This window comes from Hoplias malabaricus, chromosome 12 (genome assembly GCF_029633855.1).
Source record: "Hoplias malabaricus isolate fHopMal1 chromosome 12, fHopMal1.hap1, whole genome shotgun sequence".
NCBI lineage: Eukaryota > Metazoa > Chordata > Actinopteri > Characiformes > Erythrinidae > Hoplias > Hoplias malabaricus.
In genome coordinates this window covers 31,241,776-31,385,954 of record NC_089811.1, presented here as the reverse complement: position 1 = coordinate 31,385,954, position 144,179 = coordinate 31,241,776, and the positions used below count along the sequence as shown (strand labels likewise).

Sequence of the window (144,179 nt, the reverse complement as noted above, 5' to 3'; positions counted from 1 at the left end):
ACTAGCATTCCACAAATGCAGGACCTGCTGACCCGAAGGAGGAGAAATGTTTGTGGTTTTAGTGTGTGTGTGTGTGTGTGTGTGTGTGTGTGTGTGTGCTCAAAACCATTGATATATACATAAGTCTGTCTTTTTTTTGGAGGCATTTTGCTTTTACATATTGACCCAAAGATCTAAGTATATACTCATAAATCAAAGTTGGACTTCGATGTTCTGGTCCATGGATCAAAGAAAACACAGCTCCATTAAAATATATTTTTTATATAACTTTGCCCAGCTCAAGTACTTTGAGTTTGTTTATTTATAGTAGTGTGCAAAAGACATTTAAACTGACATTTTAAAAAGATATTTGACTTTTCATTCCCTTACAAATATACAAATAGATAATAGAAGTGAATGACATACTGGCTTTTTTTCTAGACATTAAATAAATGCAGACTGGTCTCTCAGTTTTGAGCAATATTTTCCTGATTAAGGAGTACTGAATGAAACAATAAGGCATATACTTGGGATATAAAATATTTCCCAGGAGCAATTACAAAAGTAGCCAAACATGAGTTAAATGAGGACAAATATTTGTCTTCCTTTAACTCATGTTTGGCTATTTTCTATATAGATTGCAAAGTTGCGTAAAAAATATACTAAAAATTACAATTGTGTACAATAGTTAATGTTGTTGTTGTCTTTGTTTTATATATTTTTTTGTATATTTTAAGTAGTTTAACCACAATAGTTTAAAATCTGTGACCTTTTACACTTTGGGTCAGGGGTTGTAATACTGTGCCAGTTCAAATAACAGTATCAGATGCACTTGGGTCTTATGATCTCCAGGGAGAGAATGTGCATATATGGTGTTAAAATTATGAGCAAAAGGGGTGTTTGCTCTAAGTCATATGAATGGACAGCATAAGAGAAATTTTGGAGTTTAGTTCATGTACTTATCACTTGGGTTCACTTCACTGTTATGTATAGATAATGAGACGTGTAGGTTATTTTTTCTTTAACAAATATCTCAGTTTTTTATCTCAGTTTATAAGACTAGTACTCCTTTGGAATGTTATTTCTCAGTTTACTTTCAGATTGAGACATTTCTGATAAGATGAATATGACATGAATGACCTTATCTCTTTTTAAAAACCTGCAGCACTAATGTTCTTATTCTCAGCTCATATCTCTACATTTTTTGCCTCTTAATGTTTGTTTTTTCTAGTTTAATTCCAATTTATGATAAAACAATTACTGTGTGAGAGAGAGAGAGTGTGTGTGTGTGTGTGTGTGTGTGTGAGAGAGAGAGAGAGAGAGAGAGAGAGAGAGAGAGGAGAGAGAGAGAGAGAGAGAGAGAGAGAGAGAGAGAGAGAGAGAGAGAGAGAGAGAGAGAGAGAGAGATTACAGGGTAAACATGGGACTAGATATTTTAGGAATATAGAAAACATTACATATTCAGCTTTAACTCTGCTGCAGGAGAAGCGAAGCACTCTCAGAATTACAGCACTAAAACATGACTGAAGTGGTAACCTCAGAAGTATCCTTCTGTACCATTAACTGCATGCAGTAACTTCTAAATTTTGTTGAAGTTATATTTTAAAATTACACTGATTTTATAAACCCTTTTTTTATTAAGGGCTTTTATATTGATTTCCTGCCCTTAATGCACTGCCCTTAAAAAAGCGTTATATATCTAGTCTTTAATAAAAGGATATTATAATGATAATATTTCTGTCAAATGTGTTATTTATTTATTTTTATTTATTTGCACATCCGGGAACATCGTGGGATGATTTCACCTGAAACGTGAACCAATCACAGTCCAGTATTTAATATTATGTAAATAAGAAAATTACAGAATGGCGGATGTTAAGCAGCGTACACTATTCCGCTGTTAAATACCTCTCCTACGGGCGACAGAATGTAACTGCTACTACGGAACGGAACGGAAAAGTTACTTAAAAGTATGGCGTGTTACAGGTGAGATTATGAGAGAGTTTGGAACCCAAAGACTTAATTTAATCTAACGGTCAACACAATTTAGACGAATCTTAATATAAACTCGAGTTTACGCTTAAATTGATACGCTAAATTGAAACGTGGACTAATTTAAGTTGGAACGGAAAGTTCAAATATGAAAATGGAGAATAAATCCGACCGCAGTTGCCTCGTCTCGAGTAGTACGAAAATTGTGAACGAGACTCTGTTCAATAAAATGCTAAACGCAGTTTTTCACAATGTCCTGGTCTTACTTTTTGCTTTGAGGTGAAGGTTTTCGGGAACTTAGACCATTAACAGGTGAATATCGGGCACATTCACAGTCTTATGTCGTAATGCAAACTGTAACAATTTATTGTTCAACAAATGTGTATGTATTAATTATTGTTGTGGTACGGTATGATATTAATCTAAAATAATGTGTCGCCCTCCCTTTTAATGTTACAATTTTTCTGTCTGTGTGCTACATTTTCTTTCTCTCTCTCTCTCTCTCTCTCTCTCTCTAAAAACCGCAAAGAGTTATGGGAGATGTTCAGTTGGTGACTGGTTCTTGCATCTCGAAAAGCAGTCTGACCATGGGGAGGGTTTCTCCGAATAACCAAGCACCGGCCTTCACCCTCCCTCCCCGTAATGCTCGTGTGTGTCTTGGAGGCACTGCTCGTCTTGAGGGCAAGGTAAAATCAACCCATTCCCCACTATTCTTTCAGCTTCTGTTTGTACTGTTGACCAACACACTCCAAACTGATTAAAGCTACATGTCTGAGTGTTTTATGGTTTACCATTTTATGGTGCTGTCTAGTCCAGACAAATAGGAAAACCGAGGCAATCTCAAGCCAGACCTCAATACACCATGAGGAATGAGAGAAACACTGGGATTTTACCTCAAATCACTCCATGCTGCCTATGTAGTGTACTATGCAATTAAGTCAAGAAAATACTGAATCTAGATCTACCAAGTGCATTATATATTTTTAAATACAGCATTATTTATACTTTTTTCCATATGTGGTTTAATGACATCACTGTAGGGTGTGAGGAGATCTTTGCCTTTCAGCCAGACATAGGCATGCTGTGCGATGTCAGCGTTTTCGAAAATATCTGTTTATCTTCAGGAACAGTGACAAGTTTTCAAAAATCTCCACCTTGGAGAGTGTTTTTGAAAACCTCTGTTTTCAGTGTTTTGCATAGATGGCAGGCCAAAAGCAGACAACAACCTCAGATTTAAAAGCATAAATGGGTCTATGTGCACCGGGCCTCAGATTACTCTGTTGTTTTCTGTGAAAATTCATAAGTAATCTGTGCCTAATAAAATGAAGCGCATCTTTGAATTAAATGCATTCAAGTGAAAACTTCCTTTCAAATGTTTGACTACGTATCACAACAGTGTAAAAACAAATCTAGGTAAAATAGTGAGATGTTTATTTTAAGTCTAATTATTTTGAAGCTTGCTATTAGAAGGGTTTAGAATACAAATATACAAATAACAAAACAAAATTATAGATGTTACCCTTTGGAAGAAAAAGTTACTAGTTCACTGAAAAGAATGGATATACAGTGGAACCTCTACCTACGAACTTGATCTGTTCCGTGACCCGGTTCGTAAGTAGAAAAGTTCGTTCCTCGAGTCAATTTTCCCCGTTTAAAATAATGGAAAAGCAATTAATGCGTTCCAGCCCCCACCCTGAAAGTCACATTTTGGACTGATATATGTTTACAACACTCTCAAATTAGTAAAAAAAAATACATGTAGCATTACTACAAATAAAAAAGAAATACAGTGGTAATAGTAATAAAAAAGAAATAAAGTTTTAAGTGGTTAACTATCGCTACCTTGAAGACGTGACGACTGGCTGGAGCAGTAACACAGGCACTGGCTGTATGACAGGAGGTGGGGGGTGGGTGGAATAACGGAGAGTAGGCGGGTGAATGTGGGGAGACGAAGCGTAGATACGGCTTAACTTAGCACGAATTTCAATGTCTGCTATTGACACTAATGCTGAATTGCTAAAGCTACAATTTACTAATCTTAAAAGCTCACTGAAGTCTGGACGCGCTGGGAGACTCGTCTATTGGGGTCAGTGGCCATTTCCAGCCACCGGCTTGTACACCCTCTTGCCATAGGTCAGGAACAACTTCCTCTTTCCAGGTGAACTGTCTGCTTAAACCCTTAACATATTTTCTCACTTTTCATAAGCTTATGGTAGTCAAGATCACACCATTTGGCAGTTTCAACAAAAAATTATGTTCTGTAGATTCCCATCAGAGACTTTTGTTCTTTATTACATTTTATATTGTTTGTTTGTCTGGTTATTTATTTATTTATTATTTTATTTTAAACAGATATGCAGGATAAAGCACGTTTGTGCTGATCTGTTGCAGCCACCCTCCAATACATGTGTGTAAAAAGTGAAAATAGGATGAATATTTGAAGAAAAATCTCACACACACACACACACACACAGAGTAAAGTCTGCAGAGATGGAGATGGAACATGCCTTGTCTTCAATTCTGAGACGTATTGTCAGAAAGCACCCAGCCTTACAGACACTGCACACACTGCAGCTCACACTGCAGGAGATGTTGGCAGAACGGTGTGATCTAAGCCATGAAACTTTCAGCACACTTAGCAACAGACATTCTGGAGAGATTGCACACTACTACAGGGTCCTGAAGAGCAAGTGTGAGGCAAAATACTCAGAAAAGCAAGTGATATTTTTAATTATTTAAAACACACACACATACCTAATACATGTTTATATACACATAGTTGCCATGTATGGCAAAGCTGTAACGTGCATAACCTGCAAGGCCCCAAATGTAATTGCATGAGACCTTGTCATAATATTGTAACAAATTAGCCACATGGGATTAGGAGTACTTCAGAAAACCTTATTCACTCAAAGGGGACATATACCTCTTTGTCCACAAGTCAACACAGTTCCCTGGAGGGTAAATAAAATGTCTGTGACATGCACTGATTAAAATACCACGTGGATCAAACAGCACTGCACTTTTCTTACACTGTCCAAACAGCTCCCTTTAGAGTGACTGTATGTAGCTTTTGTTGAGCTCTTTCATCAAAAAAATCTCACAAAAAGATAGCCGTACTACACTCTACAGGTTTTCATACGTGTAAATTGGTAAAGAACCTTAACCAGTGAGGTTTTTTAAACATTTAAAAGGTTATTCACAGTCACATATCTTAAGCATGTTTTTTTTTTTTCCTTTCATTCTTTATGGAATCTAAAGTGGCATCGCTCAAATAACCCTTTAGCTCTTTTTATTTTTAAGTGTTTGTGTCTAATTGCATGCAAATTTTCTTTAGAATGGAGTGCAGATTGGTTATGATTAGTTTTTATGTATTTGTTTATTATTTTTTTATATTTAGCCACCCTGAATGGGGCTAGAGTTTGGAAGCACAGCGAATAAGTTGGTATACTTGAAGGATAGTTCTTAGGGTAGTGATTATTGCGTTGTGTTCTGTGCATGTGTAAAAACCTGATATTCTGTATACATCAGTGTCTTAACTCAAGCCTTCTACCATGCAAAAAAAAAAGAGCTGCAGTAAACAGATGTACAGCTGTAGCAGAGCAATTCAATTCATAACTGTTGTCTGGAGAATGGAAAGTTGGAGAGGACATTAGGCAGACAGACTGTTGCAGGGATAGTCTTCAGTTTTGGCCCATTAGCAGTTCGGATAAATCCAGTATTATTTTCAGGTTTAGAATGTGAAGCGTGTGTGCGTCTGGTCCAGACTGACACACACTGGCTGTAAATCTAACCTAAAACAACAATGGAGAATCAAGGGGTCTCTTTAAATTAAAGTTCTGCTGCTCCTGGTTTTTGGAGCTGTACAGTAGTATGGAGGACTTATGCTCAGTGGTGCCATTTCCTGATGAATTCCTATGTTTTCAATCAGCTTGACACCTGCTGCAGAAAATCACAGCATTGTTCAATCTAATAGCGGTACTGCATAGATTCAGTGTGTATTTCCTCTGGCTGTTTAAAGCCTCATATTAATTTTAGTGTGATTTAATGTTGAAATGGATAATGAGTGATGAAAATGTACGTGTAGTTTGGGCTAATATAGGCCTAGTAAACTGGGATAGCCTTGTCGTGCCTGTGCTAATTCATCTGAAAAACGGGTCTAAGAATGAGCTCTGATAGGGATTAAAATACCTTTGTCTTGTGACTTTGTTTCCTGCTGTACTCCTGTTTTTATTTTCTTTCTCAGATGTTTCAGAGTTACTGACCCTGTTTGCTTTGATGATCAGAGAGCAGACTATTTTTAGAGAAGGTGTCTTTGACTGAAGTGTCATAATCTGTTTAGAAAAAAAAAAAACGAAGTATGCCATGTGGGAATGAATAGGAACATTCCGAATGAATGTTTTTGTTGATGCAAAGTGCAGTTCATGTTTATGCAAAATATAATGGAATTTGTCTGATGTGTTGATCCAGAAGGACAGGAATTAAGTTCCAGTTGATTCTCCAGTTCTAAACATTTAGGAGTCGAGACAATTTCAGAACTTTGGAGTTTGGAGTCACAGAACCGGCACACAAACATCTCCCGAAAGAACATCTGGTAGCACGTTAAATTACTAATAAATCACTTATAATGGTTATTAGTAGACGATTTTATATTGCAGTTATTTTTGTCAAGTCTCACGTTCTATTTGGGAGAAGTATCAACTTTCTAGAGTTTCTGGAGTTGCAGAGTCAAAACTGGTTCACCCAGAGGAGCACCCTGAGGGGTTCCTCAACATCTGCACATTGAAAGATTACACTCATATGCACACAGAGCTCTCTTTTGTCTGATTTATGGAGAAGAGCGAGAGCAAGGGCAGGGCATAGGGAGCTTGTAGGAGTTGCATGGTTCCCAGAAGAGCTGAGGGTGTTGAACATGTTACACTGTGATCTTGCACTTTCTGGCAACATCAATCATCCTTCTTATGCACACACACACATTTTGAAGTAGAAAAAGATGATGTGAGTGCTTGGGGTGGATGAGAGAAAGAAAGATAAAAGAGAATTCATTAACTATAGTGAGACTCTCCAGCGTTACTTATAAAATTAGCCTTTAAAACACTCCAAGGCGCAGTTGAGCCTCACCCTGTAGAGCAGTGAGCCCAACTCTGAGAAAACATCAACTTAGCTCATACTCTCTGCTTTTTCTGAAAATGTAGTAGGTTCTTGGAAGACTGCACATCTCTCGCAACAGTAGCATTTGTGTCTCAGGCTTTTGCCTTGGAGTTAGTGTGCTGGCATTTAACTTGGATACTTACCACCTGGTTTTATTTTATTCAGAATGCTTGTTGCACATTTGACAACAATAGCTGACTGTCCAATGCCCTTGTACCATACCCAGTTTATGTTCACAGTCTGATTCTCAGATTACAACATTTGGTTTAAACAGTATTCCAGTAGATGTTTGAATCGAACCTCAAAACTATTTGTACTAGCAAGGATACACATTCTGTCTGTACACTAAGCACTTTTGTAAGTCTGCCAAATGCTGTGAATGTAAATGAATGTATCTCAGGTGTTCCGTGCTTTAATGCTACATCTCCTTTCCTACCTTTTTTCAAAATGAGAAAATGCTTCTATGAGAACAAGGAATTCACTGAGGAGGTAGGCATGTTAGCTTTTCTCTTCATTTGTCCTCCTCTCTTTTCCTTTCCTCTCCCCTTTTCATTTTCTCCAGGTCAACTAGAGGCAGACCATGCTGGGTTACATAATATTCTTCTGGTATGGAGCATAAATGTGGAAGTGTGTGAGAGGCACAGTGTGAGCAGTAGTGCAAGGTATGCTGTTTGAAAAACCTGACAGGACGGGAGCTTATTGGAAGCATATGTGAGAGATTGCTACTCTTAAGGTTTTTTTTTTTTTTAATTCTCCTCTCCTTGTTTTTTAGTTGAGAATGGAAGATGAATATAAATGCCTTTCACCCAAATAATAATTCCTCCTGACTCTTAGGTGTTCATGTTTATTAGGAATCCTCTTTCTTGGGCAGGTTACTATCCTTGCTAGGTTTTGACAGCAAAAGTGATGCCAGGAAAATTTGATAACAAAAAAACATCAGGTTCAGTTTTCTGATTTAAGCAGCAGCCTGATATTTCAGCTTCACTGTGAATGCATTCTGAGCTGTTGTTGTGAGGTACTTTTGCATCTTAAATGGACTAAATTATATTTGGCCACACTACAATTGTGTAAAACTGTGTTTCACCAGTATTGGAGGTAAGGCTAGGGTTTGGGTCATGGTCTGGATTAGGACTATATCACGATTTGTATTAAATTCAACGTTAAATGTGATGTTCACAATTGTAATTTTTATCATTTTCAGAAAGTTACCTCACCATATGTTAGCACTTCAGGCTTTTTGTGCACTGGGAACTGGTCTAATGTGTTTAGGAAGCCACAGTGTTAGTATAGGAGAAAAATAACAAACTCTCTCGATCTGGTATGCTAGGCTTCCTCGCTCTGAAAGCAAAGAGCCCTCCCAAATGTTGAAAATCATGAAGAGGTAAGGATATTGCATTATTATTTTCTCTGTAGGTGGGTAATACTGACTTATGATGTTCCCAATTATTTAGGTAGGACCCCACTCAGGAGTGTACAAAATTAAACTTGAGCTGCAAGGGATTTTATGTTGTAATTCAGTGTAACAATGAATAATAAAAACATAAGACAACAACCGCCACATACAAAATTGTTTTTTTTTTGCCTGTAAACATCATTCCACTTTTTAAAGATGCAGAGCTTCTGAACGTGAACATACTAGAGAGAACTACTGTTCCCCAACATCGTAGACATTCACTTTTGAAAATTGAAGATGAGCTTGTATGAATTATAAGTGGCTACAAATCATCAACAAGGTACACTTTTATAATGTGCTGTCTGATTTTAGCAACATTCAGTTTCATTCTGAAAAGGGGAAAAAAAAGACTTCTGCTTTAAAAACTGTGTCTACACTAAAGCTCATTCTGTTTTATGTGAGAGACATTTGAAACTTTTGTCAAGTGGGTTGTCCAAACATTCCCTGGCAAAGCTTTGGAGCAGTAGTATAAAGGTCTAATTAAAGGACAAGAAAACAAAGTTTATCTTAATTACTGCCCTCTTTAAAAGCGTTGTAAAATATAATATTAGTTTGTGAAACTTAAGGCTTTAAACAACTGGTATTAATTTTTTATTAAATTGAGATTTATGTTTTGCAGAAGGTATGAATTCTGGCTTTAAATACTAGCTTCATAAAAATCTCAGCAGGCCTGTGTGGGTTGTTTCTATTTGGCATCCTTTGCAAGTGCATTCTCTCTTTTTGGTCAGCAATAACAATAGTTTCTTGTCTCCTGTCTCCCTCGCTGAGGCCATTGCCTTACTTCTGTCTGGTTGTGAGAGCAGAGAAAGGGAAAAAATTAAAGTCTTTATGTAAACAACCCTATGTTTTTCTTTCACTCCGCATCGGATCTGAGTGCTGCTGGATTCTTGAGGTAGAGTGCTTGACCACAGTCTCTGACTCGATGCTTGGGTCTGAGCTGGGTCCAGTGGAGAGAAGGAGAGAGAGAGAGAGACAAGAAAGACTGTAGCCAGCTCACTGAGGAAATACCACTGCTGCTTTTCTTTAATAAAGACTTTAGAGCTAGTATTGCTATTTTTGGTCAAATCCAAGGAGGACTGGTGCCTATCTCTGTGAGGTAATGGTTGATTTGTTCTGAAAAGAGAGTTGCTGTTTGTATGGTAAGAAAAAAGGATTGTTCACTTAGTTTCATACTTTTTTTATTTTCAGTGTTTTGTGGAATTTTGAAGGCCATCTGGTGCCAATCTGTTGTCTACAAACTGTCAAGCCATATTAATTTGTATTTTCTGTCTGAAATCTATAACAGCTGCAGTGGTTAGTACTTCTGTCTTTTGTTACAGTCACTCATTTGAAGTAAAGCTGGAGCTGTGAGTATGCTATTGGTTTCCATAGGTAATGCACCATGCTTTTATCATGGTCCTTTTGCAAAATACAATTTTTGCTCTGATATGCTGCAGTGCTTTTAAGAGGAGGCTTTGTAAAGAAGCACAGGGAGAAAGAAGAGATGGTGATTGCCAAGTGCCAAGATCCTTAATGCTTGAAGAAATGTAGGGACACATGCTAAAATTAAATGAGTCATCTTCAAAAACTTGGTAATGCAGTTACTAACATATTGAGGGGTTAGTGGGAAATGAACTGGCATTGGACAGTGAAATAATAGGAGGTCATCAAAGGCTGTGCTGATGGAGCAGATTTAGTGAACAGATCTCTCTGCACCTTCAGTATACACACAGGACTCAAAAGTGGGCCGGAAATGGAGAGGGGGGAAAGTTTCCTTCAGTAAGTGTGCTGCTGTTGATAATCAGTAACTTGGTTGTTAATGATGAAGGTTTCTCTTATCATCACTATCTGAGCTGAACTGCGCCTGTGTTCAGTGCTCAGGGCCACTGTGGTCTAAGGCTTGATTATGTTTGCAGTAGGGCTGTCTCTACAGCCACCCTGTTTTAATTATGCCCTACAGATTCAAACTGTTTCTTACACACACAGCTGCTTCCTTTGGTTAAGCACTAACAAGACTGAAACAGGAAAACCAACATTTGTTGTTACAGTAAATGATGCTGTTTTTAAAAAACAAAAAAATAAAACAAAAACAAAATGTACAGACACCTATGGTAGATTTACTAAGGGCTTTATACTTAAATTCATTAATTTATTTCTTCACTATCTGTAACCCTTATCCAGTTCAGGGTCGCTGTGGGTCCAGAATCATTGGGCGCTAGGCGGGAATACACCCTGGAGGGGGCACCAGTCCTTCACAGGGCGACACTCACTCACACACTCACACCTACGGACACTTTGGAGTCGCCAATCCACCTACCAACGTGTGTTTTTGGACCGTGAGAGAAAACCGGAGCCTGTTTTTAGTTATATAATTTGATTGAAAAATGATTTGATTTTATTTGGGGGGGGGAAATGTATGGAAATTATATAAATTGTCATAAGGCTATGTGATGGTCTAATTTATGTTCATATTCACTTAGTCTTTCATATTTGTTGGACTTAAATAATATGGATTTGTTATTACAGAGACTGGGGTGGATGACGCTATTTAACTTTGCTGAACCCTTTTTTAAATTTGTAATTACATGAGTGCAAAAATGTAACTGGAGCTATTACCAAATTGAAAAGCCTAATGGTGCTTTCCAGTGCATGAGTCCTGCTCTGCTTGCTTAAACACTTTTCCACTAGCACTGCTCCCCTGCAAAATAGAGCCAGTGACGTCACAAAACCCTCTCTAATGCGACTCGCGGGCTTTTAAAACCACAACAACGATGGCAACCCGGTTCTCACAGATCAGTTTTCCTTGTTGCACGTTCAGCTTTTGCTGGAAATTTTTGGTCGGTCATTGGCCCAAGGAGCATTTAAACCTCTTCAAAACACTTCTAGGTGAAGTTACAAGCTGCCGATGTGAGTCAGATTTATAAATAAATGTGAAACCTGCTGTAACTTAAGAGATTTAACAAGCGGTGTGTTTGTGCTGGATTTGAATGAGCTCTTCATTTTGTGGTGTTTGACATGTCTCTCAGGCCAGTCAGTGTTCTCTGGGATTTGGTACCAACTCGGCACAGCTGGAACCTGGTGTGAACAGGGACTGAAAAAGTACCTGGTTCCAGGGACCAGATTTGGCCCGCAGAAAAGCAAAAAAGTCGCTTGGGTTCCATGCAGTGGAAAAGTGACTCTCTTTACAGCTTATATCACTGAAGACCCAAGGCTGTGTGTACTGACATTTCTCTTTATGTATTTCTGAAGGTACGTGGTTGTCCAGAACCTCAAGTTTGTTGGTTTAGAAATGGAAAAGCAGTGATTGCTGGAGGCAGATTCTCCATGGAACAGAGCTCACGTGGGACATTTAGCCTGTTGGTGGAAGGAGTCCAGGAAGATGACGCTGGACAGTACACCTGTGAGGCTGTTAATGATGGAGGCAGTCGGCAGGTTACTGTGGAGATTATTCTCGAAGGTACTTTATATTTGGATTTTATGTTATAAATAAACAAATATGTCCTGTATGGTTCCTGCATATGACTATAATTTTCATACCACAAAGCAATACCTAAATGTTGTCCAAGCAAATTGGAGTGAGTGACTGTTTTTGGCAGGTTATCATGAGCTTTATTCGTTTAGCCTGACAGACAGGGCCTGATGACAGAACACACATTTATCCTTCACAGACCTGCTATTTTGAGGCATGACCCTGGTCAGAACATTTCAGGAGACATAAAAATGCAGCGGTAAAGCACACCCTCATCACCTCTGTGCAAATGGAGATTTTGTTAAGACTCATCTTAAAACCAGCTTTGCGATTCTTTGTCATTCAGTATGCAACCTCAGCTCTTGAGGCTTGATTACAAGAAACCATTGTTGAAAAACCGACAGCATATTTTGAAAACCAACAGTTCTGCCTCTTGTCCTCATTGAGTTCCTCTTCCTGTGGTGAGACTGCACTGGCCCCGTCCTCCTGTATGCACTCACATTCCTGGGCAAATATTCCAGCAGCTGTGTCTTAGTATTTCCGCTGCTGTGATGCTTTTCATACTGACTTTACATTAGGCATGAAATAGCTGCTTGGCACTCCAGTTTACATCTAGAATCAGTGTTAACACAGGCCTGGGTGCAGGACTGCATCTGTACTGACTTATACCGCCATAAACATTCACTGAAGCACCTCAAGCTTACTGAAACAGGAATAGAAACATATGGAACAACGCATGCACCCTGCAACTGTTGGCATAAACAGTGTTTGAGGTCATGTTTGAAGAGAGCAGGAGAGAGGCCTCCACACAGCTGAGATGTGTTTGTGTATGTTTGTTTTTCATGTTGTACTCGTGTGCTCTGGTTTGTAGTGCATTCATGTTTTTTGTCCATCGCAGACAATGCAGTGAAGAAATATAACTTGCCCTCTTCCAGTAAAACTGGGTAAGGTTTCTGTTTCCTGAGTTTACTGTGCGAATGTCTCGCTGGCATTCATAAAATCTTTTTGAGCTTTGAGATCAAGAGATCAGACGTTTTGTTAAATCATATTGAGTTTCAGCATCTTGCAATAATCTGATTTGCTTCAAAAGGAAAATTTATCCCAGTCCATTCTTCATGGGGACCTAAGGCAAGATGCTAAACTGACAGTTTTGGTCCCTTTTAATCATTTATCAGAATTTTGGATAAACTGCATCTCTTAAAAATTTAATGGTAAAAATAGTCAATAAAGTGAGATTTTAATATCAGCCTGTACACCTGTAGCATCTTTCTGAAGTATGTTTGCACATAACCATTCAAGTTGTCTGTGTAGCCCCTAAAAATAACCTGGTTCTAACCGTCCGTGTCACTTACCTGAATATGTGATCACATATAATTAATTTTTTGTCAAAACTGCAGACTTCTGTAATTGACCACTTCTAATCCCCGTCCCAATTCACTTTTGGTTTATGTCCTGTATTTTAAGAAGTCGTTTAGGGTTCCCTGCAGTGGAGAACAGACCCAGTATCTGGGGTGAAAGCCCCCCAAAGTTTGTGACCAAACCTTCCCGCCTTTATCTGAAAGTGGGTCAGACGGGCAAGTTCTCTGCTAAGATCACAGGACGCCCCCAGCCTTGTGTCCAGTGGTTAAAGGTGAGGCAACAGTTCCATCTATACAAGTTTAGGTAGTCAGCCAAAACGTTCTATGTCTCAGGTTTGCAAATTTTGTTTGGCATTGGAGCCACATTACCAACTAGTGGACAATTGAATATTCATATATTAGCATCATTCAAACTGCTTGCTTAGTTAAATCTCAAAGCTTTAAATAGAAAATAATTCATCTGCTTGTCATTTCTGCAACAGCCCTAAAGCAGTATTAACAACTGTTTTGAATTATGAATTTTGTAAAATACTATTCATGTATAATTGTGTGAAACCATATCAGGTCTCTTGGTGATACTTTCCAGTTGAACTTAATTTGAGTGTGATTTTTATGCATGCAGTAATTGCTTTGATTACTTGCATATTATCACTCATATTTTAGAGTAACGCAGTTTTGATTACTGTGTTTTGACTGTTTCAGGGTGATGATGAGCTCCAGAGTTCAGAGCACTATAATATGTTTGAAAAGTCTGGGATACACTTCCTGGAGATCCGCTGTGCATGTGCAGAGGACGCAGGAATATACACTTGCTTGCTGGTGAACAACGCGGGCAAAGCCTCAGCTACAGCAGAACTCACAGTTCAAGGTATTAAATATTCTCAGCCTGTACTTTTTATAAAACAAACATTTGAGACATTGAGATATCAAATGCAATGCAGGCATCACAACCACTGTTTGCTGTTTTCAGGTTATTTACTATGACATTTAATTGCTTTAGAAAAGAGATTTTGCATTCAATTCTTTTTAGTAAATAGTTATATCTTTTTTTTTTTTTTTTTTTTAGGTTCAGACCCAGAGGAGGGAATGTAAGTGCATTCTCAAAAGTAGCTGAAGCTTTTCTTCCATTGAAGCATAATTTTTGAAATATGGTTTTGATAGAAAGTTTTTAAACACATATTTTGACAGAATTCCTTTTGTTAAACCTGAACCCACATTCATCATCTTATCTCTCTTGAACAGAACCAAAGCTCCACCTCACCTCTCTCAAAAGACTTCTGCTTCTCCTGTCGTCAAACACACCAGCAATGGCCTTATAAATGACCAAAGACCAACTAGCACATCTACATTGGCTGTAACCACAGAAATTCACACAAACCTGACCACAACTACAGCAACGAAAGACAGCCTGGCAATAAGATCAGAGCCAGATAAAAGCACTGTAACGTCAGCACCACAGCCACTTGACAATGTAAAGGATAAAGGGTCAGCAACTGGTGAACAGAGGTCGGTCTGCTCCATGAATCTTAGGAGTGAACAGATCAAGAGCACTTTTGATTCCAGTAGCACATGGACAAAACAAGATGTGAAAGCAGAAACTGATAAATCTCCAGAGAAAAGCCCAGTGTCTGAAGTGGAGTCCAGCAGAGAGGCCCGCAGGCTAGCCAGAGAGAGTCGGCTTGAGGCCCTGGCATCTCCCCCAAACTTTGACTCCCAACCTCAAAGCCAGGAGGTCACTGAAGGTTCTAAAGTCATCTTCAAATGCCAAAGTAAGGTCAATGTTAAAGGAGTAAAGGAGTAATTTGTTTTAAAAAAATTACATAACTATCATATTAACCCAAAAGATGTTCTAGGATATGTTTGTTGCCCAAAGATTATATATATATTTTAATATCCTACATTTTAATGCATGCTTTTTGAAAAATTAAAGTATATTGCAAAGTATAAACCCAAAGCCAACTGTATTTTAAATTGCTGATGTGAAGATGAGGAAGTGTCTGTGTGTCTGTGTCCTCAGTATCTGGTTGGCCAGTGCCTGCGGTGAGCTGGGTTAAAGATGGTACTGTGCTCAGATTGAGAGCGGGGATCTTCTCTCAGCAGGAAGGAAGCCTGCATCTGCTCTGCATAGACAATGTACAGAAAGCAGATGCAGGCCATTACGGCTGCACCGCCACCAACAGCAGGGGAAAAGTTACGGCCAGCTGGACGCTGATGGTGAAGAGTAAGTGTACTACATATGTCTAGTGCTGCATTTCAGCCTGCAGTGTGGTAGCAGCAGAAGTCCTAAATTTATTATTCCCAGGGGGAGGTTTTTTCCACTGAGTTACCTTTGTGTAAAGGGACCATGATCACTGAGTAAATAAGAAATTTTAACACACAAATTGAGAGAAACAGATACTTATCTGTAATAAACGCTTTCAAATATAATAGAAGGACTGATATGGACGAACACTGTTAAACAGCAGAGACGTGTATACATATTGACTGATCAACAGCTAACTGATGTGTTTATTAAATATCTTTTATTTTATGAATTGTTACTTTTTTTTAATCCCATGTGCTTCTGTTCAGCAATTTAAAGTTCATCTGGCAGTCATCAGACAAGTAAAGGGGGCTGAATTATTAGCTGTGAATTTCTCCCCACTTGGTTCTGGAATGTTCCATAGTAACACTGCTGTGCTTTAGCGCTCATGGTGTGAAGGTACTTCAGCTCATTCAGGACGAATTCATCTAACACATTCTCTGGCAGAATTAAGAACATCTGTTTTCTAATTGTACATGTGCTATATCCAACCTGATGAGACAGAAATGCATACAGAATGCTATGTTTATTGTTTTGTACATTTTTAAATGTGGAATATATTTTAGGTAACCCGTTGCTTGCTCAAACTTCAACACATTTAAGCCACACCTGAAATTAAAGGCAACATAAATGATTGTAATCAAGAAACAATTTTCCATAAAATTCAGATGTATCCTCGCCTTTTACAAAACTCTAGTGTCAGTAAAAGGGTAAAAACAAAGGGATTTGTCACCCATAGTTTCTCTGGTATGAGAGAGAGAAAGCCTAAGAACTCCAAACACTGAAAAGCATGAAAAGAGATGAGGATATTGCTTTATTTCTGTTCCACGGGTGGGTAATACTGACTGATCTTTGCTGTTTCAGATGATTTGGGTAGGAAATCTCTCTAAATTCAGGAGATGGCTAACTGCGTGAAAATGGACACAGACCAAATGTGTTACAAAACTAAACAACTCGTTACAAAGGAGTCTCTGTGGTAATTTAAACGGCTTCTACCTTAAAGACAGAGTCTGTGTGTAAACAAACCGGAGAGAACAGCGTTTCCCTACAATCACGGACGTAGCCTTTAAGGAAACAATGTTCAATGGCAGACTTCAGCTTTATCTGTATAAATCTTCCCAGCAGATGGCGCACCATCGGATTTCGTAACTCTGAAATTTTAGGGTCCACTCCTAATCGTTCAACATCAGTGCCTCACCTTACTGTAGGCGAATGCCATCAAATCCTTACAGCAATATTCAGATGTCTACGTAGAGCTTTATTAAAATAGCAGTAAATTTGTGATAATTCACAAATACATGCTTATTTATGATTGAAATTCAGATCAAGCTGTATTATTGTGGATAGAGAGAGGATGTTCATAACTAACGTCATAAGTGTACATACTACTTTTTATTTATTTTTTTATTAATTAAATATAATGTAACTGCATGTCTCATTTTACTCATGTATTTCACATGTTCGAGGACATTCTGTTTGCTGGTGGTGATGCTGATAAATTTGTGTTGTTATGCCACCTACTGGCGAATTTAAATGGCTGCAATCAGAAACTAGGGTAACATCTTTGGTATAGTTAACCATCACCTTATATTTGTATGGCATTTTGTGTGCAGGTGTTTGTATGGATGGGAAGGCTCCGGTGTTCAGCAGCGCTCTGAAGGGCTGTTCTGTTACAGAGGGACAGAGCTTTACTCTGCAGTGTTCAGTGGAGGCAAATCCCCAGCCCATCATATCATGGTTGCTTAATGGTAAGGAACTTGTGTGTGTGTGTGTGTGTTAAAAACATGTACAGATACAGGTTTTGGATATTATTTATCTGACTGTATAGGGATCAGAAATCACTATTGTACACTTTCTCTGCCAACAGAGGGCAACATACACCTATATAAATTACACAATCCCCAAGCCTCAGTAATTGATTGGATCTGTTCAGTTTTGCTGATAAATGTATGTCTCTGTAAGAGAAGGCCCTCTCTATGAATTTCTGAAACTTCTAAATATGTTAAAGCAGATAGTTTTGACTGAATTCTGTAAAAGACTACCATTGCTTATGCTTGATCCTGACCATATGCAAAAAACGCGAGTGTTGATATTCCTACTTAGAATTTGCAGCTTTTAACAACGTTAGTGTTTCTGGAGTCTGTCCAGTGTAAGCAGGAAGGATTATGGTTTTCCAAAGCTCATGTTCAAATTTCAAGACCAACCCCACCAAAAAAAAAAAACCCACATTGTAATAAATACATAAACCTTAAACATGAGGCACACAAATTTAAAGAGCAATGCAAATAACATAAAAATAGCAAAGTAAAAAAAACACCTAGTGGGGTGATTTAAACCTAACGGGTGAAAAACAGCATTTGTTTTGCAGGCATTGGTGGTTTCCAAAAGTGCTACAAAACTAAAAATCATATTGGGGTTATTCAAATAGGGCATAACTGCTCTCTTTAATGTTATTGGCTGTATCCACAACTCTCCTGCGGGTTATTGTGTCATGATGAAAGTACGACAGAACAGCACTTCCCGGAACTTTGGCTTGCACCATGTCCCTGCCTTGTTAGGGGAAAAATTTTATTCTTGCCATAGACTGTGATGTAAAATAGCTGTAAAAACACCCTCCAGAACTGAATTTGTCATTCTGTCATATTACACAAAAGCTGAACGATCACTGGACCTACCTTATCTCTCCAAACCTTTCCATTTTATTAGCTTCACTGACTATACCTGTTTCTCTGCATACCTTATCTCTATTTCATCCTGCACTTCAATGGTAAGGATACCCATAGGACCACTGCAGAGCAGGTATGATTTGGGTGGTGGGTCATTCTCAGTGCTGCTGTGACACTGAGGTGGTGGTGTGTTAATGAGTGTTGTGCTGGTATGAGTGGATCAGACACAGCAGTGCTGCTTGATGTTTTTAAGCACTGTGTCCAATCTGTTAGACACACCTACCTCTCTGAGACAGTAGTTTATCTGTTGCTTTGCAGTTTGTGTTGGTTGTCCTCTAGTTCTTCATCAGATGACACAGGATGCTGTTGGCTGGATATATTTGTTGGATTATTCTTTGTCCAGTGATGTTGAAGGCTTTGAAATCACTAGCAGCCATGCTGTTTCTGAAGTCCTCCTGTATGGTGTGTGGAGCAAATAAAATGGACAATGTGGGTAAACACGGTGTGTTCCTAAACTAGTGGTCGTTCAGAGTATATATGATCTTGAATTGAAATGGAGATTCAGGTCTCCTCCACTTATTAAAATAACTGATGCAAAAGCCATTAATTCATACATCCTCTGGTGGAAATTAAGATCACTGCCCGGGGGAAGTATAGACACCCGGTATTCTCCCCGTATGTAGGGTAAACCTCCACTCTTTATCCTTAACTTCTGCAAGTTGTTGAAAGAGAGCTACATCCTACATGGACATTTAATATCATCAGTCAGATATAAATATATTTTAATTGGAATATTTTGCAATATTATTTGTAATAGTTTTCAGTCCTTCTCTGTCAGCTAATTCAGTTTTTACCTAGTATGAAATATACAGCATAAAAGATTTATTAAAATTCAAATTGTGGTTATTTATTTATTTTTGGGGCATAATTAGCCATGGGGACAAATACGATCTGCCATTTTAATTCTGATCCCTGAATGTAGGGTGCCGGACTGTCATTAAGTGGTTGTCATTTACTGTGATATAATGTTGAGCCAGACCCTGGAGTGCCTTACAAACAAGTAATAAAGCTTTAAAATCAATTCCACATCTCACTGTGAGCCAGTGTAAATGCCATAACTGGTAAGACACTATCTTGCTATAGTAAACCAGTAAGAAGTTTATCATGGCATTTTGAACAAGTTGCAGGCAATCCATGTAAAGTGAATTAAATAAACTAAACAAGACATAATAAAAGCACGTAATATAAATCCCCAGGTGTGTGTAATTTCAATGGGAATTTATTCCTCTAATGTGCAAAGCATTTTTTTTTTATCTAAAAGCTCTAATCTGATCGGTTTGAATAATAAAGTTTACATTAATGTAAGGTATATTCATACTTACTTATGGGTATGCATATTGTAAATGTACTTTGTCTTACACTGCTGCTCATGTGGTATGGCCTGCAAAACCCAAACATGGAAATTTGAATTGAATTTAAATATTCTATTTTAGCATGAAAGAAATGAACTTTTATATAGGCTCTGATCTGACACCATTCCAAGAACAATATAACATCCATCTATGTTCTGCTATGCCATTGCTGTATTTTTCATTACAATGCTGCTAGGCTGCTAAGTAAACAGCGATGTTTGGTTTGGTCAGGGGCTCAAATAATTAATCATCTCCATGGTAATATATTAGGCTGGATGTTTGGATAGTGGAACGCTGTGCCCGTATCGTAAGGCATATCCTGTATGTATAGTAACATGTTGACAGAAATAAATCTCATAAGTCTTCATCTTAATCTTTCATTGATACATAGTCCATTTGTGCAATGGATCATGCATTGTTTCCATAACAGTATTTCCATGCCTCATAAAATGCCACCACAAGGCTTTAGTATTCATAATCCGCTGATTTTATTCAGCAGCCCTGGATAACAGAAGGCTAGGACATTTCGTTGTGTTCACTAAAATGAGAGCTCTTGATCCCTGATGAGTTCCTGGGTTTCCTCTATAGCTGGAAAGATACAGTTAAACCCACTGAGCAAATATGAACCCTAAGAACCATATAAAGGAAAAACATGCATCACTCAGTCTGAAATATTACACTTGGCTGCACTTGGCAAGTGTTTGCACTCAAAAGCAGACATCTGAGAGCCTCTTGCACTAGACTGATCACAAATTAGGTTTTGTCCCTTCAGCCAAAAGAAAAGAGAAGGAATGGACCTCGGGTTTTAAGTGAGAGCATGTTTTGCCTACTGGAACCCACTACTGTGAAGTTTATTTAGGGCCCATATTATGAAAAACAATTTTCCTTTTGATCTAACACTCTATGTAAACCTTCTTAAAATCATAAGGTATAATATTTAAATAAAAATAGTATCCTTCCCAACTTGTTTGTTGCCTATAATGGGACAAATCTACAAAACAGCCCTTTATTTATTTTCTTTAATTTCACCATTGTAGATTATTGTTTGTATTTCTCCTTGTTTGTTCAGCACATGACAGGTATCAATTCCCATTTGAAAGCACTAGTGTGTGTAAACTGAAAGTTTAAAATGGGGAAAGTGAAGTAAAATAAAAAAAGAAGTCACTGTTATTACCTGCACACCTGCATGCTACATGAATGATTATGGTTTCCCATGTGTCTCTTGGTTTCTTTTGTTCTGTCTGTTTCAGATAAGGCCATTCCATATGGTCATTCTGTATTTGAGGGTGGTCAGGCCCAGCTGGTGGTGCAGGATGCCGTGTGTGCTGATGAAGGCTTATACTCGTGTGTGGCTGAGAATGAACTCGGTCGAGCAGTGTGCACTGCCGAAGTGCTTGTGAGAGGTATGAGTGCACACACTCTGTTAACTGCCTCAATGTATGCAGTAGTTCAGATTCCACTCCAGCACAGCATCAAGATCTTAAACCAAAAGACCTCAGCTCTGAAAGCAGACATTCTTATCACAGTAGAGGGTGAAGCACATCTTTGGAAGTATGTGGAGTGCCCCAAATACAGGCTTAGCACCGTTCCATGCAGAGAGCTGTTTTCTTGCCAGCTCATAGTCAAATGGAAAAAAAGAGTTCCCATTGCTAAAATTATCCTGATTTTTGTTCCGTATCAAAAACAGGCACAGATGGAATGGAATTACTTGAACCTGCAAAATATTTTCATACCTAACATCCTAAATACAGTTTGTTTGTTTTTTTTCTCTTTCTCTCTCCACTTTCTTTAGAGGTTTTAGGAGAGTCTTGGCAAATACAATGAGAAGCGTCCTGACTGACCTTATTAGACTAGATATAAAATGAATGTTAATGTCTTAGCAGTCTACAGACTAGCGTTCATACTCTGTTTGTAGCTTTGAATCTATGATGAGTGGTGTCCGGGCTGTGTTTTTTGTGAGATGAGTTATTTTAGGCACTGTAGGATGAAAGGAACATCTGCTTTATGTGTTCTTGTTTGCTGTCTGCGAGCTGGTCTAAGGCAAAGGTTTCAGCATTCACGTGGGTCAAAATGTGAAATACCAGCATTTTCCCACACAGCCATGTCTGGAACTGATAGGCTAGTTCCGGGAATGAAATAGGAAAAATGATTGGCTCTTTTCAAAGACAAAAAAAAAAATTTGTTAATGGGCTTTGATCCTGATCTAAAAACCAACAATCCCACTTTATGGCAAGAAAAATTCCAGAACTATGGAACAGTAGTACAGTAGATTTTTTTTTGTAAATTATAATCTTAGAATTTTTAGTCTAATGGCTTACACATATATAAATGATGTATCATTTCTAAACCAAATGCAAATAGTAAAGCTGATACTTTGCTAATCTGAAGTTTTTAAGTAGATAATTAAAATATATATTTTTGAATGAGTGATTTTGAAAAGAACATTTTCTCATCTGAAGGGTATCAGAATAAATGCATACGATTATGGATATGTTTGCATATTGGGTTCATGATAAACTCATTTAGCCAGGATAAACAAATTGTAATCTTATCCTGGGTCATGCATTCCATTTCAGGCCAGGAGGAATAGTGTGCGCTCTTCAATTTTATTATATTTATTTATTTTTTTTTTAAAGTATTTTATTTGGCTTCTCCAATTCTCCATAATCTCATCTGACAAAGTTATAAATGTACGCTTAATGGCCGAAAGTATAAGGACACCTTAAGATCACAATTGTATGCGGTTTTCAAGCATCTCATTCCATTTTTATAGAAAATATTCCACTTTTTATAGCACTGTACTGTAAGCAGGTACACTGTACTATCAGCACGGCCCTTTGCAAGCAAAAGTAGGCGATTGGGCCAAACTTCATAAGAGAATTGTCAAGTAATTTTAACTGACAAATTTTCAGTCTAAGATTGATCCAGAAATGCAGCCTGAATCTCTTTTACAAGGAGATGGCTATACTTCGATTCTAGATGGAATCTCTAACAAGTCCACTGGGCTCAAGCTCATCTCAGATAGTTCAAAACACAATAAAAAAACACGTGCTGTGATCAGAGGACTTCATGTTTCAGTCTTTTTAGACAGTTTGCAGTCCAGATATGCATCTTATGGCATTTCTATATCAATAAGTAACTGTGCTGCTTATTGCATGATACGACTAATTTGTTAATCAGTGTAACTGATTATATTTGCTACATGTAGCATTCTCCACAGCAGTAATGCATGTGTCAGACTAACTTTTGGGTCCCTACGCACTAGACTCAAGGTCCAAGTGCAGAGTTTGTACAAGGGGGTTTTACAGAAAGAATCTTTAGTCTAGAAACATTTTAAAAGAATTATGAAAATTTATAGACAAATTGAAAATAAGAAAAAATTTGCAATAGCCACTGCAAATTTACCTGTCCTCTGTGGGCTGTGCTCACATTTTGTCAATATGAAATGATAGTTAGCTATATCAGATAAGAAGATGATAAATTTATAGATACCATCGTGTGAAAATGGAATGTAAAAGATATTTTGCCACATCACCATGGTGTGTGATCATACCCAGTGTGAAAATAGCAAGGGCTGCAGAGGAGAGAAGTTCCAGCTTGCTTCATGTGCTGCCATGTTGTTTCTGGTGTAAAATGGGTTAGTCTGGTTTGTGGCTGCTTGCTGCTGTGATAGTCATGGAAAACCAATTTATTAACATCCTGCTACAGAGATCTTGTGATGTCTTCGTTTCAAAGTGTCATTTTTGGAATTCAGTATCGAGTGTTGCATCCAAGGACATTTTTACACTTCAGTGCATGTCAGTCCCATTCTGTGAGCATGTGTAGCCCAGCATTTCATTGTTCAGCAGTTATTTTAGATGTTTTCACTTCACAATAACAATACAATAGATGATCTGAGTTCAGTTGACACAAGGTAGCATCTTATGAAAACTCTCTAAACGTTATGGTAATTTCTCTGTTTGTGAGATCAGACACTGCTGTCAGAGAGCGCCTGGCTTACAATCTCCTTTCTATCTCATCCCAATATTGTCAGATGGGGTAGGGGTCACCCAACTTACTCAGCTATGCCTATATGGACCTTGCTTTATGCACTGTAGCCCAATCACGATGGAACAGGAAAATGTCTTCGCCTGAATTTTTCCTGCAAATTTGCAAGTATACATTTGTCCACAATGTTAAAGTCTGTTGAAGCATTAACATAGTGTGACCAGACATCCTCTTTTACCCGGAGATGTCCTCTTTTTTAGACTTTAAAAAATGTCTGGGCGGAATTTCACAAACGTCCAGGAGACGTTACATAGAACTTTGAGAAGCGTTTCGTTCACAAACTAGTCCCGCCCTTCCCTACTCCGTTTGGTTCGATTGAGTGAGAAGGGGGAGTGGTGAAGTAGCCTAAAGTCTTCTGATTGGACGGTCTGACTGTAGAGCTACCGTTATTGGTCGATAACCTTCTCTGTAAACATTTAATTGGTCAGTCTGCACGTCAGTAGTCCTTGTTTATGTCAGGCAGAGCTCGTGTACCCACCCTCATCTCGAGCAGCTATGCTGAAATGTAAATGTAAGTTCTCGGATGAATTACAAAAGAAATTCCCATGTTTTGTGTATCAAATAAAGGTGTAAAGGACCTAAAAGCACACACAGGTTCAGCTAAGCATACAACGACAGCGAGGGGCGAGAGCTTATCACCCACCCCAAAACGTGTCCTCTTTTTCACCATCTCAGATTTGGTCACCCTAATTAGCAATTCCTTTCAGTGGCACTAAGGGGCCTAGGCCTTGAAAAACAATCCCATAGCATTATCTCTCCCCCACCACATTTATACAGTTGGTATAATACAATCAGACAGGTAACATTCTCCTGGCATTTGCCAAACCCAGACTCTTACATAAGACTGCCAGATAGAGGAGAGTGATTAATCACTCTACAGAACTTGTCTCCACTGCCCCAGAGTCTAATGGCAGCCTTGCTTGATGTAAAGCTTGTATGTACCCGTTTGGCCATGGAAAGCCTTCACACATGCCTTGTTTTGTTCAGACCTTAAGACTTAAGACTTTTAATCAGTTTAATTTTAATTTGGACCAAACTTAAAAGTACCTCTAAACCATGGTCTGGACCAAAAAGAAATGGTCTTGGTCTGGATCAAACTGAACCAAGGTATAGATTATGTGCAGTGTGAATTTTTTATTTTTTTTGGTTCTGACTTTTGGACCAATTACAAAAGGTTCAGACAGTATAAATAAGTATAAAAGGCTGGACCTTTACGTTCACTGCAAATTCTTTACCATAACCCACAACCCCAGGTCCCTGGAGCTGCAACATTACCTTTTGTGCCACTGTGCAGCCCACATAGATACTTGCTAAGTTGCAGCATGAAACCAAAACTTGTGACCAAATGTATACAATGTAACAAAACCCACTTGGTTCATGTACTAAAATGTCCTAAGGCTTAAAACAAGCAAAAAACTAGGAAGTGTGATTTATTTTCAAGGCTCATGTGCGAAGTGTCACAAACACAGCGTTGTACGTTCAAATATAGAAGATCTGAGGAGAAAATATGTTACTTTTTAGCTTTTCTGCAAAAAAGCTGAACACAAACATTTGATGATGCTGCTTTTAACCACTTATGTTCCAAACTGCTAGAACAACCTTCCAGTGAGTGTGGGGAGCTGAAAAAGTAAATATTTTCAAACCAACTCTTTTTCAGTATGAATTGTTGTGGTGTTTTATAAGTTAATTCTCTTGTTGTTTACACATTTTTCTATCATCATCATCATGCAGTTTATTTAATTTTATTTAACATTTTCCTGTTGACCAATTTATTTTAAAATGTTTTTAATTACTTTTTTAATGTCATAAATTATTTTAAATACTTTGAAGCATAATGTTTAAATATTTTATTATTATTTTTCATAATTACACATCTTTATTTTGTCATAGTCATTTGGGTATTCATTAGTCTCTTAATTCATATTAATAATTTTACTTTTTCTCATTTGCTTGTAAAGCATTTTGAACAGCACTTTTTACATTGTTTTTAAAGGCACTATAAGTTCAATTTATAATGTTAACTAAATGAGTTTATTCCAGAGGAATTCTATGTTGTTTTTTCCTAAAAACATGGCTGGACTGCAAGGTATTTGTGAGCAAAAAGAACAACATTGTAGCCTGTCATTCCTACTTTGTGTTTCTAATGCACCAGATACTAGACTTAGTCTATTTCACTCTGTGTTTATGGTCTTCTAGGGGGTAATTTACAGTGATGCTGATGGAATGGTAAATTAAAAAATGTTGACAAATATTATAGTCCTGCAGACATCATATACTTTTACTGACTTTGTATAAGTAAGAAAATAGTTTGTAGATGCAACTGGACTAAGTTAAATCTTCAAAAAGTGGTACTTTATAATCTCAGCAGCTAATGTTCTGCTTTTTTGTGCATGGTTCTTGCAGCTAAGGCAGCTTTAAAGAAGGCTGCTCCTCAGCCAGTTGCTGACATGAAGAAACTTTCTGCTCCAGTTTTCTTGAAAGAGCTTCAAAATCTGAATGTCATGGATGGCAGCCAGGTTACTATGAGTGTGGAGGTTACAGGTAAAAGCACTTTATATAGCTGACATTTTTGGCTTGTCTTACAATTAAATTCAGTTTCTCTCTTTGAGTTTCATCTCATAAAGCCTAAAAAACAGCTATCACCGACACATTATATGCCATTTAATTTATCTCTCTTAACTCCTAGCTTGTTAAAGGAACACTAGGCAATATTTAGGTGTTTTGCACCTGGGCCCCCCTCTAGTTTAATTCATATTTACAACACTGTACTGAAATCAATGCAGAATGGCATGGTTTCCTACATTTCCCCAACCTCAAAAAGTGCATAGTGCAGTTTCTGCAGGACTGAGCCCAGAGTAGTAGACAGAGGCTCTGTTCTTCCTATTACACATCAGTGAAGCATCACAATGATTTTTGAAGCTGTAATTTTAAGGCAAAAAAATATTGCATAGTGTTCTTTTAAGATTAAGGTTTAAATCCTTAACCCATGATTAGTCATTGCGTGTTTAGACATGTTAATTTTATGATGAACATCCAAGCCTGTTAAGCCTGTAGCAAATGTTGCCATAGTGATGTAGCTCTGTAAAACCTTTGCACTTTTCCTGAGTATTTTGCTTTTTCTTATTTAGCAATTGAGGGGCATTTCCTCTTGCATCCCTTGAGACTTGTTGTTTGGAGCGTGCAGTTGAGTTCTGTCCTGTGTTTGTGACCTGAAGGGAAGGTTCAGCACCCGTTATTATGTAATACTTAATCTAGAGCTCTTTCTCAGCCTCATGACAAGTCCCAACACTCCTGACTAGTGTCTTACTTTTATTATTTTTTCTGTGCCTATTATTAGAAGAACTGAGCAAATCTATTATGGTTTCAGTAATTTATGAATTCATTCCTTTTATAAAAACTTTCTGCTAGGGTAGATTTATGAAAATATTTATGGAATATGTAAGTTCTGCTTTGAATATAAAAGCACACTGATATTATTGTAGAGGTTTTTAAATCATATTTTTAAGCATATATTTTTTTAAAATTATAAAAATAGGTCACACAGGCAGTTATTATTCTTATAGGGCATTTTAATGTTATGTTCAGCCGAGAGACACACATTTATTTTTACAAATCAGACATTAAACCGTAATTATGAAAATGCCTTCAGCAATCTAGACATGAGTATAGAGAATTGGGCTATATATGGCATTCATTCATTCATTCATTCTTTTAGGAAATCCCACCCCTGAGGTTCTGTGGCTACACAATGGGAAAGAAATTCAAGAGTCTGAAGACTTCTACTTTGAAAGGAAAGGCAACCAGTATAGCCTCTTCATCCAGGAAGTGTTTCCTGAAGACAATGGCACATACACTTGTGAGGCATGGAATGAGGCAGGCGAGGCCCGTACTGAAGCATCGCTCACTGTTCAAGGTTTTGTTTTGTAATCCCAACTTTCTTGCTCTGAAATGGACAGAAGTGATGTTGAGCAATACTGGTTTTAAGAATGCCCCACTCAGTCAGTTGTGTGTTTCTTTTCCTCTTCAGAACCCCAGGATGGTGTGCAGCCATGGTTTATTACCAAGCCCAAGACATCCACAGTTTGTGTGGGCCAACCTGCACTGCTGTCTTGCGCCATAGCAGGGGACCCCTTCCCAGAGTTCCTCTGGATGAAGGATGGACAGGAAGTGTCGTCCAGCCGAGACTTTGAGATCCTGCAGAAAGAAGACGTGATTTCACTTCTTATCAGGAGAGTGAAGACCCACCATGCTGGAAACTACGAGATCCATCTCAAGTAGGGATACACTATGATAAAGTTAATATAAGCGTATGCTTTATTTACCAACATTCCACATTTTATAATGTATTTGCATTGGTCTAAACCTCGTAGCATATACACATGAAAAATATCAGCACTAATTTCCTAAAGATTGAGTTCTTTAAAATAACTACTACATAAAATTTGTCCACATTTCATCAAGACTCTTTTTAAAATTAGCAACATTTGATCTCAACTCTATAATAGAAATCTTATGAAATAAAATGTGTATGTTTTTATTTTTCTTAGAAAAGAAATACTTCTCATTGCCCATTTATCAGATTAGGGCATTTTATTTAAATTACATGCAGTTTAACTCAGTTTAAATTTACCCAGAACATTTCTCTGTTTCTCTTTTACAGAAACAAAGTAGGAAATTGCAGCTCAGTGGCATCTTTAATAGTGAGTGAAGATCCTGAAGAAGAGTTAAATACAGTGTATGTATTAATTTCTTATACCTTTGTTGTTTCCTGTACATTTGTAGATCTCTTCTACCCTTAGGCCTTGCTGTAAAGGAACATTAGTGCTACAAAATCCCTATACAGGCCCAAAACTCTATGCTGCTTCCTCCAGCTGTGCTATTGTCGAAAGTGTAGAGGATTAGCAAGGGAGCCCCTCTTTGGGCTCATTGCCTTATAAGGTCTCTGAAGTCATTTGTGATGTAACATTGTGTTGTGCTGCACTAACTCTTCCCTCAATTAAGCTGCTCTCTAGTGTGGGTTGAGCTTTGTAAATGTCTGTGTGTTTTTCCCCTGCTCTGTGCAATACTCTAGAGAGAGTGGTCGGAGAGCTGGAGGGGTGGAGAGGACAGAGCGAGGCAGGGGAGAGCTGAGAGAGACATCCAATCCAACAGTTTTTCAGTCTGAGCAGGATCCACTTTGGGAACATCAGGATCAGGATTGGGATCTAAAAGAACCCATTGCTGCCCGTGGTCTTCTGAAAAGACGCGTGGAGACCAGGGAGCACCGGGAAGACCAGATCCGACAGAAGGAAGCCGAACAGATCGACTTCCGAACTGTCCTGGGCCGCAAGGTCACCACTAAGAGTGTATCAGAGGAGGACCTGAAAGAGATGACTTCAGAGCAGATGGACTTCAGAGGCAACCTCCAACGGCAGATCAAGCCCAAGACCCAGAGTGAGGAGGAGAGGAAAGTCAACGCTGCACAGCAGGTGGACTTCAGAGCAGTTTTGGGCAAGAAGGGCACAGGAGCTGTCAAAGCTGGCTCTATTGATAAGGCAGAATCCAATAAAAATGACCCAGCTGACTTCAGATCTGTGCTAGGAACCAAGAAGAAACAAGGGAGTCTGGAGAACACTGGAGAGATCCCATTGCCGAAGGGCTCCACAGGGAAAGAAAATGATGTGAACTGTGTGGATGGTGGAATGAAGGATCCAAAGAATGCAACTGCAGAGAAAGGGACAGTTTTCACAAAAAAACTGAGTGATGTGACTGTATTGGAAGGAGAGCGTTTGCATTTGCAGTGCCAGCTGTCCTCTGATTCTCCTGTCACTTGCACATGGACTCTAGATGGGAAAGTGATCAAGCCCTCCAAATTTATCGTCATTACCAGTGAGGGTTAGTATAAAACCTGTGTTATGATTATATGTTTGTACTTGAGAATGAGAATCCACATCCAGATATATTTATCCTGTGAGATTAATGGCAGTAGGGTTTATAACAGGGGCCATGAAGTATTAACTTTCAAAGAAAGTTAACTTCTGCTCCTTCTCACTCTGTGAATATAAGCCCAGATCACTTAACATTCACTTAGGATTTATTACCATAATATTTCTCTTTGTCTTCTCCCTGTCTAGATATAATGCTTTCCCTTTCTAAATATGCTGGCACATTTGCAGTAGTGTTATTGCAATGAAGTATAAATAGCACAAGAATTGCTAAAGGATTCCCTGGGGTTAATGGCTCCATCTCTGCCAGGTTTGAACACAATACCTCAGATCTGGATTTGGTGTCCCAGCTTCTAGAATCTAAAAGGGGGAATCAGAAATTAAGAGCGTTTCTCCAGCTGATCAGACCACAGGTCTGAGTCCAATACAATTTGATATTTACCAGGAAATTGAATTCATTATTGTTTAGAGCCTGAGTGCACAAATAAATAAGATATTTGGCCTTGAAACAGAATCTCAGATACCATGACTGTGATTGTAGTGCAGTTTCTTCATGTCCTTGAGAGAATAATCAGTGCTAATGAGGTGGGATCTATAACAATCTGGAGTGACAGCATGGAAATATGTCTCAAACTGCAGTTCTGCCTCCTGTAGGCCCTGTCACAAAAGCAACTATACTGTTACAGGCACAGCAATGTCTGAGCTATTATTCTTTACTTTATTTATCAAAATCTTAAGTTTAAGGGTAGGATACTGTTATTTAACCTTCTCTAACAACCAGTTGCCTTAAATTTTCAGTACTGATTAAAATGTACATATTTAATTAAAAAATGTACACAGTAGAAACAACACAGAAGCGAAAATGAAAATGTAATATCAACTTTTTCAATATTCTGTGTCCTTTTGTCTTTTACAGCTTCTCTTCAGAGCTGTTCTTCCATATCCCCTGGCTTAATATCACTACTTCACTGAAAATGTTTCCATTTGTGTGTATGTGTTGTCAGGTGGTCTGTGCTCACTTTCAATTGATAAGGCCTTGCCTGAAGATGAGGGCCAATATGTGTGCAGAGCTGAAAGCAGCACCGGAAGAGCTGAGTGTACCTGCATGGTACTGGTTGATGGTGAGTACATTTATTAAACCCACAGGCTTTGAAATGCAGATCCTTACTGAATGAAGTATACAGTATTTCTGGCTAAAGGAACTGTTTGTCTAAACCTCTTACACAAAATGAACATAGGTTTCCCTTTATTCCCCAAACTGATCAGCTGTGTTGATTTACCAAGGAAATGGACAAAAGCCTATGCTGCATTTCTCAGAACAGTAGTGGTGACATATTACAGACTAAATACTGGCCATACTTTTGTTGATTTTATACAGTGTCAGAAACCATACACAACTCTATTTTGGATTGCTTGACAAGTTGACTTAGGCTTGCAATCTGAGCTATGCTTATTAGCCTTTAGGGCTGAACAATATGGCCACAGAAATGTTGTAAGTAATGTGTACTGAAATATTGAACATGTATTGAGACACTATATTGAGATATATATATTAATATAAAGTTATTGTCCAGCACTATTAGCTTTTTAACTCCAGTGTAGAGCTGTGCAGTCATGGCCTAATTATTGGAGAAGCAGGCTTGGGACTATGTTGTCACCAGTTCAGTCTGCAGATAACAGCTGATGTGCCTTTGAGCAAGGCACCTAACCATATAGTGTTAACCAAAAATATTGAACAAGAATGGGGAAAAACAAAACAAAAGTACCAATAAGTAAACCTGGAATTTGCGGTGTGCTAAGAACTATGCTGTGAATGAAGTGATGTGTAGGCAAATCTGCTAAAGCTTTCTGCCATTTCAGAGATTCTCAAGCACATGCTTTGAGCAGTTTTCCTTATGTCTCTTTCATTCATTCATTGTGTAATATGTAGTTAAGCCTAAGATGGTGGTGATTGTGAAAAACCCTGTTCACGTGTGATGATTTAAAGTTGAAAATGGAACCAGTCGGCTGTGTATAGTGAGGGACAGATCTACATATGTAAACTCTAGCTAATTTTGGTCCAATTTTGGACTTACAAAAGTAATGTTTTATGTTTCCTGTGTATGAATTGTGAAATAGCCCCACAGTGTTCATTTTCTTTGTTGATCTGTTGCATAGAACTTTAAGGAATGCTAATATTTTAAATAATGTGTCTTATTACAAGTAAGTTTTATGGCAGGTAAAGTTTGACACCTTGTGGTTTCTCAGTAATGCACAATTCAGCACCTTTTTCCTTTTGTGAGTTTTAAGCTTCAAATAATTGTTAATCAAGCTACACTTGAAGTAAGGTTTGGATACTGATCACCTGTATTTGAGTAGAAGGAATATTGCAGATTTATTTATTTGTTAAACCTTTCACACCTGAAATATGCTTTAATGTGAAATATCTGAGGAGCAGTTGGGGGTCAGGTGCCTTACTCAAGCACCGTGCATCCATGGGTACTGAGATGGGACATGCACATCAGTATACTCCATACACTGCAACTGTGCAAGTGCTGTTTCAGCTCTGTGCTGCTGTTTTGGTTTTGGGGGCGTGACTGCTTCTGGCTGCTTCTCACTCCCCTGTGGCCTACCACAGCCCTGTGCTTCCTGCAATTATAGAGCTAAGCCAGCATGGACTCCCAGCTTCATGTCCCTATAGACTTGAACGCTCTTACTTAACCATGCTGATGCAGGAAGAAATGTTTATTTACATAACTGATGTTTGCCGTATCAGTTTGTTGCATTTAATTGCCAGCTTCAGTGATCTTGTAGATATTTAGTAGCCTATCAGAGTTCTTGCCAAATCTTAATAACAAAGTTGCTTTTCTCTCCCCTCTCTGTTTTTGGATTCATATATTTAATGCCCTCTAAAGTGTTCTTACATTTAATAGAAGTACCAACTTCAGCATTTGTTTGATTCAGAAAGTGAATGCAATATTTTTGAGTTTAACATACGCTTTTCATCATTTCTGAAGATCCCAGTGCCTCAGGCTCAACTCCGGCTGACAAGAAAAGCAAGAAGCCCTCTACCCCAACCACAGAGAGTGAGTTTCCAAAATATGCACTTTCTTCTTCATTCCCCAAAAAGGAGAAGCGTGGGAGACCTGAGTGTTTCCCATTGCTGAACACACACACACACACAGACTCATTTAGTGTGACCAGTCCCTTACAGACTCCCAAAGGTTAATCACTGATGCATGTTTGTCAGGCGAACTGATTCACCTGTGTTAGACCTGTGGCTGTTTATTTGTAGTTATAAAAATTACTTAAAGCTCATAAATACCATTTCAAATCATCATCAGGGATTGGAATGAATAGTATGATGATATATATTTAATGTTTGTTAAATTCCATTGTTATTTTTGCATTATTTAATTAAGAGCAAGTACTGTTTTATTGCAATTAGTCCACCATAGAGTGTAAAACAAATCTTTTTTTATACAATTTCATTAGTCATCCAGTATATTGTTCAAACTGTTGCTGCTGTAGTAATGTCCTCTGTCTTCAAATGGTTACAGGAGTTGGCAGAATTATTACCAGGATTTGCTACACAAAGCTATTAGCATGCTTTTGTCTTTTAGACTTGGTTTTGAACAAGACCTTATAGTAGCTATTTAAAAAAAAGGAAAAAAAACTGTCCTTTTTAAAAGAAGTGAAATCATAACTAAACCAGCAGTTGTCTCACTCACTTTCTTGCTCTTTCCCATTGAAACACACACACACACTTTTCTTAGAAAGAGAGAGAGAGTGAGTTCAAGACTGAAAAAGAGCTGAGACATTTATTGCATGGCTGCACTTTTCAAAAACTTCCATGTATGGTCGGTCTCTCTCTCTGTCTCTGTCTCTGTCTCTCTCTCAGATGGTATCTTCAGTATAATAGGTTAGTAACTTATAGTAGGTTATACTATAGCTTAGTATTATTCAACCCTTTACAGGCATAATTATCAAACTTTCACACATGCTTCGGTCGGCCTGGAGTGTTGTACTGTGTTTATGGATAGCTTTGGAGAAATTGTGATTAAGTAATGAATTAAAAGCTTGTGTGAATCACAGGCTGCTGGAAAACATTACCCTTCAGAGCAGTGCTATGAGAGGTTTACACAAGAGCATAACCACATTAAGCTTATTGGAGTGTTATTTTGAACCACACGTCATTAGAGTTATCAGCAGCAAAACAGTGTTGAACTTACTACAACACAACCCAACAGAGCTGAAGTGCAAACAGCTGGGGATATTATGAATAGAACCCCACAAGCTCAGACAATAATATAGATTTTGACAAGTGATCCACAAACCCCTTTTTAAGAAAACTTGTGGCATTTTGTAAAATAGAATAAAAAACCGTGTGATGTGTTAATTTTTAAGCTTTTTACTGTCAAAGCACAAAGAAAATATTTCCTTTGTTTTAACTGAACAAGTGTTTTAAACAAATTAAGAATATAAACTAATTTAGAATTTGACGCCTGCAAAACATTTCACAAATGATTGTAAAAAGGCAAAGTAAGTTGCATTTGAATTGTAAAACATTTCCTAATTAGCAGTTGAACTGGTAAAATGTGAGAGGTTGTCATGTAGGATGTAAACAGAGCTGCGACCAAAGGCTTACTTGTGGTTTACCAATTTGTGCAAATCTTTGTGTGTGAACTGTCCAACAGTTTCTTTTAAAACAACATTTTAATTGTTCAATGCATGATTTAATGTTTCTGCTGGTCATACGGTATAGGGAACAAGGCATGAAAAATCTGTTATGCTAGGGTTAGCGCTATATATCCCCAAATGTGCATAGAAACACTTTGCTTCAGTACAAAATGCAGCTGAAACTGTAATATAAAGCAGAAAGCCACACACATTTTATGTGGAAATCTAATAAGCCCTCTGGGTTCAAGCTCATCTCATATACTCTATACGTGCTACAATCACCTGGCTTCATAGACATGGAGTGCGTGTGCAGTCCAGATGTTTCTCCTTTAGTAGATGATGATGATGTTCTGCAACATTCATGCAGCTGGAGATATCAGAACAACAGAATCATAGTGACATGTCTTGAACAAACATGGTTTGAGATATCACTACTGCTAATGCCTGTATTTTTATTCTTTATTACAGCCTTTCTCATGTACAGATTGCTCATTAGGAGTCTATTCTTTTATTTCTTCTTTCTACATTATGGATTAATGTTAGCTGTCTTAAGGTTTCTTTTTTTAAAAAGGTGTCCATATTTGGTTTGGTTAGTCCAAAAATTGGTTTTACAACTAGTTATGCTTCAGGTTTAGCTGCCCATCTGAGAGCTGCTCAAGAAAGTGTAAAGAGTACTGCTCTTGAAAGGCCCATGGTTTTAAACTTGAAGGTGCTTGATTGGCAGGAGTGTATATACTCTTAAGTGTGGTCTAGAGAATGTTTGCTACCTCCTAGTTCTTTTAAAAACGTAATGGCTTTAGGAATAAAACATGAATCCATTTACAGTAATACATCTTTCCCTGGGGGTATTTGAATGGGAAAGAGCAAGAAAGTGAGTGAGGGGGACAACTGCTGGTTTAATTATGATTTCACTTTTTAATATAATTAATACAATGTTAAAGTAATACTTAGCAAAATGAATGCATTACTGTGAAACTGTATATGAACACAGTATAAAAACAATAAATGTTCATCTTTTCTTAATAATATTATAACAACTTTAAAGCCACAAGTATGGGAACAAAAGTATAAAAGCAGGAATGTTTATCGTCATCAAACACATTTACAGATGACACTGCTGGAAAGGTGTTTGATTTATTCAGTGATTCACACATCTGGACTCTGAATGTAAGGAGGTCAACATTCTGGATTTTCCAACTTCTCCTTTAGCTTTGTACTGGTGTCAGAAGCAGGCTTAATACTTTGGTCTTGTACTAAAAGAACATTTGCAGCAGGTGTGCTTGCATGTGTTAATGCTCACACGCATGTATGCAGGGATGTGTTCTAGTGAGAGCAGATCTGCATTGGTTTGAGGTGGAATAGAATACCTTCCTGAAATTGTTTTGACAGCTCTGCTATGCTTCAGTTGGATCCTAACACTGCTGTATGCTTGATTAAATGTAGGCAATTTCTATACATGCTTTAAAAACAAACACTGTTACATTAGATCATATTCTGCTTCTCTGTTCTCTTTTTCAGTTCTCTCTTTTTAAAAACAGCTCATGGATACTTTGGCCAGGCCAAAAATCTGGTAACAAATGTTCTTGAAACAAAGACATCATGATTTATAAGTGTATTGGTGAAATGTTTTTCTAGGCCTTATTGGAGAGTGGTATCAAACCGACCGTTAAAATATAATCATATTATAAGACAAGAACCCTAATATTTGTGTACTTTTTCTGTTTTTTTTTTCTTCTCACCCTTACCCCCCCCCCCCCCAATTATAAATGCGGCATTTTATTATTATATTGCATGCTTCCTTTCATTCTTTGAAATTGAGCTATTTTGTTGTTTCTCTTTGTTATTAACATTGCTTGCAAGGAAATCTCCAAATGTCTTGCTTTATACAAATTGCTGATTGTTATCTGAAGCCTATTTCTGTGATGGAGGAATGGGAGTTGTGCAGCAGAAATAGTTTTGTGTTGGAAAAGGGATGTTTTCATTTCCAATAACGGGAGGATAGCCCATTCAACCAAAAAAAGGGGAATATTTCACATTCCACGGAAAAGAAAAAAAAAACGGCTTAAGATCTAATTGCTTCAAACTGACTCTGGTGCTGCTGTAACTTGGTAACTGTGTTAGGTAACCTCTCTAGCACATTGTTTTATGACAGCCATCAGATGTAAAATAAATAGTGGCATGGTCTATTTCCTGGATTCTTTGGGGACTATTTTTAGCATGACCAAAAAAGGCTAGCACAAAAGGACATAAGCAGCTGATTTCTCTCAGGACATTCAGAGGAGAAGTCTTTCTCCCAGGGTTTGCTTATCAGACTATTGAGTCTGTGTCTGTTTCCCCATATATACCCATATAGAAAGTTTGCTGTCTGAGAAAAGCAAATGTTCCGCGCATGGGATGCCTTAGTATAGTTTTGTGAACCTAAAGTAAACCCCACTAAGCACTCATGAGCTGTGAGCATGGGGTATGCCCAAATTTATTCTTGGGTATGACACCTTTTGTAATTACTGATTTTTGGTGCATCTTAAAGATGTTAAATTTCACTCTCTCAGCTTGTATAATATCCACAGAAATATGTTGAGCCCAAGTATTGATCTGTGGAGCAGCAAAATTGCCTTCTCTGGAGTGATGGAATGCAGTTTCGGATCAGATAAATACCCTGAAATGCACACAGTAAGGAGGTAGGAGTGAAGTGGGGTGCACTACAAATTGATAACCATATTTTCAGAAGAAACAATGGGCAAGAGACGGTCTACAATAACTTAGCCATATTGGTGTAATCTTTATTTGTAAAATAAAGTACCCATCATCAAAAAAATAATAATAATAAATATTTTGCCCACATCAGACCATTACTAATCCATCTGAAATGAAGACACATGCTGTTGTCTTAAAGTTCCTTGTGGTAGGTGTGTGATTACTGAGGTTCAGTGTAAAGCTGTTCTTTTCGTTAGGCCTCATCATTTGTCCCTGTTCCTTTTTACAGATGAGGCAAGGATCAAGAAACCTCCACCAAAAACCCCTCTTAAGCAAGGTAACAACATCCTGTTCAGAAAATCCACATAGTATTTGTGGAGAAGTTGTGCCGTTTTTATCTTTGTAAAAGATTTTTGCAAAGATTAAAAAACGTTTTTACTGTGTAAATGCATAGTTTTTACTCTGAAAATGCAGTTGGTGCTTTTGAAATGAAATGTGGGCAAGCTTAAGAGTGATGTGAGTTCAGTGGGGTTAGTCATGCCTTAATAAGGCTTTGTCTCCTTCTTTGGCCCACAGCTTGTTAGCTGTCGTGGGAGTTCTAGAATTGTCTAAGCTTTGTTTACCTAATAACACACTTGGACCCTGAGAGCATGCACGTACATACAGGATATAGCATTCAGAAAGACTGGCACCAGCTGTTGCAGGCTCTGTGTATGTGCCAGTACCAATGGCATAAGAATGCTGTAAAGCCACCACAGAGCAGGTATTTGGATGACAGATTATTTTTACCTGTGTAGTCAAGTCAAATTTGTATAGTGCTTTTTACAACCTGACGGTGTCACAAAGCAGCTTTACAGAATTTAAATTTATCTCTTAAGTTAAGGCATGCCAAATGGCAAGGAAAACTCCCTCGAAGGTGTAGGAAGAGACCTTGGAAAATGACCTACGAGGGGCTTTTTCTGCTCTGATCAAACAAGTTATAAACAATAGTTTTTATTTAAAACGGCAGGTAGAAGCAGCCTTGGAGTCTGTATTGGTAATGGAGGTCTTTAGTGAAGGTTTGTGTTGAATCAGTCCCATCAAATCACCAGGAGCTGCTTGCGTGGGGACGACAGGGGCCACAGATGTGGTGTTAAGGTACAGAGTGTAGAAGATACTGGGAATGGAGGCAGATCTCAAGGCAGCAGGGGAGCAGGAGCCTCTGGCCGCTCATTCATCATCATCATCATCATCATCCCATTGGACAGGAGTTCGGTCATTAACTCAAAGGAGTAAAGATGTGGCATTAGTTCAGTTTGACAATATTCATATTCTCTTCAATCCATAAATACAGAGTGTGGTGAGTGACTCTGTCAGATCTAACAATAATGGCCCAACTAAAAGGAGAGAACCAGGAGGTAACAGACACGAGGGCTCCCTGAAACACTGGCATCCTCTCACTACACTGTCAACAAACCTGAGTGTGAGCAGTAGGACAACAGCACCCGCTCGCAGTTTAAATTTCATAAATAATATGGACTTTAATTGGAAGCCAGTGCAGCGCTAATAAAACTGGACTGATATGATGTAACATTTTCTGGTTTTAGTAAAGCCCCTGGCTGCAGCATTCTGAACTAGCCTTAATGGGAACTGCAGGCTTTGATAATTACAACAACGGTGGTTGAATCTTGTATTAAAATTTTTTTTCAGCTCTCCCCCATTGTTGCACGTAATATTCATGGACAAGTCTCTCTGGCTTTTCAGCACTCTACAAGGTTTACTCATCATGTTTGGTACCTATTAAGCCCACAATGCATCTACCAGACTTGCCTAGTGGAAAAGCAAAAAGATGAGCCCAGTAAATAACATGCAGTGATTAAGTGCCATTATTGTTGAGTGGATCAGACACGGTAGTAGACTAGACCAAAAAAAGCCTACCACAAACATGTTGCTTGAGATGATTTTGTTTGCCTCTGACTTTGGAGCCAAGTGGAGCGTTGAGGAAGGTGTCTAAGTAGCCTAAGAATGGGCATATTGTTAAACTTCAACCCTTCTGTGTCTGATCCACTCGCACTAGCAGAACACACACTAAAACACCATGTCAGTGTCTGCAGCACTGAAAATGATCCACAACCCAGATCGTACCTGCTCTCTGGTGATCCTGGCTACTTGAAGATATGTGTGAAAAGAGGCCAAAAAAGTAACTGTAGAATTACAAAGTGCATATATAGTGTCATTAGATCTGATCAAATGGACAGTGAATGTAGGAACAAGGTGGTAATGTTGTGGCTGACTGGCATATGTGCTTATGTTAATATCAGGTGCGCCCCCTCAGATCCTGCAGTTTCCTGATGATATGAAGATACTGGCAGGTGAGCGGGTCAATCTCCTTTGCAAGTTCACTGGAACTCCTCCCATCAACTGCACCTGGCTCAAGTTCCGCAAACCAGTAAGCAGAACTTACCCACCATACCATAATCACATAATCGCAGCAAAATGCTGATTATTCATTTATTCATTCATTCATTATCTGTAACCGCGTATCCAGTTCAGGGTTGCAGTGGATCCAGAGCCTACCTGGAATCATTGGGCGCAAGGCGGGAATACACCCTGGAGGGGGCGCCAGTCCTTCACAGGGCAACACACAGACAGACACACACACACACACACACACACACACATTCACTCACACACTCACACTTACGGGCACTTTTGAGTCGCCACCCACGCAGTCACGGGGAGAACACACAATGCTGATTATCTGTATTTTAACATTCATAATTTTGAATGAATAGGTCTCTACAATCTTTAGACAGTTTAGTTTATTATCTGCTTTAATATTGTCATTCGTAACGCATTCCATTAGATACTTTTAGACATACTATTCAGTTTTTTTTTTTCTTCCTGTACTTTTAAAATCTATTACATTTTCCCCTTTCACTTAGTCATGGTAATGGTAGGACATCTTTCTTTTTTTCCCATTAACATTTTAATTTGAAAGTGAATGTTGATGTTTTGCTTCAGATTCAAGAAGGGAAGAATGATATCACCATCGAAAGTACAGAATCCAGCAGTCAGCTGTCCATAGCCAACGGTCAGCAGGAGCATTGTGGCTGCTACACAGTTGAGATCAGGAACAACTACGGCATGAGACAAGCTGCCCTCAATCTCACTATTGTGGGTAAGACTCAGTATTCTTGCAACAAAGACACATGTAGCAACATTTGTACCTGGTGTTGCTCAAACCTCTGTTACTTTGCATTAGGATCCTAGCAGTCAGGGGAATCTTTTCTGTTGAAGGTACTCTTTCCAAAGCCAACTTGTCAGACTGCTGAAATAGTTTAACCTCACTTATCTGTCTGTGTTCACAAAAACAAAATTGAAAACCTGGCAAATGGAGTGTAGCTGTTTATCACAGTTAACATGTTTAGTTCATACTGTCTTTCACAGTTCATTAAGTGCTGACAAAAGGGAGAGCGTAAATTCTTGGAGAAAGAATATTATACAACAACTCCAATAAGATGTGTTCATGCCAAAAGATAAGCATCCCACTACAAAGAGAATTTGGATCAAATCTTTAAATCCAAATAAAGTTTAGTTTTAAGAGACGGCTTTTAAAGTTTTTCCCCATTCATTCAGATAGAACTGTGCGTGCCACATCATCCATTTTTCAACGTAACAAGCAGTTAATTTTTCCCTGGAGTTTCTCTGTACCAGTTCAACGGTCACATTCTTACTTTCACAGCTGTTATACATAAACATCCATTACTCTGAAAAACTAAAATAGCCAACTGGCAAAGACTTGCTTGGTGTAAACTGTTGCTTTTACTGCTGAACTGTTGACCAAATTCTGAGCAAAACAGATAGATATTTTTTTCTTTACTTTAATCGCTGTCTCAGAGACAATTGTAAATTGTCAGAAAGAGACCTCAAAAACACACTCTCTTCCTCTTGCCCAGTATTGTTTTACAAGTTTGGACCTTGTCCACATTCTGATCCACATCCACAGCATGTTTCACACAATAACACAACAAAAGCAGACAGTAATATATACGCTGTCAGTAGTTGAATAGATGATGTCTGGTTTCCTGCAGTGGAAGCTCCAGCAGGAATGTAATTTGAACTGGACGTTGTTGTAATGCTACATTAATTCAGCCTCAATTAATTATAATCATCCACAGGATAAGATGTAAAATATTCTATGCCAATCCAGCTTTACATAGGGCCCACACCTCTCTTCCTACCTGCTGCCACAACATTTCTGTTTACATCTTACACCTAAACCCTAAGGTTACTGTGGCCGTTTATGATCCGATTAGCAGCCAGCTTTCCTTAACACTTGAGCCCTTCACATGAGTACCCAAACCACCCACTGCATCTCTAGCTCTTTACAGGTGTCATCAGGTAGGCACTTTCCCTTGTCTGTGTTTCACTGAATTAAGCCCATGACACCTCCGGAAGGCTCAACAGTGAAGTATGGTATTCCAGACCCACCCCCTCCAAGCAGGCTTTACAGTCCTACCTTTCCCTTTACCATCAACCACTGTAAATCCGCACTGGCCTCCCTGGTGACCTAAGGCTGTACCAGGCCCTACTGGCACCGTTAATGCATTCTCAGTGCCACCATTTCCGTGTAATTCTTACGTGTTACATTACCAACAATCACAACAGCACCTCTACAGCGCATTTCCTCAAGAAGTCTGTGCTCTCCTAATCCTTATACACTGACTACACCTTTCAGCTGTTTCTGATAACTCTTCCAAAGCTGCCCTTAGTTTCTGGCCCGTGATGCCAACCTGCACAAGCAGGGATGTGGCAGAATTGGCTACAAATGCCCTACCACCTATTCCCACAGGTCTTACGTGTGCCACACCACAGTTGCCAAGTCGGTGTACTGCATCCTCAAATGGAAATGGTAACTCAATGAGAGAAACTGTTTTTGTTTACTTTCAGAATACAGCACCATGTCTGGTTTCGGTGTAGTTAAAAAGCAATGCACTCTGGGACCTTAATTGTTTTTTTTTTTTTTTTTTTTTTTTTCCTAAGTCCACCAGCAGTTTCCAATCTCGTGCTTCACACCATCTACCAATATTCATTCGCGCACACTTGAACACGTTCCCTCTTGCACATAAACCTAACCGCTTTACTACTACAACCACTCGTCAAAGCATTAATCTCAAGAACATTAGTGAGGTTTGGAACTGTTGTTGGATGATTAGGTCTGGATCACATGCCGCTCTAAATCATCATCAAAGGTATGTCATGCTAGAGGATGCAGGTCTAATTCTTAAAGATGATGTACCTCTTCAGCCAATGTTTTATGCCAAGCATTTTGACTTTAGGGTCATATGCAGCTGCACCACATAATTTAATTCTGTTAAGCTGAGCACGGTTAGACACCTGTCTTAGCACCAGTAGCCCCATAAAATAACAGAATTCACTAATTAGAAAGAGTATCTTTATACTTTTATTCTTATTCTGTATTTTCTTACAATTGGACTTTTAGATTAATGTGGTAGCACTGGCCACATGCGGTGCTGTCCAGGAAAGTCTCATCATCCTGACTCTTGATTTCGTTGCCAACTTTATATTTCAGACAAACCTGACCCTCCTGCACGCATCCCAGCTGTTACAGACATCCGCAAGTCCAGCCTGACCCTCTCCTGGTATGGTCCCACATATGATGGGGGAAGTGCTGTCCAGTCGTATAACCTGGAGATTTGGAACTCCATGGATAAGCAATGGAAAGAACTAGTGTCCTGCAATAGCACATCCTACAATGTTCAGAATTTGCTTCCTGACAAACAGTACAAGTTCCGTGTGAGGGCTGTGAACATCTATGGTGTCGGAGAGCCCAGTGCTGAGTCTGTACCTGTGGAGGTGGGGCTGGAAGATGAAGATGGTGAGCTCCACCTCGTGGACATCAGAGAAACTGCTTAGATTAAATGAATTAAAAACATTTGGCTTTCTTAGGTTTGCACATTTCTGAAGTACAAAGGCAGATCCTAAAAATTGTTATAAGGGCAAAATATTATATTGAAGTTCAGTAATACATTTCAGTAATACATTTCTGCATGCTCCAAATCTTTAATTATATATTATTAACTGCTTAATTATTGTTGAACAGAAAATAAAGAAGATGAGATTGAACCTTCAGATGATGGTATGTCATTTTTTTCCCATCTATAGCAATTTTTTTTATGTTTTTAATTAGTACTAGTGGCATGTAATAAAATTATTTTAATTTATCAAAGGTTTGGTACATGGTACAAAATATGTCCTTGAATTGGGTAATAAATGTGTTAAGGAGCCCTATCCATGTACATTTCTAATGACAGAATCAGAGAAGCAGCCAGAGTACAGAGACGTGACCATCAGAACAGACATGAAGGTTAAAGATCTCTATGATGTGGAAGACAGGCTGGGATCGTGAGTTTTAATAAATTGCAGTTTCTGCTCCAGTAAAAAATAAAAAAATCAGAATCTATACACTGAGTTTTTAGCTTTTAAATGGTAATGATCTATTATTTGTATGCACAGTCTTGTAAAGATTTAACTTGGGGTTTTTTTTGTCTCAGGGGTAAATTTGGAACAGTTTTTAAACTGGTTGAGAAAGCAACTAAGAAGGTCTGGGCTGGGAAGTTTATAAAAGCTTATTCTGCAAAAGAGAAAGAAAATGTCAGGCAAGAAATTGGAATCATGAACAATCTGCATCATCCAAAGCTTGTCCAGTGTGTGGATGCTTTTGAGGGAAAGTCTGACATTGTCATGGTGCTGGAAATGTGAGTATTGCTTATTTTCTTTGTCCTTCTATCATTCTAATTCAATTCAGTGATAATTAATATTAAGTATTTTAATAATTTAAAATTAAATTAATAAATTAATATTAACTCCTTTGTATCAGTAGACATTTTTTTTAATTAAATCCATAAACACGTTCTAGAAAGACTACTTTATATGGTATGAAGCTTTTAAATTTTCCTTGCTGCCACTTAGCTAACATTTGGAAAATCTAAAATGGTGGTGCTTCAAACAAAAAAACAAATAAACAAAAACAAAAAAAAAACTGACTAGAGATCATCTGTCAGTAAGTGGACAGTGTTTTAAAACTCCAGCAGCACTGCTGTATCTGATCCACTCGTATCAACACAACACACACATGACTGTCACCTTGATACTACTGCAGCACTGTAAATGATCCACCAGCAGCCAAATCATACCTGCTTGTTAGTAGTCCTGTAGGGGGCTCTGAGCTTTGAAAAGCAGAGCAAATATACAGAGCAACAAATGGATTACACGTACAGAAACAGAGAAGTACAAAGTGCTCCTGCATGGTCAGTGTAGCTGAGAGAATGGTGTGTAGAAGCAATGTGGTCATAATATTATTGCTGATTGGTGTTCATGATTAATAATAATTACTAAATTTAAGCCATAATTATTCTCCTTCACTCCTATATGTGTTCAGCTAGAATGCAGATGGCCCTGCAAAAAACACTTAACCCCCCTGACTCCTTTTTTTTAAAAAAAAAACAAAAAAAACATTGAAACTTGACTCCTCTATGTAAAGAGGCTGTCAGTGTTTATACTTTGTCCTTCCGTTTCTTATGGCCTTAGATCCATACAGATGTCACGTATTAATCCTAAACAACATAAACAATATCTGCTCACTGTTGAAAACTGAAAGTACAGTTTTTAGAGTGCTTTTGATAGTTCAGTGATACATATTCATATGCTATAAATAGACGTATATTTTGCAGGATCTCAGGAGGTGAGCTGTTTGAGCGGATCATTGATGAGGACTTTGAGCTGACAGAAAGAGAGGTTATTAAGTACATGCTGCAGATTGTGGATGGGGTCAGTTTCATTCACAATAAAGGCATTGTTCACCTGGACCTCAAACCAGAGAACATCATGTGTGTAAACAAAACAGGAAGCAAAATCAAACTCATCGACTTTGGACTTGCTCGCAGGCTAGGTATGTGCTATATTTCAAAGTCACTACATAAATACAGTATGTTTCACAAGCTAAATTACCACATTCACCCTGTATACAAAAACACCAATAATAATAATCATCATCATAATAATAATAATCATACACAAACAAGTCATCTGTTATCTACCACAATTTGCCAGTGGCCCTCTACACTGCTGCTGACTAGATAATATTAGGGGCAGGACACACTCCACATATGAGCACTGACTAAAAAATTTGAAAAGCATCCTCTCCACTGAGGTTCCTCTAACAGTCATTCAGCCTGAGAGATCTTTGTAATCTATGTAAATGTGTTTTAATCAGTTACACCCCCTGAAATTATCGTATCGGCCATTATATTATATTCATGTTGTTTACTTGATTATTGATTCTAGTAAATGCATAATATCAATAACACTACCCTTTGTGTACAACGTATAAATAATCTACTACAGTCTTCTTCCAGCCATGCCTAATAAAATTTCTCTAAAATAACAGAAAATGCTGGTTCTCTGAAGGTCCTCTTTGGTACTCCAGAGTTTGTAGCTCCAGAAGTCATCAACTATGAAGCAATCAGTTACCCTACAGACATGTGGAGCATTGGCGTCATCTGCTACATTCTGTAAGTAGGCCTTACAGCCACTCTATTTATCATTAGACAGTGTCTGTGTTATATTCTGATTTAAGATCTGAAATGTTGGGTGTTTTGCCATGTGTCAGAAATTTGTGGTTTTGGTGTGTGTGCATCTGAGCAGGTGGTAGTCAGACTAAGTTTACATATGCACAGCAGTAGGCGATTATTCTAAGGAGAGGCTGTGTTAGTGTGGAGAGGGAAATATGTGAGGATTCTGGTGCTCTTTGTGTTGGAGTTCCTGTGTGATCTCATGCATTTACAGAAGTGTCTCTCTCTAGTGGCTTAGTGGCCTCTCTGATTTTTCACTAATGCTAGTCTGAAGATTCCATTAACTAAAGACTATGAATTTATTCGGAGGAACCTTTTTTAAAAGCGCAACCTGTAATATATTTTTACTAAATCGTGAACAGACTAGGGTGTTTAATCAGAGATCAGGAAATGTGCTAAGTTGAAGCACTGACATCTCTAATTGCAGTTCTATAGCCAGTACGATCTTTGAGGAGTGTTAGTTACGAAGCGGAACTCTGTTGGTGTTTTGCGATCCTGTCCATTGTCCATTCCCTACTATTGTTTACAAACCCTGGGTTGCCAGGTATGATACACAATAGTAAACAAACACAGTGTGCTACATACATAGAAGTGAGCAAGTCAACAGAGACTTTATATTCTATCAGATGTAAAAAAAAAAAAAAAAAATCCTCTGCACCCTTCTAAAAATTCTCCATGACCACAGACTGAGTGAAACAAAAGTAAATATGGGCAATGTATTTTAAAGATGGAGATGGCTTAGAACCCAGAAGGACTACAAGACAGATGCATAGTTAGCTAATTTTTACCTGAACAGGTGAGAAAGTCATTTCCGAAAAACCGAAAAAATTATAGCATTGTTGAACTTATCTTGCGCTCATTTATGTAGGTTCAGTTTCCTCTGCCTGGCCACCCTCCAGCATCTAGGGGGGAGCTGGACAGAAAATCTAGTGTTTTGGCGTGCAGTACTCATTTTAAATGCTTGCTGTTAATTTTAGAACATGGAAATGCATGAAAAAAATATATCAGTTTAAGTAAATATTAAGGGTTATATTAAGGGGATTTCGTCTCAAATTTCTCAGTAATCAAACCATTTAAATTAAGTCATTTAAGATGCCAAAGCTCCAATAAACAAGTTATGGCATGAAATGTGTTAGAATAAGTTCCCTGATGCATTTATACCTTCCTTTAATATGGTTTCACAATGTTTTTTGAGGCATTCATTAGTATGGTTTTAGCACTATCAGCATTGAAACTATTTTTGTATACTGTTTTGTAACTTATTTGTAGTCATTAGAAACTCTGGTTTCCACCACTCCTGTAGAATACATCAGATTTGTTTTGGAGGTCTCTCTGCTTCTAATGCTCTGATATCTAACGGAACACCATTAGATATCAAACCAAATTTTCTTTAGTTCAATTTTATACACCAATTTTGGACGTCTGTGACAGATTTCAGACAGTGTGAGTCAGGCACATAATTGATCATATGAAGCTGCTGAAAGGACAGTTAGTAAATTGTGGAAGCAGTTGCATAGAATGATGCCCCATCTGTTATTCAGCACAATCTGACAGTGATCAGCATAGTGAGAGTTAAACAAATGTAATCACTTACAGATACTTCTCTCAATACAGAGACACTTCAGAATGATGCAATTACACTAAGACCACAGCCAGATGCTGAATGGCTGTTACAGATAAAACTTGCTGCTAAATGGCCTTGCATTTTCACACACTCCCTCTCTCCATGTGCTTACACTGCCATTAATGTTGTCTCTTTGATGTTTGTCTTCTGACTCTTATATTACGATCCTTTCTTCCCCAGCGTGAGTGGTTTGTCTCCATTCATGGGTGACAATGATAATGAGACGCTGGCCAATGTTACCTCAGCAACCTGGGACTTTGAGGACGAGGCGTTTGATGAAATTTCAGATGAGGCTAAAGACTTCATTAGTAATCTGCTAAAGAAAGACATGAGGTATGTGCTCTGTTATTACTGTGTAGGATCAGCACAATAAATGTGTTAATTTTTTAAAGCTACATTCACAAGCTTGAAGTTGCATAAACCTACATATTCTTTTATAAAGCCTTATGCTGTTCGTATTCATGTTCCATATTGAATTAATTGAAACTGGGTTAATTATCTTTTAGAAATGTGCTTCGATGCCCTGTTCAAGGTGTATCATGACCCACTGTGATCCTGAACTGGATACAGACAAAGAATGAAATCTGTTCAGGTTATCTGTAGCCATACGAACACTCCCCATCAATAAAGTCTTTCAAACTAGTTATTCAGTTATGAACAAATGTTATTTAAACCATAATTATCTTTATTTTCTGAACACATAGAGATACGTGCAAGGTTTTTAGTGCCATGGCCAGGTGTTTCAGATTCTTAATATGGCTGCTATGTTCAGGCACTCGTTTGGTAATTTGGATTAATCAAGGGACAAAAGTGTTTGACACCCAGTTACAGGGGAACGACTTTGATCAGTTGCAACAAATGTTTTTACTTGAAATGGTGAAGGTGTTGATTAGCGGTCCCAGTGAGTGGTCCCATTGTCACCTTGATTAAGCCTTATTGGACTAATGTCACATTTATTAATTGCTTAATCTGCAAGTGTGTGTGTGTGTGTGTGTGTGTGTGTATGGTATTAATTGAGTAGTTGGTTTATTAAAAAGATATACATAGTAGCGTTTCAATAAAACACAATATACAATGCTCTTTTTAAAATATTAATTAAAAACGATAAACATAAAATGGCACTTAGTGTGACCAGGCATCTATTTTTCCTAACCTTTCTTATTTCAGTTTTCTGTTGTAATGGTAAAATTTTTAAATGATAAAAAGTAAATAAATAAGAACAAAATGTAGTTTTGTATTGACCAACACTTGCATAATTTGTTATTATTCTTTGAGCACAAAACAGTTGAGAAGAGACCAGCGCATAGTGTAAATAAACTCAACAATTTATAACAAGGAAAATCAAATAGCTGTAAAAGCTTAGTAGTAATGGCTTACTTCTAGGATATAAAAAATATAAAAAAAATTTTATCCAATGTGTATTAAAATTATTTTTAAATGTTGTGAGAAGCTTGAGGAGTGCAGACAGATTCACTGTTAGCACTGCTCCCTCGTGGTATTGAGATGAGTTGATTTAGAAACTATGAAATGAAGGATGAGGAATACATACAGAGGAAGAAGTGGCAGGTTAGTAGCTATAGCACAACATCTCTTTTGGAGCAAATGATAAATGTTTACAAATGCTACATCCCCCGCTCCTTTATACCCCTCCCATTTGTACTATCACCTCAAAACAGCTGTGCATGTCCAGAGTGACAGATTAGATATTTATCCGTTTCTATAGAAATAACAATAAACCAAATAATACATAATGAAATTGATAATATATCTATATTAATTTTGTAGGTTAGTTTTTGCAGCCTCAACACTGTCATGCCAAATTTCACAATTATCATTATTGTGTACACTAGCTTTGTGCCACATTTATAAAATGATTGTTCTAATACATTGTTGTAATAAAAAACCATGATGGATCAAGTGAGAGCTGAGTGAGATTTTTCTGTATAAAACTCAATTACTGTTTGCTGCAGTGCTCGTCTGACATGTGAGCAGTGCTTCCAGCACCCCTGGCTCAAACAGGACACTAAGAACATGGAGGCTAAGAAGCTCTCGAAGGAAAGGATGAAGAAATATATCTTGAGAAGGAAGTGGCAGGTTAGTAGTGACAGCACCACACCAAATTGACCTCCTGTGGTTGAGTCTCAGCTGGAGCAAATGGCATGTGAGCTTTATTTATCTCCTCACAAAACTCTTTTCTAAAGTCTCTGGGGTTTAAGACTTTTTTAGAACCAAAACACCCAATATTTTCCCTCAAAATGCTTGTATACACATCAAAGTTGTCACTGTATGTTATCTCCACAGAAAACGGGGCACGCGGTTCGTGCCATAGGCCGACTTTCCTCCATGGCCATGATGGCTGGCGTCCATGCCAAAAAGGGCTCCCCTACAGAAGGTACCATGGCAACAGCTACTCTGCCCTGTTCACAGGCTCTCAGCAATCAGTGTGTGTTTTATTTATGCCAGAGAACTCCTGACCCCGTCTGCACAGTGAGAGCCACTGCCTCGTAGTTAATAAATTCCACTAATGCTAATGAATTAATCAAAGCCTAGAAAAGTATATTAATAATGTGAAAGCTGACGTTAGTGAATGTTTTTGTGCAATGTTAATCTCCTAAAAAACAATAATTGTCATTAACACTAATAATGCAGAGTCATATATTCTTCAGAGTGAAATTGTTTTTACTGATCGTACAATTTTTCCTCATATTCTCCCTTATCTGTGCTTAATTAAATTAAATCCTCATTTAGTTAAATTAATTGCCCGTCATGTATTGTTATTAATATTTTTTATGGTATTATTTCTCATCGTGCTGCACGGTTTGTGTTTACACAGAGGAGAGCCAGTTCCCAGAAGAGAGTGAAGAAAAGAGCCCGATGAAGCCCACCTTCAGTTCAGTGATCAAGGATGTGGAGGTGGTGGAGGGTAGTGCTGCACGCTTTGATTGCAAGATTGAAGGTACTAGACATGGAAGCACTTGGAAAATTCTGTATGAAGGGTTTTTTTTTTGTTTTTTTTTAGGGTTTAGGGTTTTAATTTTTTATTAAAACACACACATTTAGAACAAATATGAATGATATATCTGTAGGCCTCCAAAGATGTCCAGTGTGTACAGTTATTGCCCAATATCTAAGCAGCTAATCAGTCTGACAAGAACATTCTAAATTAAAAACAAGAAATGTAAATTTAGTTTGAGTGAATGTGTTGCCCTGTGAAGGACTGGCGCCCCCTCCTGGGTGTATTCACGCCTTGGGCCTATTCTTAATCCATTTAGTCTGTTTATATGTAAACTTGTTTAACACATGTAGATATCTACTCTTGGAATATCCTGTATTTACATGTACTTCTTTACTCAGGTTTTCCTGACCCTGAGGTAGTATGGTATAAGGATGATCAGCCCATTAAAGAAACACGTCATTTCCAGATCGATTACGACGAAGATGGGAATTGCAGCCTAGTTATCTCAGAGGTTAATGGGGATGATGATGCAAAATACACCTGCAAGGCAGTGAACAGCCTTGGTGAGGCTATCTGCATGGCGGAACTGATCGTAGAGGTGATGGGAGGAGGGGAAGAAGAGGAGGAATAAGTAGAACAAAACGAGCACTTCTTTGATTTTTATTTTTAATTTTTTTTAAAATATTTGGTTGGATTTTCTGTCACATTTGGACTGATGGAGTTAAGAGGGGCTTGGGTCACATTTTCTGTTGGCTTTTAATTGCACTTTTGCATTTTTTCTTTCTTATAACATCATGACACATTTGGTTGTTTAGTTATTTATAAAATTACATTGTTGTTACTCACATTCCAGGTTTTATGTGATGGAGCATATATAGTATTTAATTTTTTTTTTTAACCAAACAAGCCCAAACTCACAAGTAAGTTTGTGTGCTCAGAGACCAGCATTCATTTGTGTGAAAGTATCTCTTTTAGAATTACTATATGCAGTAATATTTAAACATATGTTGTCTTTTTAATGCTTTAGTCCAGTTGTATGAAGAGTTTGCCACTTATTACAGTCTAAAACATCACTTAGTTACAGAAAGTTCAGTTCTACATTTTACAAGGTATACATGTATGTAGATTATATTTGCCTATTTTTATAATACATACCAGTTTGACAAAGTGCAGTAATGAGAACACTACAACTGTAGTAACTCACTGTAATAGAATAAATTTTACCACAAATAAATTTGTGTTGTATTTTACTGAAAACAGAACCTCCTGAAAGGTTTTGGTACATGCGGTATTAGACCACTAGATGTCGCTGTTGTCTCGTGGTGTTTTATAGATCCCACCCACTAGTTGTGTAGAACAGGACGCCACCATGAGTAAATGCACCATTCACATTCAAGGACTTGGTTCTGGACCGTTATGTTAAAAATTCAAGTACAATTCAAATAAACGCATTATGTTTGTAGAAATTGTTCTGAGGCCCTTTATTAACTAAAACTAAACTAAGCAATCTCAAAATGAATGTTTTTTAGAAACATATTCTCTAAAATGACTTGAATGAGGTCCTCTACTGACTTGGTTAAAGAATGAGCATGTTTTAAGTGTTGTACATCTCTGGCTCAGACTACAATGTCTCCTCTGTGTGTTCTCTTGTGAGTGTGCACTCCAAGACTAAGAACACTGCTTCCTTTGGCTGCGTTGCAGACGAATTTAGCAACATCTGTGAACTGGAGTCCCTCAGGGATCCCCTGACATAGAGATTTTATTGTTCTAACTTTATTTTTGGCATATGTCTGGCATTTTACATTTCCTTGTAGTGCACTTTAAAATGCAGAGGGTCTCTTTTTGCTACTTAAGTTTCACCAGCTGTGGGCTGTGTTCCTATTGACGGACACTTTCCCTTCCTTTCTACGTGGAGTAACACACTGAATATTAAAATCAGCCTGTGATTGAGGTGGACTTAACCTATGAGTTCCTATTTCGTGTTAAACATGTTTGTCATGGCAAAAAAAAAAAATTATATATATATATATAATATAAAGTTAAAGTTACTCCCCTAAAATTTTGGTTGAAATCTGTCACTTTTGCTCACTTCAAAAACTGATTCTAATATTAATGACGTCACTGCGTGGGGGAAATAATGTAAAAAATAATAATGTTCACATTTCTTCCAATCACAAAATGAGGATGCTTCCACTGTCCTTTTACCATTTAGTCATTAATACACCCGTTTTACTGAATCGTTTTTCCCCCAGATGAAGTCGATGCTCCTTACTTTGAAAATCCACACAGATATTGTAAGAGTGGCCCAGTAAACAAGGAACGTTTAAAAAATGTCTAAAAGTTAAGTTAATTAACAAGTGGTGACCAATCGATAACGTCAGTGGACGTCCAAAATACGTTTTATACAAGTAATTTATTTTGGGACCAATTAATAACGTCAATGGACGTCCAAAATACGTCTAATAGTCGTCTTTTCAATGACTGTGTTTGGACGTCTTTTCAACTTTCATTTTCAACCTTAAGAGAACGTTGATTAGACGGCAGTCTATCTAAATGTTTAGGGGGGCTGAAAGAAGTTGAGTGGTTAGTGCGAATTGTAAGTTTTGAATATTGGGTCTGTTCAGTTGATTGTTTTTCCTCTGGTATGCCCTGTCTTACCTTACGTGATGTACACACACACTCACACAACCCACATTTCTACAGAAAATAAGACGTGAAGCACGTGTGCACGGAGAGTTTGGATGTCAGTGGTTCTAATGTCCTGGGAGTCAGCTGTATGCGCGGTTGTTGCCAGCTGAACTCTGATACAGAGTACGCCCTGCGAGGTCTGTGAAATTATCCATCTGGACGAGAATGAACACTCCCAAAACTGATGTCACTGGACTTTTGGAAAAGAGACCACCTGTGGATTTCAGCAGAAAAACAAAAACATGTTTTGTTAGTTATATAATGACAGATTCGTACGTAGGTTTGTTGATTTTTGAAAAGTTAAAGGGAAACTTCAAATACCAGCATGCAACAGAGCTGAGCGTAGCCGAATCTCCAAAAGTGAGGACTGGTGTCACGCCCAGAAGTGGGAGGCCAGTGTGAAAGGGAGTATTGTGTAAAGTCTCGATTGTAAACTGAGCACCGAGGAGGGAGAGAGAGCGGAGAGGTGGTCAGCCCTGGAAGGATTAGCCCTCTAGCTCTTGCTGTTACAGACGGGGAACCACTAAGTCTGAATCATGCATATCGTCACATTCACAGCTCACTGGGAGTGGTGAGGAAATTGTGCAAGATACGGATAAGACGTCGTAACCTTCAGATATTACGCTGCTCCTGCTGGTTGTAAGTTGTTGGGGTCTGTCCTGGCTGTGGGATAATGCTGGAGGAAGAGTCACACGCTCGCATAGATCGAGTTTTATATTTGTTTTCTTCGTGGATTTATCGTGAAGTGGCACAGCAAGGATAAGGGACGTGGAGCCAGAAATCACAGCATCCGCACAGATAACCGGACTAATATTAAGAAGTCACAAAACTGAAGCGCAGCAGCGGACTGAGACTAAAGCATGGGTAACGCGGGGAGTATAGACCAGCAGTCTGACCTGAGGGGGCACGGCATGCCTTTAAAATTGCCCATGCCGGACCCAGGGGAATTAGAGGAGAAATTTGCCGTCGTTTTGGTGAGTAAAGTTCGGTAACTTTGTTGAAACACTTTTCTTTGGCAGTCTGGGGCTCTCCCCGTCTTTCCACCTGGAACCCCACGAATTCCCAAATAATTCTCTGCCAAAAGGCTGTTTGGGCATTTCATTTTGTCGTAGTTCTCTAATAAAAGAGTTATTACTCTTTTAAACACGACAGTGACATTTCATGATTTGTTACCTTCGTTTCCAGCCCCACACATTTTTTTTTTATAAACAAGAAAAGTATTTTACACTTTGTGAGGAGGCTCTCCTCTCTCTGTCTCCCAGTCCGCTATTGTGTGGAGTTTCTGAGCTAAACTGCCTTTGCTAACTTCAGCTAAGGTTAGCGCCTCAGCCGCGGACGAGAAGAAACCGTTACCAGTTCTAACGTAACTGCGGATAAATTTACTGCTTTGTTTTTAAACTAGGACAATGCCTGTGTTGTTTGTTTAATACACTTCAACTGCCCCACTCTGGAGTTTTTATTAACTAGCTAAGTGTCTATCCTGACACGATTTTGATCATTTAGCGTGAAAGTGACGTTAATCAGAAATAGTTTGTTATTAATGCTTTTTCTTTTATTCCGTTTCAGTTGTAAGTTAAATTAAACGACGAATTTCACTGCTTCCACTCTTGTTCTGAATAAGGACATTGTAAAGATATAAATATCAATTCTGAGTAAACGTATGTGAAATGAGAAGCTGGCCCAGGCAGAATTGTTCCCAGTGGTCGTTAAGCACCCCACATTCCCAGCGTTTAATGACTAGTAACGATAGTAATATGAAGCCTGATACTAAACGTTTTACATCCAAAGGTGGTTTTGTTGAATTTTTATTAAAATGAAAATATCTTTTCAGGGTAGAGAGGTAACCACAGGGTGTTGTGAAACAAAAAGCTGCCTCTAGAACCAATATTTTACCATTACCCGTCGTACTTTTGAACAACAAACAAAATGGATGATAATTATTATAAAGAAACTGATTAGGTTAATAAAACACATTTTCACATCAAACCTCTCTGAAAGACTGTGTTAAAATGTTAACATTTAAATTATGCACAAATGTTGAAAACCGATATCACTTTATATCATTTATTTATCCATTTTACCCATAAGCCAAACCGGGTGGTAAACTTGTTCCCAAATTATTATATGGTTTTGAGTATACTATCACAGAATTGTGGAAGAGAAGTAACTCAAAGAAACTCAAGAAAAACTAACTAGCTTAACATGTTAACTCTTAAATGGGTGCCTACCTGGCTGATGTGGCTTGTAGTAGTTATTACAGTTAATATACACATGTTGTGCCATCATAGTAGAAATGTTTTGTGCTTGAATTTTTTCTTTGTATACAACACATTATTGCGACTCTTCTGTATTTATCACCTAAGCACCTTTTAGGGTTTGGCTGGTTGAATAAAATGAGCTGAGTAAGATTTGATGCTGTGTTACCCAAAGCACATTTTGTTTGCTTTCCACACACTGCCACAACCTGTATTTATCTAAAGAAGCACCTGCTCAGATGGGCAGATCTGGGCTAGTCTTATTTCCTTTAATGCATCCCATTCTCTATAAAATAGCATTCATCTACTTAAAATAATCATGTAAATGGTTTCTGTAACTGATGCTTCCTTCATTTTAAGGACATGGTCTTCTGTGGTTTCCTTAAGAACTGCCACATGGACAGAATCTGTAGTTAAGCTGACCTTCATGTACTCCACCTGTGATTGCTGTGCATTTATTTTGTGTGTGTGAGAATGGGTGGCACAACCCTGGCCGTCTGCTAGCCCTGGTTTTATGAGGACGTAAATGTGGGTCAGACATGACCGTCAGACCTAATGCTTCACTTGCTCTAGACTAACTCTCTTCAGAATGACCTGGGCAACTCTAGTTACACACACACACACACAAACCCCTTCAACGACAGAACACATAAAGTCCCTAATGGCAAAGCAGCCCAAGGCACAAAAGATAGAGGATAGAGTGGAAAAGTTAAAGCATGCCTAGAGGAAACAGTGTCGTTTTGGTTTAATATGTCACTGTTTCTCTAAAGGTGCCTGGGGCTGTGATTCATGTCACAGCTTGATCTTAGTTCTTTTACAAATTGTAAATCATTCGGGGAGGTATATTATCTATACAGATCTTTACATCCTTTGTTCTTCCCTTTCAGTTACCTGCTTAAGATTCCTTTGGTGTAATTATAAGATAAGAAAACAGAAGAAAACACTCCAGTGTAAACAAGCTATGAGGGGCCTTGATAGTATTAGTACTCATAAAAAAGTAGGTAAATTAATTAATGCAAAATTAACCATCTCATTCTGTTATTTAATCAGATGCTGTTTTGTTATTGAATTTATTTGTCACTGTGGAGCATGCCCTCATCACACACACACACACACACACACACACACACACACACACACATATGGATGAATCTTGCTCTAGCAGCCAGAATGAAGATGTCACAACTTTGCTATAACAGATTGGTGCCTAATCCCATATTGTTCGCGGTCACCTGCCTGTCATAATCTATGGCAAACTGTACACTGATTTATGACACCTAAAGCCATTTGCACTTTTAAATGATTATTGTGTCTATTATAAAGAAAACTTTTAAAGGCTGACAGTCCCAGCAAGTAAGAGTATACTGGATGCCATTCTTTGTGCCTGATATAATCTGCAGGGCTTTTGCTGTCTTAGGGATAGAAAGAATTTTGGACATAATCCAGTACAAATTGCATGAGGAAATCTACAGTTATAAGCGAGCTTAGTCTTTGGTCATGAGGCTGTAACACATTTCTCAGAGTAGGCTACAGTGCCATTTCAGAGGTTGGCAAGCTGTGACAGTGATGATGTCTTCACTCTTGGCAGGCAGTGATATAGACATTAGGAGTGTTTGAGCATTTTAATCATAGCTCTTAAGAGTTATTTAATGCTATTCAAGCCCTGAGGCATGTCAGCCCTCTGGAAGGCTGAGGGAATAATTGCCTTACTGATGTCCTGACCTTTGCTTTAAAATCAGAGGACTGCCATCAGGGATGTACTGCTAGAAGTAATGTGGTTTTAAATACTTAATCATTGTGAATTGTGTGTTGTAGGATCTCTGCTGTTATGGCTTCCTAATGACTTTCGTATTTTAATTTTGTAAACCACAGAGCTGTTCATATTGGATGGTTTGGTTTGTTTAGAAAGAATTCAAAGTTAGGAAGTTTTACCTATAGAAATGTATAGCTACATTTATGAAGAAGGTCCTCTGTATGTTGTCTGTTCGGATAAATAAATAGTGCTATGGTTTTGTAACCGTACGTAAATGAATGATGTGACAAATTTAAATGACACTTCTCCATAATGCTTGGTCCAGTTACTGCATTTGACAAATATTTATGTATCTGAATTGGTATCAATATTAAGTATCGCAGATATCATCGCTGTCTAATTAAAAAACCTCTCTCTCAAAAAAAAGTACATTTACAGGAGAAGGTAAAACCTAAACTTTCAGTAGAAGTCAATGTTAAAAGATTTTATTCCAAGTAATTTTGGAGCGTTTCTATTGGTCCTTTATCAGGACATTTTCACAAAATATAAAGGACAGCTGATGTGTTCAAGAGATGTAGTAAACTAAAAATACACAGAAATGGAGATGCATGTTTTTAATTGGACAGTGACAATGTCAGAATTGGCCCAGAATTCCCAAAAGAGTAGTATTGTTGTACTTATTGTCATAAGGACAAGGTCCAAACAATTTTAAAGTTCTGAAAGAGCAACTTTTTGACTTTGAATTCATGGTAAAAATAGACTTGACATCACACTCATGAGAATACCGTGACTTGTCTAACAACTGATCTTCGAACTAAAATAGCTTCATTCATGACGTTCGTTCTTTCCCAAGTCAGGTCAAGCAATTTCACATGTGACATTGACCATTAAGTTAAAGTGGGTTTCTTTGTTCTTCTGCTTTGTTAGGAATGTTCCAGCTACAGTACAACCTAGTATAAACTGACCTTACTCACAGTAAATGAAACAGTTCATTTAGGAAATGTGTAGTAAATTGATGCTGATAACACATTTTCATTTGATTTGGAGGATCTGTGGAGCATCCGGGACCATAAAACAATTTCATTCTTCAGTACATGGGAGTTGCACTTTAGAGAAATACTGTAAAAATGAGAGAATTTATTTTATTTTCAATCCCTGGTATTTCGTCTGATCTTTCAGATGAGAGCATGTCTTTAGGAGTCTTTTGAGGTTGCCATAGTTGCAAGACCATTTTTGTTAACTCTTTCTCTAAGTAGAATAATAACTGGACGTTGCAGCATGGCTTTGAAAGAAAAAGTTCATTCATTCATTTACTGTAACTGCTTTATCTTGCTCAGGGTTCTTGTGAGTCCAGAGCCTAGCCGGAATCGTTAGTCACAAGGCAGGAACACACCCTGGACAAGGCTCTAGTCTATCACAGGGCATTACACACTCACACATTTGGACCTTCTTGAATAGCCAGTCTACCAATTAGAGTGTTTTTGGACTGTGGGAGGAAACTGGAGCACCCGAAGGAAACCCACACAGACAGGGAGAGCACACCATACTCCTCACAGATAGTGACCTGAGTGGGATGCTTGAGCTGTGTGACAGTGACACCACCTGCAGCGTCACCATGACCTTTATCATTTTAAAAGGGAAAGGTTTATTTTGCATAATGCTTAGTTTCTGTGTTAAAAAGCACAAAGTGGCGATGAAAAGATCAAAAGCCTCTGTTTAACCAAACTATATCTAATAGCTCCTGTGTTACACAGATGCACACAAGTAGAGACATCACACACTCAATACGATATTTTCATAGTTTATGTGTGAATTTAGCTTTTTGTTAAAGATCTCATGCAGAGGCAAATAATTTAATGGTTGGGCTGAATTTTTTTTATGTTAACCCCTTGAGATCTAGACATATTTTCCTATTATTTATGTTACTTTACATAATTATTGATTCATAAACAGTTAAAACACTTATACATTGTTAATAACATAGTTATTTTGTAATTGTTAATTACTGCTAAGATCACTGCCTTATAAATTTACAGTCTATTAAACATGAGTGAGTTCACTTGTTTCTTAGTTAGTTACGTAGTTAGCCACCTACTTAGCATGTTGGTTTGTGTGTTAGTTAAATACGAACCAGTCTATGGGTTGTTTTGCATTTAAATATCTCACATAGATTTGCCACGTATGACGTATAAAAGGGGCCCCTCTTCAAACAGCCATGAATTTTAAATTGAAGCTTCTTGTTTGCTGTGAAATAAGCTTTATTCTGGAAACAATCTTTAGTACAAGGATGACCCTTAATGTGAATCCCATGTGTACCTTGACAAATTGAACGGCAGCATTTATTGGGTTGTTATTGGGATTGCTCTGGCTGCCATATGGGTGTTACAGGCTTAGCTTTTGTTATATCTGCCCCTTCTCAATAGGCAGTCCAGATTACATCTAAGAGGCTTTACCAAAGGACAGCAAGCAGACAATGATCTTGTTTATTCCCCTTTGTTTTGACTTGATGCTAGTGTATGAACTGCTTGTCTCGGAATCAGATGTGAATTTAGAATCTGTTGCATTTAAAATTAAAACCTACATATAATCGGGTAAGAACGTATTAGTCCACCGAACAGTGCATGGTAAGAATATATATATATATTTACTTAAGTCAATTTCTTAGTTTACTAGCTGTTTGAAAAGTTCTGTTTTGGTAAGTCTTGGGTAAGGCATGGATTGCACATTCCCAACTTTACTCAAGATGACATCAGCAGCTTAGTCACAGACAAAATTCTTGGCATTTTTTTAATGAGTCTTCATTAAGCCAATTGAACAATGGTTATTCTCTGTGCAGCAGGAGCATGATAGTGACTGCAGATTCCATACATCCAGCCAGAGGAACAGAGCCATCCTTTATTCAGTCTCAGCACGGAGCCTGGCACTGAACCCAAACCCTACGGCATCCCTAACTCCCTTCTGCAGCATGTGCCTCTTGCCTGCAGCACTCGTTTCTGTTCGTCCATCCGCAGCTCGGGTTGCTGGGCTGTTCATATTCCCTAATTGAAAGGCAACTGGTGACTTGCTGCTGAAGTGCCAGGATGCTGTGTTAGCTAATTAGCCGTAGCCATGAGAAGCAGATACTGTAGCTGGAGAGCAGGGAGGCCTAGCCATTGCTAAAGCTTTAAGGGCTTTGTGAAGTCAGGGCCTGTGGTGTATGAAAGTGCTGGTTGTGAAAAGCCAAAGCAGCGCTCCAAGGGGTGGGTAGGCTGGCTCGTCTGGCTGGATGTCAGCATGCCGTGTGGGAAACAGACTCTTGGCTTTGACTTAAAGAGCAGTTTGAATTTGCATTTTGACCCTACTTCTAGAATTAGACTAAAATTAGAAAGTTCTGAGTAGTTTATGGACTTCTGTTGATATTCTGCAGTGCTCTGTGAGGATTGTTTACTTTTTTATGTTTCCCGTTGTCATCGTTATAAATGTACAGATATTTATAGTACAGTAGAAAAAAGTTTTTTTTTCATTTTCCTCATCATTCTGTGTCTGGTTTATACCTGTTATATCTCATGCCTTATGTTATACCTTCTTTCTTAAAAGAGTAGTTGAGAGGGTTGCATGGAACAAAGACATAAAAGAACAACTTGTGGATTAAAGAAAAGCCAAGAAGCATTCACTTTGTTTTTAAGAGTGTAATTTTTGGTCCTTCACCGATAGGTAACTAGTCAACATTTTTAACTTTGATCCAGCACACATGCCATTTGATAATGTAATTAATGCCCTTTTATAGGCTGGTTTTACAGCTATGTATTATAAAACGTCAAGAAACAAACTGAGAAACCCCTCATAAAAGCCATGTGCCTTGTTCACTTTCTACAGTGGCATTCAAGAAACAAGAGGCTGTTGATAAGAGGAGTCATGTGACTAACACGGTCAGTCAGTTAGCACTGATTAACCAACACTACTGAGCATTTGTTACTCTCATATTATGTCATGCACACACTGGTCTCAACTCTTATCAGCTCGATTGTGTCTGTACAGTTCTGTTGTTTTCTTGTATGCAACAGGTGAAGAGTGATGTAAGGTCTGGTATGGCTTAATTTGTACAGTCATTGCTCAGAATGGTCAAGCTTTGCCACACAATAGCCAAAGAGTCAGTTCTGGGCACTCAGCCCCATTGTCATGCAGTGCATTACGGGAGTTCTCTAGCTTCATTGTACTGGCCAAGATGACAGCTGTTAGAAACCTTAGCAAAGATGTGACTAGACACTTTTGAGAGTCTAAGAGTTTGTGGGGGTGTTTGCTTTGAGGCAAGCTGCTAACAGATCCAGCTGTTACTCATTGTTAAAGCAAAACAGAGGCCTTCATGTGTGCTCTTGAACAATAAGAATTCTCAAAGACTATTAGTAGTACAATAATCCTGTATATGTTTGCTTCAAACAATAAGAGTAAGGCACGGTTAGCTGTAGTTGTTTCCATTGCAGTAGTCTGCTACATGCTTGTGTAAGCTTTGAACTGACTTAACCGTTAGGGTCACAACCGTTAGAGTAGCAGCTAAATGTCGTAAATATAAATATAAATTTAGTTATATATCACAATTAATTCTTTACAGCATCCCTTATATGATGATCTGGATCTCAGAGTTCAGCTTGATCTTTTATCTGTGTTAATCCCTGTAGTGTGTGCTCTACTGTCTCCTTGCTGAAGTAAGCTTGGCCGTTGGCCCTCTCACCCTCTGAGGAGAGCCGGTGCCCAAGCTTTTTTCCTCCCTAATGGACTCCTGTATTGTATGGAGAGTGCCTTTGTGTCTGTAATGTTTGTACTTAGGCTTCAGTGATGCTGAAACCCTTTAACTTTTTGGATGAGACCCAAGCAAACTATTTCCCCTGCTCAGACTGATGCACCGTGGCTTCATGTCCCCGGAGAGGCTTGTGTGCCTTTTGAAGGCGTCTGGGTGAAAGGAGGGGATAGTAGGCTAAGCACTTGCCAGGAGCAACATCTGCTGTAAGAATGGGAGCTTCAACACTGTATTAATGTGTTGCATGTTGAGCTGGATTTTGATGTAGGCCTAAGTGAGAGCTCACAGTGAAAGGGAACAATGCAGCAATCTGTCGGTGCAGGTTAATTCTTGCGCCGTTGACAATTTTAAAATGATATGTACTGCAGTAAAAGTTTGATTACTGTAATTCAGAATTCAGATTTTATTCAGCTGTCAAAATCACTTAAAATACTTTAATTTGATCTATATTCTATATTATTAGTTAAGAAAATGCTGTGCTTAAATATCTGAATCACACTAAATAGACTGTATTTGTAACTCGATTTAAATCAACAGCTTTGAAGTATAGTTTTCATAGAGAAGCAGAGTTATAGTTATTTTACAGTATATAATACTAGTTGGAAATCCTACCACACACAAACTTGACCACCACAAAATCTTGTTCATTAAAAGTTCTAACTCTCCTCAGAACAGGGAAAGGAAGGTGCCAGAATTCAGAAACATTGCTTTAAAAAAGGTTTGCTGCCTGGTTTGTCCTGCACTAATTCTGGAATTGTGGGTTGTTGTAAATAATGCCCACTACAGTCATAGTTTGCTTTCTGGGTTGTTGATATTATGAAATACTGAATATTTAGTTTTGCCTTTTCATTTTTCTTGGTAGTGCTTTCTCAGTTTTATAAATTATTCTGAAATATTGCTCAGATTAATATAAATATTTCACAATTGCCTGGGAATAAATTGTGTCATTGTGGCTGGAAACAGCAAACAAACATTTAGCTCACTAATATGTCAATTTAATTTTTCAAAACCACTGCTACAAAGATCTTCACATTGTTACATTGTGCTGAGGATTTTGTGCAATAAGAGCACATGCTACTTTTTGGTGGTCTTGAGTGATTTTAGGCTTTTTGTTCAGCTGTTTTTCTATAGTTTTATATGTAGTCTCTCTCCTACCTGATTCCTAGGAGTCTCGTGTTGCATATCGAGAGATCTTTGTTTTGCTCTGTAATGTGTAGTAAAACTATAGGTATCTCTCTCATAAATCTTTACAGTGGAATATTTACCTCAACTGAGACAGTGATTACTGGGCCTATGATGTAATGTTTTAAGTTCCTTAAAGTGTGGTCTACTGTGTGCTGTTTCAATTGACTTATAAAATAATTGCACATCAACCCTGTAGGAAATGATCATGACAAAATTACCGATGAATTCTGTGGTTGATTTTAACTTCATGTAGCATATTCGACAAGTCAGTTTACACAAAGATTTTCTAACAATAGAGCTGTGATATAAGAAAACATTGTCCATTGTCATCTGCACCTTCCAAAAAAATGGGGCAAACTGGGTAAAAACTTTTATTTATTTATTTTTCTTGAACCAACAAATTTGAGGCACTATGAGTTAATCTGTATTACAGACAGAAAATGTAATTCAATCAGTTATTGTATACTGTGTCCGAACAAGTCAAAAAAGGGTCAAACTGATTTTGAGCTTGTAAAACAATACTCACAGAATTTGTAACTGCGTTTGAGCAACTACATACACGTAAAATTTAAATCCACAAATCTTCTGCACAAATTTAAAACAACAACAATAATAATTTAAATTCACAAAAGATTTGCATTTTTAAGCGCTATGTTTAACAGCAACAAATCAGTGTTCAAACCTTACAGTCTGATTGGTCCAGTTAAAGCTTTCCTATTGGTTCATCAGTTGGCCATCAAAACATTCATAAATCCACAACTGCAAAAAGAAATTCACACAAGCAGCAGAGAAGGTGAATATATGGATTTTTTTCCACCACATTCAAAAACATTAGGAACTTTGTTTGCTCTTGGACATTTTAAGCCATTTGAGAAGGTACTGATTCACACATTCACAACATTTGATTTACAAATGCAAATCTTTTCTACACATTGGTGAATTTAAATGATTATTATTGTTGTTGTCGTTTTAAATTCGTGCATTCCAGTACATTTGTGGATTTAAATTTTACGTCTATTTAATTACTCAATACAAATTCCGTTACATTTGTGAGTATTGATTTACAAGCTCAAAACCTTTTTGACCCATATTTGACTCCATAGTTTCTTCTGAAAACATGATCTAGGAAAAGGAATTTGTCCCCGATTTGATGCGGTAACAGATTTTTTGAGACTTAAGACTAGAAGCTGGAGCGTAGTTCTGAGGATTTGGTTGCTTTGAAAAACATTCGTAAGTTCATGTGCCGAAGTTGGAAGATTAGTTCTAGATCACAAACACCACTTCAACTCATCCCAGATGTATCACATGATGCTCCATCAATCTAGAGAACAGAATTCCAATGCTCCACTTTATACATTTGGCATTGGGCTTGCACGCATAGGGTCTAGTCATTTACCCTTTTGCACCAGTGCTATAGATTTCAAGTAATATTGTAATATTGCAAGTAAAATATCACACAGGTTATTGTAAAGAAGCTGCAAATCTGAAGCAGCCGGTAGGCTCAGGAAAACAAATCCAACAAATGCTCTTTTAACAGCCCAACTGCAATTATCACAGTGCCCTTACTCTCCACAAATCAGTCCCAAATGCTTGTGGTTTTTTGTGTGTGTGTGTGTGTGTGTGTGTGTGTGTGTGTGTAGCCTGTATTCAGTGATTGGTGACTGGGGCATTGCCACTCATGGACAGGACTGGGTGTTTGTAATGAGGGCGATTTCTTGAATGAGTTTGCTCTGTAGATCCTTGAAGCTTGAAGATAAAAGTGTAATGAGTCCCAGACACAGTTTCAGCCCAGAGAGCTGGAAGGGATGGTCACTGTGAATGTGTGTACAAGTGCATGCAAGCTAAAGCAAGGTTTTGAAAATGGGTGAGAAGCAAGTGCATACTGGCTTCTGGCAGTCTTAAAAATAGCTTTTTCTTTCCTCTTTTTTTCCCCTGCTTAGCAAGGAACTGGTCTAAATCACCATTTACTTGTGTACATTGGAGTAAATGCTTCAATGACAGTGCTCAACTGACATAGTTTCGATGTCTTTAATGTGCTTCATACTATTATCAGTCTGTGCACAGATTTTCCTTTGTCTACTGTAGAATCTTTGCTCAGTCCAGCGCAAAGTAACCTTTAAAGCTGGCTTAAAAGAGCTATTAAGTCAAAACAGCAGGTATTTTCCTAATAATTAGGGCCCTTAAATTGCCAGTATCATTGGCTTTCAGTTTCCTGCCAAGGGAGAAGAAAAGACCACCATGAATAGTTTAGTTATTAAGCTCTGATTTTCAGGTAGGGATTTCATGTCACAATGTTTATTCTGACGAGTCACAGGGGTTTCAAGTCCTGGGTTTAAAAAGAAAGGTGCAGTAAGTGTATATTTTTGGTCATTAAAGGTACACACAATGTAAATGTACTTTTAAAGGTACAACAGTGGTTTTAGTCCCGTTGGGTTTCCTATAGGTACATTTACATTCTCTTCTCCAGAAGAAGAGGTAAGTATTAGTAAAGTTTGGTTATGGATCTGTGTAAAACAAAACAACATATATAACTCCTGGAGATTAAATTGGGCACAACACAATTTTAAAATGTACACTTACAAAAGAATAAAGTACAATTACATACACTAACTAAAGGTACTGAACATGTTCCCTTGAGGGTACCACCACAGTGACTGAAAGTGGATAGATGCCCTGGGTCTGTGAGGACTTTACTGTGTTCTCCCTGTTTCTGGATACGTTTCCTTCCACAGTTGTGAATTATGTGAAACTGTCCACAGGTTTGTGTGTGTCCTGTGACATCTCCGATTTAAAACTGTCAAGTGCCTGTGCAAACAAGAATCCTCATTTCAAGACCATCATGAAAATGCCAGACTGAAGTTTGCACATGATCCCCCGGACAAACAGATTTTTGGTGGAATGTTCTTTGTTCACTGTACTGTGTATTTAGGAAAAAGGCTGAGGCTTTTAGTGTCATAACAATTATTTTGAAATGTCTTGTGGAATAAAGTGCATACCCTAAAATATATAACACAAAAGTGAAGTGAGATGAAATGTATGGAGTTGGAGAGCCTTTAGCCTAGGGTTATGTAAAGCTTTGGCACCAGCTGTAGATAATTTAGTTCACTGTGAGAGAAGGAAAATGGTTATGCCTGCCATGTCTTCAGCAAACCCATGAAATCCTTCGGCAGACCAACTAGCTTCAGACCTAGTGCCTTTGCAGACAAAAACAGTCTGCTGCTAATGATGTAAGACATTTAAGTTTGAGTGGGTGAATGAGTAGGTGAGCTAGAAATCAATGGTGTGAATAAACACAGAAAAGGCAGTTAAAGCAACAGAACAGACTCATTATACCTGGAGTTTGAAAGTTTTCCTTAAAGGCTGATTTCTCCCTGCATACAAAGGTAGCATTAAAATAGTATTTGGTGAATGGCATTAGCAGATCCTTGTGTCATTAAGCTACACATGGAATAGATATTTGGTTAATGGTGATCTCATTGCTGTCTTGTCCAGGCAGTGTCCCAGTGAGAGACGAGTGGAGTGCACACTTCACCACATTCAAGTTTGGGGGAAGTGGAAAAAGAAGAAATAGTATTAAAACTACAGTGACTAAATGGATTTTTAAGCATTCAAACTTCATGAGGTTTTGGTAAATGTTTTAATCCCACTTTTGTAAATGAAGTCAAATGAATGAAAGATGAAATCATTTTAGCCCTGGGATTATAGGGCCAATAGGCAAAGCAGTAATTGGAAATTGCTGTGTTTTGCCACTTCTTTGCTAATAAGCCTGTGGGGATGGGTGTGTGAGGGTGGGGGGTCTCTGGGATTACACAGCTTATCCCAAAGCAGACAAGAGACACCTGTGCACCCACAGAATTGACCAGATTATGGAAACACGCTGTGCTAATTAAGGGACAACACTGACTGACCCAAGCACCTGCAGTGGGCAGAGAGGAAAAGAGAGAGAATTTAAGGTTTTGGCTCAGGCCGACTAGCTCTCACTTTGACCTCCCCTGACCAGTGCTGATTGACTGTGAGACACTGCTTCCTAAGGATTTTAATGACCACAGCTTAATATACAGCAGAGCTGCTGATGTATGCTAATTCACTATGTGACCAAAAATATTTAGATGTTAATAATAATTAGTGAATTTGGCTTCTTTAAAGTGCACCAATTGTGAACATGTTTGACTGTGCACACAATTTGTAAACCTTATAAAATAACCATATAAAAGAAATGAAATCCGCAGTGGAAAACTGATAAATGGCATCAGATCCTCACAACAATTTTCCACTTCCAACATTCTCAGATGAGTAGAATCTGTTACAGCAGTAAAGGAGGAGCAAAGTCCCAGTTGAAACCTTTGACTTCAGAAGAAATGTTACATAAGCCAGTTTTGGCCATGTTGTGTAACATCAAACATATTAATGTTATGGATCTGGGAATTTGGTGTGATATTTCAACTAATAACATAAAGATAACTAAGCATCCTGTGAGTTATGTTTAAAGCTTGATGAATGTTCTTTATTCTGACATGGTTATGTAAGCAGTTGCCAGGGTGCATTTTTCATTTCAGCGAGGAAAAGAACAGAATCAGTCTGCAGTTTGGGTATTTTTCCCTTTCCTCCTCCTTTGGATACTGTGCTGTAGAAGTCATCCCTCCTCTTTTCTTGGGGCTTTTCTCCCACTCTGTCTGGGCTGGAATTAGGAGGATTTTTATTCAGCTCTGGAAAAAAATACTGTGTCTGGCAGCTTCTCTTTCTCCCGCCAGACTTGGGACACACTGAGGAAATACAGTAATGTGAGAAAGCACGACCAAATGTCTCGTTGTGTTAAGAGAGAAAGGGAGGCGAAAGGCATGGGAGAGAGAAGAAGGGGAGAAGAAGGACTAGCAGCTCCATCATGAAAATGAGACCAATCCTCCTCCACTGTCTACTGCACTGACACTGAATGTCTCCTTCAGTCTTAGATATGACAGCACAGTATATCATTTGTTAATCACTGTGTTGGCCTTGGTAGCATTGTTGTTACAGTTATATGGCCATGGGCAAGAGTTTGGATTTCCAGGTCAACTGATGTGTTTTATTGATTCTTAAAATAAGTACACATCTTCTACAGAGTATAGGTTTCTGCAGGCTTACATTTACCGTAAATTCAGTTACTGTTGTTACTGCTACATTTTTCCCCCAAATTTTATGTTTAATTTTTCCAATCTTATTTTAAATCTCCTTTTGCTGATCTATTAAACACCTAAAACTCATGTGTTCATAAAAGTGACTTATTTATTTATATTCATTCATTCATTATCTGTAAGCGCTTATCCAGTTCAGGGTCGCGGTGGGTCCTGGAATCATTGTGCGCAAGGCGGGAATACACCCTGGAGGGGGCGCCAGTCCTTCACAGGGCAACTCAGACACACACACACATTCACTCACACCTACGGACACTTTTGAGTCGCCAATCCACCTACAAACGTGTGTTTTTGGACTGTGGGAGGAAACTGGAGCACCTGGAGGAAACCCACGCGAACACACCTCACAGACAGTCACCCGGGGGTGAATGGGAAGGGAGCGGGAATCGAACCCACAACCTCCAGGTCCCTGGAGCTGTGTGACTGTGACACTACCTGCTGCACCACCGTGCCGCCCTTAATTTGCATGGCATGGTTTACCACCCCAGTCACAGCCCTGGGGCTCTGAGAAGATCTAGGAATATACAGGACGCTGCCCTCACCAGCTAGAAGCTGGGGACATGCATGTTATCCAACGTTGTGGAAAGGGACTGTACGTCATGGCACTGAAGTGCTACGCTCCCATAGACCACACGGACAGAGCAATATGAGAGGCAACTCATAGGGTGTCCATGTTGGTCTGTTTATTTATATATATATATCAGAGGCGATTGCTCTAAAACTGCAAGGGAAGCTCAACTTCCCCTAAAATGTCAAAAAATAAGTGATCAAATATATTCTGTTGTGTGTACATGTCAGTGAATAAATATGCACTACAACGCGCTCCACCTTTGTTCAGAATCAGCTTCTTGTCACTGGTAAATACGCGACTTTCCTCTCAATCATTCGCGTAGAGCCACAGTGATTTAAACAGCGTCCACAGAGTTCAATAGTGAAGCAGCCAAATGCAGCGAAACGAGACGAGTCATTGGATAAATGCTGGGCTTTGTCCCGCCCATCGGACGCTCAGCGTCTCTGGGGGTCTATGGGGCAGTGGGCTGGCCTCGGTTGGCCCGGATGCTCAGCTTCTGCATGATGATTGGAGAATCTGTCTGAGGCTGAATCCCTTTTTGATTGACAGCAAAATGAGCGAATCAGCGATCCTTTGGTGTAAAGATCCGTGGGAGCATTACATTTTCATTCTGTTCTGAGTTGAACCAGACTTTCTTAAACCTCTTAGCGGCATTTTCTTTGTTAAAAACGACTAGTGACAAATCGAGCTTCTATTTCTGGTGGTTTTTTTTGTAGCTGCTTGTGTTTGGAGACTGACTTCTATCACACTCTTTCTGACTTCTATCACAGTTTCTGTCCAGCGGGTGCTGCTGAGCCCCTCCACCGTCACAAAGCACTCACAGACGGACACACTTCACATGGGCCAAGGCCGTTTAAGCAGCCTAGCTCTGCTGGACATTGAGAGGACACTAGTCAAGTCGCTGGAAATAACGCCTTGTTGGTACGACAGGGTCACAGATCATTTTCTTGAAAAGGAACGGAGGGTAGAATTTATGTATAAATAAACCGACGCATTTTATGATGTAGGCCGAAATTGAGCTTCCCCTCTTTGAAAGACCAGCATCCGCCACTGATATATATATATATATATATATATATATATATATATATTTCCAAGAAAAAAAATATTCAAGTCATTTAAAGCGATATGAAAGTGTCAAAAAATAAATACAGTGGAATTTGAGTTCCTCACTTGTGTTTATTGATAGTCAGAAAACATGTTATTTCTGACTAATTCAAGGAATAAGGTTTAAAAGACCGTTGGTCCACCCCCCACCGGTGTTCGGAAACTATAATAGGCGTCTTGCATGTGACGTAGATGGTGGACAACAACTCTAGAAGTTGCACTTAATTTAATGCAAAATAAAGAAAATGTATGTTTTTATTGGCTGCAATAATTCAAAGTAGAGTGGGACATCTGTGCACAAATGGCCCAAAGATCCCAAAATATCCAGAAAATGGACTAAATTTCTCAACTTTAAACGGGCACTTTGGAAAGGACCATCCGCTCACTCCGTTATCTGTAGCTCATTTCACTGGCGCTGTTCCAACAATATGGGCATGTAAGGACACCAACGAAAGGTGTTCAAGAGCCTCTGTAACATGGAGGTAAACAGGGTAAGGACACTTACTTCATCTGTTTTAGTTGGTGTTAGTTAACGTTAGCTTGACTTGCTAAACTCGGTGGCTCAGATTATACTCGGCTACGTAGCTGCATTACGGAGGTTTATAGTGTCGGATGAATTCGAGTTCGACTTCGATCACATTTACAAGAATAACGGTACCTCTAAATTTGAGTTTAGCTTATTGCTAGGCTATTGTCATGAATAATGTTGGTTATTTAGCTAGCTAGATACTGTCATAACAGTCAGTCATAACGGTGTTTTACCGCGGCGTTGTTCAGCTTTTGTCCACCAGTGACGTCACGGTTGCGTTCAAGAATTTCCGTAGCGAGCTCGGGTTTTTCCGACAATTTATAAAATTGTCAGTTTTAAAGCAAATTAAGCTGCTATTTTCATTTTAATTCATATTTATATATGTCAGTAACTAAAATATGTGAAATATTCATGGAGTTCCATTAAGTGGTGCTTAGCCTTTAAGTTTGTTCCAACTAGAATTAAATTATTTTCAGTTAAATAAATCCCTGAGTAAAGTTTTACACATCTCACATACAATTATACATTTTTAATTTTGGATCAAAATACATTCAAATGTATTGCAAAGTTATTGATATCAGACAAATTTATTTCTGATATTTGGTGGTTTATGTATGGAGGTAGCTTTCTGATGTGTTGCATGCTTCAGATGTGTGGTTCCTTGCTATGAACAAGTCAACAGCTCCCTTTCAGTATATTGTAACCCATATATAATCTGACTGTTTAGTTCTATTCACTTTTTACTCTTTAAACTTCAACATTAGTATTGTCCATGTGGATCCAGCCTGGTCAGACTTCTCAGGTATTATCCAGTGACAGACTAGAATGTAGAGCCCACTTTGTGTGTGTTATACCTTTGGGGCAACCTTGGCCTACTGGTTAATATCAGAAGATTGCTAGTTTGATCTCCATGACCAGCTGGAACATTCATGGCTGAAATGATCCTGAGAAAGGCACCTAACCCCCCAAATATCCCAAGGATGGCTGCCAATTCTTCCAGGTGTGTGTGTGTTTACTGCCCATAATTACTATTGTGAATGTGTGTTCACTGCCAAGGGTTGATAAAAAGCAGAGTTAATTTTAATTGTTCAGTGATCATAAAGCAGTTCACGTTTCACTTTTGCCTTGTTTCAGTCACCTGTATTGCACAGAAGAAATATGTATTTTTGCAAAGTTGTCTGATAAATTCTTTACCAAAACCCATATTAAAGATAACAACTGACTGAATACTACCAGCAACTTGGCAAACGTCAGCACTAGTATTTGGCATCTCTAGCAGGATTTATGTAATACGTTCATTGTATTGCTTCTCTGGGAAATCGTGCCTTTGACCAGATTAATGTCCCAATAGGAATATATGGAGTGATGCTGTAGGAGAACCGCAATTGACGCATTTGTGAATGGATGATCAACAATTTCTGAAGAGGGATGAGCAATAGTTGTTCTGTCTTCTTTTTTGTGACCATGTGACAAAGCAAAAACACAGTTAGGTACCTTTTTATTATTAAGTGTATATGAGCATGCTCAGAGCTGTATTCTCTGACTGAGAAAGAAATTAAATGTGCATACATCTGCTCTACCTATCACAGACAGTGCTGAGTCTGACTGCTAAACATATCCCATAAAACTGCACACAGGTGATCTATCCTTGGTTTTCATTCAGTGAAGAGAACAAGGTTAAACAGTTAGAAGAAAACATGGAACAAGCAAAAAATGACACCCCATAATTAGTAGGTATGCTTTGTACCATAACATCATTTTTATATCCATCCATCCATTCATTATCTGTAAGCGCTTATCCAATTCAGGGCACGGTGGGTCCAGAGCCTACCTGGAATCACTGGGCGCAAGGCGGGAATACACCCTGGAAGGGGCGCTAGTCCTTCACAGGGCAACACACACACACACACACACACACACATACACACTTTTGAGTCACCAATCCACCTACCAACATGTGTTTTTGGACTGTGGGAGGAAACCGGAGCACCCGGAGGAAACCCACGCGGACACGGGGAGAACACACCAAACTCCTCACAGACAGTCACACGAAGCGGGAATCGAACCCACAACCTCCAGGTCCCTGGAGCTGTGTGACTTCCTGCTGCACCACCGTGCTGCCCCTCATTTTTATATCAGATACAACATTTAAAATAGAATAGATTAGAATGAAAGCCTCTACTCATCAGTGAAATGTGTCCATGTACCATTTATCAGTTAAGTTTTCTGACTGTTTAAGACTAAATACAAAAAGACAAATTTGGGTGTAAACTTTGGCAGAGAAAAAAAAAAGAAACAGGTTTTAACTTAGTTTTCCAATATTCTAGTTTCCCAGTTTTCCCATTTCTGCTCTTTGCAGTCTTAGTTTCAGGAAAAAAGAGAAACCTTTGCCTCGTAATTATGTTGGAAGCACTGTATTAAGATGTCGGGGGGTTATGTAAAAAGGGATGCAGCATGTTCTTCAGTCCCAGTATGGGCTTCACAGAGGGCCCAGTATTTCAATTTACTAGTTCTGTGCAGTGTGAGACATTCATAACTTCAATCATTAAAGACTCGGAAGAGATGGCCTAAATTATTTGGTTTCATCAGGGGTGAACACACGTGGGCCCATTTGAAGCAGGAAAATGATGATAGGAAGGCTGAGAGCTGCTGGTTATAGGCTGAGTGAAAGAAGAATCAGATGTGCATTGTCTGTTTTCCCCTAGTCTGATGATGATGTCCTACACACATGCAAAAATGGAAAAATCAGAAAATAGAGTAAAGGTTCATTAAAAAAAAAAGAAAAACTAGACAAAACTCATGAAATCACCATTTATTTATTTAATAAAGTAAATTAAAAAATGGAATAAAGATTTACACCCTACTTTCAGCATGTTGACTTGTCATCAGCATATCCCTAGTTCACTTTAAAATTCTAACATCTAAGCGAGGTCCAGAGTGCTGCTTATACATACTTACTTTATAATTATACTGCAATAATATCAGGAAATTTTCAGCCATTAAGATGTGGCTAGGCTTGTGGTGACTTTAAGTGGATTTAGTGAAGCCTCATTTCAAATGATGCTTGTTCTTAAAGCAGAATGAATAAACAGTTATAATTTTGATTTAATTAAGAACATTGTTTCCAGTTATGTTCATATTAAATGTACATATGATTAATTCTATGTACATTTATATAATGTGTTTTTGTTTTTTCTATATCCAGTATAACATACAGTATACATACATAATAAAGTTATATAAACACGGGGGTTTAGTGATAAAGTAATTTATCACTCTATTATCATTCTTATTCTTACATTCACTGTAACAAAAAGAGGAGTGGGCACACTATAGATTTGTTGATTGTGGTGGCCCTTTGGCAGGCCCTGACCGGATCTGAGGGGTTGATTTTTTAAACAAATTGGTGCCATTCAACATAGGAGCATACAATATACAATACTATGAATCATATACCACTATTGGCACAGATTGGTTGGTTGATTTATTTTTTCAGTTTAGTTACTGTTTGCTAGCATAAATAATAATGATGTCCCGATCAAGTTTGTCTGCCCCCGATCCGATACTTTTAATATTGAGTATCTGCTGATAACGAGACCCGATCCGATACTTTTTCCTAGATAGTACTGTTACCCAGTGCACTTCAAGTAAAATCAGCCCAGTGTATCTGCTTGACACTGAATATCTCACATTAAGAATTTGCCTGCATTCAAGCTACTACTTGTAAACAAACCGTGTCTTCGCAAACATCTCATAAATAATTTAATATTATTTTTAATCATATGAAATTATCTAATAGGGTTTTTATGTATAAAGCATATGATTCTAAAAGTCTGTCAGCTTTGTTGTCTTCACAGATGTGTTGAGGGAGAAACGAAACTACTCAACTGCTAAAATAAGTTTCTCGGCGCAGCCACAAAACTAACCCCTGTAGGCGGAACTGTGACTCCATTGGCAGCAGAACTGGATGATGGAAAGCTAAATCTGGCTGCTGATTGGCTAAATAAGTGACGACCAATGAGAAGGGCGTTGTTTGTTTAGGAGCGGTGGAGTCTCCACCCCTCCCTCTGGCTGAGGGAGAGCAGCGTGTCTCAGACAAATCATGGCCTTAACAGTGTCACCTCAAAAATATGGGTTAAAACACTTTCCGTATGGGCCCAAATCTCAACATGGCATTTAGCGTCCAAATACGGGACGGTTGGAGACTGCAATCCGACTCACGGGAACATGCATATGTGCGGAACATCCAGAAAGAAGTGTGTCCGCTAGGGTGACTAGCAGAGTCAGATCACAACAACATTTACAAAGTGTGCTGCAGGAGGAGGAGGAAGCGGAGCTTGTCCCCTAGAGGAAACGGAGGAGCGGACTTAAGATCGAGCTCAATACAAATCAGTAAAGTAATGCTATGATTAGGACATTCCTAATAAATAGTATTGATCATGTTTACCACCTTAGTTCTGTGATTTTTCAGGATTCTCCAAATTTATTAGAGAATCTGACAGAACTATATTAGAAAAAGATCACTCCCCTTTCACATGTATTTCTTTAAGAAGACATGCATCTCTTCCACCTCCAGTTCCACTAAAACATATTTTCCAGTTGTTTCAATGTTTCCACATGATTTGTTTCTTACTCCATGGCACAGACTTTCAAGAAGTGAAGCACCCATAGAGTTCTAGTCAGCACTGACTTTATTGCTCATTTGTATAAAAAGAGCTTGTGGAAACTTGCTTAACTTCATCCTGAACACCAAAATGACTACAATTTTCTCCAGAACCTTTTTATTTATTTCCCCTTGTTGGACTCCTGTGTAGTTTCCTCTGGGCTGTATTTAGTTCTATGTTTAGCAGGGATGATATAATTTGTAGGCGGTGAGAGTAGGCTTGGATGGTGCTGACCGCTGGGAGCCAATTAAAGCACAGGTAAAAGAGACTAACAGAGTTCAGTTTGCTTTACAGAGGCTGCATAAGGGAACAACAAATTATTTTGAATATTATATTATTTTTTAGTTATTTGCTTCATGTAATTTGCATGTGGCTTCGTTAGTCTCGGTGTATATAAGGTATGTGCACGTAAAGCACAGAGGTTTGATGATTAAGATGGCTACAGTGACTAAGGAGTGGTTTGCGTTTATTTTTACTGAACCAGTGCTTAGTTTTTTCCTTCTCATTTTTCCTTCTCTTTCTTTTTCTACACCCCCACCAAACTTATTTCCCTTTCTCTATGTCCTGAGTTCAGAAGAGTTGAACTCCTTCTCTTCTTTCCTTATGATTTATGATATGACTCAAACCCAATCCACCGTTAAACTTATAAGCTGAAGTTACCCCGACCTTCTGCATTTCCCCCAAAGCTGCTGCTTCCACTATTTGAAAACACAGGACAGTTAGCCTCCTATACGTCTGCAGACTATATTAGGGTGCTCAATATCTGTGCTGCTCTCCAAACATAACACATAGCCTACATGGTCTGAAGATTCAGTTTCATTAAAGCTTCTTCATTTGCGCATGTCCTTTAAGCAGATGTTGAGTTTTGGTTACTGTTCTCTGTAAGTACAGATGTGTTTGGACAAGTTGTGGTTGCTTCACATCCTATTTGACTTGGCTGGTCATGCAATGGCTATCTGAATGTTTTCTCACTGGACTAATATTAGGGCAGACACTGTTTACTGCCTCAGGATACAATCTGCATCTCACATCACTGGTTGTTGTGGTGTTTGTGTGCATGTGTGTGTGAAATTCCCAGGTGATTCCATATCAGTTCCCATGTATTTCTGTCTAGTATCTTTTGTCCATGTTAACATCTCACTGTACACTATAGACATGTTGTTTAGACACTGGTTGCCATAGACCACGAGACTGAACAAATAGTTATTTTTTGTCTTTTTGCATGCTAGTATAAGTATACGAAAGTAAGAAATACACTCCTCAGACCCAGATTTCACAGATTTTTTATTGAATGTCCAAAATAGCATTTTGGTTTTTCAAAGTGTCTTCATAAAAATATTATCTAAATAATATTTCAGCCTGGTTTTATGTGACGGGACCTAAGAAAAACCCCCTACTGTGTCAGAATTATTATCACTGCAGCAGTGGTGAAAGAAATAAAATACCTGATATATTGTATTACTGCAGTATTTTGTTAAGTCCAAGAAAATAAAAAAAATCCTTCATTACGGAGTGGTACATGAAGGAAGATAATATTTACATAAATATTTACCAAAGGAAATTATTCTCAGATTTATTACTAGTTTAATAATTCATTACATATAAAAGACATGTATAGGTTCAACTCCTACAGCCCCTGTTTTAAACAAATTTGAATCTATAAGATACTCTGTATGTGGCATTTCATATTAAATCACTCTACATAACCTTGTAAAAAGGATGTTTTCCTCTTTAATGAGAAGACTAACCATCCATATAAAATAATTGATAAATGGTTATATATATAATAAACAATCGCTGGTGTTGAATGGTTGTGCATTAGGATGTTGTTCTCCAGTTCTGGTTTGTGGTGGGGTTCGGAGCCTACCTGGAACCTCTGACCACAAGGTGGGAACACACCCTGGATGGTGCACCAGTCTTTCACAGGGCCACACACAGTCAAACATTCATTTACACATCTGGACACTTTCGTGAAGCCAATCCACCTACCGATGTGTGTTTTTGGACTGCAATGGGAGAACACACCAAACTCCTCACAGACTGTCACCCGGAGCGGAGCTTGAACCCACAACCCCAGGATCCTGGAGCTGTGTGACAGTAACACTACCCGTTGCATGCTAAAATCACTGGAAGTTATAGATGGAATATATAGACTGGTAGATAGCTAGATAAATTGTTATGTGTACAATTTCAGTGTAAGGTTTTATATCAAATGTCAAATTAAATGTTTTTATAGTGTTTTATTTATTTATTTGTTTATTTCCTACATTGTTGAATGTGGGCACATTTTGACGCTATTCTACACTGTGTAGAGTTCTACAGTCAAAAGTGAAACAAAGATTTGAATAAGCTCTCAACTTTTGTTGTTATTTGGTTAAATATCTTTTTAATGACAGACCAATTAGGACGACTATTCACCCCTGTTGTGATAGGCATGGATTGTTGATGTAGCCTGTATCAGATAGCCACTCCTATTTAAAAGAATTTCATCCATTTTCTCCAGCTGAGTCCCTATGATGAGGCTGGAAAAACAACATCCCGAACACTCTTCTGCTGTTTTCATGTCGCGCACATTAAACACGACTCTAGAAGACTGTAGGGGGAAAACAAAACAGCTTTGCAGCTGAAAACACACTGAAAGAAATTAGCATTATATGCCTACCACTTCTTCAACGTAAAGTGATAGGATACAGTGTCCAATTGTTTTTGCCTGGTGGGAGGAACAAGTAAAAAATACCTATTTTCTGAAGAAGCTAAATTGGGATTCTATTTTGTGATGTTTTCATATGAGCTGTGTGTTACAGTGGGATGGTTTGATTATGTCTAACCTAATGCTCTGAAGGGTGGAGCACAAAGACACAGGGAAGGGAGAGCCAGAAAGAAAAAAGAGAGAGAGAATGAGAAAGTGGGAAAGGGAGCGAGAGAGGGAGGACGAAAAGCAGTGGAGGGGGGTTTGGAACCAAATGTTGATGTTGACTGCAGTGTTTTTGGGGAGTTCCATGGTGCAGATGTGTAAAAGTAGGGCAGGAGGAAAAAGGACAGGGGTTGTGTAAGAGCGGAAAGGGAAGGAGTGCTTGTTTTCTTCACGTTCAGAGTTTAAACTAACACGTGTGTATGCACTGCAAGAGTCCAAGCGCTCCCACAAAACTGCTACATATGGGACCGATAACTTATCTTCATGCAAATTACAAAGGGAAAAAAAATCCAACGGTTAAGCTTTGGTTGCCAACAGCACATATGCAAAACCTTTGACGTTAAAACAAAAGGAAAATGTGGGCTCTAATAAATTACAGGAAAGATGTGGTAAGGCTCATGTCCTTTGCCTGTTTTTGTGCTGTGACTGGTTCAATGAATAAGTCCTTTATCACTCTGTACTGATCAAAAGCTTTGGCATTATGATGGTGCTAAACAAGACCAGCAGTACTGAAACCTGTTTCGGGGAGGAGTCTGGCTTTGTAGTACAAAGAGTTGGCATAATCATGTCTATCACACTCTGATTTCACATGATTCTTCATTCTGAGATAAGTTCAATTTCAGTTTTATATTTGTTCAAGCCAAGTTTGTTTGCCACTGTGTTTACACACACTGCGTTTTTAATGCTGAACCATGCGTAATCATAAATATATACAGAGAGGGTTCTGTGCATAAATATATGGAATTAAAATGTGACCATGGAGTGTTGTGTGTGCTTTTATTACATGGAGGTCATGACACAATACTCTTCACCCTCCAATTTAATCACAGCGCCTTCATCACTTCCCTCCCAATCTCTGCACTGCTGTAGACTTTTTTTATTATTATTATTATTATTCTTTGCCTCATTAGAAACTCCTTCCTCCTTTGAACTACACTGTGAACTTCATGAAGTAGAGGGATGCCTGTGATGAATTAGGATAACTCCATCCTCATCACTCATGATCAGTCTTTGTCGTGCAGACAGGAACGCTGCACTTGTCATTCTTCTGTTCATAAACTTTAGCTCTGTCTTTTTGCCTGGTAGCACAGTCATATTTTTACTTTTTTGTGTGTGTGTCTCCACAGAATTCTATGAACTTGCCTCCAGACAAAGCCCGGTTGTTGCGGCAGTATGACAATGAGAAGAAGTGGGAGCTTATCTGTGACCAGGTGAGCAGCCAACCCTCATCAGTTTATTCATTCTGTCCTTACGGTGAACCAGATTGCCATCACATGTGAGGGATAGAAATATTGGTTGCAAAAGATGGCCCTGTATTGACAAAGTGTTGTATGCTTTTTTCACTCTTACGACCACTTTTTTTATTTTCTGAGGGTAAAATGGTAGATAGTGGATAAATAAAGGATGAGATCTTCTGAACAGAAGTACATACAACAAACATAATTGGTTAAAACCTATTTACATTCATGTGTGATTTTAAAAACATTATAGCACAATATTCACAAGCACAGACACTACAGCTATGGTATTAATAGAGGTTACTCACACTAGTCCTAAGACTCACACTACACTCATCTGTGGTTGTGAGTATCTGCTAATTTCATAAATATGAGACTATCTCTGTTCTTTGGTGTTAGCATAAACATTACTTCTTCCAACCAGCTGCTCCTTCATTGGAGGGGTCAGTATGACAAAATTCATGTGAATCACAGCCATTGTCCACATGTAAACAACAGGCATTGTCTGTTTATCACATTTGTTGCCATTGTCTTAACTTGCTATCTACTGACAAAAATGTGTGCAATGTGACTTATGCTACAACAATATTTGAGCAATATATACTTTAGCTCTAATACACCAAGTCTTGCTTTATATAAGGAAAGTCTTGCTTCTGAATCTGACCATTTCTGCTTCAGAAGTCTACTATTTGACCTTGGCTGGTTGCTTCTAGACATAACCATGTAACCATAAAATGTTTTTCTCAAAGCACAATTCTGTACATTTGCATGGATAAAGAATTGGTCCTGTATTCATATCAGGAATTAACATGTTAACCTTAACATTAGCTTGTTGATTTGCTTATACCCTCAGAAGAAAAACGTCACTGTGAAAAATATATTTATTAATCAATTATAGCTACAAGACAACATATATGTGAAGTATTGAAGGGCAACAGCAGTAGCCTTGGCTCAGATTCTTACTGAATACTGTCCCTTTTTCCTGTTATTGTGCACAAAATCATCTGCGACAGATATCTGTGGTGTCTTTTAGCAAGGCCAAACAGAAAGGGGAATGGCTTATCCGTAGATTAGAATTCATATTCTCAAAACAGAGTCTAATGTAAACAGAGCTATTTTAGAACAAGAATTCTTAAAAATGTGGACGTGCAGCTTTGTTTCCATGAGGCTGCTGGGAAGTACTCCCTATTTTGCTCAGTTTTGTCTAAACCCCTGCTAATCTCCCTTAAGAAAATGTAGAACGGTGTCTGTGCCTGACCTAAAATTTGCTGGCTCATTTGGTCAGGATATCTGTGCGTGTGCCATGGTGTGAGACAGCGCTATTAAAGAGTATAAATCTGTTCTCCTAGCAGGCCTAACTTTGTGAGTTCCTGAGCACAGAAAAATTATTGCTGACCATTAGGACCCTGAACAGGATGAAATAAATAAGGGAAAATAAGTACAGAGAATGAAAAAACTGATAAATAATTAGCGGGATGAGTTATTACACTAAGTATTCATTCATTCATTCATTATCTGTAACCGCTTATCAAATTCAGGGTCACGGGGGGTCCAGAGCCTACCTGGAATCATTGGGCGCAAGGTGGGAAATACACCCTGGAGAGGGCGCCAGTCCTTCACAGGGCAACACACACACACACTCACACCTACGGACACTTTTTGAGTCGCCAATCCACCTACCAACGTGTGTTTTTGGACTGTGGGAGGAAACCGGAGCACCCGGAGGAAACCCACGCGGACACAGGGAGAACACACCAACTCCTCAGAGACAGTCACCCGGAGCAGGAATCGAACCTACAACCTCCAGGTCCCTGGAGCTGTGTGACTGCGACACTACCTGCTGCGCCACCGTGCCGCCCTATTACACTAAGTAGCTACATAATATTTATGAAAAAACATTTAAACTCGTTTGCCTCTTTTATTGAACATTGCACATAGTCTAGTTCTGTCATTTAGACTTAAGGTTTTTCTATGAAAATCCACAATCAAACGTAACATTGCTGTGTCTGATCCAGTCATACCACACACACAACAACAACTTACACTAACTCACCACGGCCACATCAGTGTCACTGCAGTGGGGGGTCCAGTGAACCACAGGATTAATCTTGGCAAACCACATTCTTTATGTAGAGCAACAAGTGGAGTACAGTCTGTTACTACAATGTGCTCCTGTCTGGTCAGTGGAGCCAAGAGAATGGACAGTGAGAATAGAAACAAGGAGATGCTCATACTGTTATGGTTGATTAGTCTATGTCAAACTCGACAGGTTTTTCAGTTTTCAAAAGACTTTGGAAAGAACCAAGACTCAAATGGGAAGCTCTTTTTCCTATAATCAGTACTATAGCAAATGAATAGGAACATTGTGAATGAAGATATATGGAGTTATAAGGAGTGCAAAATAGTTGATATACTTGATACAGAAAAAAGGATAGAAAGCATTCTGTGGTTGAAAGGATGTGTATAGATTAGTCATTGAACCCCAATGTTGACCTCAAAGGTAACCCCACAGTGTCTGAATCTGTTGTCACTAGGAGTCTTTCAGGTCCTCCTACGATAGCAGCGAGTTAAGCTCTGTCAGTTCCCTGGTGAGACTGTCCACATGATAGTTCACTTCACACATTCTAGGCCCTCACTCACCATGAACTCTCTCAGCTTTTCACTCAGTCAGAGCATCATAATGCTTTTATCAGACTTTACTTTTAAGCACAGGTTTAGTGTGTCAACATCAGCTGCCTTTAATACAACCTAAATGTAACTGCAGATATTTCATCACAGATCCAGCTGTGTTTACTCTGCCTGCTTTAGTGAATATAAAAGGCTGCAGCTGTGAATTGGATTTGTTTTCTTTGAGTCGTATACTGAAAGAAATTATGACTTTTTAGAGTCAATCATAGCAGAAATTAACATTGTTTCAATTTACAGTTCTTTGTAAAGGATTTAAGCCCTCTAATGTATAATGTAAATATTAGTGATATTCCAAGAGAAAGAGAAAAGTTTTAGTGACGTTTTTGCCATGTGGAAGACATGTCACCTGTCATATAACCGTTGTTATTATTGGTGGAAAATGCAGGTTGAGATCTTGGAGTAAAAAGAAACATTTAAATGAAATTATGTGGATTAGCATAATATGGCCCAACATAATAAAAAGTAATGTGTATTAGGTCACATGACAACAAAAGTAAAAGACCAGCTATGTAACCAATGTAAAAACGTAAGCTAATACTTAGCTTAGGCATTATGACCTCAGTAAGTTAATTAGGTGTAATGGATTTGAACAAATCTATGCAATGGCTGGAACATCACAGAAAAATCTGGATCTAAACGTAATTGCTATCTGACTAATTTGAAAACATAAAACTCTTAATAAATCTTTCTGCGTTTGTGATTTTAAAAATTAATTCTGATGTAATATGGTGTTCGTTGAGTATGAAAACCCAACCTCTATAGTATGCAGTTTGTAAATGTAATGTGTTTTTCTCTCTCAGGAACGATTCCAGGTGAAGAACCCTCCTCACACATATATCCAGAAGTTAAAGGGTTATTTGGATCCTGCAGTCACCCGGAAGGTGAGTTTTAGCTCTGAAGTTCCATATCCTTTCTGTCAGTGCTGTCACATCCTGGAGAAAGACCCTGACCCCAGAGCAGCTTCAGGATTCTAACACTCTGCTGTTTTGGAGAATCTCGATCAGAGTGTTGGTGAACAGCCGGATTTGTATCTATGGGATGGGCTTGCCTGAAATAAACAAGTTAGCTGAGACACATAGATACCAGACGCACAGTACGGCTCCAGATAACTTGATCAACTGCCACAACACACCATGGGCAATAAAACATAACTAATGTGATGTCTCTGTGTGGAACAGAAAATAGAATCTTATCCAGCCCAGATCTTCAGTGATTGTGTTATCATTCAGTCCAGGAAGCTGTTCAATTTGGATGCAGAGAAAGTACAGTGTATGGCGTGTTTTCCGCTGAGTCAAAACATACATTTTTTCTCTATGGAGAATATCCTAAGTAGAACAAACCAATGCTGTGATGGTTGATGTATATTCTGAAAGGCAGGTAGGGAGTATAGATGGAAATAAGATATAAGGGAATGAGTTATGTGTGGAAGAAAACAAAAAAAAAAAGTGTAGGCCTTATTTGAAAAAATAAAATAAAACAAGGAGGTGACAGGAGGTATTCAGTAGTTACCAAAGACACGTTAGAGAGTTAAAAGCCAAATAAAGGCTGTTATTTCCAATGTAAAACCAAAGCTTAGTAGAAACTCAATGAAGGGTTAACTCCAGTCCTGCTAATGCCGTCATGGCTACAGGATTTGGCACCATGTGCTGCAGGCTATTTATCTAACATGATCCACTGAGCTATACTCTACCCCTGCTCTTATTAAAGCAGTCTGTCATGGTGTGGTATATGCTTCTCTATGAAAAGTCTTTCATTTTTTGCGAATTATATTGAGGTTTGTTTTCTCTCTCAGTGTGAAAGGGCCATTAAAATTTGGCTGTAGTAAATTTGAGGCTCTGAGAAAACACCCAGCAATCTCATACAAGAGCCCCCCTTGTGTATTACACACTGCAACTGGAGATTTTGTGGCCCTTCCCAAAGTCAAGAGAGAGAGAAAGTAATGGAATGACAGAGAACAGAAAGGAAAAGGGTAATAAAGAATGAGAGAAAGTGAATTAATCAACGAAAAAAGGAACAGGGCAACAGACTGTTAACTTGATGGACCATTCTGCAGTCAGAGCTTTAAACTGGAACTTTTCCTATTCTTAATTCCCAGTTGATGCCTACTGGTTTCATACTGAAATGCTGTGTATGAAATGTTCCAACAGAACAGGGAAAGAAATAAATGAAGAGTTTAGAGAGGTGAGAGACAGACAATGAATTGAAGGAGAGAGTTATGGTTTTACATCCTTGCTCAGCCCCTTTTCTTCCCAACTGAACAATCAGTGCTTTGTGTGGAGCAGAGCTTAGAGAGGTGCACAGGGTCTTCTCCCAATCAGCTACCAGCAGGAAGAAGCCCGTTCCAGACGATCCTGAAGAATGTCTGAGCCATTGATTTGTTTCCAATTTTCAGCAGGATGACCCTCCAGAAAATCCCTCTCCCTTCCTCTTCCTCTCTATCTCTCTCACAGCTGGAAATGTTCAGAGGAGGAGTCTGTTACAGGGGCATCATCAAGGAATAGTTATACATTCTTCAAAACAGTGGCATATTTGACTGCACTGTTTTTCTGCTCGCGTGTGCAGTCTGAAGTCATGTCAGAAATGTTTGTCCCAGAACAGTAATACTGAATGAATGGGTATAATCTCCATATAAAAACATAGAAATAACCCACCAATTCTCAAGGGAAATCACAGGAGTGATTTCAGAAATTTGAAGCAAGTTGTTTTTATTGAAATGAATGGTCACATACTTTGTTCTTCCTTTCAGTTACTACTTATTAAAGGGTAACTGAAGTTTGAATTGATCAAACAGATAAATGAGATCAGTGATTGTAAAAAGGACTTAATTATTTCTATATGTGTAGAATGCTAAAGTTGCATTTCTTGTCATTAGCAGGATTCCCACCCTAAACACACTCTTGCTCTAGGCTCCTCCCCTCTAAAAGCTCACTGCTTCCCTCCACATGTGCCAAACCCACCCACGCAGGGAGCAGTGGGAGATAACTGCTGTCATGAAGCACACTTTCTCAGCCTGCTCTCTGTTCTTGTTCTTCCTCTCAGACACCCTTCCTTAGAAATGCTTGTTATACCTCATCCATCTACACATCTGTCTCTTCTTTGCTTTTGCTTTCAAGATCCCCATTTGCACTTATCTCCTCTCATGTGGCTCTTATATGCATTCTTTATCCCTTACTGATGCAATGATTTCACACTTTAACATCAACATTTTCCCTCTTTGATATCAGTGATTGATTATTCATGCCTGGGCTGTTTCTCAGGTTTAGCTCATACACATTATTATTAGCATGTTCTACAAAAGCTGTTGTTTATATAGTGCTGGCTCAGCCGTGTGTTGGTTCATCAAGCACAACCCCCCGCCCCCCCAAACCCCAAACTGGAGAGTTGTGTTTGTTCACATGCATTTCACCTGACACAAGATTAGGTCACAGGGCTTGCACGTAGGGACTGTAACCTTGGAAACAGCACACAGGATAAGAATGGGCCCAATGTTTAGCTTCAGAGCAGAGAGGCTTGCGAAGAACTGGGCTTCCACTTAAACGAGACGTTTCGATTGCACAACTCAGAGGAGCCGCCTTTGAATAAAAACAATGTAGTCTGTCCAACTGATATTTAATTAAGAGCCATGTTAAGCTATTTTTTTACCATATAAAGAAACATTTGGGCTATCAGTAAATGTTAAAAAATGAATTCAATCTGCAGATGACTTCTGAATGTTATTACCACATATTAACAATTTAATTAGGCTTCATGCTTCACTTTAATACTTTGGCTTGCCTCCTGTTCTGTTTTTGAAACTGTGATGTTCTATGTGGTCTAGTAGCAAACTTGCCAACCAAGTGGAACTGTGAGTTCTGCAATTATGAGCTTTCTTTAAAGATGAACTTTCTTTACCACAGCACATATACTGTGATGTATATCCCTCCATATTCCTGCACTGTTTATTTTCCTTCATCTCGGATGGAATGAGATCGTTCTTCTGTGAGCTTGGTCGTACGTCACCAGTGACACAGTCCTGATGTAGGAGCCCCAAACCTCAGGGGGAACTGTGGCCAAGCTTGCATTCCTATGTTCCCTCATTTCCATTCCTCCTTTCTCACATTCTCTTCTTTTATCCTGTGTACAGAAATTCCGCCGGAGGGTGCAAGAATCAACTCAGGTCTTAAGAGAGCTGGAAATTTCATTAAGGACCAATCATATTGGGTAAGAAATTTTGTGTCTGTGTGTGTTTTGTATGCACATATATATATAACTTGTGCTACTTTAATTGGGATTTTATATATATATGTATGATCCAGCACCCTTGTGATACTATTTGTGCTATGGCTGTAAGTGAAAGAACAGCACTTTCCTCCTCCCTCAATCTTTGGCTGAGGTGCCCTTTAACAAGACATGGAACCCACAACTGCTCCACGGGCGCCAGGGATGGCTGCCTGCCACTCTGGGTGTGTGTTCACAGCCCCTAGTGCACCAGTGTTTGTGTTTGTTCACTGCCACAGATTGTACAATGACAAATAATTGCATATTTCACATCTAATTTCACAAGAGATCCTTCTTGAGCTGCGTCTGCCTACGTCTGAGCTCAGTTATATGCAGAATCTCCTGCAAAGGCCAAAATTAGTACTTAGTATTAGAGTGGAAATTTTGGGGTTCCAACCAAAGCTCTATTATGCTGATTAGATATATTAGCTGCTATTAGGTCCAATGGGTAGTGTCTATAATCAAAGTCTAGGCATGTAACCGCCTTACATACATAATAGTATATGTAAATGGTGTTGGCTGGTACTTTAGCACAGTTGCTCCAGGAAAAAAAAAGGGTAGCAGCTCAATACCATGGCCAGCACATGTGCAGTTATACTCAACTGCATAAGTGTGGCAACAGCCCACACTTGTAATTAGTCTGCAAGCGTTTGAGGAAACTAGCCATAGCAACCCAAGCTAGTAGTTGGCCTGTGAGATGGAATGCTAGTCTGGAGAATCCAGCTATAGAAGTCTGAGCTAATGAAGGGGCTGATCTGAGGAGTACTGGGTTGCTACACAAATTGTCAGTCTGTATGCAGAACTGCATGTCTGGGGTTCTCAGAGGGTGTGATAAGATTTTAAGGTTCTACCAATGTTCAAGAGTATTCTTCTTTTGAACTGTATTACTGGAACAAGAGGAAAGGGTGTGTGTGAGGTGAAGGCTTACGTAAGCACTCAGACTCCAAGACAGTTTTTTTTTTCCTGCCTGAAGGCACATAGATGTTACATCAAACTTGGAAATGTTGTTAGACACTTAGTCCAGGGTTATAACCAGAGATCTATTGTGTTAAATAGTATAAGAAATGCATTGTAAGATGACAGAAAACATAACAGGCTGACATCTCTTAATAAGAAAACTCAAATTCATGCTGGAAGCCAGGGGCTGTGAAGTGGAAAAACTGAAGGACGTTGATGATGTCACAACTGCAGGCAGGAAGGCAGGAAGTCCTGCTGTTCAAGCTATCTATACACACATAAACACACCCACACACACATACCTCATATCTATATTTATAATATACGTTTTAGCAGTCTTGTTCCACTCATTATATTATGTCAATAATCTACCCTATCTTGATGAGGTGATGCCGTATTAGTGTTTCCTGATCACATCGGGATACAGCACTACCAGTCACAACACTAGCCACGTACCATGTTTCTTCATAGGTGTTGGATTTTGACTTTCTCAATTTCAGCAGTTATAATGCTGTGTATTAGTAACAAGGTTCACTCTCTTCTAAAACGTAATAAATTATGGATTTTTTCTCATAATGTCCCAGAGCTCTTATTAGGTGCTTGCTTCATGTCACGGCTAGCATGGAATTAATATATTTATTCAGATAGGTATCTTCAGAGTTGCACTGACATTATTATAGATACACAGGATTTGAGCCAATCATGCAATCCGGGGTGAAGTAGAAAGTGATTTATGGGAGGAAATAAAGAAACACACGTCAAAGAAAGTTCTTTTCACTCAGAGTTAAAATCAGAGCAGTGACGTGCAGACAGTGGTCCAATTCTGCTGTGGGGAGAACAGGTGAACATGGCTTTTGATCTTTCCTGGTGCCCTGTTCCAGTTGAAGGCTTGTGCTGTGTATGTGTGTGTGCTCTCTGTGCATGCTGCTGCAGCAGGAGTAGTGTAAGATGCCGTTGCCATAGCTTGCTTTGAAGTTCCTCTGCCTGTTCATCATTATTCCTCCCAGAGAATGATGGGGAGCAAAATAAGACTCTGAATTTAGCAGGAAAAACAAAATCTCCAGATCTTTGCTGTGTGCCTCTGAGCTCCAGAAAAGCTGCTATGTTTTCTTTCTTTTGAGACCATGATCCATATTTCATGATCTCGGTATTCTGAGATCTGAGCACTGGGAGACACCAAAAGAAGCAGCAGTGAAACTTTGGAAATATTGTTGAAACTATTGTGTGCTTTGTTTCTTATTTCTCCCTGTCTTTGTGTAGATGGGTGCGAGAGTTTCTAAATGAGGAGAATAAAGGCTTGGACGTGCTGGTGGAGTATCTCTCATTTGCACAGTATGCTGTCACGTAAGTCATCCATGCTTGTACACTACACACAATGCACACAATGGCTCCTTTTTCCCTAAGCACTGATGTATCCACACACACTGCCTCATATGCTGGGACACTGACTCATCACTCAGGGTGAATCGGGAGCTAGTGTATATATTATGCTGTGTTCACCCTAGGCAGATCTAGTCACAAGGTCCCCATTTAGAGCCTCTAGCTGTTTACAGCCTGAAGAGAAAGTAATTTGCTGCCTAAATATGCATTACTGTTGTGCCTCCACTGTGGAAGAACTTGTCTGAAGAGGAATGCATGGGCCCCATCCACTGTGCACATTGTTTTTGCAGCCTTCTGTTTTGTTCATAAATTAGTACCAGAATGATGTGTAAACCAGTCCCTTCAGACATAAAATAAGCTACAGGATGTTTTCAAGGCCATATTGGAGCCAGCTGCTTGATATTTTTTATGACTTTGTAAATGATAATTACTGTACAATTCTTGTGTGGTAGAAAATTGTATATGATTCTAATCGAAATGTAACTAATCCACACATAATTTAAGTAAAAGTTCAGTAAAAAGTTTACACAATTTTCATTTCACCTCAGATTAAATTGGTCAACAAATTACATGTTTGGCAACCAGGTGTAAGGTCATTTCTTTAGTTCAGAGTTTGAGTTATGAGACAAACATTAATAAACAATACAAGAGTATAATGGCTGAAATTATTTGGTAAATATGTGTGCAGAACTAATCTTTTTTTTACACTGTATGTTAGAGTGTAGTGATTAGCCATTTTAGACAGTACTGTTGTGTACTGAATGCTGCATGCTCACATGTTGTGCATATACACACTACTTATGGTTACATTCTGATTTTGTGTTTTTTCTTTTCATATGGTTAAATATAGTAACGACAGACACTGAGTATCTAATCTTGCTTCCATGTTACTAAGCAGCATGTGTGCGCATGTTCGTGTCTTTAGATTTGATGGAGACAGTGTTGAGAATGGTACAGATCATGTGGCAGACAAGTCTAAATCCTGGAGTCGCTCTATTGAAGATCTCCATGGCAGTAGCAGTCTACCATCTCCTGTTACTGGAAACAGCATCAGTAGAACTGGGAGGCACTCTACATTAAGGTAAAACTTTTTAAAAAGGTAATAATCAGTAACAGGCATCATTTACCTATGTCCATGTAAGTTACTGTACCTGTTTATTTACTAAACAGCTAAACTTTATCTGATGCAGTGTTTCAGACATTAAATAGTGTGTATCATGTGCGCATGACGCCTGAAGAAGAGAGCGGTCTATCTCTATTAGATTCAGATTCAGATTCATTTATATGTCACATACAAAGTTATACAAGTACAACATTGCAGCGAAATTACATTCCGTCTGTCCACTCACCCAAACAGGGGTTAGGTGTGCGCAACGGCAGCAGGTGCCCGCGCCATCTTACAGTTAGAAAAAAAAAAAAACAGCTGGATTACAACAGGGAAGTGGTGGTAAAAAAAAGAAGGTCACACACTGTGCCTTAAGGAAGCACAGTGTGTGATCTTGAAAAAAACAACACCTATAGCACACAAGCAATACACCTAGGTAGTTTCAGTGATGTGGACAAAAGCAGTAGGGGGCGTGAGGGTCTGCTGACTCACAGAATTACTTTAAAAATGTTGGTTAAGCTGGAGTCATGAGAAAAATTACACATCACCATCATGCCCTTCGTACGGCAGTGAAGAGCAATGACAGCTACCTAAATTGATCTAATGTAATAATCTCCCTTCCCCCCCTCCCTTCCCCTCTCCCACACTTTTTCTCATAAATTGATGTGTGAACTCTATGCCAATATATGTTGAAAAAATCAATACAGCAGGGGTTGTTTTGTCAGAGATTAGGCATTAATTAATTGATTAAAAAGTCATGCTCCTTTAGCTGTTTTGACCAGGAGGTACTGAAAGAGACTTAGAACTGGTGTATTTTCACTCCACAGGGCACGCAGTGTTCTCTTCTCTTCTCATCCCTTCTCCTCGCTTCTCTTCTTCTCTCCTCTCTTCTTTTTTTATACCCTTCAGATGTTTTCCTTGTCTTCCATTTGTACCATGATTGTTAGGTGTAATATTTAATATGTAGATGTTATTGACCTGTAAAACATCTTTTCCGTGCTCTGTCCGTAGTATGCTAGGTAATAGCTAATGTTTCTCGGTTGGAGAAATGATAATACATAACTTATATATATATATATATATATATATATATATATATATATAGCTGTGGCATTCCTAAACCAACAACAATATTTTTTAAATGTAAAAGGTCTTTGAACATTTTCCAAAGTTTTAATTTTAATTGAAACCTTCAAAGAAACAATTCAAAAACACTATATAAAACTGTACATGCAGATTTAGGGGATGGGAATATAAATATTAATCTCCAGTTTAAAATGCTGGGCCATGTTAGGACTTGTTGGAGCGTCTTGGACATTGCTAGGGGTTAGGGTCTAAGATTGTGGGGAAATGCTGTTCTATGGTTTGTCAGAGACTCCACATCTTTTAATTTGGAACAGTATGTCTGGGGAAAAAAACAACTGTTGTTACTACATGGCTAAAGATTAACTCATCTGTAAGTTTTTATTCACTGTTTGTATTACCACAGAAACTCATGTGTAAAACTAATTGTTTAGTTTTGTAGCACTTTCGGTCTAGTTCCATGCCTAACGTGTTCCTAACGTGTTCCATCTACAGCAAAAATATGGCATTATTACCCACCTGTAAAGCAGGAATAGGGCAATATCCTCATCTAGGCTAATGATTTTCAGTACCTTAAATGCAACATTACTTTTTTTAAACCTTACAATAAAAAATATACTGTCCTGAACAGTAAGGCTTTTACACACACATCAAATAAATATATTCAGTAAAAATAAATTTGACATTAATTAAGCACTCAGAATGTGTGCTACAGTTTTCATTAGGTTAAATCTCTTGTTGTTTTTTATTGAGTGTTTGTATAAAACTTGTCCAACCTTGTAAACATTGCTAAAGAAAGAATTAATATGTAGGTTTCGCTTGGAAAGATCTAAGATGTTTTGAATGCTTGCACACCTCTCTGCTGCTGTTTTTTAAAAGTAGGCCATGCCTCTGGACATTGGAAATATGACCATAGTAATACTAGACACATTATCCATTAGGATATGAACATGTAGTGTTTATGTTTAAAAGTTTTTGCCTGTTCATAATCCAAGTTCAGATGACTGGTATTTCATGTGGAGTCCTCCTTCTGCCTGACGATCTGCTTATAGGCGTGTATTTGAATTTATTCCTCTGATTGTTAACAAATTAATAATCAATAGTCTTGAGGGTTAATATTATAAATTTAGCAGTGATTAAAGGGCAAGACATTACTCTCCATGTTTCTTGGACCTCTGCATGTGTTTTAACTCACTTTTAATATTCAGTTTACTATCACAGTATTAGTTCAGTTACATTAAAACTGGTGTTCGCCATTTTAAAACAATCATAAAGATGTATTTTAATTTTTTTTATGAGTATAACAAAAACATAAAAAACATAAAAAAACCCATAAAAACATAAAACTTAAATTAAAAATTGTACAAATGTAAACCATTTTTAACATCAATTTAAGCTACTTATGACAGAAATTTCACCAATGTCTACATTCAAAGTAAAATTTTGATAATTGATTATTGATTATTTGTTAGCATTCCCAGATTAAACCATGCTCAGTATTGTATTGTTGTTTTATATAATGATAAGAATCATGTCTTTCTACAACCATGCCACAGTAGGACTAAACGGAGGCTTCTGGAATGCCTCAAGTGCTCAGAGAGACCAGGGTATGTGTGTAGCTTTTAGTGATAGAATGTGTCCAGTTTGATTTTGCTTTTACATGAGCTACAGATCTCTTTTAAATATATCATATTCTGAGTGAGAAAAGCCTGGTTAATTAGGCACACCTTGGGTTAATTTCAGTGTGTTACCGAGGAGCCTGTTACAGCAGGTCCAAACAGGAATCATGTACTTACACAGTGAGCCAGTCATACTGTAATCATAAGAGCATATGTCACTCTTGAGCTTTTTGTGATTAATGAATTGCACACAGTTATACACACATACTGTTCTTTACGGAAGTATGGGTCATGAAAATGTGTGTGTGTGTGGTCACTCACAGTAGGGTGTGAACTCAGAACAATCTGGAAGTTAGTTCCTGGCCAGTCTATTAAACTATCACTTAAACCAAAAATGGCTGTGTATACACAGACCTCAAGAGCCTAACAACGGTTCCAGACACATGGAATATTGTAACTATTTGTTGTAAAGAAAGAAAAAGAACATGGTTTTCCTCTAGGCTCAGAATTGTTTAAATTCTGTCATCAATGCAGAAAGACTCAGAGGCAGTGTTATAGATTCCATGTCTACACATGCAAAAGACAGATGCTGTGAATTGAAAAAGAAAAAATATATCTTGGGTTTATGAGAAACAGTATGTTTTGTGAGTAAATACGTGTTTGCATAAAGGTTATAAACTCAACATTTCTCTAATATTTACTATTTTACTTTTTAAGTATATTTATCTGTGTGTTAATATGACTTTGAATATGATGTATATAGGAAGCAGCACTGATTCGTCTGAGACACATCCATGCCCTCAGGCTACAGTGATGTAGTGACTCAGGGTGTTTTACTCTAACCTCGAGTGCTCTTTTTGCTGTAGTTACTCACAGTCTAGTGACAACAGTGTGAATTTAGTCATACAAATCTTAATCATGGTGATTATTGTACACTAAAGACAGCATTTTTTCCCCTGATTAATATAATTTGGGGTGGCTTCTAATAGTAGTTCAAAATTTATATTAATAACAAAATATTATACACAGATGTGTTTAATATTGTTAATAGTCAGCAGTATTCTGCTATTGATTTCAAACCTGGCGTGAAAAAAAAAAACTGGCGTGTTGGTACCCTTCTTCCTGGAAAATCTGTATTGGAATGTACATGTGTCTTTGTTTTATTTACATTTTTTAACACACTATACTTCAATATAATTTTCTAGGTGACATTCATAATATGTATACTGTCGTGTTATATAGGGTAATATTGCTGTCTTTGGTATGTCAGATACCTAACTCATAACTAAAATTATTAGGACTGTCGATCTAATAAAGGATGTAAATGTGTTTGTGTGTGGTCTATTAGTTGCTGAAGTTCTGGGTGCAGCCAAGAATTGAGTGCTGTTATTTTTCTATAGCTTACATGTTTTTGTAAATATTTAAATTAAAACATTGTAAATTAAAATGACTATTATTTTGAAATAAAGTGAAGCAATGGGGAAAAAAATCTTGCAAGTGACAAAATTATTACAAAACTATTACAAACTTATGATACTTTAAAATATTTAATAGCCCAATTATATGTTGGTGTGTGAGGAGTTCTAATATGGAGGGAATGCATGTGTAAATATATAGTGAGCGTTGTAGTGTATAGTTGTTGTTTTTTTTTAACCTTTGTGTGTGTTCTTAGTATCCCCTCTTTCACACATTAAGCCTTCAGCTCAATCTGGTCTCACAAAGGGCCGCAGACCACCGCCATGCATGCCAATGATGTTGCTATTGTGCAGTGTGCGAGTGATATGTGTGTAGAGCTGTTAGCACTTCAACAGCAAACCCACACTTTTTACCACAGTGTTGTGTTGTAAACTACTGTGTTTAATGTCCTGAATGTAACTTAAATTATGGGCAGTGGGTTTGCAGTGTCAGAAAACCATTCTAACCTAAGATCCCATTACATTCTTCACTGTCAGCATCCTATAATACAGTCAGTCTGCCAATGCTTGATTAGCAATATTGTTTCTTTATTGTTATTGTAATCCTTAGGGGCTGAGAGGTGTGGTTTTTTTTTTTTCAACTTGCACCTGCCTGTCAGTGTGAATGATTTATCCTTTATTCTCTCCTCCCCTCAATCTCTTCAGATGTAACACACTGCCAAGCAGGAGAACGCTGAAGAATTCGCGATTAGTTTGTAAAAAAGACGACGTTCATGTGTGCATCATGTGCCTAAGAGCCATCATGAACTACCAGGTGAAAAACACACATAAAACCACACAAGGCCACACACAGTGTGTTCTCAGAATGTGCATTTTTTCTGTTAAATTGGTTATGACTCATAATATTTCAACTTTGTTATTAAATTAATTTCTTTGCTTACTGAATGCACCCCTATGTCTTTTCTCACTCTCACCTTTCACCTTATTTCTATTTTTGTTAGTATGGCTTCAACATGGTCATGTCCCATCCACATGCTGTGAATGAAATTGCACTAAGTCTGAACAACAAGAATCCTAGGTAAGACTTCTTAGTGGTGTGTGTGTGTGTGTGTGTGTGTGTGTGTGTGTGTGTGTGTGCGCATGTGTGTCTATACGTGTGAAAGAAAATAGAAATAGGAGAGAGGGGAAAGAAAGTCAAAAAAAGAGACAAATATGGAGAAGAAAATATATCAAACTAAGAGAGAATATATGATAAACACAGTGACAGAAAGATGGAGAAAGTGGTGAAGCTATAAAGAGACACATACAGAGAGAGGGAAACTGCGTGTTTCAGACAGAGAGAGAGAGAGAAAAAAGAGAAAGAAAAGTATGTGTTTATGTGTTTGTCTCTGTGTCTCACTCACCTAAGTACCTTAGTGCCCCTCTATTTGTGTAACATTTCATTGTACTTGGAGTGCCGTTACTGATACATAAATATTCATAAAATGTAGAAACTGGCCCTAGACATATAACATTTATATCATTGTTGTGCAGCATCCCAGGGTTTTCTGAATGTCCTGCTCTTTGGAGTACAATAAACAGTTCATGAAATATTGTACATAACAGTATATTAAAAAATTGGCTGAATACCTTCAATATTCAGTATTTTAGGTTTCCCTCTCTGGAAATATAGTTTAGTAGATAATACTCTTGTATGTAGCCCTGATATATTATGTTCATTTGTGTTTGCCACAGGACTAAGGCTCTTGTGTTGGAACTGCTGGCTGCTGTGTGTTTGGTGAGAGGGGGGCATGAAATCATCCTCTCTGCTTTTGACAATTTTAAAGAGGTATATATTTCCAGTAATCTCTCCAAGATGTTTATGATTTTAATCAAAAAACACTATATAAAATTCTGAGGAGATTTTCACACCATTTGCCAACTATGCAGTCAAAACCAGTCTAATGTGTTTATGAAGCCCTAGTGTCTGTAAATAGGTAAAAATAAGTAAATAAATAAATAAATAAATAAAATGATAAATAAATGTGAAAAGCACCAAGATTGTTATTGCTATATTCTTGCTCCATAGGTGCTGTTTTATATTTCTTAAAGTAGCGATGTCTCCGAATTCAGGAGATGGCTAAGTGCATTACTGAAAGTCCTACAAAACAAAACAACTCAAGTTACAAATGAGTTTCTGTAGTAGTTCAAACCATGAATATAAGCTTCAGTCACATACAAACTGTTCCACTTTAAAAGACATGGAGCTTCTAAATATAAACAAACCAAAGTGAACAGTGTTTCCTTACAATTATAGACATCCCATTTAAACAGCTCATATCTTAACTTTTTCAAACCTTAAATTTTCAAACATCCATTTCTACAGACTACAGCAGTGAAAAGCCTGTCACATCTTTTTGAAAAGAGCCTAGAGCTATGAGTCAAGCAACTTTGACTCCAGCTTGGTCTGTGTTTGTGTTTGTGTGTATTTTGGCTTTAAGTAGTAGTTTCCTTTTTTGTTTGTGTTCAGTTTGATCGTAACATAATGACACTATCTTTGGAACATTACAGTTTCCAAACCCGAAATCCCCAGCTATAGAATTAACTCCTGTTTCTCTCATGATACGTACAGCCTATTAAAATAATAAACCAGCATGGACATGTTGACAAGGTCAAAAGTGTGATTTTCACTGGAGAAGTATATATTTGCTAAAAGAAAATATTAAATTATATGAATTTTAAAATAATTGTATTTAATTTAAATTTGTTTAAAGTTATCCAAGATGTAAGATACAAAATATATCAATTTAATTATTTTTTTCCTCAAATTATCACATTCTATTTTGAAGCATTTTGAATCATTTCTCTTTTTCCCAGACCTTTTCAGGGTCACTAGATATTTCATTTCGTATTACCTGTAATGGGCGGCACGGTGGCGCAGGTAGTGTCGCAGTCACACAGCTCCAGGGACCTGGAGGTTGTGGGTTCGATTCCCGCTCCGGGTGACTGTCTGTGAGGAGTTGGTGTGTTCTCCCCGTGTCCGCGTGGGTTTCCTCCGCATGCTCCGGTTTCCTCCCACAATCCAAAAACACACGTTGGTAGGTGGATTGGCGACACAAAAGTGTGAGTGTCTGTGTTGCCCTGTGAAGGACTGGCGCCGCCTCCAGGGTGTAATCCCGCCTTGCGCACAATGATTCCAGGTAGGCTCTGGACCCACCGTGACCCTGAATTGGATAAGGGTTACAGATAATGAATGAATGAATTATCTGTAATTAAAGTCATTCTTAAGGTTTTAGTCATATAATTATTGCCATTGTTTTGCAGGTTTGTTCAGAAAATCAAAGATTTGAGAGGCTGATGGAATACTTCAAGAATGAGGACAATAACATTGACTTTATGGTATTTATCCAGCTCTTATCTAGTTAATAATTGTGTGAGTATTACTTTACGGTGTTTAAGCCTGGTGTGAATTTTGTGACTAAAAGTCAATTTTTTCATTACTATGAAGGTATAAGAGCCATCTCAGCCAGCTCACAACAATTCCTTAACAATCTTAACTTCATAAGTATGTTCTGCTGAAGTGACTAAGGATGGTTGGTGCAAATAAAGGATGAGAAGCTGAGGTGGATCGGGCCTGTGTGTTTTTAGTTCTTGTTAAAATTACAAGTCAGTGTTAACATGTTGCCAAGTAGATGCTGAACAACTATGAGGCTTTAGTTATGGAAGCAAACCACAAGCACAGTTGAACTTTGGTTCTAGGCCAAAATCTGTATATTAGATATTTCTGCAATACTGATGACCCCTACTTTGCTGAGTGTTGAGAGGATTTGTATGTTTTTACCCCATGCTTACAGACAGCTAATGTTAAATTTCTCTAAATAAAACCAAGCTTGTCTTTGTGCCCTTAAAAAAGGCATGGTCCTGTATTTCTGGTAAAACAAAAATATTTGTAGCAGTTCTAAATTTTATATAGATTCCAAATAAACAAGGAAATTTACTATCCTAAATCTTAAAACTAAATATCTGTTACCTTTCAGGTGGCATGTATGCAGTTCATCAACATTGTAGTTCATTCAGTAGAAGATATGAACTTCAGAGTGCACCTACAGTATGACTTCACTAAACTGTGTCTGGACGAGTACTTGGATGTGAGTATGCATTCACAAAGTAATATAAAAGGACTTATGAAGCTGTTTTTTGCAGGGAATAAGTTAATATTGTAAAATATTAATTTTAGTGTGTGATAAATAAAATTTCCCCCCTAGAGTTTTGAGGAAAAGCGTTTTGTTTACTTTCTCTCTCTTTGAGTAGAAACTAAAGCACACTGAGAGTGATAAGTTACAAGTGCAGATCCAGGCATACTTGGATAACGTGTTTGATGTGGGAGCTCTGTTGGAAGATGCTGAGACGAAGAATGCAGCACTGGAGCGAGTGGAGGAGCTGGAGGAGAATATATCTCATGTAAGAGAACTGTTTAGATATATGTCACACTTCACTGAAGCCAAACCCTTTGAAAACAAGTCTTAATTAAACATTAAATATACTCGCCTTCTTGAGTAATGTTTGTGAAGTTCACCAGAATTTTCCAATGTTGTGCTTGCCAACAGAATGTGTAGATAACAGTCAGGGTACTCTGATGTCACCCTGGGGCAGAACTGAATTATGCTTTTGCTCATTCCAAATAATGCATCCAAACTCATTAGCACAATTTAGACTTTCATTTAGTTTAAACAAGTGGCACATGATATGACACCTGCAGACAGCTGCACCCACATTTTAACCCTCTTTCAATCTGCAATACATTTAGAGAAAATGGACAACATTTATAAAATCAGCTGGGTTTTACAGTTCTATATTATCACCACTAACTGTTGAGTGTAATTTTCCACGATTCATCTCTGAAATTTTAGTTTAGTTTTCCAAGATTCGTCTCTGGATTACTTCATTAGTAATATATTCAAATATTTAAAAAAAAATCTAAATTTTCTTCAGATACATACAAAGTCGTATCTGTTTTTTTTATCATTATTTATTTATTTATCTTTTTTTTGTGTTTGTGTGAAACTCTGTAGATGACGGAGAAGTTGCAGGACACAGAAAACGAAGCTATGGCGAAGATTGTAGAACTGGAGAAACAGCTTATGCAGAGGAACAAGGATCTTGATTCTATACGGGTGAGAGATTTCCCCACTGGTTTAAACTTAATTTATCCTGCGATTGCCTCAATAGGCTAAAGAAAATAAGCTTTTTTTGAATGTCTTAGCCTTTGGATAAAAAGTGTGTACATGCTGAAATACATGATTTCTTTCAATTATATTTACCCAAAAAAACAAATCCTTTTTTTTATCATATAGGAAGTTTACAAGGATGCTAACTCACAGCTTAGCACCTTAAAAAGGATGGTGAAGGAGAAGGATGAGGCTATTCAAAGACAGTGCAATCTTGAGAAAAAGATCCATGAACTGGAGAAGCAAGGAACTATCAAAATACAGAAGAAAGGAGATGGAGATATTTCTATCCTGGCCCCAGCGCCACCTGCTAATGGCATATTTGCAGGAATGGAAGGCACTGGGGGAGTGCCAATGTGTGCCACAATTGATCTTTTAGGGCCTAGTAATGGGGAAGGTTCTGACATGATCATGCCACCACCCCCGCCTCCACCCCCACCACCACCCATGCCTTCATCTAGTGAGTTATTTAGACATGTCTGTACTTGTAAAATAACTATACATTTAATAACTGATAAATGATTAATCCCGGGTTAGCCTCTGATATAGTATAGTAATTTTTAATTTGGGTTTGGAAGTGTTTTACAGGCTTATATATGACTATGATAACAGTGAGCTAAACAGAAAAAGGAGTAAATGCAGTAAATAGGATTTATATTTGTAGTTTATGGATTAAATTGGAGAAGTACCCTTTAGCAGACTATAATAGCATGTGTCTTTCTTCTTGTTCTCTTTTTATTGCTATTATGTTGTTTTTTCTTTTCTCTATTTCTTACTCTTTTCTAGACTGCTCTATGTTCTGGATCATTGTACTGTTTTTCTTTGCTCATTTTCTCTATTTCTTTTTTTGTTCTTCGGATTCACGCTGTTCTTGTTCACTCTTCCAGTACCAAACGGTCCATCGGCTGTACCCGTGCTACCCCCTCCACCTCCACCTCCCCCTCCTCCCCCTCCTCTTCCTGGTCCTGCTGCAGAAATGTTTGCCCCTGTGCCCCCACCCCCTCCCCCAATGGCGCCTCCTCTGCCAGGCTGTGGGTCTCCTACAGTCATCTTTAACTCAGGACTTGCAGGTAAGACTCCTTATACTGGAGCGTTTCGCTTCAGATTAAACATGGTACACTTGCGCTACACTCTTAAAAATAAAGGTGCTACAAAAGGTTCTTTGAGCAATGCCATAGAAGAACCACTTTTGGTTCCATAAAGAACCATTTTTAATGATGTGTTTAAATTGGTAGAGTGATGGATTTCTAATCCTTTAAAAAGGTTCTTCACATTCATGCATTTCTTAAACAAAAATGGTTGGAGAAGTTGGTGAAAAAATCCAGTGTCTGACGAAATACTCTCTTTTGGGCGCTCTGTGATCTGCTCCTCTGGTTTCTGGGTCCTATACTGAATTTAAGAGTGCTGAAATCCCAAAGTGAAAGTATGAGACTGAAATAATATCCACTGAATAATAAAGGTGATTTTTTTAAACTGAATGTTTTGGGATTGAATCTGGGTTATTAAATAGGTTTTTATTGTATTTCTCCACAGTTACAAAATGCAAACTGCTTAAATTGCACACAAAAATGTAAGCCATTTATAATTCAGTAAGAATATTTATTATATTATTTATATACAAACTTTTTTCTTTAACGAACCTTTTGTCATTAAAATGCTTCCATACTCTGCAGTCAGACTGCAGTATTTAGCTACGTCTATTTGTGTGTAAAAAGCTGAAAGAGCCGGATCCTCCTTTGTCCGCTCAGTGGAGGGTGATAATAATCAGTCTGAGACTGTTTACTCACTGAGCCTTAGTACTGTTTAGCTTCCCAGCCAGTTCAGGCAGTCCTGGTTGACTCACTCACTGTTGGAGCCAGAGTCACACAGCTTTTGCCATCTGTCTGTCTTACCTTAATAAGAAGACTGGGAGACCTGGATTCCTTACACAGACTAAAACAATATAGAACGATTACGAATGATTCAGTGAGAAAAGGCTTTTTTCTAACATGATGCATGTAAGCTTTCTAATACTTTTAGCCTAAAACCAAAATAGATTTTCCAAGAAAGAAATGCCACTCATGATTAGTGCAGGACTAATTCCTCTTTCCTGGCTGATGAGATCGGTCTTATTAAGTGCTAATACAATTGAGGTTAAAATTGATACTCATGGTGCTTGTGACCATATCTTGTGACCATTTTGGCAAGTCTTTTTACAAATCTATAAACCTATATTTAATTGAAAATAGTACAAAGACAACATTTACATTTTTTTTCTTTTCATTATTTAAATATTTGCTCATTTTGAATTTGATGCCAACACATTCCATAAAATGTTTGGGACAGGGGCATGTTTACCACTCCGTTGCATCACCTCTTCATTTAACAACATCCTGTAAATGTTTGGGAGCTTAGGAGATCAACTGCCATAGTTTTGAAAGTGAAATGTTTTTTACTTCTTGCTTCTTATAGGGTTTCTCCTGCTCAACACCGCAAGGTCTCCCTTAATGTTTCTCAGTTATGCACCAGTTGTTTTTAGTGGGTGACAGATCTGGACTAGTTTAGTACCTGGACTCTTTTACTAAGGAGACGTGCCGTTGTAACCAATGCAGAATGTGGATTGAGCTTGTGGATATGGGATTTCCCAAAAAAGACCTGTTCCAAAACCTGTATATACCATTCAGCATTACCAATGCCTTTACAGATGTGTTTGTATATAACCATTAAATAAACCAAAAATATTTTAGTCTTTTAGCTTATAATTTGAAGTGATACATGATATTATTCTTGTGATTATAATTAACTACATACATACATATGTAGTTCCAACAACTTTCTGAACTCCTACACTCAACTACATGTATGAGGACACAATGTAGAGTTGAACATTTTTAAAAGTTTGGCCTCAACTGTAAACAGTCACAATCCTTAATGTTTGCTGTGGTAGAGTACGTGCTTATGCCATAGTACTCATAAGAAAGTAATGCAATATCAGTCTGGCTGTAACACCATAAATGTATTGTTTTTGGGCCGTTGAGTAGCACAACATGATGAAACAGGTACAAGGCAGGGAGTGTGACTGCTGTTGCTGTTCCGTTTTCATATGTTTCAGAATAGTCATGATTGACCTAGGCACATTCTCTGTCTTGTTTCATTACCTTTTTATTTCTTACTATTGTTTTTTCATCTGAAGCTGTCCAGGTTTGCATTAGTCTACAGTTTACTAAGTAAGCTTTCACACAAAGCATTTCCATAGTCCATATGAAACCAGTACTCTTTTATTCTCAGCTAAACAAGATGGGTCAAAGATGAAAGACTGTGTTCTCTTTACGTAATGGAAAAAGGCAGATCATGCCCAGGAAAACTGAGGCTAATTTACTGCTGTTGTTAATGATTTTTCTCTTTGATTGTTTCTTTTGTGCCAACATAGAGGGACCCATCAAACTGTTCTGTAGGTTTGCTGTGTTCTGAATGTTTTGTCAGTTTTTGTCTTTGAATGTGGAACTTGTAGAGATGGTATTTTTAGTTCCAAAGGCAAACAGATCTCCATTGAGTCTGTAAAGCCTGAATCTCTAACCCAGTTTACGTTGATTGTTCCTTCTCAAGCCAAGCTTGAAATTGGATGCTGTGTTGCAAGAGTTTTCCTTCAATTATTCAGGCTGTTCAAAACCTGAAAGGAACATTTTCTAGACCTCACTTTGCATAGTTCAGCAAATGACAGGACACATGTGCCAGAATATGAAACCACATGTTCCATCAGACAAAAAGCCTTTATTCCTGCACTTGTCCATTGCAGTTGAAATCCATGACACTACAGTAAAAGTGTGTGCTCCACAAGCAGATCCAACCACATTGGAATCAAGTCCAATTCAAGACCTTCTAAACAGTCGTTCTTTGACTCTCATGTTCTAAAGGATGTGTCTGCCCTTATAGCATTTATATGTTCACCAACCCAGGGTCCGATGTCACCTCTTGATTTTTTTTTTGTTTCCCAATGGATCAGATAAAACTTAAAATGCCATTTCCAAGTTTCATAGCACCAGTGTCTGTGTTTTGAGTGTTGTGTTTTAATGCATGCTAAAACACGGTGGCATGCCACTACAGGTGACTTGTTATCAGATATAAGAAGACTTGCGCAAACGCAAGAATGCAGCCTGCTTCACACTTCAAACCCTCTTTCCCAGCCACAGCATGGCCACAATATCACAACTGATAAACCTGCAGGGCACTTGGAGGAAGCAGCCTGAAATTCCCACGCTGTTTAATTCTCCCCATACCTCAGGCTAAAATGACTGTCCATGTTAAATACTACATTTACTCATGCCATTTAGTCTACAGTAGCCATAACAAATTAAGAATGATTTCTTGTCCCAACTTTAATTGCTTTTAATTTCCTATTGATCCCTAATAGTATAATTATTAGCTGAATAATATGTGCTTAGTAAAATCTAAGAGAGTGCTCTTATAGCAAGGTCAGTCTCCCTCAAACTGAAACTGTTTGGTTAAATCCTAACAGAATCATCACATGCTGTAGTGTTGAGAAAATTAATCATTGTCATTTGCACACTGTCAGTTCACTATGATTGGAAGCCGTAGACAAAAAAATAAACTGCGTAAGTCTCTGTTTTCTCATCATTAACAAGGGACTTGGGGTAGTGTCAATAAAGAAGCCTTTCCCTTCTCCTATATTTAGCCATCGTTCCCCTGCACCTTAAGTTGTCTCCCACCAGTCAAATCACCACTTATGCATTCGGTTCATGAGCTTCTGATAATCACTGCATTTATCTTTTGTATGTTCCAACATATGTTTTTTGTGTCATAGCCGTGAAAATTAAGAAGCCAATCAAAACCAAGTTCCGCATGCCAGTGTTTAATTGGGTGGCACTGAAGCCCAATCAGATCAACGGCACCGTCTTCAATGAAATAGATGATGAGAGGATACTAGAGGTAAGAGGCTTCAAATTGACTCAAAGGACATAAACTTCTGTTTATTTGGGTGTTTCACTGTCGACCTATGGCAAAGTATTTGGTAATATTTTCTCTTTATTCTAGTTGAAAATGTGTTTACAAATCAGATTTAAAACAGTGCTGCAGCTAATACACAAGCTTCCCTGTCCATCTTTAGTATTATCATCCTAAAAATCTTAAGTGCTCCAAATTATTCTTATCTTCACCAGGATCTGAATGTCGATGAGTTTGAAGAGATGTTTAAGACAAGAGCTCAGGGCCCTGCTATCGATGTCACATCCAGCAAGCAGAAGACAAGCCAGAGAGGCCCAAATAAAGTGTCCCTGCTGGATTCTAACCGGGCCAAAAACCTGGCCATCACACTCCGGAAAGTGGGCAAGACTCCAGAGGAGATCTGCAAAGCCATTCAGATGTAAGCTATATGTAAATCTGAGGGTGACTAGAGGGTGATTAATTTTTGTTTGTTTACTCCTGGAGTTCTCCTGCAAAAAAAATGACATGAGTTAGTTTGTAAGTCTTTACTTCTGTTCTTTTTTTGTGTCTTTTCCAGTTTGTTAAATGTATATCCTAATGTCCAAATCCTTAACAAATACATACAAACTTATTGTCACCCTCTGTCTGAAACTCCGTCATAAACAAACTATACTAGCAGTGTTTTTTCGTGTGCTTACTGTGGCCGAGATAATCTTTTTTTTCTAATTTTATATACCTCAACATCTGCCACTGCCAGTTTTTTGCATTTACTACTATGATACTAAATATCATATAAGATTGGAAACTTTAATGAGGGAGACTATAATAACTGACTTTTACCATTACATATATGGCCTTGCTTTTACTTTTACTTGTACTAATTTTAATGCAGAGTAAAGAGTCGTGCCATTGGTATTATTGGTATAGCAGGGTTTTCCTGCCCAAGCTGATAATTGAATCATAGTCTGCCTTGTACAGCCTTTATCCACTTCACTGTAACATTTTCAGCAACAGCATGATAGTATACAATATACTTGAAGTGTTTCTCTTGTTTCTCTCAGGTTTGATTTGAGGACGTTGCCAGTGGACTTTGTGGAGTGTTTGATGCGCTTCATCCCGACAGAGGGGGAAGTGAAGGTGTTGCGTCAGTATGAAAAAGAAAGGAAGCCACTGGAGAGCCTCACAGATGAAGACCGCTTCATGATGCAGTTCAGCAAGATTGAGCGCCTCATGCAGAAGATGACCATTATGGCCTTTGTGGGCAACTTCTGCGAGAGTATTCAGATGCTTACACCGGTATGTTTAACATGTTTAACATCTCAAGCTAGTAATCAGGTTTGATTCCAGTAGATTTTTAATGTTTTTCACCTTATTTTTTTTATATATATATATATATATATATATGTTTATAAGTGTTTTTTAAAAGCTACTATGTTTAATATTGTCTTTTTCTTTTTTTTTTGATACAATAGCAACTGCATGCAATCATTGCTGCATCTGTGTCCATCAAGTCTTCTCAAAAACTTAAGAAAATCCTGGAGGTTGGTAATTACAGTGGTGTTTTGTTTGCATTACACTTGTTTAAAACAGTGTAAAGTATTTATTGAAAGTTCTTCTCTCAGATTATTTTAGCTCTTGGGAACTACATGAACAGCAGTAAAAGAGGGGCTGTGTACGGCTTCAAACTCCAGAGTTTAGACTTGGTAAGGTTCTTTTACTTTTCTTTACACTCATAAAATACTTGTATCAGATTTCAGACTTCATTTTGTGTTTTCCAGTTATTAGACACTAAATCCACAGACCGGAAGATTACCCTGCTGCACTACATTGCCAATGTAGTAAAGGAGAAATACGAACAGGTGTCATTCTTCTATAATGAACTCCATTATGTGGAGAAAGCTGCCGCAGGTACAGTGAACATGTATATGGTCTTTTTTTGTCAGATCTAGTTAGAGTTTGAGTCAACTTATGTTTATCATTTTAAGAAAAAGCTCATGCAAAGGATTTGAGATGTCTAATCATGCTGAATTATATGTTTGAGTTTGCCCTTTGTTTTGAGACTGTCTGTCTGTGTCTTTTTCATAGTCTCTCTGGAGAATGTGTTGCTGGATGTAAAAGAGCTTCAGCGAGGGATGGATTTGACTAGGAGAGAATACAGTATGCATGGCCACAATACACTCCTGAAAGACTTCATACAGCACAATGAGAGCAAGCTCAAAAAACTTCAAGATGATGCCAAGATTGCACAGGTACTTCTAATTACTCTGTCGATTCACATTTATTTAACTATTTTACCCTTATGTAGGTAACACTGGGCAAGTCTGACAGAGCCAAGCAGTTTGTTGATGTAGCTGTTTAGTGTTTGTTGAGTTTTTCTGTTCATATACTCTGCTGCCCTTTCTCTTTAGGATGCCTTTGATGAGGCGGTGAAGTTCTTTGGAGAGAGCTCCAAAACCACACCTCCATCAGTGTTCTTCCCTGTGTTTGTGCGCTTTGTGAAGGCATACAGGGTAATGCAGTCACTCATCACCCAGACCACTGCAATCATATACCAAATACATATTATTAAAACTCTATCTGTGCATTCTCTTTATTTTAGCAAGCAGAAGAGGAAAATGAACAGAAAAAGAGGCAGGAGCAGATGTTAATGGAAAAGCTGCTGGAACAGGAGGCCATGATGGAGCAGGAAGATCAAAAGGTGAAACATACTTCATACACGTATCGCTAAACTATTTCATTAGAGTTCTGGAGTATGTATCCTTTTAAAAATACACTCCTTAGTCTCTATTGAGATTGCTTCATTTGCCACTTTTCATGGAAACTTCTGTCAAAACTAAACTTCAAGTTCTATTTTTGCATTGTTCACTTATTAGTTCCAGAGTTGCATTCAGTTTTCAAATAGACAAACTAAATAGCTAACTGAAGTTTTCTTTATTTTTAGTTACGTCACCAACCAATCTGTATCACTATACTTATAGAATCAGCTCACCTGCCCTAAAGCTCTTGATTTAGCATTTAGCGTTAGAAACATAACCAAACTGCCTATTTTATGATTATACATTCAACATAAAACCCTTAAGTTAAGCACCACCTTAACTCTGTGTTTATAAACTCTGGCGTACTGATGCTGTGTATACAATATAAAGAATTTCTACAGTTCACTGTCATTACATGCAAACAACAGAGAAGAGTTTTGCTCAGGATTTCATGTTACGCTGTGACCCAGAGCTCTTTTGTTTTTGTTTGTAGTCTCCCTCTCATAAGAACAAACGGCAACAACAGGAGTTGATAGCTGAACTGCGGAAGAAGCAGGTGAAGGACAGTCGACATGTTTATGAGGGAAAGGATGGAGCCATTGAGGACATTATCACGGGTAACACACACACACACACACACACCCTCCTTCTGTATATTCATATATACACTATTAAATAAACCTGTGAAATTCTGTATGCCTTGATACACAGACATACAAACACACTGTCCTCCAGTCGTCTGGCATTAAAGGATCTTGCTGGGATTGACTGAAATGCTTTAGACCAATGTGCATGCGGAAATCATGCTTTAAAATCGTGAAAATGACTAACAAAGCACTAACCAGTGTTGAGCCACAAGTAACTGGGCTAAAGCTTTTAGGTTAAGAACAAAAATTATTTACTTTTATCTCTAATCCAATCTATAAGTTAAGGAATATATGTATTATGTATTGTCAATTATTGTTATAAAACAGCACACTAATTTCCTCAACTGCCTTTAATTGTTCCGCTTTATTGAGAAACAACTTTTTGCTTCTAAGTACAAAGAAAGTGCAGTTTCTGACCTGATCCCTAGGGAGGTCTTGTGTTACACTGCTTTAGTCATGTTTGGTTGAGGTGCTATAGCACACAGCAGATCAGTAATGCAACAAAAGCATGCTTGACCTGACAAGCTTGAGCATATGATGAATAGAAGTGGAATGCTGGCTGCAATAAGCTTTTATATTGCTCTCTCACATTGGGATTAGTGTTTGCCTTAGGATCAGCCAAAGCCAACAGTAGGATGCTAATAATTAGGGGTGGGAATTCTTAGCATCTTAATTTTATTTTTTAAAGCCCACGTGATTTATTTTTATGTATATTATAAGATAGTCCTACGCCCAGCTCAGTGGAAGGCACACACTGGAGTATAATCTTAAACACTATTAGAATTTTTTGACTAATAAATCTATAGGGCAGATGCATTAAGGATGTCTTTCACCATTCAAACAGCCCTCCCTCAGGTATCCACCATGAAACAGTTGTAGTTTTTCTTAGGTTCCTCCAACCTTCAAGATGCCTTTTTTTTGCCTTGGATATTTTTGTGACACCACTGTTGGAGGCGAGTGGACAACAGCTGTGTAGATTTTTTCATTTTGGCCAGTGTCCCTATAGGTCTATTGCTACCAGGTCTATAGGTCTAACAACCAAACAGCACTAAATCTAAACCCAGAATTTTTTGAGAGAATTGTGTTCAGCATTATTTTTCCCACCCCTACTAATAACGCATTAGACAGAGTTTACTGTGCTGCTCTAGATGCAGTAGCTATGCTAACGTGCTAGCTGCTGTGCTGGCTGGTTAACTGTGTTTGTGTTTTGTCTATGTGTGTGTGTGTGTGTGTGTGTGTGTTTGGGTGGGTGTTTTATCTGGATGCAGTGCTGAAGACTGTGCCCTTTACCGCGCGCACGGCCAAACGGGGCTCGCGCTTCTTCAATGAGGAGCTCCATTATTAAAGTTTAGCCTCTCTATTACAGGTTGCTGGAAAGAGCGTGCTCTCTATCTCTCTTTCCTTTTTTCCATTTCTACATTCACCGTGTGCACCCCTTCACACCTCATCTTTGCACATTTGGGGGGTGGTTTGGGTGGGAATGAGACTTTTTTTTTCTTTTCTTTGAGGGTCACTCACTCACTCACTCACTCACTCACTGCTTTGGATATGGTCCAAGCATATATGTGTACGTGTGTGATGTCATGAGGTTGTGTCCATATCACCCTCCCCCCCTAAAAATCCCTGCATGAAGAGGGTTTGTTGGGAGGTGAGAGAATGATGTCATCACCATTTCCTCTGCATGGAGTGTGTTATCAAGGATCCATAACCATCTGTGTAAAATAACCAGCACCAATCAGAGCAAATGTAATGTCACAGTGAGCCAATGATGCTGCAGAAACACAGCCGTACTTCTGAAGAGTCCAGAGAGTAAGAGCTGGGTTGTAAATTGGCTTCTGAAATCTCCAGAGTTTCCCGTAGACATCTCAGTGCTAGAACAGCTGTCTCTGACCTTTAGAATCGCATTTTTTTATTTGCGGTTATTACACACTGAGGAGAAGCTCAACTCCAAACTGTGTGGAGTCTGTACACTTAGAGCGCCTCCTGCTGTGCCAACCACAAAAACACAGCTCTGCTCTGTTCAAATTTTAAAACTGGGTTTAAATGAATGAAGACATTACTGGCTTTGTTTGTGCCTCTGTGACTTACTTGAACATTCGTCTGCTCATGGTAATATTCATGTATGATATTATTGCTGATGTTTTTTTTTTTTATTGTTTGCATGAAGTTGGCTTCTTCCTTCAGTCCTTTCATTCACTCGCTTTGCTGTTCACTTCTGATGGTCTTTCTCCACGAGTGTGGATTGTGTCCCAGCCGGCTCTGTTGAGGTCGTGTTAAGACGAGACACCACAGGTTATTGGGTACATTATTAGACAGAACAGTGAACCTTAACCAGTTAAGTCTGTTGTTAACCATTTCTTTGGTATTTGATGTTTTGCAAAGGTATACTAATAAGATTTTACCATTGAAAATACACAATGATTTGCACGTTGAAATTAGTTCTACACTTAAAACATAAATATTATTGTGAATTCACACTATAGAAAAAGTAAATTTAAATCTTATTGTTTTATTATTGGATTAGAAATCTGTGCCACAGTGGCGCAGCAGGTAGTGTCGCAATCACACAGCTCCAGGGACCTGGAGGTTGTGGGTTCAATACCAGCCCCGGGTGACTGTCTGTGAGGAGTTTGGTGTGTTCTCTCTGTGTCTGTGTGGGTTTCCTCCGGGTGCTCCGGTTTCCTCCCACAGTCCAAAAACACACGTTGGTAGGTGGATTGGTGACTCAAAAGTGTCCGTAGGTGTGAGTGTCTGAGTGTGTGTTGCCCTGTGAAGGACTGGCACCCCCTTCAGGGTGTATTCCCGCCTTGCGCCCAATGATTCCAGGTAGGCTCTGGACCCACCACGACCCTGAACTGGATAAGGGTTACAGATAATGGATGAATGGATATATATATATAAATATAAAAGTATATTATGAAATGTCCTCTAATATCCTGCACAGTTGAATTAGGATTGAACATCTTAGATCTTGGTAAACATTCATTATTTGTGCAAATGTATTTGTAGTGTAGAATTATCAGTAGGGCCAATGTGATCCATTGTGCTGGTGGTGTCTTGCCTTACTGACCCATTGCATGAAGCATGAAACATGAAGAAAGTTCATTGTTTGCTGCTTTTTAAAACAGATGACTTGCTTCTCTTGCTCATTTGTTTGTTCTGTGACCAGTTCTCCACTTCCATCTTAATACACTGCACCCCTGGCTGCCTGCATGCTCACTGAACTTGTAGCCAACACTAATCTTTAAAGACTGCAAGATATGCATTCTCCATACTCACAAATATTTAGTGTTTGGTGTTTGCTTTTTTTTCCCTCTCAGATATCGTCATGCGTAGTTGGGTGTTTGCTTTCTAGTGTGTTGCTGGAGGTCAATGTGCAAAGCAGCTTGGGCATTTGAGACAGTTAAAGCGATTCTGCTTTGGTTTGCTCGGTGAATGCTTATGCTCTGTGTTTAGTCTTTAGTGCTCCTTCATACAGCTGGTAATGATCCTGCCTGACCCTGCACCTTTGCCCTGTGAGCTCTGTCCAGTGGGCAGCTTTGGCTTGGTGTGATGTTTTGTGGTGTGCGCCTTTTGGATTGACCTCTGTCCAGTCGCCTCTACTTTATTTTAACATCCGTTTTTGTCTCCTTTTCCTCTTAGCCTTAAAGAAGAATAATATTACTAAATTTCCCAATGTGCACTCGAGGGTAAGGAACTCGTCCAGTAGCACCCCAGTGGTGATGGATGGTACTCAAACCTGGCAAGCATCTCTTTCTATTTATCCCTCTATTTTACCTAACAGACATGATCTTTGTCCTGATTTTAATACCTTTTATGGTCCCTTCTCTCTCTTTCTTTCCTTGTCCATCATTGCTAAACACACCAGGGCTATTTAAGTTTGACTTTTGGGACTGGCAGAATGTGCAGGTACTTATTCCAGAATCATCTGATTCTCTGAGGTTTTTCATTAGTCCATTAATACTAATTTCAGTAGAGGATACAGTCCTGCAGTTGAACGCTTACTTCAGAAAATCCGGCTGTAGCTGAATAGCCCTGCTAGTCGTTTCATATAATGCATGTGTGAGGTATAACCCTGACTAATGTAGAATAGAGTCTACATTAACATAAGTTTAACACTAGTTACAGATGGGCATAGGCTTTTTCTCCTCAAGAGTGAAACCTGTTTTAAGGGTGTGGTCAGCAGTGCTGTTAAATTTTGAGGGACATTTACAGAAGAAACACCAACTGTAAAATTTCTCATGAATTTCAAGAGAAACCCTTTCCAAGCCCCTTTCCAGTAAATGTCTTTGAAGCTCAAGCTGCTTTGCCCGAATGGCTGCCAGCACACCCAGCCTCCACGAGGAGCTTGAACAGGGTTTGACACATTTTGTCCTGTGCCTCTGTCAGATCTGAGAAACCAGCCTTACAGGCGTGCCGACGCAGTGAGGAGGAGTGTCCGGAGACGCTTCGATGATCAGAACTTGCGGCCAATCAACAATGCAGAGGTGGTGATGTAACAAGGGCAGAGTGGATGTGACTGGAAGGGTTTGGGGAGTGGAGCCAGGGGCTTTCTGCCTCTCTGTGAAATGGATTAATGAAGGATATGAAAGACTGAGGAAGTTGCTCTGAATGGTCAAACGGTCATGCTACTTTTGAAGCCAAGTGCCTGAATTGTAGATTGTATTATCAAATATCATTTGTGTTTTTATCATATGTGGTTTTACTTCAAGCAATAGGACTTGACCTGGCTTTCCCACAGTAAACTGGACCAGTAACCATGTTTGGGCAATGATCCCTGTTTACAATGCATACCCATTTCTATACTATGAAAGTTACTTCTGACATTCCATTGCTAATTGCCTTTGCTTTGACTGCACTGTGGTTCAAAAACATTTTTCCATTTATTAACAAGGGCTAAGTGTACTGAGCTTTTGCAAATCATAAAGAAAGCTGCCAGAAAAAAAGTAGCATTTTTAATCACCCATGACCAGTTTTTAAGAAGATTAGATTTGAGGGAGTACAGCAAAGTACTGAGGGTAATATGTAAGTGTTATGTAAAGCAGATGGTACTAGGTTCATGGGAAATGTAAAAAACTTGAACATGAACACCTCCATTCAAGGACCAAGTTCAGAAATCAGCTTCACACTTGATACTAAATCTGGCCTTTAGGCCCAAGTCAGGATATGGACCTTTTCAAAGCTGTAAAACTCTACAGCAACTGCCCAAGTGCCACTCAGAAGTCCGCTCTTGGTGAGGGGCTGAACTTCATCCAGTGGGATTTCACGAAACCTGCATTCCAGTGTTCAGAATGTCGAATGGTAGCTGTTTGAGTACAATTACAGTGTAAACCAAAGAATATATCCAGCAGCAAAGGCACCGCCACAGTACTTGATACACTTTTTATGAAAACTGGACTCTAGACTCTAAGCAGTATATTGACGAATGAAGAGACAGTTGTTTTGTGACCTGTAACTACACATTTGAAACACAGTATTTAACCACTAAACTCTTTCCATTTGGCTCATGTAATTCACTCAGATGAGTGCCAGTTTCACTTAGCAGCTCTCTCTGTTTAAGAACACCAGGTAAAACAGCAGAAAACAAATTTGGGGGAAAGTATTGTACAGATTTTGCTACAAAATTCTTGCTTTTTTCTCCCCTTAACCTTCATTAGCACAAGGTTAATATTGTACATATTGTTCAAATCTTCTTAAAAGCATCCTGTGTTACACCATTTGAATGTTATTTTAACTTATAGTTTTCCATTTTTTTTTATTTAATTAAACATGACTGTGGCATATTTTAATGGCATATGTAGCAGAGGGCTGAAATTTTACGCTTGCCTGGCAGTATTATGGCATTAGAATTACTGACACAAGTTGTCACCATAAGTACATGTAATGCATCGCTAGATAATACTGGCATGTCTTTATGCTGCATTCCCTTGTGTGTTCCTTTTCATTTAGAGACCTGGATCAAACTGGCATGTGTTCCTTATTTTCTTTCTAATCAGAAACATATCTTTAGGCATTGAAAGCTTACAGCAGAACTTTGATTTTAATACGTTTTGTTAGCTCCAGTTTGTCAATGCCAATGATTAAACAAACTATTACCATACCTCCTCTTTGTATTTGTCATTGATCAGGATCGCAGTTAAATGAGAAACTCAAGGGTGGAGAGTATAAGTTCATTTCACATTTAATGAGTCTTCAGAACCTCTGACTTACTTTTGAACATTGTCGAAATAATCACTGGCTCAAAACTAAAAATGTCCTAAATATGTATAAAAATGATTTACAGTGGGCACTTGTATTATATTTTATTCTGAGAGTCAAAATTACTGCATATTTAAAATTGAGAGCAGTTCATTAACAGCAAAATCGAACAGCAACTACCCCCCCTCCAAAATGAGTGATGTACAGGTTTTTGAAAAGGCAGTCCCAGAGTTGTTTTTATTTACCTTTAAACAACTGCTTTCAAAGACAAACTATTTGCAATTACAAAATAAATGTACAACTACCTAAATGTTTGCAACATGGGGCTAATCAAAAGACTAAGAAGCAAGTGAGCAAATACATGGAAACCAGAAAAGAACACACCTCACAAAATGGAACACAGTCCATTATTTCTGCTCTTTGAGGCATATGTGGAAGTGTTCTGAAAACTTACAAAGAAAGTGGATAGCGATTTTCCTCCATATTCAGTCAGCACATTCTTTCAAATGCTCAAAATGAGAGAAGTGAACCTCTAAAGCAGAGCATCAGGGGCTGAATGTGCTGTGATGCAGACAAAGGCATTAAAAAGGAATGCGTGTTAATGATGAGACAGAATAAGAAAGAAAGATGAATAAGGATGAGTCTATGGAGCATCTAACTGTTCCAAAAGTGTTCTCCTCCTCTTCTCCAGCTCCCCTTCACTCAGTTCACTGCCTGAGGTGTCCCACCCTCCCTGAAGCACAAAAATAAATATTTAGTGACATAGGCCTTTCACGTAGGTTTATTTTACCCAAACTGATCATTTATAATGAAACGGGACACAACACTCACCTCTTCTTTAGGTGGTTTTCTCTTAGGTGATTTCTGTTTAGATTCGCCCCGAGTTTTCCCTCTAGACTTTTCATTCTCTTTATCCTTGTCTTTATCTCGTCCCCTTCGGTCCTTCTCAACCTCAGATTCAGGGGAAGCCTGCAAGATGACAGTACGTGTGACTACATCATCAGTTTAAGGTTGTTGTTTTTTTTAATAATATAAATACTGCAGGGGGGGACAGACCAAATTAAAAAGTACATTAAAAAGGTGCATTAAATCAGCTGCTGAAGGAGACTGCTTTGGCATAATATGGCACTGAACAAATTCGGAGGAACATGAAAAGTGAATACTGAAGACAATAAGTAGATTTAAAGTCTGTAAAATATGTACATTATTCTCTGGAGAACTTACCGACTTGTGCCGCCTCTTCTTTCCCTTCTTCTTGTGTTTTTTGGATTTTTTATAACTTCTCTCTGTATAAAATTAACATAGAACATTAGACACAGTCTATTAGCACAATGGCTCCCAAAGTGGGTGCAGAGAAATTGCAGCGGGGCACAGCAAAACAAATGAATACATAAATAATGCTTGTCACTTGTAATAATCCTGCTGTAAAGGTAATTTGTGACTTTGTTTTGTTGTTGATTTTCCTATCCACAAAAGGTTTGTGAGCCACAGTTTTATCGTATTGGTATTATTTTGAACAGTGGTGAGAAGACAGATGTGTTTATTGGAGGAGGCACTGACCGGACTCTCCTGAGGAAGAATGTTCGGATGGAGATTTTGAAGTTGATCGTTTCTTCTTTTTCGAGTGATACTCATCATCCTCAGACTCAGAAGCCTAAAAATAAAAGAAAGGATTGCTCAGTGGAAGAGTGTTGATCGTGTGGTTTTACTTCTACAAAGCCCATTTCCATAAAAGTTGGGACACATTCTAAAAATCCAATAAAACTAATTTGTAAAATTGCTTGAAATTTTATTTAAATTTACAAAGATTTCCAATGTTTTCTCTGACAAACTGAATAGCAGTCTGCAGGTATAAACAAATTTGAAGCATCACATTTTAAACAGGTGAACATTAAAGGTATAAAAAGGAACATTCCCAAAAGGCTTATTCTTTGCAAGCAAGGTCAGTTTGTGGTTCACCACCTTGTGTCAAACGTCAGTCAGTTCAAAGTTAATGTTTCTTAACACAAGATTGCAATGTGTTTAGATATTTCACTATCTACCATGAAAAGATTCAAGGGGTCAGGGGAAATCTAAGTGGTCAAAAACTGCTGCTGAATGTGAGTGACCATCAGAACAGGTGGTTTAACAAACCGTCAGGCAACCATGAGGGCTAAGGAGCACTTTGGAAAATCACTGTCACTTAAAATTCGGTAGAATTCTCTCAGATTCTATATGACAAACAATGTAAAAGACCATAATACTGTTACCAAGAAAAGTGCAAAAGCAACTGTGGTGGCATGGGGGTGCATTAGTGCCCAGAGCATGGTGATCTGTAGTTATATGAATGTGCCACTGATGAAGAGGCTTATATTGGTATGTTGAAGAGACATATGTTGTTGTCAAGATCTCTTCCCAAGAACTCCATGTCTATTTCAGCAGGACGACGCCAGGCCTAGTTCTATCTCCTACTGAAAATGTATGGTGCATCATGAGGATAAGAATCAGATAATGGTGAGAAGTGTCTGCTGAGCAGGTCATGTTAGAAATACAGCAAGAATGGGCAAAAATTGCATTTGAAAAAATTCCTAAACAATTAAACTGTGTAATTAAAAGAAAATGTCATGTGACACAATAGTAATAATGCTTCTGTTCAGTTTTTGAGTGTGTTGCGGACACTTTTTTTATTGCATTTTGCGAAAATGCCAACTTTTCTGGCAATGGGGTTTGTAGTTTAAGAGACTCATGGGGTGTACTTACTGAGTGAGAACGAGATCGCTTTCTATGGTGCTTTTTGGACTTCTTGGAGTGTTTCTTGGTTTTAGAATGATGATGTTGGCACTCATGCTGCAGGGAGAGAAAGAATATATATATTATCCATATATAATACCCTACATAAATATATATAGGGATTCGTCAATACCACTTTTTCCTTTCCGATATTTCATGTTCAATATCTGCCAAGTACCGATCTCAACTCTATCTTAACCACTAGACCGAGGCCTATATTTCCAGATATTACTATTGCTGTACTTAGATTTCATTTTGTTAAAGCAGTGTAAGGTAGAATAAGCCTGAATGAACAACATTTACTTCTTTATTAACTGCACATTAAAAAATTTGAAGTTTCAGAGCCATGAAAAAAATCAATATTCCCACAATGCTGTAACAAATACAAGTAGGAAGAGTACCCTGTCTGACTGAACAGCTTTTAACACGGTTATGCAGAAATTTGTCACAACTATGAAACGCATTTTCTAAGCACTGCGGCTGACCTGTGTTAGCGTGCTTCTTTGTGGTTGCGCAGTGTTCTTAGGCATGCCTTACGCTGGGGTTATACTACACGACTTTTAGCCTGAATTTACATATTTTTGCCTCGTGTTTCAGACCAGTCGCAGCATATCAAATGTTTGATTTTTCAACCCAAATTTGGACGTGGTCACGTAGTGTAAACTCTCCACCAACTCAAGACTGGACAAGTCCCTTCAACAGCCAATGAGAACACAGAAAAGAAAGTAAACACAGGCGCGGGCAGTGGAGCTCTACAGTGGAGGACGGATTAAACGGTTAAACTACAATATATTACATAGTACTGGATGCACATGTCCCCAAATAACGAGTATTACCTGTAGGAGAACATGGTGTGCCACACAAACTGCTGTTACAGCCTTTATTACAAGTGAATTGGGGTCATGTAGTGTGTTATCCCTAGTCGTTTAGTGTGTGTGATATATTTCCAGTCTATGTAAAAATCGACAAAAACTGTTGTGTAGTGTGAAACACCCAGTCTGTTTATAATCTGCCCCAACTTTAAATTGAGCTGCATGCGCGTCAGTATCTGCTTCAAGGGGTGTCTCCCAAAAAGTGCCGTGTCTTAACTGTAGGAAATAGTGAGTAGTGGGCCATTTCTAACACACCTGTGGTATTGGTGCTCTCTGTAGTCGATACCGATACTGTGTTTAAGTGCCAGTATCAGTGCCAATAGCGACATGGTAACGGTGCAAGACTAATTATGACTTTGTGATACTGTACACCAATGCTCAGGTAAAACAAATCTACATAGAGGAGAGACAGTGAATATTTTACCTCCAACACATGCATAAAGTCTTTAAATATCCTCTTTCGCTCAGACTCCAACGTAATGTCTTCAAATGCAGGCTCCTTAAGGAATCTGTCCCTCACCTTAAACAAAAGGAGAAAACTTTTGAATATCAACAGAAAACTTGTCTTGGATAGAAAGTTTCACGGACTCATTCCTAAATCCAACAGCTCCTACCCCTTCCCATGTAGCATCAGGCTCCAGTGGAGGTGTGGCCTGTTTAAGCATGCTCTTGAAAGCTGCCTCCTTCCTTTTCATCTTTCTTGCCTCCTCTTTTTCTCTCTCCCTCTCTCTTGCCTCTGCCTTCTCCAGTAACTAAACCCACACACAGGCACAAACACAAGGACAAGTAGAGCAACATTTGTTAAAGTTAAATTCATCACAAATAAGTTGCACAGCAAGTAAAAAAAGCAATTTGAGGCAAAGAAAGAAAGGTATGCTTACACTGTTGAAGGCTAGTTTGATGTTGCCCGCATCCAGTGTGGTGGCTCTCTTATCTGAGCTGATAACAGAGCCAAAATCCTCAAAGCTAGTGCTGATCTCGACCAGGAATCCCTTGTCCTTCAAAGAATTTATTCAGTTAATTCACGCAATGCTTTTACATTTAAATTTAACATTTAGAGCCAGACGGTTTGACACTCAACCAACTCAATTTTAAATGTAGAACAAACATCAATAACAATTATATATTAAACTCTGATCTGCCATAACATTAAGATGACATTCTGTCTTGCTACAATCATCCATTTCTTCAGCTCCACTAAACATGAAGGTGCATTTTATAGTTATACAATTACAGACTATAGTTCATCATTTACTCTGCACACTCTGATAGCTCCTTTTCACCCTGTTTATTATTGGTCAGGAACACCAGGGAGCGGGTATGAACGAAGTGGTAGATCATTCTTAAGTCTGCAGTGACACTGATGTGGTGGAGGTATGTTAATGTGTGTTTTGCTGGTTCCAGTAAGTCAGACACAGGAGCGCTGCTGGCATTGTTTTTTTCAACCCCTCAGTCCAGCACTGAGACAGAAAATATGACAGATGGATGCTGACCACCATGTTACAACTCGAAATTTAATCATTGGGAAACAGAAGATACTTATTGATGCAGTTGACTGGTATTTAAATCCAAATGGTTGAAACCTTTATGTATTAAAAAAAATAATAATAAATAAAAAACTTTTTAAATTTTCAAAAAGGAGTTCCACACCTAGAGGAAGGAAAATGTTACAAATTAAAAATACCAGAAATGTATCAGATTCCTACAGGTTTTCAGTTAAACCAGCAGGTGTCTCATGTGCTCTCTCTATCAAGCACACACCACATCAGACCAGAACCTCCTCAGCCACCAACATCATGATGCAGCTGACCAAGTAATGGATGGCTGTTTTAGAAATCCGTCATTGCGGATAATGCCTGCATGTATCATCTTGTATTTTGCTTTATTATATATTTGAATCAATGGTGTTGATTATTTTGCATATTACTCTATAAATACACACACACACACACTTCAAAGGCAACTCTACCTTTAAAATATCTTTGATGATTCTCTTCTCATCGTGGTACCTGGCTTTGAGATCTTCCACGTAGAACTTGAATAAGTCCAGAGGTGTTGAGCCTGAGGAATGAAAACCTGAATGAGTAAATCCTTATTCTACAATAGTACCCTAGTTATACGGTCCTTAGTAATAGCACTGACCAAAGGTTAGTGCCAGTACTAGTAATTAGTTTCAGAATAAGTTGGATTTCCAAGTTAAGTTGTTTATGAGTCACTCACTATGTTCAACAGCTATTTATTGTATTACATTTTCCCTTGTATTTGAGGATTTAATGGAACATTACCAGAAAGGAGCAAAAACCAAATTTCTGCCTTGCAGGTAGGTGTTAATCATCCAGGATGTTTGATCAACGCTTATTACAGCTACTGCTTGATTTGTAGGGAACTTCAGGACATTTTTGGAACAGTGGAGTTTTTTCTGACCTAGTTTCCCATGCTTAACTGCAAACAGAAATAGCAAGGGATGTGTGTCTGTGTCCATTTCTGACCTGGTTGTCCTAGCATACTGGCAAAGCGTATGTCTGCGCTGATGGTTGGATACATCTCCATCCATGCCGACATAGAGTGCAGCTGTCCGTGATCGTGTAGCTCATCCAGAAATTTCTACATCACACAAAACAACAAAAGATGCACAAATGCACAAAGGACAAGGAACCAAACAGCTTTTAATTCGTGCTCAAAATTATATCATATTAAAGTCACTACCTCAAATGACAAATTAACTGCAAAAAACTAAGCTGACTGATTACATGCAGCATAATTCAATTTTGATTGACATAGCTAAAACAGTCATGTGCATTCTAGCAGTGTTTTAGCCATTCTTATGCTGTGTGCTACTGAAGTACAAAGCTGCTTTTATATGAAAATCATTGTATTTGGCCACAATAATACAATGACCCATGATTCATCCATGTGCATGTATAACCTGGAATGATTCTCTATTTTTCCGCTGTCTTCGTCTCTCTCTCAGCAGACCCTTCTGTTTCTCCTCCTCTTCTTCCTTCTCCAGAGCTCGGATGTGCTCCTCAAAACAAATGAGAGCATCCTCCTTATCCATGTCTGCCAAAAGAGATGAACGCATTATATTACTGAAGGCTTCTCTGAAGATTTTATACTTGTTCTACATAAGCATTTAAATGTGAAATAAACTATAAATCACCAATGAGTCATAATTGAATACTTAATTTAAAATAAGAGTATGTGTCCTCAGCAAACCAAAGACATTAGCCCATTAAAATGTTTTTTTTTCCAATCTGACAATGTGGCAGCTGTTATGACAGTAATGACAAACTATTTACTAAATTTGGTCATATCTATCATTTTTCTTTGTTGTAGCATTGATAAAGTGCTTTAGAAGGCTAAATACTAAGGTATTAGATTACTCATGTGCATTTGTGTTCTAAAACATGAAAAAATTTGGCCAGTGGCTTTAGATGATGTGTATGTGTACGCTGTGTATGCATACTTTGTAGCTCTTCGTCCTCAGCAAATGTGGGGTTATCCAGAAGGTACTGCTGGGCCTCAGACCAGGTGGTGCGGTATGTCACATTGGCCATGTTGTCCAAAATGTTCTTTAATGCCTCCCAGTTCCTCTTTCTTAGCTGCTTGGCTTGTTCCTACAGTGTAAAGAGTGAGAGTTTGAGAAGAACAGAGGTGTTAAATGAGAGGCTATAGCACTGCCCATCAATGTGCTATTTTCAGCTAAGCCTTTACTGACAATTTACACATATTGCTTTCTGAACCAAAACTCTTAATTTTTGGACATAACTTGTATCTTTTAACTATCCATTTAATTATGTGAAATCAATGAATATGTGAAAAAATTTAGTTCAAAATTAACTGGACAATATATTTAACTTTCATTTAATTATTTCCCCTTTCCTGTAAAATTTCTATTTTAGAAACGCAAGGTTTTTTCTGACAGCAACAACAAACAGTGCTTTCATTAACCAAAATGAATCATAACTGTAATAGTGAAAGCAGCTGCAGTGAAGATTATTATGATGAATAAAATGCACAGCTTACCTAGTTTGTCAAGTGATTAGTATTTTGTACAATTATAGTAAAACACACCTTCTCTTTTTTGGCCAAGTAGAAGAGCACATCTTCATAGATCTCTAGTCGGTCTCTCTCTGGAACACAGCTCCACACCTCCTGATCCCCAAACATCTGCTCAGCTTTCCTACCACATACACACAAGATTTTCACTCTGCTGTAGTACTCTTCTTTGCCAAAAGGAGGAAGTAACGAACCATGAAGTGAGCTGTTATTTATGGGCTACTATACGGTGTACATTGGGACATATGAATAAACACGACAGCAGGAAACTCATATTTAACACATTCAAATTTAGTTAACAACGTACCTCAAATAAGCATAAACTCAAAGATAACATGACAGGAAAAAGGCAAAGTGAATTTTCTGTCAACTCCCCCTAAACAAATACTACCCACCTGCTGCTTTACAGAGAACTCTGCAATTAATGTTTCCTTGGAAACAAGAATTATAGGACCAGACATTTCAGAGAAATAGGCTTGTAAATGTGTAACACACTCCCTCGTTCATCAGTAGCAATTTGATACATTATTAACATTTATAATTTGAAACAGGAATTTCTTTCAAATTTGGCTACAGTTAATCTAATCACAGTTTTGTAGGCATTCAAAGTGTAACATATGAATACGTTTCTGATGTCCAGCAACTTATTAATGCATCTCAGAAATGACAGCCCTGATCCTGTCCTGTACAAACACAAGGCAAATGTGGCTTATTCTACATGAGCAGCACGGCAGGCTGAACACTCAAATATGATCAATAATTACAGCTGTTTACTGGGCTGTAACTTATCGTAACTTAACATAGCAAAAAATTATTATAAATAGCTGTACATTTAACATTCCACACTATGCAGGATGAAGCCTAGCCGCTCATACACTGTTCAAGTCTGCAAGTAGCACTTTTTAATTACAAATGATTTTAAAATGACACAGATACTGATGGCATGAGTGTAAAAAATGTATTTCCAGCTCCTGCAATGGAGTATATTGCTGCTCTCCAACAGAAAACATGTACAGTGGAACCTCTACCTACGAACCCGATGCGTTCCGTGACCTGGTTCGTAAGTGGAAAAGTTCGTTTCTCGAGTCAATTTTCCCCATTTAAAATAATGGAAAAGCAATTAATGCGTTCCAGCACCCCACCCCCTTTTTGCACTGATATGTTTACAACACTCTCAAATTAGTAAAAAAAAATACATGTAGCCTTACTAAAAATAATAAAGAAATAAAGTGGTAACAGTAATAAAAAAAGAAATAAAAACAAATAAAAAAAATGGTTACATATCGAAGACGTGACGACTGGCTGGAGCAGTAACACAGGCACTGTCTGTATGACGGGAGGTGGGGGGTGGGTGGAATAACAGGGAGTAGGCGGGTGAATGTAGAACAAATTTCGATGTCTGCTATTTACACTAATGCTAAATTGCTAAAGCTATAATTTGCTAATCTTAAAAGCTCACTCAAGTCTGGGCGCGCTGGGAGACTCGTCTATTGGGGTCAGTGGCCATTTCCAGCCACCGGCTCGGCGAAGGCTCGGGTTCGTTTCTAGAGTCATGGTTCATTGGTGGAGGCAAAATATATTCAAATGCCCGGTTCGTATCTTGGAAAGTTCGTTAGTAGAGGTTCCACTGTATCTCTCAAAATAGTAATTTCACAGGAGAAGGAAAAAACCTTCTTAACTTTCAAGTCAAATGAAAACGGTTTTATTTAAAGTATTTTTGGAGCATTTCTATTGGTTCAGTCATCATAAAATTCAGCACAAAAATGGAGATACATGTTTTTAATTAGAAGGCACCAATATGCTTGTCATCAGCATATGAGTCTAAAGTTTCATTTAAAGCACATTCAATGTACTGATTTTCATTCAAAGTTGGAAGTTTAACAAAACACTCAATTTCAGTTTCAGCCAAAAACTTTCACACTGCTGGATGGGACACATTATGGCAATAATAATAAAGACATAATTCAAAACTCCAGTCCTAAGATGTTCCCTGCTTCACAATATTTCAATTAACTGATCAGATGTTGTATGTGCAAGGAATCTGTGAAAGTTTACAGGTCACTGGGTCCCATGGCTGAAACACTGTGCTTACAGACAACCATCTCATCCCAATAAAAATGTACAAAGTTCTCACTTGTATCTGGTAGTGGAGGTCATTTTCTCATGGTTCTCTAGGAAGCGTTGGAACGTCTCTTTGGACTCTTTGTATTTGATCCTGGCTTCCTCTTTTTCCTCCTTTTCTGTCTGAACCTTATAGGCATTAAAGGCTTGTTTCTTTTCACTTAGCTTGGGCAAGGCACTGGAAATAGTGAGACAAGGAGAGAACCATTACACATACAAAACAAAGGTTAATTTGGTTAAATATTTGACATTAAATATTAGTAGAGCATTTTAGGTGGGTAAATGTATACACTTACTTTCAAATTCTAAATTCTAAATCAACTAAAATCATTTTAGCCTGAAAACTGTGGGCACGTACCTGTAACGAGGGTCATTAATGATCATCTTCATAGCTTGCTCCCAAGATGCATTTGAGGAGACTCCCTGCAGATAAACAAAATTGAGTGACTGAATGAGTGACAAACAGAGGATTAAAAATTAAATAAATAAATAAAAATAAAACAAGGTGTGTGAGATTTTTCTACTACTACTATTAATAATAATAAAAGCATGTGAGGTTACCTTGGTTGCTCTGCCAAATTAACAAGGCTCACTCAAATCCTAAAGGCACTTGACAATTTAGATGGTTTATAATATATGTTTAGAAAAATGTCTGCTAATGTCATAAATCACAAAAGAGTTCAAAATCACAAAAGAATTAAACTACAAAACATTTTACAACACAATTTAACACATCTGTGTTTGCATGTGTGTGTAAAATTTTGCAATGATAAGCCTATGCCCAAAAGCTCCACTCTGACCACAAGAAGGTTCAGGTGATGCATTCCCTTAATTGTGTGATGGGTAGATGGATCTGAATTCCCTTAATTGCACAGTGAGTGCAGAGAACAGCAGTAGAATACTGTGATAATTTACAGAAATGCCAGCAGCTTACATAAGTGGCCTTTTTAGATTCCCTCCACATGCTACCAATAGAAGAGAGACAGGAAAGAGGAAAAGGGAGCATGGAACAGAGTTGAGAGTTAGTGACTCTCAAAAAGGAAAAAGCAAATAAAAAATAAATAAAAAACTGAGGGGGGAAAATCAATCATTCATGTGTAAGGTTTTGATAACGCTGATCACTGGAGTTTGCTACTGTATGGTCATCTTCCAGACTCCATTCACTAAATTATACAGAAGCAGCAAATAAGGAACTCTCAAAAACAGGCAGAGGCCTCCAAGGACAGCTTTGTGCACCAAATTAAAACATGCTATATATAGAACCACACCCAGGTGGCCATTGCTTTAACCAGTACAATATCTGTACCAGCAAAGGGGAGGGGGAATAAGTCAGAGTGTAAATGATTGAGAGAAGAAAGACGTGCCTAGCTATTGTTTAAAATTGTCTTTCAACTCCAGGGAGAGTGAGATAAAATGAAAGAAGTTATTAATTATTGCTGTGAGCAAGAGTGACCACACCTTTTCCTTCAGCAGTTCTTTGAAGGCCTGCTTCGCCTCCTCTTTGGTGTTCCACTTGTATACTTTCTTTACCAGTTCCGTCCTCTCTTCTTTAGATGTGTCGTTACTGTGGAAACAGGACAGAGGTGCATACGTAAAACATTACCATTACAATTCAACTTCAAAAACACCTTCTCTTCAAGCCTCCTTTGAGGTGCTGAAGGCACACTTTGGCTGAACCTTGGCAGAGTGCAAGAAAAACTCATTCAGCCTTGATATACAGCCAATATGAGCCGAGAGAAAGGTTCAAACAAGGGCCACACTAGAGAAGCCTGGGGAACACTGATATCATTTTACCACATTACTAAAGCATCTAAGGATAAGTCATGAGACAGATCCTGAGTTACACATGGGTTTATTCTCACTTTCATAAAGATCCCCCCACCCCACTGTTTTCACCTGCCTTTCCAAACTCTCTGTGTGTGTGTGTGTGTGTGTGTGTGTATTATGGCTGTAATAGAGCAAGATCGATAGAGAAAGATTGTAAGAGAGAGGGCGTGAATGAGTATCGGACTGACAGACAGATAGATGTTTCACTGAACAACTGAATATTATTTTGTAAATATGAACATATCTTGTATTGACATTTGCAACACACTCCAAAACATTTGGGACTGTTGCAAAATAAGAGCGAAAATTCTAGATATATTTAGATCTTAAGATTTTCCATAATAAGCAAGTGAACTGGTCACAGGTGAGGGGATCATGATTGGATACAATAGGTGCTTCCAGGGCAGACCCATTCTTTCCCAACAAAGATGGTTTGTGGCTCACCACTTTGACAATTCTCTTACAAAATTCGGCACATACAGTTGAAATAATCCATTTGGACTGTTCAATGCAAGATTATAATATATTTCACCATCTATTGCTCATAATATAGTAAATATCTGAGTTAATCTGGGGAAATCTCAGTCTGTGTAGAGCAACAATATTAAAGTGCATGACCTTTCAGCCCTCAGATGGAATGGCATGTCAAAGTGTCATACTACTATGGTAAATACAGACAAATAGACTCAGGAGCACTTTGCACTACTCTTTGCCACATAATGCACCTGACACACTGTTACTCAAAGAGAAAGCAATACCTCAAGTCCCTGTATTCTGTGGGCCAAAGCTCATTGCTGATGGTCAAATAAGCTCTTGCTCATGACAAAAAGGGACCAGAGATGGTTATCAGTGATAATTGCATAAGCCAACATGTGAAAATTTACCATTGCCATGGAGGCAAATGTTTTTAAAAAGACATATGGTGATGTAGAGAAAACTACTTTTTTTTATATAGATAGATGAATAGTGATCATGAATATATTGCTGACAGGAGAACTCCATTCTAAAATAAAAAACTATTCAAATCAACACAGATTACAATCAAAAGGCAGTGAAAAAAGTAAAATAACAAATAATTTCACCAAAGATTTAAAGTTCAAGAAGTGGAGTGCAGGAGCAAACGTAAGACGCCAACTTATTGTGTTTCCTAGCCTGCTCTGTGTGTTTGGATCTATCTATATTTATCTGCTCTTCATGTACTCATCTATGTGTGCGTGTGGATGCATGAGCATTACCTGACTGGTGTCTCAATGCTGGGTGTGTCCTCTGTTGAGGTCATGGGTGCCTCACTGCTGACTTCAGTCGCCTGCACGGGTATCTGAGACAGCTGTTCCTCAGCAGCAGCCGTTGCCATGGTAGCGTCAGCCTCGACGACAGCAGCCATAACGACCGCTGTGTCTGTCTGAGCAGTGAGAGTGGGGGCGGTGCCAGGAGCTACAACGTCTGCGTTCCTGATAGAACACCACACCAGAACAGCTACTCATTAAAGTCCATCAAGCCTGCACAGCAGGAAGACTGCATGCTAAAAAGTAACTTCAAAAGGATCAAAAGAATATGGAGCATCTCTTACCCGTTCTCTTCTGCCTTTATCATCGCTGATGGATAAAAAGACAAAACAGAGATCAAAAAGCTGCAGAATAGAAAATGTTTCACGTTTCACACCACATATTTTTCCACACTTGCTACACATAAAATCATGAACAGATTTGGTGCGTTTTCTGTGTCACTTTGAGATTTAAAAAATTTTTTTTAGCCAAATCTCACTATGCACCCTCAGGTGAATAAAACATATCTATTTAGCGTGTCATGCTTTCAGTTTAGTAACAAGTTACATAAATGTTCAGCTTGTGCTCATTAACCACATGGACACCCAAAAAAAAAAATTGCCACCAAAGGAGTCAGGCTATGATCACATTGGCAACCATAAAACACTGGCAACAGTAAAATCATCTTTAGTGATAAGTTGCCAATGTCTCTGGGTGCAACAAAAAGAAAAAGTACTTGAACTCACTTTGAACAGAATATAGATCATTAAACATTTATTTTGTTTATTATTCAATTGTTTAATCTGAGTAAATTTAACCTCAACTGATTTGTTACATACTCCTATGTCCAGTTACATGTTCAAAATGGTTCTTTGTGATAAACCAGTAAACACACTGGTAAAAAAAGATTAATTAACCAGTATCCACTAAAATTTACTAAGAAAGGGCTTGTAAGGCCAGACACACCTTCCAAATCCTCCAGCTCTTTAGGCTTTGTCCAGCGAGACTCTTTAGTCTGTGAGTTGTAGTAGTATGGCTTCCCAGTGTCAGACTTGTACTCTTTCCATGGGCATTTAGACAACATTTGCTGCAACAAAAGAAGCAATATATTTTTTTTCCAGAGTACTGTTTAAATGGTTTGTACCAAGGCAAATATTTGTATGTGCTTTAGAACATATGACATGTAAGTGATTTGTAGTCAGTTTATCTTTTAGAAGCTATTCTTGGATTTCTGAGATGATTCAACTAATTATGACTTCAGTTCATAGTGTCTATATTTTTGTTTATCAGAGCAAAATGTGTTTATTTTAATGTCTTTAAAGGAGAATAAACCACAAATAAAACAAGTAGCCTATCTACAGCAAAGGGCAAATTTTTGTGAGAATAAATAACACATACATTGTATTTTGCTCACTATAAGACCAGATTTCTATAGGAGATACCAATGAAGAAGAGAAGTATAGGGAAACCAAGTGACTGGTAGTCTGATAAAGAGAATGGTTTCAGCTCAATTCCTCTTTACCTCTGCAGGTGACTTGAGTTCATCTGGTTTCTCCCAGGTTGACTGCTTGGTCTCAGTGTTGTAGTAGTAAGTCTTTCCATCCAGTGATTTATGCTCTGTCCAAACTGATTTCTGCAAAGTTCCATACGCACTCAGTTAAAAGTGTCCCAAGTGACTCCACCAATCAACAAAAATTCATATTTGAAATTAAATATCCAGATCCATGCACATTACTTTTTCCTCTCTATTATTATTATTATTATTATTATTAATGCTGGATAAGTAGCAACCTAGGATTCTGACCTTTTTTGGCTGATCATCTGAGGGAGAATCATTTGTTGTGCTCTGCAAGAATAGAACAATTATGACAATATTTAAGATGAGGGGACTTTTTGTGGAAAAACAGATACCTAAGTATTTTTATTTTACACAAAATTACAATTTGCACAGAAATAATGTTTTATTATGTACTCACAGTAGTTCCCGGTGCAGCAGCTTGTAAAAACAAAGAATCACAAATTACAAACTAATAATGATATTAAATATTTAATCTATATTAGTAGCATTAATCATGTCTTACCATTATCTACAGGACTAACGCCAGGCTGTGAGTTTAAAAAAAAAAGAAAAAAAAAGAGAGATTTAGAAAATGCATTTGAAACATAAAATAAACAAGCATACATTTTCAACAGCTAAATATTTGGAAAAGTCAGCAACCAACAGCTGAATCACAAGAGAGCTACTGTCATTATTCTAATTCTAATAGAGCTGACAGTTATCAGGATCTGTTTGAACCACACAACTAGCAGGTGGGAATGTGATGATGGTCACTTTACCGGTCCTGTTGGCTGCATCGTCGCAGCTGGCATACGAGGTGGCATCATCATCCCAGGCATCATAGGTGGCATCATGCCTGGCATCTAATAAAAGGGATTCATGAAAAACTCATCTGGGCTGCTAATTTCTCTCCAGTGTGGCAGAGGGTATTAATATGCCGTGTGAGACAAGAGGGTGTGTGAGTGCAAGCATTAGTGTATATGTCTCTATGTGAGTAAGTAAAAGAGAGAGAGAGAGAGAGAGAGGGGGAGAGAGAGAGAGAGAGAGGGGGAGAGAGAGAGAGAGAGAGAGAGAGAGAGAGAGAGAGAGAGAGAGAGAGAGAGAGAGAGAGAGAGTGAGTGTGTGGACCCCTTTTTGAAGTGTGAAGCCACAGCTTGTGCCCTGGGAATAAATAGCAGAACTCTTAATCTGCAGCTCCCCAATCACCTCCTGTGCTCATCCTTATAACCAACACTTCCACCATAACACCTTCCACTAGATCAAACATCCCCACAAACATAGATGGGGGAAATGCTTTTTGTCTTCTAACAAAATTGGCAGTGATAGACAATGAGGGAAATATAGTGCAACCTGTCTGGGGTGCCAACTCCCTATCGTGGGGGAGCTGTGCTAGTGGAAAAGCAACCAGTTAAAATAGAGTTGAGCTGTGCAGAGCCGATCCCATGCAGCAGAAAAGCACCATCAGCAGGCAAGTGGCTAGGGCTCTGTTTACACTTAGAAATAATGAATGTTCATATCTGGATGTAATAAGAATGTTTTGTGACCTAGCATTTCAGATTGAGGTTGTCCAAAAACACAATTTGGTGTGTGTCTGTTTGAGAGTAATGGGGCAGTTCTGGCTAAAGTTGCTATCAAGAAGACAAATAAAATGCAGCATGACTATGACTGAACTCACTCAAAGAACAAAAAAAATGCAATGCTTCAGGAAGGTTTAAAAAAAGTAGGCATTAAGAGCTGTTATTAATTAAAGACTAACTGCTGACTTGATACAATAAAAACATCATGATTTACTAAAATGATGTTTGTTACCTGGGCTATTGGAGGACCTCCCATAGGGGGCATCATAGGGGGCATCATCCCTGGGGGCATGGGAGCCATATTTGGTGGTCTTTGGGCCATAGGTGGCATTCCCATTGGTGGGAAATGAGGCGGAATTCCCGGGGGTCCCATCTTTGAGGGAAAGAGACCGAAATGACAATACATGTTTACAGATCTTATAAAAGCTTTAAAATGTGATAGCAATACAAAACAAAACACATTCTTACACCAACTTACAAATGGCGGGGGCATCCCTGAGGGTGGGACACCAGGAAAAGGTGGTGCTTGGCTTGGGCCATTTTTACCATCAGCAGAGGACTGTCATGAACAAGAGAGCCCATACAATTACCACTGCAGCTCTGAGTAACAGATGCTTCTACACTTATGGTGAACATAGTACTGTTTTTCTCAAGTATATCAGAGAGTTTATAACAGGTTAGAACCAAGCTTGGTGATAACGAAAGGCAAATGTCTAGTACCTCTGTAGTACTGAGAATGACCCTCCGCCAAAATTTTACCTTCTGTGGAGGTTCTGATAACTGGTGGATGGGGTGAAAGGTGGATAACAACGTATGCAAAGCAGCAGACAGGCAAAAGTCTGTAACTGTAGAACTATAAAGTGACGCTAATAAAAAATGACAATGTTTGTAGAAAAAGGAGCCGTTTTAAGTTCATTAAGTTTTTATGTCTATAAGGTTATTGCTATAATTCTGCTATAGGGTGTATATGAACTAAAGCAGGTTTTTACATCTTACAACATTTTAAATATGTATGGGAAAAGACGTCGTCCGGATATATTTTAGGTATCAATACTGAAAAATAAATAAATCAACTAACCCCAGACTAACTGACGAGTTCACATTGTAGTTTGTCTCAAGAAGCTTAAAATAACCTTGTACACTTGTTCTGTCCGAAACCACTGCTAAATAATACGTTATTTTTTATTTTCAATAATATTTCTACCTGAGTCAGGATAATGTGAGGGAATTTTACTCGTGTTTGGGGAAAGGCCCAAGTGTGTAACTCTCAGCTGAGAACTTACGCGGCTAACGGCTCCAACCGTCGCTTCATGGAAGACTAATGCAATAATACGACTAAAGATGATAACACAATATGAATAACAACAAATACTTTCATATACACGGCAACATTCGTGTCAGTTACTCGGTAATACTTTAGTTTATGAATCTGTAGTCGCCTCCATTTTCAGCTGCTTAAGGGAACTTTCCTTTCCACCTTAAGTGGTGCAAGCATACAGCGATATTTAAGGTGGAACGAAGATTACATGTAAGAAATAACTTCAGCCTCGGCTCGTCCTTCTGTGTCTTTTTATTTATTTTCTTTTGGCGTCCAGTCGAAATGACGTAGTATAAACTTTGTACCAGGTCGTAATGATGAGTGCAGGTTCAGTAGCCGTGTTGTAATACTGGCGGTGTTGTTTGAATGGAGCAGCAGAGCCAAACGAAGCGCGCTAACACACACACACACAGCGCCGAGCACCTACACCTCCCAGCTGAGTACAACCTGAGCACAACGCGTCTCGATAAGTCTCTCATGTGCCGCTATAACAAATCGGACCCCAGCTAAAGGTGCTTTTTCACACAAAGCGGCTTGTAGAACTCACCATGTTGACTCCACATTAACAGCCCAACGTCTCCACACTGCGCAATAAGCTCTGCTCTGATTGGACAATTCCTCCAGACCCGGAGTTCAGGAAGCAGATGGCTTGCGTTTAGTTCCTCAGCAGTGCGCTAGTAATGCGCAGATCCTCTGACAATAGCGGTTAAAGGGCCCATATTTTAATCATTCATTCGTTTTCTGTAACAGCTTTATTCTGTGCAGGGTCTACCATCGTGGGCCCAGAGCATATAAAAAAAAAAACTGGGTGCAAGGCAAGAACACACCCTGGACGGGTATGTCCCTGCTCAAAGGGCACACAAATTCTCACCTTTGGATAATGTTGCAAAGCCAGTCTGCCAGTATATGTTTTTTTCATTGAGTGCACTCAGAGGAAACCTGTGCAGACACAGGGAGAACACACCAATCTCCTCGCAGTAAGCAGCACAAGGAGGATTTGAAACCACAGCCCCTGGATCTTGAAGCTATGTGACAGTAGTGATACCTGTTGTGCCACCTTGCTGCCACGATATCACGTGTTTCAAATAAAAATGTTGGAAAACTCAGAAAATACCCTACTTTTAGAAGACAGTGATTTTTTAAAATTAAGGATTATTTTGTGGTCTCTGAACCAAGACTGTAAACCTACAGTATTAAACACATTTTTTGCGGAAAGTCAATTTAAAAAGCGGGGCGGCACGGTGGCGCAGCAGGTAGTGTCACATAGCTCCAGGGACCTGGAGGTTGTGGGTTCGATTCCCACTCCGGGTGACTGTCTGTGAGGAGTTGGTGTTTTCTCCCTGTGTCCATGTGGGTTTCCTCCCACAGTCCAAAAACACACATTGCAGGTGGATTGGTGACTCAAAAGTGTGTGTGTTGCCCTGTGAAGGACTGGCGCCCCCTCCAGGGTGTATCCCCACCTTGCACTCAATGATTCCCAGTAGGCTCTGGACCCACTGTGACCCTGAATTGGATAAGTGGTTACAGAGAATAAATGAATGAATTTAAAAAGCCTTACAGCTATCCTGACCACCTTACAACAGGTGACAAGAGCACACCTTATATATATATTATAACCATTTATAATTTTAATTTTGACACGGGATATATTGAAATTCATTAAAGGACCTTGGTGTAAGGACAGAATAATTATGATAAATGTAATTTAGAAACATTTTTACAGTTTTAAAGAGGACATTCACTTTACTGTCCTTGGTTTTCATTTATTAAAATTCATTTGCAATGTTACCCGACTGAATTCTCAACATTTTAAATTAAATTTTGGAAGCAGTGTAAGATAAAAACATCAACAACCAGTAAAAATTGTCACTTGGGATTTAAGTTTGAAACAGATGGTCAAAGAAACCACATTTGACTAGGGGTCTAAGAACAGATGGAAAAATTTTAATTTAACAATATTTGTTGTTTGAAATATGAAATCATACACTCATAAAAACATTATAAGTGGAAAAAATACTAAAATATATTAAATAATTTTTTCATACAGACCATTTTGGACTTGTTTGAACTGGGACATATTTTGGAAGACCATACATTAATCATACATTAAACATTAAATTCACTTGACTGCCATCTTGGAATCTAAAATGAGGGTGAGATTCTGGAAGTAACTAGAAGTGAAGATCTGTGAAAACTGACATTGCATCATTTTACAGTAACTTTTGCCTAATAAAATAATGAGGGATTTAAAGTACCAAGGTAATTTGTACCTTGGTACATAATAATAATAATAATAATAATAATAATAATAATAATAATTGGATAATTGGCTACAACATCTGGAAATTCTGTCAGATTAGTGATGAGAGTACTTAATGCTGTAGAAAAAGTCTAGAAGGCAGAATTAGATCCAAATTCAGCTCCTAAAAAATTCTCTTTCATTGGCCCAGGACTGGTATTGGATCAAAGTCCTGTCCTTCCACCTGTCTTGTCAGTGAGGTACATGTTTTTAATTTACAGACAGTCCCATAATTAGCTGGCTTATTTATGCATTAGTGGGTGGATAATGTGGAGGATAACACATTGGCCCAACACATGGGTCAAGTGTCTGATTGTCCATGCTGCCAAGAAAAGTAAGCGTGAATAAGAAATATTCCTAAACGTATTCCACTAGTTGTAGTGACACTGAATCAGAGCATTTGCTAAACAAGAGTCAGTTCAATCTCCTAGTGACTACATGCGTTATGCTAAAATATCTCGTTTTCTGTTTTGATCTTTAGGTTTCTGATCCACCTGTTAATCTTATGCATTAAACATTTTCACATAGATTTTTCTCTTCTAATAAATTGTTTGTAAAATGTTCAAAATAGCATAGTTTCAATTTAGTAATCTGGGTTTCACTGGAGAATCGATGCTTGATTGCTCCAGGGTCCTGGAGGTTGTGGGTTCGAGTCCCACTCCGGGTGACTGTCTGTGAGGAGTTTGGTGTGTTCTCCACGTGTCCGCGTGGGTTTCCTCCAGGTGCTCTGGTTTCCTCCCACAGTCCAAAAACACACATTGGTAGGTGGAATGACGACTCAAAAGTGTTCGTAGGTGTGAATGTGTGTTCCTGCCTTGCGCTCAATGATTCTGGGTAGGCTCCGGATCCACCACGACCCTGACCTGGATAAGCGGTTACAGATAATAAATGGATGAATGAATGTTTTTGTGAGAGGTTTTTTTCTTCAAACATGTTACACTTAAATCTTTAAAAGCATCAGTAATTTTCCCTTCACAATTCTTTAATTTTTAGCTTTCACTTCTGTATTAAACCATGGAAAAAGACCATAACCTGGAAAATTCGGATTTCTGTAGAGGCATCATTATAAACATAATGCTCTGCACATTTTTTCTACCAAGCTCTAACATGTGTTGTATTCCTTACCAGCTAATTTCTTTGTTGTGAATAATTGATAAAAATAGACAAATAAAACTGTCCGCCACATTTTGAGTTTTAACATCACTGCTTGTACATTTATGCCTGTATTTTGCCAAATAGTGAACCCATATTCATCTACACTGTTTATAGTGTCCTTGCTGGAAGAAGACCTTACTGTGTCTTCTTCATTAGTTGACATTAAGCCTGTCAGCCTTATCACACATTTGTTAATACGTTTAACCACCAAGTTTAATGAATTAACCACAGATAGAAACACATATAAAATGACTAAATTCACATTCTCAGGACTAATTTTTCTATTAACTATTTTCTTTACCTTTACATTTTAAGCATTACACAAAAAATAGGTCATTGTTACCTTTTCTATCTCAGTGTTAAAAATGATAACTCATTACTAGTACAGTGTTTAAAACCTAATATATATAACCATGTAAAATAACAGATTTAAAAACCATTGTTTCATGTGTATTTTGATACTCTGTATTTTTACAGTTTTATTCTGTTACTTGTTTAGATATTATGAAAAAACATAGTATGTTAGAGCCTCAGCCTCTTTATTATACCCTATGATAGGAATAGAGGTGAGATAGGAACATAGGTGGGCATTATTGTTGGTCTAAATCATGAAAAGAGGAATATTTCAGGGGCCAAACTGTTGACATTTGTAACACAAGGGAAATCAATCAGTGCAGTCTCCCATGATAGTGCACAGCTGACACCGAGCGGGTGAAAACAATATTGCGCCTGACACAGGATCTATTTATAAACTCTCCGTAGGTAGCTGGGCAAATCTGTCTGTCTCCGTGCTGCCACGGTCATCCGTCATGCTGTTTTAATTGGCCGCATGTTCCCGTTTACCTGTAAAATTTATTTCTTTCGCCCCTTGAGGAGTGAGACTCATTTCTGTGCCCAAAATATTGCACCCTAACAATGCCATCCAGCTCCATTTGGCTTCTCAACAATTACTTTTGGTGTGTAGCCACTGAGAATGAAAAGAACCTTACTTTTACATAAAGAATCTTTTTTCTAAATTTTATATATATGAAATATGCAGAGCACCAGTTTTTAATATTTGTTTTGTGGTTGTGTCCCTTGTGTTGTTTGACGATGAAGTGCAGTCTATTATGTGAACCAGCTATTACTTCACTTGTCAATGATAAGCTATTATACATTTTAATGGCAGAAAATAAGGTGCTGTTTCACATTTGAAAATGATACATAGCATGGTGACAGGACAGAGAGATTCTGAGGGAAGAGGGAGCAATTTTCATGTAATTGGTCATCATCACTGAGCTTAATGCTGAGTTCAAAGCCTTCCAAAAATGTTCTGCATTGTACATAGTCACACGGTGGTCTACTCAGGTCTACTGTTGAGCTGTTGTTGCCAGCTGCTTTGAACATTTGCAACAAAGGGTGATATTTGAAGGTAGTATTTGGAACAAATACAGCACATAACACCATCAACCTGCAGCTACATATAAAGAGGTCGTGTACACCTGCTCAGTCAACATTTCCAAATCAAGATTTTTATTAGGAAGTTTGCTCCACTTCGCTGAAGTAACATCTTCTACCTTTCTCCAGTATCAGCTTCTGCTCTTCTGGGAAGACACGATATTGTGGAACATATCACTGAGTGTTTGATGGTTTTCAGCAATGCATAGTCACCATACCTCCAGAAGAATGATTTATATTCAAATTCTCAAAAAAATATACAGCTTAATTCATTTAAACTCTCTTGGTATTCTAAGGGGTCAAATGTATAGAGGATTATCAGAAACACAAAGTTCATTCATTGTCTAGTTCAGGGGTGTGTTGGGTCCAGACAGAATCACTGGGTGCAAGACAGCAACACCCCCTGGAGGGGGCGCCAGTCCTTCACAGGGTGACACACACAAAACTATGGACATTTTTTTTTTTAATCACCAATCCACCTACCAATGTGTGTTTTGGAGCACTCAGAGGAAACACACACAGGGACAACACACAGAACTCCCCACAAACAGTCACCCAGAGCGGGACTTGAACCCACCACCTATTGAGCTGTGTGAATGCGACACTACCCGCTGCGCCACTGTGTTTTGTTTGATTCTGATTTTCTCCCAGCCAACATTTAGAGTAATAGTTATTCTTGATATCCTCAAACACAAGTCTGAATTTTGCTGCAGGACACACAAGGTAACACCAAGAAAACTAATAATTTTCATAAAATCTTGTAATGGTTCTAAAGGATAGAAAGAAAGAAAGATTAATGTCAGTGCAAACCTGTGAAGAATTGCGTACTGTGAAAATACATAAAAGATCTCCGCAGCACAGTTTGAAAACACATGACACATATGTGAAATGTGTGTGTGGGTGTGAATCCTGCTCATTTACAGGATCAATTACAACATAATCTCTTGTAGTTTCTACACACCTTTCTCCATAATTCTTCAAAATGTCCATAAAATGATAAATGTTCAGAGAATATTTCTCAAATAAACAATGAAAACTTTATAATCAGATGTAAATTATTAGTTCCTCTTCATCTCACTGTCTCTCCACCCAAATATCTCAGTGAAACAACTTCAAATAGACATTCATTATAACTGTCTTCCAGTTTCTGACATTCAGTGGGAAACATTTATGCCACTCGTCTGTTCAGAATTCCTCCAGCTGTGGGATATATTGGGGCTTTTCTTTTTCTTTCATGCACAGTTCATTTTTTAAATCCTCCTACAGGATCGGAAAGAAATTTAGATCAAGGCTTTGTCTTGGCCATTCCAGAACCTTCACAGTTTCTTCAGTTTTCAAATGTGTCACACTTGTCTTGTTTTGCTCTGGCCACACTGGTCAATCACCACATGCCTGTCCAAAGCACATTGTTCCAGGAGTTCTTTGTCTAAGTATTCACTGGAAGATTAAAGTCTTACCCTGGTGTTTTTGTTTGGTGGTTTTCTTCTGGCAAACATCCAAACCAACTGAAATTTGTGCTGCTTTTTCTAATGAACTAATGCACTTTGACATTTACAGTGACAAGAGCTACCCATAGGTCTCATGAGGAAAGCGCAATGATTGATTTCTAGCAACAGTCATTCTGCATCAGTTTTTAATTCTTTCTTTCTCTTCTTATTCTTTATTACTCTTTCCTTCTCTCTCTCTCTCTCTCTCTCTCTCTCTCTCTCTCTCTCTCTCTCTCTCACATACACACACACACACACACACAAACAGAGATAGAGTCCTAAAAAGATGGTGTTTTAGGCCTGCTGTACATTCCCCCTTCTCTCACCATACTCTGCTGTAAACAGAAGCATTTGTCACTGCTTGAGTCTGGGAGAGAAATGCAGTGAAGCGGATTATCTATTGAGCAGTTTACTCAGACATAAAGAGCGACCAAATGACCCGAATAATGGGTGGATTCTGGTATCTCTTACCACTCTGTGGTGCTTCATCATTAAAATGAAGTGAGAATATAGAGTCCATTAAGTGTATACAAAGTCCTGTTGAAACAATTATATTCTCATCTGCTCTAAAGATCTGATGGATTTCTGTGTTCTCTAGCTGTATCTCATGTCAGAAAAAACCTACATCCAAACTGTTATGAGACAATTTTTAATATTTAATTTTCCAGTGAAAATGAACAACAATTATTAAGTTTTACAAATTATTTATATTTTCATAAGGAAAGTCTGCTTAAAAAGGGAAACTAGAAAAAGCCCAACTCTGGAACATCTAGCAGTTATGCTATCTGATAGATCACCACAATTGCCACCATCCAATAAGCATAACATAGATTTCCAATTTAAAGGGCAGGAGAAAATTAACTCCACTCTTGGTCAAGACATCTATCCTTACACTGTGAGAAGACAACTCATATTGACAGGTCTGATAGTATAGTCCAGATGCTATTGCTGAGAAAAAGTAAATTCCCAAATGAAACAAAGAAGCTGTTGTTTTCACATAAATGTCTAAACCCAGTAAACATTTAGCCGTTGATTCAACGTTGAAATAACGTAATGACTGCCGTCTAATCAACGTTCTCTTAAGGTTGAAAATGAAAGTTGAAAAGACGTCCAAACACAGATATTGAAAAGACGACGTATTTTGGACGTCCGTTGACGTTAATAATTGGTCCCGAAATAAATTACTTGTATAAAACGCATTTTGGACGTCCACTGACGTTATCGATTGGTCACCACTTGATAACCAACTTATTAAGATGGATTTTGGACGTCCATTGACATTTAAAATATGTCCTTGACGGGCAGACTACTTTTAGACCTATTTTGAACGTCCAGGGACGTTCCTTGTTTACTGGGAAAGATTGGAAGCTGTAGAGACAAAGATTTGACACAAACAATTCTGAAAATATGTGGTTTATTTATTTGTGCAGGCCTCTATGCAATTCCCGTTAAACATGTTTAAATATTTTCCCTGATTTTATGATGATGATTTTAACTGGAAATTAAATTAATGAAGGGTGCCCTCTGTTAGTTGCATAATGATGTTTTGTAATGTCTCAATATTTTATTCCGAACCGTGTTGACCATTTCATTTGTTGGTGGAACCCAAGCTTTGAGGACAGTGTCATAGACCGGTTCTGAGAGTCACTGATGAACGAGGGCGAGTGCTAGCGCCTGCTAACTTTAGCCGGATTAACTCATTGGACATCGATTCTGGTAACAAGTGCTTTACTGTCGGTTGCTGTGGTTATAACGGTCAGTGTACCACCAGAGTTACACTTTATAGTTGTAATAACAAGGTCCAGTCTGTATCATGTGCGATATATGGATTTTTATAATGTAATCAACATTTTTTTTCGATTAGACACATTCCTCCGGCTCAAAATCAACCGGAGCCCCAGAGCCATTCGATACGTTTGTGAACAAACTCGATGAGTGTGAGTCTGTGTGAGAGAGGCCGGGAGTGTGAGTCCTGTTTGAGTGAGATACGTGTGACACTTGATTTCATGACAGTAATGTAAACGCGAATTTCGCTCAGAGCAGGTAGGGGGTGCTCAGGAGACAAAAAAGCCAGTTCTTACATTGTATTCCTTTAAAACACAAAGATAAAAATGAAAATGTATAATTTACAAATGAAAATGATAGTAAATATCTTCTTGTCTCTGTGGGTAATATCCTGGGGTTCCATATGACGTGGCTCTGAAATGGGTGTGTTCCTCTAAAAGGGTATTTGTCCTGTGGTGAAGTATTGACTACGTTCAAACACAACTCTATTGATCCTCAGTATGTGCTTCCTATCTCTCTGCGACTGGTGTCTATTTTCAACTTTGCCACTGTCACCTACTCTCAGTAGATTAGCTGGGAACGTGTTTAATCAGAGACAAGCCTCTTACTTCACTAACAGGATACAATTCTCAGAATTCAGTTACAATTCAGTCAACGCATTGTTCTTCAGACAGCTGCAGTCACGAGAAATGTAGATACACCTACATCTACATGGACATATTTGTATTTGAGCATGAAAGTAATGTAATGTGACCAAAGACAATGAAAACTGCAAAGTAAACCTTTGTATCTAATGTAGCTGGTATAACTCCCTTTGCCAGAAACTACTTCAAGTACTTATAACAGTCTTTGACATTGATTGAAAAATGTTTGCCAGCGTTCCTCTAAGCAGAATTCCATCAGTTAGAAGATATCAGAAGTCTCAGATCAGTTTCTAATCCCCCTGCAGCTCCTTGATGGGATTAGATCAAGGCTTTGACTTGGTCATTTCAGAATCCTTTCCTTCAGTTTTCAGCTATTTCTTGGTGGATTTACTGGAATGTAGAGGGTCATTTATTGTTGTAAGGTTTACGTTCCACTGAGTTTCAATTTTCTGATAGTTGACCTCACATTATCTTCAAGCGCACTGGCCTTGGCCGAAATACTCATCGGCACACTATAACCTTACCCTGAAATATTTTTTTCCTCACAAGTAAAGGTTTCCCTCTGGCACACCTCACAATAAAGCAAACACCTGCAGCCTCTTTATATTGTAGGTATGCATACTGACATCTACAGTGACAACACTTACCTGTAGGGCCTATAATGAAAATGTGAAAGTTGTTTGGAGATATTTTCAAAAAACCTTCCAGGTTCATAGGTCTCTATAATCTTCTGAAGACCTGAGAGAGCTCATTTGATCTAGGTATAGTGATACCACACACTTCAACAACAAAGAGCATACTGCATATGCGGTTACTTCAAGATTCTCTGTAGTTATCATTCGCAGTTGATCTGAGGGGCCTGATTTGGATTATCCATCCATCCATTATCTGTATTCGCTTATCCAATTCTAGGGTCGCGGGCGGTCCAGAGCCTACCTGGAATCATTGGGCGCAAGGCGGGAATACACCCTGGAGGGGACGCCAGTCCTTCACAGGGCAACACAGACACACACACATTCACTCACACCTAAGAACACTTTCAAGTCGCCAATCCACCTGCAACGTGTGTTTTTGGACTGTGGAGGAAACCCACGCGGACACGGGGAGAACACACCAACTCCTCACAGACAGTCACCCGGAGCGGGAATCGAACCCACAACCTCCAGGCCCCTGGAGCTGTGTGACTGCAACACTACCTGCTGCGCCACCGTGCCACCCCCTGATTTGGATTAATTATTAGGAAATGAATATAGTAGGTTTGTACTTTTGTGTATGTTAATTAAAATGATACCATGGACTACAGAATATAAACGTTGCATGATAGCTGTTATCGGTTAAAATGATTGAATAGCAGATCAGATATATGAATAAGGAAAAACTAACAGTCATCTTACAGTTCACATGACTGTTAAAGCACTTTTGATAATGTTGCATTGTAATACACTTTTTTACTATTGAAATAATGAATGAATGAATGAAACTACATGATATAATCCACTAATATGGTGACCTTAGGCTCCAGAGCTGCCCTTTCTACTGGAGATTTCTTTGACAGTGACACTGGCAGTGTATACACAACTAAATATGTGTCCATAAAATATGCACAAATAGCTGAATTCATCCAATAAGAATGGAGTGTCTACTCATTTCAGCAGATATAGAAGAATTTGTCGAAATCTTAGAGGTACACTGGCTGTGTATGTTGTGCTGAAATAGATGGGACACTTTAAGCTTGTTTCTGTAACTGCACTTGAACAGCATCTCACAGTGTTTAATGAGCCAGGAGAGTGTCAGTGTTTTTGCAAAGACCACTGTAATTTAAAGATCAAATTATTTTCTGCAAGCATCAAACACAACAATGCTCATACAATGCCTTCACCACAAAAAAAAAAGAGTGTGTAGAAGTAGCTGAATGTGTCTAAATGTGTCGTTTTGGAGGCTCTGATTTTCCGCACAAAGCCCCTGATTGCTGGAGAGGAGTGATAGCCTCCCTGCGTCCCTCTTCCTGAAGGTGCCTGATTTCATGAATATCAATCAGTCTCTCTCTCTCACACACTCTTTCCCCCTCCCCTATTTTTTCTTTCTAACTCACCCTATCCTGTTCTTTCTTTCTCCCTCATTTTCCTTCTACACTTATTCTTTCTTAATTTTCCTCTTACTTTCTTTCTTCCTTCTATGCGATATACGCTTCTGTTGTGAGCATAATATGATTAATTGATCAGTCAACTCATACATCATTAGAACGCTCTGCATGTGCTAAAAGTTAACTGTACTGCTCCTAAAACAACATGGTTTTTACCAATTTCCTGAAACATTCTGAAAACAATAAAATCTGCAAGTGTGTCACCACATCTATTAATCACAGCATCATACATCTCTTACATCACACATTCAGTTTGAACATTTTTGAATTTCTGCTTCAAAATAAATGTATTAAACCACTGTATTCATCTTTCACCAAAATCAAATGCCCCATTCTTAGTGTTGAAGCCAAGACATTTATAAAGCTGAAGTGTCAATATGATCTTATTAATCTTGATAACTGTGGAGAAAAATGTGCTAAGAAAATACATTATCGGTAAACATTCAGTTGCAAAATTATAACTAAAACATTAATTCATTCATTGTCTGAAACCGCTTATCCAGTTCATGTCCACGGTGGTGGGTGAGCGACCCACTCACACATTCACTCACACCTATGGACACTTGAAGAGTCAATACACTTACATGTGTGTTTTTGGACTGTGGGAGGAAACAGGAGCACCCGGAGGAAACCCACGCAGACACAGGGAGAATTAACTCACTCTCTCTCTCTTTCTCTCTCTCTCTCTCTCTCTCTAAAAATGGGACGTTGTGGAGAAGAAATACAAATGACTCCCTGCAAATCTGACATGTAGCATTTATAACTGATTAATGAGAATACCAGGGTGTGAATTGTTTTCTTAGAAGGTTAAAAAGAACAAAAGGGGAGAGAAACAAATCCAGTCATAAAATCAGAAAACGCTAGAGCAGATAGGCTGTTCACTGAAAGAAAACCTTAACATGTTTGTTGCTGTGATTCTACCTACATCCAAGAGAAGAGATTATCAACATTCTGCACTAATCTCCTAACTGAAAATCCCAATTTGGATTCGATGCAACCGAGAGGAAAGTTGTGATAAGAGAAAACTCAGCATATACTGAGCTTGTGTTTTGGGGACATGGGGGCCTCAAGTGGGCCATGTGAATGCCACATAGCCCCCCTCCCAAAAGCTACATGTCCTGGTATCTGTAAAATCCATTTAGGGTACAGTTCTACAAATCCTACAGACATAACTGGGTCCCATCTCACACGCTGTTGTCTCGGCTTCTTCTACAAGAAGCCTCTGCCAGGCTGTATATGGCCTTCCACATCACCTTCACATACTATACATGTGCTTTTGAAGAGTTAAGAGAACAGCATGTAGTTTTGCCATTGATAGCACTGGAGAACTCTCTCAGCATTTGCACCCTCACCTCATATTCGATGCCCTTCACAGTTAACTCTTCAGGAGCACAGGCAGAATACGTGATGGTGGCATGGCTGGCTGGGTGTAGATTGTGTGAACACTACAACATTTTAATTGTCTATTTACATTCATATCAAGTAATCTGTCACAAATCTCCACTTGGATAATAATTTCTTTCTGAAGTAATTCTTTATATTATTCAGATTTTTTTAATTCTCCAAAAAGGCAAAGGTTCACAACAAAGAACATGTTATACTTAAAATTTAAATATTTAAGAATATTAGCTGGGGTAAAATAGAGAAAACTATCCAGGCATTCACTGTGGCTTTTTAATGAAGTCTTCCTTGTGTCCTACAATTATTTTGAAACCAAGTTGTACTGGAATTTTGCCATCTCATTTGAGGCCTCCTGTTTAAAGACGATGTTGCGTGACTTGGTGATGCAGGCTTTTCCCCTCTACAACAGCCCTAACTCTTCTTCACAAGAATGGCCAGCCCGGTGCCTATTTCTGTCAGTCTATTTGTCATCTCAAGACTTCACAACTGAAACTCACTCCTGGCTGATTTTCATATGTGGGCCATTAGGCCCTTGCAAATAATACAGAATGCAGAAACCCTCCAATTTTCTTAAGCTAACTAATGCTACTCCGTTGCTGTGTTCTCTGCATTGGCTTCCAGTAGCTGCTCGCATCAGATTCAAGTCTGTAATGCTCACAAATATAGCCAAGAATGGACCAGCTCTTCCTTACCTCATGGCTACGTTCAGAATTTGATCCATGCTTCTAGCTGTTTGAGCTTCAATTATGGCTGAGTTTAAACCCCCATTCAAGTCACATGGAAGACAGGCATCACGATTCTCATTTGTCCCATTTCCTATTCCTAGGTTTTATCACAGTTTGGTATTGCACTTGTAGATATCTGCACTAAAGGGTATTTCGACGTCTAACCCATGAGTTCTGGCCAGGATGCATTCTCTGAGGATATACCAAAGCATTTTTGTAAGTTGATCTGGATAAGAACATTCATTCATTCATTCATTATCTGTAACCCTTATCCAATTCAGGGTCGCGGTGGGTCCAGAGCCTACCTGGAATCATTGGGTGCAAGGCGGGAATACACCCTGGAGGGGGCACCAGT

General features: G+C 38.4%; 3 protein-coding genes and 1 non-coding gene across 12 annotated transcripts in view; 2 read left to right on the top strand and 2 right to left on the bottom strand.

The window, feature by feature from the left end:
- The window catches only part of mylka (myosin, light chain kinase a), a 63,540-nt gene extending 11,816 nt beyond the window's left edge, over positions 1 to 51,724 (top strand). Inside the window, exons 1-32 of one of the 4 annotated variants that reach the window (XM_066686086.1) lie at positions 1,825 to 1,965; positions 2,501 to 2,657; positions 11,804 to 12,011; positions 12,922 to 12,967; positions 13,491 to 13,653; positions 14,084 to 14,249; positions 14,448 to 14,469; positions 14,624 to 15,150; positions 15,399 to 15,602; positions 17,297 to 17,431; positions 21,012 to 21,164; positions 26,212 to 26,349; positions 27,524 to 27,721; positions 27,836 to 28,082; positions 28,469 to 28,543; positions 28,880 to 29,682; positions 30,737 to 30,853; positions 32,729 to 32,797; positions 37,375 to 37,422; positions 39,386 to 39,513; positions 40,089 to 40,245; positions 42,661 to 42,966; positions 43,192 to 43,227; positions 43,403 to 43,493; positions 43,643 to 43,846; positions 44,822 to 45,039; positions 45,538 to 45,661; positions 47,526 to 47,678; positions 49,316 to 49,439; positions 49,647 to 49,737; positions 50,179 to 50,301; positions 50,700 to 51,724. In XM_066686086.1, coding sequence (XP_066542183.1) covers positions 1,952 to 1,965; positions 2,501 to 2,657; positions 11,804 to 12,011; positions 12,922 to 12,967; positions 13,491 to 13,653; positions 14,084 to 14,249; positions 14,448 to 14,469; positions 14,624 to 15,150; positions 15,399 to 15,602; positions 17,297 to 17,431; positions 21,012 to 21,164; positions 26,212 to 26,349; positions 27,524 to 27,721; positions 27,836 to 28,082; positions 28,469 to 28,543; positions 28,880 to 29,682; positions 30,737 to 30,853; positions 32,729 to 32,797; positions 37,375 to 37,422; positions 39,386 to 39,513; positions 40,089 to 40,245; positions 42,661 to 42,966; positions 43,192 to 43,227; positions 43,403 to 43,493; positions 43,643 to 43,846; positions 44,822 to 45,039; positions 45,538 to 45,661; positions 47,526 to 47,678; positions 49,316 to 49,439; positions 49,647 to 49,737; positions 50,179 to 50,301; positions 50,700 to 50,932 — 5,478 coding nt within the window. In that variant the 5' untranslated portion in view covers positions 1,825 to 1,951 and the 3' untranslated portion in view covers positions 50,933 to 51,724. Of the gene's footprint in view, positions 1 to 1,824; positions 1,966 to 2,500; positions 2,658 to 11,803; positions 12,012 to 12,921; positions 12,968 to 13,487; positions 13,654 to 14,083; positions 14,250 to 14,447; positions 14,470 to 14,623; positions 15,151 to 15,398; positions 15,603 to 17,296; positions 17,432 to 21,011; positions 21,165 to 26,211; positions 26,350 to 27,523; positions 27,722 to 27,835; positions 28,083 to 28,468; positions 28,544 to 28,879; positions 29,683 to 30,736; positions 30,854 to 32,728; positions 32,798 to 37,374; positions 37,423 to 39,385; positions 39,514 to 40,088; positions 40,246 to 42,660; positions 42,967 to 43,191; positions 43,228 to 43,402; positions 43,494 to 43,642; positions 43,847 to 44,821; positions 45,040 to 45,537; positions 45,662 to 47,525; positions 47,679 to 49,315; positions 49,440 to 49,646; positions 49,738 to 50,178; positions 50,302 to 50,699 lie in introns of those variants that run through there. The other 3 variants (XM_066686085.1, XM_066686087.1, XM_066686088.1) reach the window with 3 other exon arrangements.
- Positions 51,725 to 53,360: 1,636 nt separating this feature from the next.
- fmnl2a (formin-like 2a) lies at positions 53,361 to 115,037 on the top strand. Of its 5 annotated transcripts, none has more exons than XM_066686975.1 (27): positions 53,361 to 53,963; positions 79,040 to 79,123; positions 82,639 to 82,719; positions 85,962 to 86,038; positions 88,313 to 88,396; positions 89,358 to 89,513; positions 94,360 to 94,468; positions 94,656 to 94,732; positions 95,389 to 95,482; positions 96,958 to 97,032; positions 97,671 to 97,781; positions 97,945 to 98,094; positions 98,706 to 98,807; positions 98,988 to 99,321; positions 99,749 to 99,931; positions 103,663 to 103,787; positions 104,018 to 104,220; positions 104,843 to 105,077; positions 105,254 to 105,322; positions 105,404 to 105,484; positions 105,560 to 105,689; positions 105,867 to 106,030; positions 106,190 to 106,291; positions 106,381 to 106,479; positions 107,031 to 107,154; positions 110,827 to 110,926; positions 111,574 to 113,276. In XM_066686975.1, coding segments are annotated over exons 1-27 (3,264 nt in total). In that variant the 5' UTR covers positions 53,361 to 53,849; the 3' UTR covers positions 111,575 to 113,276. The 5 variants fall into 5 exon arrangements, with proteins under 5 accessions (XP_066543072.1, XP_066543073.1, XP_066543070.1 ...); XM_066686976.1 differs by lacking the exon at positions 110,827 to 110,926 and adding an exon at positions 108,453 to 108,550; XM_066686973.1 differs by lacking the exon at positions 110,827 to 110,926 and adding an exon at positions 102,271 to 102,291.
- Positions 68,588 to 68,805, bottom strand: LOC136664301 (small nucleolar RNA SNORA73 family). The gene has a single exon (XR_010795110.1). It is a non-coding gene; the product is annotated as a small nucleolar RNA SNORA73 family (small nucleolar RNA).
- On the bottom strand, positions 113,343 to 131,392 carry prpf40a (PRP40 pre-mRNA processing factor 40 homolog A). 2 transcript variants are annotated; one of them, XM_066686978.1, is made up of 27 exons: positions 131,296 to 131,351; positions 129,909 to 129,989; positions 129,663 to 129,803; positions 128,633 to 128,716; positions 128,377 to 128,401; positions 128,272 to 128,291; positions 128,100 to 128,141; positions 127,818 to 127,928; positions 127,262 to 127,382; positions 126,601 to 126,625; positions 126,266 to 126,481; positions 124,662 to 124,767; positions 123,562 to 123,626; positions 123,217 to 123,381; positions 121,098 to 121,206; positions 120,490 to 120,640; positions 119,950 to 120,083; positions 119,513 to 119,627; positions 118,993 to 119,084; positions 117,905 to 118,021; positions 117,638 to 117,775; positions 117,448 to 117,543; positions 116,122 to 116,208; positions 114,943 to 115,036; positions 114,607 to 114,668; positions 114,214 to 114,351; positions 113,343 to 114,115 (listed from the first exon to the last, which is right to left on the bottom strand). In XM_066686978.1, the coding sequence occupies exons 1-27, from the start codon at positions 131,296 to 131,298 to the stop codon at positions 114,026 to 114,028; spliced, it is 2,628 nt and encodes an 875-aa protein (XP_066543075.1). In that variant the 5' UTR covers positions 131,299 to 131,351; the 3' UTR covers positions 113,343 to 114,025. The 2 variants fall into 2 exon arrangements, with proteins under 2 accessions (XP_066543075.1, XP_066543076.1); XM_066686979.1 differs by lacking the exon at positions 129,909 to 129,989 and having other exon boundaries at positions 131,296 to 131,392.
- Between the last annotated feature and the right edge of the window lie 12,787 nt (positions 131,393 to 144,179).

Coding starts and splice junctions, on each gene's coding strand:
- fmnl2a (XM_066686973.1), top strand. CDS start 53,850: ATGGGTAACGCGGGGAGTATAGACCAGCAGTCTGACCTGAGGGGGCAC. Junction 89,514..94,359: donor GGGAGGCACTCTACATTAAG/GTAAAACTTTTT, acceptor CAATCTCTTCAG/ATGTAACACACTGCCAAGCA. Junction 99,932..102,270: donor CTTTAACTCAGGACTTGCAG/GTAAGACTCCTT, acceptor GTGCCAACATAG/AGGGACCCATCAAACTGTTC.
- prpf40a (XM_066686978.1), bottom strand. Junction 126,482..126,600: donor ATAAAGGCAGAAGAGAACGG/GTAAGAGATGCT, acceptor GTGTTCTATCAG/GAACGCAGACGTTGTAGCTC. Junction 118,022..118,992: donor TCATCAAAGATATTTTAAAG/GTAGAGTTGCCT, acceptor AATTCTTTGAAG/GACAAGGGATTCCTGGTCGA.